This window comes from Geotrypetes seraphini, chromosome 5 (assembly GCF_902459505.1).
Source record: "Geotrypetes seraphini chromosome 5, aGeoSer1.1, whole genome shotgun sequence".
Taxonomy (NCBI): Eukaryota; Metazoa; Chordata; class Amphibia; order Gymnophiona; family Dermophiidae; genus Geotrypetes; species Geotrypetes seraphini.
This window is the reverse complement of record NC_047088.1, coordinates 95,768,678-95,912,856: the sequence shown is the minus strand read 5'-3', so window position 1 is coordinate 95,912,856 and position 144,179 is coordinate 95,768,678. Positions and strand designations below refer to the sequence as shown.

Genomic DNA, 144,179 nt, shown 5'->3' with positions numbered 1-144,179 from the left:
AACGAGAGGATCAGCGATTCTGGATCTGATCCTCAATGGGCTGAAAGGACCAGCAAAGGATGTGGAGGTCATGGGACCACTAGGAACCAGTGACCACAACATGATTCAGTTCAAAGTGCAAGTAGGACTACCTATGGGAAAGAGAACCAAGGCAACAACATTTAACTTCAAGAAAGGGAACTATGATGCATTGAGACAAATGGTGAGAAAGAAGCTCAGAAACAGCTCCAAGGAAACTCGGACTGTGGAGCAAGCCTAGTCCCTATTCAAGGACACAGTAAACAAGGCGCAAAACCTATATATACCAAGATTTAGGAAAGGTTCCAAGAAGAATCAGACGAGGGACCCTGCATGGATAACCAGTGAAGTAAAGAAAGTGATAGGAGACAAGAAAAAATCATTTTGGAAGTGGAAAAAAGATAAAACTGAAGGAAACTGGAGAGAGCACAGGAAGCATCAAAAATAATGTCACCGAGTAGTCAGGAAAGCCAAGAAAGAGTATGAGGAGAGACTGGCCAAGGAAGCAAGAAATTTCAAACCATTTTTCCGATATGTGAAAGGGAAACAACCAGCGAGGGAGGAGGTGGGGCCCCTGGATGAGGGTGACCGGAAGGGAGTGGTGAAAGAGGAAAAAGAAGTGGCTGGTAGGCTAAACAAGTTCTTCTCGTCGGTCTTTATAATAGAGGACACAACCAGTGTGCCAGAACCGGAAAAAATCTTCAGGGGAGATCAAGAGGGGAAATTATCATGCATGGAGGTAAGCCTCGAAGACGTTCTCAGACAGATAGATAGATTAAGAACGGACAAAGCTCCGGGCCCAGATGGGATCCACCCGAGAATACTGAAAGAGCTCAGAGATGAAACAGCAGAGCTACTGCAGCATATTTGCAACCTGTCCTTGAGAACAGGGGTAATCCCGGAGGACTGGAAGATAGCGAATGTTACACTGATCTTCAAAAAAGGATCGAGAGGCGACCCGGGAAACTACAGACCGGTGAGCTTAACCTCTGTTCCGGGGAAGATGGCCGAATCACTGATCAGGGAAGGTATCAATGAGCATATAGAAAAAAATAATCTGATGAGATCGAGCCAGCATGGTTTCTGTAAAGGCCGATCATGCCAGACAAATCTACTGCAGTTCTTTGAGGGGATAAATAAGCAATTGGACCAAGGTGACCCAGTAGACATTATATATCTAGATTTCCAAAAAGCCTTCGACAAGGTGCCCCATGAACGCTTACTGAAGAAACTGTGGAGCCACGGGGTGGAAGGGGACGTGCACAGATGGATCAAAAATTGGCTGGCGGACAGGAAACAGAGGGTAGGAGTAAAGGGGCACTACTCTGACTGGATAGGGGTCACAAGTGGTGTTCCGCAAGGGTCAGTGCTGGGACCACTGCTGTTCAATATATTTATTAATGATCTAGAAATGGGGACAAAGTGCGAAGTTATCAAGTTCGCGGATGACACAAAACTCTCCAGCAGGGTCAGAACTGTTGAGGAATGCAAAGAACTGCAGAGCGACCTGAACAAACTGAGTGAGTGGGCAAAAAAATGGCAGATGAGCTTCAATGTGGAGAAATGTAAGGTCTTGCACCATAGGGAAAGGGAACTCCATGTACAGCTACACGATGGGAGGGAGGGCACTCGGGGAAGGCAAACAAGAAAAAGATCTGGGGGTATTGGTGGATAACACAATGAAGCCGGCGGCGCAATGTGCAGCGGCCTCAAAAAAAGCGAACAGAATGTTGGGCATTATCAAAAAAGGTATCACTACCAGAACGAAGGAAGTTATCCTGCCACTGTATCGAGCAATGGTGCGCCCACATCTGGAATACTGCGTCCAATACTGGTCGCCATACCTCAAGAAGGACATGGCAATACTCGAGAGGGTCCAGAGGAGGGCAACGAGGATGATAAAGGGTATGGAGAACCTTTCATATGCCGAACGGTTAGACAGGCTGGGGCTCTTTACCCTGGAGAAGCGGAGACTGAGAGGGGACATGATAGAGACTTATAAAATCATGAAAGGCATAGAGAAGGTGGAGAGGGACAGATTCTTTAGACTAGTAGGGACAACTAAAACAAGAGGTCATTCAGAAAAACTGAGAGGAGACAGATTCATAACGAATGCAAGGAAGTTCTTCTTCACTCAGAGGGTGGTGGACACCTGGAACGCGCTTCCCGGAGAGGTGATAAGACAGAGTACAATTCTGGGGTTCAAAAAGGGACTGGATGACTTCCTGGAAGCGAAGGGGATTACAGGGTACAGATAGAGTTACCTTACAGGACATTGAGCGAATAGGGTATGGATATTTTAGGTTAGGTAGGGAACACTTCCAGGTCATGGACCTGGGGGGCCGCCGCGGGAGCGGACTGCCGGGCACGATGGACCCCTGGTCTGACCCAGCAGAGGCAATGCTTATGTTCTTATGTTCTTAAGGCCCCTGGCTTAGAAGGCTTATTGACTATAGTTAGTCCTTGATCTCCAGCTTATTTTTAATATAGGTTTTTTTTTCCTTTGCGGGTTCTCTTTTTTATTCTATGCTGAATCTCAGCTGTCTTTAATTGCGAAGGAGAGTCAGAATGTGATGGTGCCAGTGTTATTGGCCAATATCAATATTCAACAATGAAGTTAAAATTATGGTAAAGGTCCTTGCAAATAGGCTGGGCCAGTTTAAACCTCATTTTATACATTTTGACCTGGTAGGTTTTGTTATGTGCAGACAGACTTCAGATAATGTATGTAGAGGCCTTAATTTGTTTTTTTTCTCACTGGGCCCATATTTCTTCCTTGCTTCTGACTATTGATGCCAAGAAGGCCTTTGATGGAGTACTTTGGGACTTTATGCATGTGACCTTGTATAAAGTGGATGTTGGTGAGTGATTTCATACATGTAGTGGTTTGTGCTAGTCATCTCCTACCTAGGTCTTGTGTTTGTATTGCTGAATCGCACTTCCTATATTTCATCTAGAATGTGGCACTGTCTGCTCTAAGTGCCCTTGGTCATGGAGCTGCCTGTTCGTAAAAACGCCGATATACAAGGAATTAAGGTTGGGGGATGTGACAGTAGCCTTTTTGCTGGTGATATTTTGTTAATCATACCTTGATAAATCCTGGGTACCCTTGTACTTGTGATTTCATGCCCCTGAATTTGGCAGGGTGTGCAGGTTTTTTGCAGAGGTGCCTCACAGTGTGTTCTCATATCTGTACTGCAGTCCAGCTCTCTATATCTTGAACTGTGCAGTGCAAGAGTGGCATGGACCAACCCTGATGATGACTTCTTTTAAAGCTAGCATCAAAGGATAAAAACTAGTAGAGCAAAGTGGCATGCCCCTTCAAAATTCCTTCAGTTCCAGAAGAAGCTGGGGAGGGGGCTCGGGGCCCCTTTGGACGACTGATGTATTGCCAATAATAACTGCTGGGTCTTATGAAATGGGAAAGAGGAAGATGGTATGGAAAGCTAGTGGGGCCTTTTCCTGCTGTGATAGGCCCTGTGGATAATTTAATATTTGATATACTGCTTTTCATAGTTGGTTAAGACAGAGAGATTAAATATATTAAAGAACATTAACAAAGGAACTTTAAATGAGACTGCGTTCTCTTTGGGTCCTCTTTACAATGCTGCAGTAGCAATTCTCCAGCGGCAAATACACCGAAGCCTATGGGAATTGAATGGGCTTCAGTATATTTGCCAAGGAAAAATCACTACTTTGGCTTTGTAAAAGAGGCCCTTTGTATTTACTGCTGTTCTTTGGGGCAGGGGTAGGGTGGAGGATAAGATTTGGAATTCCATACTTATACCCTGCTAGCAACAAGTGTATCCAGGATCAAGGGCAGTTTGATTCATTACAAATTAGAAGTAATTAAAAATGAGGCTGTAACAAATCTGCATTTTTTTATCCTTCCAGTTAATACATTTTGGTTTCTCCAGATAACTACTTAGGAAATATTTTAAAGACAGAAGCATCAGCTAATGCTGATGGGATTTGGATTTTTTAATTTCAGGGTGTTTTCTAAAACTTTTTTGTCTTGGACTTAATCTGAAGGTGAGCCCAATTTGGTACCTGCCATGTGAGTTTTGATCCTATATGGGTTTTCAGAAATGTTGCAGGATGACTTAGCTAAAAGGGCCATATTCCTAGTTTTATTCTAAAGACCAGGATAAACTCCTGGTCCTTATAAGTAACTCAAAATTAAATCTTTTCTGCTGGCAGAAAATTCAGATAGTTTTGGATGTGATAAATGTTACACAGTTTCACAGGATTCCTTTATGAGGAAAAAGAAAGTCCAAGTGCTTGCATTTATGGATCCATTTCTGCTTGAAATGTTGGTGGGTTTTTTTTTTTTTAGATCAAAATTTCACAAGTTACTTTAAGTTCTACTTTTTTTTTTTGTTCTCCTATGAAAACTGAGATTATGGATTACCAAAGGTCAAACATCAACTGTGGACCCGACACAGTACTGTGTTTCGGCGAATCAAAACGCCTGCATCAGGGGTCACTGTAGTGTTGTAATATACAGGTGAACTCCTTGATAGCTTTTCAGCGTTTGGGTTTTTTTCTGCGTTAGTTTGAGTTCGACTTGTGTTAACATAGGACTTGTTCACCTGTGTATTACAACACTACAGTGACCCCTGATGCAGGCGTTTTGATTCACCGAAACACAGTACTGTGTCGGGTCCACAATTGTTGTTTGTCCTTTTGTTTTGGAATAAACAAGTTTGGTTTTTATATTTTTTTACTATTGTGGAATGTTCATTGTACATTCCCACTGTTTTTTGTGTGATTTTGAACCCGTGAGTTCTTGTCCTGTTGGACTCTGCTGTCGGTTACCAAAGGTCAATACATTTTTGGGTACATATAATAGAAAGGGTATCCCTTCTCTCTTTAATTAGTGATTTTTTTTTAAGCTTTCTTATTTGAACCTTTTTTGAATTACAGCAAGTTCAGACAGCAGGAGCTTTTTGAGACCTGTATCACACGAACTTATTGAACCCTGCCTAAGCTAAGCTTTGTTTCTTAGGTTTAAAGTTTTGATTTAAGAAGCACAATCGATTTATCTGCTAGGCAGGAGGAAAGTTGGGCCGATGAGGTTATTTCCCTATCTAGTGCAGGTGTTTTAGTCACTCCACTGACAGAGCAAGGGGATCTGAGGCCCTTCCTCCTTTAAAATATTTTTAAGCTTCAAATTTGTATTAGACAAGCCTAATGTAAAGAAGCACTCATTACTGTTTCTGATAATAATGAGAATTTGAGAGTTACGTCAAGAGAAGTATTTTTGTAGTATAAAAATAGTTGGGTTCCCCAGGACCAGGAAGTGACATCTTAAGGAGATCTGAGGCTGGCACGAGCAGCAGGTGGAGATGCTACTCGCTGCCAGTTAAGATTTGAAGAGGTATGTGGTGGTAGTGGGGGGAGCACTGTGATGCCAACCATATCCTTCCCCTGATATGCTTTTGTGGGCTGTAAAGATTTTGTTAGAAGTTTTGTGTTGTTGATCTCTGCTGCTGCTGCTGCAGTTCACATCAGACTAGGGTTTGCTGAAAGGCTTCTTGTGTTGGGATGGGGCAGCAAGTAAAGGAGGTGTACTTTTCATTTTTCTTCATTGTATTCTCTTCCATTTTTCCTTTTTTCCCCCTTAGGGAAATCTTGGTGGAAGAGAGCAATGTGCAGAGAGTGGACTCGCCAGTCACGGTAAGATGAGACAAGTTGTGGGGCAGATGCTTGTAATAGTGACATACTGGGGAGGGGACATGCCCATGTTTTTGTGGATTGCATTTGGCTGAATTAGTTATGTAAACATTCTATTAATCATTAGTACACCATTTATGTTTTCAGCAGTCAAGCAGGGAGATGCAAGCATACTCCAAGGTGACATCATCAGAGCCTTTGTGCCATCCAGCCTGTACAGGGCTCCTGTGCTGCCACCTCCTCCCTATCTATCTCTCTGTCATCATGCAGCGAGAGTGGAGGGTTTTGAACACAGAGCCCCACTTGGCCAAGTTTCGCCAAATGTCTGTTCAGGTGCTAAAATAATGAATAAACACAATGTTAGTAACATAAAAAGGTGTTTTTCGTTGGTTGGTGAAGTTTCTGCTGCTATCTAATATTTTTTATTATGTTGTTGCATAATAAAGGTGTTTTTGTATTAAGGCCTTCTGCGATCTTTTTGAATTCTACTAACTACCATATTTATCGCACTATAAGACACACCTAACCATAAGGCACACCTAGGTTTAGAGGAAGAAAACAAGAAAAAAATATCCTGAGCCAAATGGTGTACTAATATATACCAGGCTCTGTATCCAACCCCACATTCCCTGCCAGGCTCTCCCCCCCCCCCCCTGCCAGGCTTTGTATCCTGTCCCACCACCCTGCTCTGTACCCTGTCCCACCTCTGGTGGTCTAGTGGTAGGCCGAGACAGGAGGGATCTGTCCCAGCCGACTAACAATTTTTTACCCCCCCTCCCTGGTACCTTTTTAAATTCCCCTTAAATCCTGGTGGTCTAGTGGTGTATCGGCAGGAGCAAGCTTTCTGCGTTCCTGCCCTTCCCTCTCTGGATGGCTGCCTCATTATCTCGGGGCCAGCAGCACACAAGGCAGAAGCGAGCTTTTCATGCTCCAGCCTAGCCCCACGCCACTCCCTGAATGGCTGCCGTCAGTTCTCGCAAGTCCCACTTGGTCTCTGGAAACCCTGCTACCATTGTTGGAGAAAAATGACTGGCTCTGCTCTCTAGATCTCAAAGAAGCCTATACACACATTCCCATCCTCCAAGCCCACGGGAAATATATTTGATTTTGAGTAAGCACACTCCACTTCGAATACAAGGTGCTTCCATTTGGTCTAGGGTTAGCACCCAGAGTATTCACAGAGTAGTTGTAGTTGCTGCAATGCTTCGTTCTTGTGGCTTTCATGTGTTATCTGGATGACTGGTTGATCAAAGCCCCAACACCTCAAAAAACTCATCTAGCCATGTGTTCAACTATATGTAGTTAATTATATGTCTTCTAGAACTTCTCTGATTTACAGTCAGTTATGAGAAATCCCATCTTCAACCCATTCAGATTGTAAAGCTCATTGGAGAGCTAGACACTATATAAGCATATGCCTTTCTACCACAATGAAGGCTTGACACTTTGATTCATATCTGTCAGAAGGTCTCCTCTGTTAAACATATCACTGCATATCAAATGATGCGTCTTTTAGGTCATATGGAATCTACAGTTCATATAACTCCATTTGCTCTCCTACATCTCTGACAGCCTCAGTGAGCGTTCTCGACCCAATGGTCTCAAGCCACCGATACACTATCCCACAAGTTGCAAGTGACCTCAGCACTCCATAAATCCCTTCTGTGGTAGTTGTCACCAATAATTTGCCCAGAGGTCTTCTCTTCCACATTCCACCACATCAAAAAATGTTGACAACGGATGGCTCCATACTCCAGGCAACTGGAATCCTCAAGAGAAATCTTTCCATATCAATCTCCTCGAGCTTCAAGCAATCCAAAATGTTATCTGCACATTCCAGGATCACCTCCTCAATCAAGTGGTACTCATTTGAACAGACAACCAAGTAGCCATGTACGTGAACAAACAAGTTGGCACAGGGTCTCGCCTTCTTTGCCAAGAAGTGAGTCCTCACAACATATTCCTCGAAGGTGAAAGGGAAACAGAATTCTTAGCAGACAAGTTGAGCAAACTCCTACAACCTCACGAATGGTGAATCAATTCAACTGTTTTACATCAAATATGAGGGCAAATCAAAAATTAAAGGCAATTGTTAAATTACGCAATAACTGGAATGGAGCTAGCAAAATGCAACATATGTATTCGTACATTGCCTGTTGGATAGTTCGTCCATGCACAGTGCAGCACTCGTCCTTTAGTTGTGTGGCAGCTACGAGGTCAGAAACATGGATGCTCCATTGCAAGGATTGTACCATCGAAGAACATGCAGTAGTGTGCTTTCTTTGGGCAGAGGATATTGACTCATTATGGACATAGCACCATGAATCAACAAAAGGTTTGAGAGTGGGTAAAAAGGTTTACAGCGTGAAGAACAGGTGTAACCGATGAAGGTCATTCTGGTCTCCCATCAACATTGTGCACACAAGCATATTGACAGGGTGAATGCCTTGATTAGAGAAGACTGATGGATAACTGTGTCTCAATTGGCTGCAAATTTGGATTTCAGTTATGGATCTGCATTTGCCATAATGCATGATGACTTAGGATACAGGAAAATCTGCGCACGATAGATTCTCAAACAGCTTACTGATCTGCACAAGGAACAGTGTGTGGAGGTTGCAACCCAGTTCCTGAGACAGTATGAAGAAGATCCAAGTATTCTGGAGAGAATTGTCACCGGCGACGAGACATGTGACCCACCACATGGGACGAGACACTGCGACCCAAAGAGGGAAAGACAAAGCATGATGAAATAAAGGAAGCTGTGCTCACCTGGCTTCGGGAGCAGCCAAAAATCTTCTCTGCAGGAATGCAGAAGCTATTTTAATGATACAAAAAATGTGTCATCTTGCATGAGGACTATGTGGAAAAGTGATATATTCAATTGCTCTCAGTTACTTTTATTAAAGCGGTTAAATGTGTTTTGCCTTTACTTTTTGATTTACCCTCATATTTGTGGATTGGGGTACTCAGGAGGTGGATCTCTTTGTTCCCCTCAGAATTACAAGCTTCCTGTCTTCTGTTCCAGAATCTACACTCCTAATTGCCTGGAGTCCAATGCAGACCCCTTGTGAAACACAATCGTGTCGTGTCAATCACAATAAAGAGACTAAACACCATTGGTCACCTTTGTTGTTGTTTTTTTGCTATTCACGGTTGTGAAGGCAGATTCTCCTGTTTGTATTCCAGGATCTACACTCCCAATTGCCTGGAGTCTGACGCTTTCCTCCTGGACTGGAGGACAAAAATTCCAAATGCTTTCCCTCCAATACTTCTGTTTGGGAAGACCTTATTCAAATTTTACAAAGAGCAATCAACCATGATTCTCATAGTGCCCTGGTGACTGCATCAATCATGGTTTCCTCTTCTACAATTCAGTGTACGAGATCCCATCACACTTAAAATCTTTCCAGCGTTGCTGACACAGAATGAGGGTTCTCTTCTTCATTCAAATCTACATCCGTTAATTTTTACAGCAGGGGTCGGTACTTGGACCGCTGCTGTTCAATGTATTTATTAATGACCTAGAAACAGGGACGAAGTGCAAGGTTATAAAATTCACAGATGACACAAAACCTTTTAGTGGGATTAGGACTAAAGAGGACTGTGAAGATTTACAAAGGGACCTGAACAAACTGGGAGAGTGGACGAATAAATGGCAGATGAACTTTAATGTAGAGAAATATAAAGTCTTGCATATAGGAAACAGAAACTTGATGTACAACTATACGATGGGAGGGCTGGTAATGGGTGAAAGTAGCCTAGAGAAGGACTTAGGGGTACTGGTGGATAAGATGATGAAGCCGTCGGCACAGTGCGCAGCGGCCTCAAAGAAGGCAAACAGAATGCTAGGTATTATCAAGAAAGGTATTACAACCAGAACGAAGGATGTTATCCTGCTGTTATATCGGGCGATGGTGCGCCCACATCTGGAGTACTGCGTCCAGTATTGGTCGCCGTACCTTAAAAAGGATATGGCAATACTCGAGAGGGTTCAGAAAAGAGCGATACGATTGATAAAAGGTATGGAAAACCTTTCATATGCTGAAAGATTAGAGAAACTGGGGCTCTTTTCCCTGGAAAAGCGGAGGCTTAGAGGGGACATGATAGAGTCTTACAAGATCATGAAGGGAATGGAGAAAGTGGAGAGGGACAGATTCTTCAAACTTTTGAAATCTACAAAAACGAGAGGGCATTCGGAAAAATTAAGAGGGGATAGATTCAGAACCAATGCTAGGAAGTTCTTCTTCACCCAAAGGGTGGTGGACACCTGGAATGCGCTTCCAGAAGGTGTGATAGGACAAAATATGCTATTGGGTTTCAAGAAGGGATTAGATGATTTCCTGAAGGAAAAGAGGATTGAAGGGTATAGATAGAGAATTACTGTACAGGTCCTGGACCTGATGGGCCTCCGTATGAGCGGACTGCTGGGCGCGATGGGCCTCTGGTCTGACCCAGCAGAGGCATTTCTTATGTTCTTATGTATCTTTCTCTCAACAACTAGATACTTTATTACTTTCTGCACCAGTGTCAACCATCATTTAAGCTTCTAGAAAGCCTTCAACACAATGCTGTTATTGCTTCAAGTGGCCTTGCTTCTGGTTTAATCGCAACTCGTTGAATCCAATAACTTTTCTCCTTTGGTTTTGGACTACCTCCTACATCTCTCTATCTCTAGTCTCAAAACCACTTCAGTAAGAGTTCAACTTGGTGCTATTACAGCTTTTTATACACTTTTGGATAAAAAGCCACTGTTAGTACATCCCTTAGTTTTCATACCAGACCACCAATCAAACTTCCTCCAGTTGCTTGGGATCTTAATGTTATACTTTCCACTCTGATGAAACCTCCGTTTGAACACTCTTGACCTCATCTCTCAAGTTTCTAACTTGGCTTTCCTAATCTGCATCTTATCTGCATGTTGAGTCGGTGAACTTCAAGTGCTTGTGTCAGATCCACATTGTAAACAACATTCTACCACAACAGAGTGGTTCTTCACATTCAACCCAAGTTCCTCCCAAAAGTCATCTCGGAATTTCATCTGAACCAGTCTATAGTTCTCTCCGTCATCTTTCCAAGACTACATTCTCACCCTAGTGAAGCTGTGCTCCACACATTGGACTGAAAACATGCACTAGCTTATTATATGGATCTGACTAAACCTCACAGAACTTCCACTCAGCTGTTCTTTTAATTTGACCCTAACAGGCTAGGAGCTCATGTCATCAAGAGAACCTTTTCTGCATGGCTGGTGGACTGTATCTTCTTTTGCTATGCTCTGACTGGGCTGTCGTTGGAGGGTTGTGTCACTACACATAAAGTAAAAGTGATGGCAACTTTAGTAGCCCATCTACATTTCACTTCCATTAGGGACATCTGTAAAGCAGCCACCTGGTCCTTAATTCATATATTCACATCCCACTATTATTTGGAGAATCATTCCAGAAGGGATAGTCTGTTCAGCCAAGCAGTTTTAGAGCATTTATTCTCTGTTTAGATACTAACTTCCCTCCAACCCTTTTTTTTATTTTGCCAGGCTCACAATCCTGATCCTGGCAGCTAGAGAGTCTCATATTTGAGAATATGCTGCCTGCTTCGCATAAGATAAAGCACAGTTACTTACCTGTAATATATGTTATCCAAGGACAGCAGGCAGATATTCTCACAACCCTCCCACTTCCCCTAGTTGGCTTCTTAGCTTTTTTTTTTTTTAACTGAACTGATGGTCCTGCAAGCTGACGTTAAGCAGGAAGGCACCGGCACATTTGCAGTCTGGGCAGTCTGGAAGGTATTTCAGTCTTTTAAAGTGACAGTACACTTTTGCACTGTCCATACTGGGCTCCGTGGATGATGTCACCCACATGTGAGAATATCGCCTGCTGTCCTTGGGTAACACCTTCTACAGTAAAGTAATTGTGCTTTGTTGCAGCATCACAAGAAGGTCATGAAGCAAGCTATTTTTTTTGAAACATGGACCATGTTTCAGTGAAATATTCACCTTTCTTTTAACACATTTTAATAAAGGCCTGAGGCTAGCATTGTAATCCGTGGGTGCAGATTGCTATTTCTTCATTGGAATCTGTTTTAAACAGATGGCTTTTGTGTAGGGGGGGGGTGAGGGTTGATTGACATTTTAACATATCATGTCTTGAAGTCTTACATGGACTTTTAAAGTTTTGCTCCTGGTATTCTCTAAATTGACAAAGTTGGGAGTGGGCCTTATATTGCATACAGTGGATATACATAGGGTTATTTGGAGGTGATGTTTATTTGAATTCCTGTGAGCTTGACCTACTGGTCATCTTTGGGGTGGTATCTACATAAGGGTAAGGTGGCCACTAATCCTCCTTGGTGCACTAGATTGGCAGCAGTTGTCAACATATATATATATATTCTCGACAACAAAAGGGTTCCTGAAGGACTCTTGACCTGTTCTGTGAGGTCTTAGGTTGCTTCTTGGGCAGAGACGAGACAAGACAAGTCACACCAAAAGATAATTGCTGAGGGCGACTGGAAGGAGCGGTATTTTATTCTATTCTTGGTGTTTCATGGATTTTTTGAGTGCCTGTAGATAAGAATGCGTAAATATATAATTCTGTATTCTTCTTTTGCAGGTATGTGGGGACATCCATGGACAATTCTATGACCTGAAAGAGCTTTTCAGAGTGAGTGTATTGGCCAGTAATATTTCTCAAATGTTTTTGTTCTGTGAGTCTTTGAGCCCAGGCAAAACTTCTTTTTTCATTTTCAGACAAAACCAAAACTGCTAGTGATACTGTCTGAAAGCTTTCAGCCAAAACGCCAGCCAATGCTTGTTGCCTGGTTTTAGTTGAACTATAAGAAAAAACAGACTGACTCAATAATATACACAGCCTAAGAGGAGGGCTCGCTATACAAAAACTTAGCTCAGAGAAATAAAACTCTGAAGAGGGAGAGGTTACCCCCTCTTGGGAAAAGAGTTTGTCTTCCAATCATTGCTTAATCAATGTTAAAAGCGAGACCAGCTCAAAGGTGGAAAAGTGTATCAACTAAGTTTGTAACACTTGATTACTTAATTGAAACTACTGTATGCAAATAGGTCAAAAGAAACTTTCTTGCAATTCAGGTTGCCACTAATACTTTCAACTTAGCTTAAGAGCTTGACTTGATTCAAATAGCAGAAGCCTCCTCTTAGGCTGTGTATATTATTGAGTCAGTCTGTTTTTTCTTATAGTTCAGTGCTTTTTCTGACTTTTAGCAATCTAGTCCCTGCTGAAGTTATAACATGGTTTTAGTTGAAGCCAAAACCAAAAACTCAAGTTGGGTTGTGTGAATGTGAACCAATGGGGGTTGTTGGGGATTGTCAGAGCCAAACCTTCAGTATCCAAGCCAAAATATAATAATTTAAATAAAGACAGTATTTTACCTCAAAGAAAGATAGCCTCCACATACATGGACCACAGCTAAAAAAAATGGAATCTAAAAGCCACGGTGCTTTTAAAATGGCTGACTTTGTGCCACATTTGGAGTGACAGCTGATATAACTCCACAGAGAAGCTTATTTCTAAGGAGCTTGTCATCCCAAATTTACAGACCTAAACTCCTGCTAAAATTTTATATGTATCGGAAGCATTTATTTGGAGCACTCTTATTTAGCATATAAATGTGTGCAAAATCATAACTACATTACTTGTGATTGCAATACAAACACAATTATAGAGAGTTGCAGCCTCTCCCAAACTATGTTACAATCCCTAGTGGTGTAGTCGGAGCAGGAGCAATGCTCCAGTTGTGGCAGCCATTTTGAGAGCATAGCTGGAATGGGAAGGAGTAATTGGGGATCACTCTTGCCCCAACTACACTCCTAGATCACCAGGGATTGTAAGATAGGCCCAGAAGAGGACTGCAGGTGTGCGTATGGGGAGTAATGGAGACAAAACAGGACAAAGCATAAATTTTCAGCCAAAACCAAAAACATTATATTAAACAGACTGACTTCAATGAAAGATACGATCGCCAGACACTGATCAAAACATGTGTAGTATGCTCAGAGATATAAAACTCCAAAAAGGATGGCTAAGAAGCCACCTTTATAGTGAAGAATTCACCTTCCAGTCATTGCGATTAGTATATGTATGATCATTCTCTGAGACTTGATGGAACAATGTTTCTAATGCTGATTCAGTAAATAGTTTCAAAAATGTTTCAACAGACTCTCTTTCTTGTTTTAATATGTTGAAATACATCAAAGTCCATAGTATGCAGAAACACGGTGTCAAAAAATGCTTGAATATAATAAGGATTACTTAACTTATGACAACAGTTTAGGGGGTCCCAACGTGGCCCCGTTTTGGAATCTGCTTCAGGAAACCCGATAAGGATTGTCGAAAGTACTTCATACGATGAGTTGAAAAATCTGAATTATGCAATCATATCACTGCTGCATATCCATGCTTACTATGATGACTTTATCTGAAAAACAAAAATATTTTTAAGCATACGGTGTGGATTAAATTCTGTACCCACACTCTGATGTTGTGTTACAATTCTTACTTGGCAATACCACTGCTCAATATCCACGCTCGCTCTGAAAGTTTCAACTGACAAAGAGACGCTATCTTTCACGGGGTTTTTCAAACATATCAGAAGGAGGCTCTCTTGATGTTGTATTAAACGTGATGACATCAACTTAAAACAAAGGATAATGTGACGAGCTGCAGCTGTCAAACCGAGACAGTGGTATGAAGAAAGGAAAAAACTCATAATACCTACAGAACTGCGATCTTGTGTGATGTTTCAAAGAAATGCTAATCACTCTATTTCATTGTTGAGACCATGTGGGTGAAGTGTGTTAAGAGTATAAATTCAGTTTTGTTCTTTTTTCCATAGACCGTGTGCTATGTCACCTCCTTTAGTATGATGACTGTATCTAATATTGAATACTTTAGATCTGATAAAGCGTGATGTAATTCAAGCCAGTGAGATACCAAAGGGGCTTCCTGTATGCCCGATCGGATTCTGCTGATGTGTTCCCCTATCCTAATTTTAATACTACGAGTAGTACAGCCTATATAGGAAAGGTCACAAGAGCATGAATGATGTAAAACAACTTGCTGTGAATTGCAATTCATAGCTGGGCAGTTGAATCTGTGTGCAATCTCCAGATCCAGCAATCAGAGTAGTTCACTATTCAACATCTGGCGCTCCCTAACCTCCAAAAGAGACCCCACTCTGCTCCCCTCTTCTCCCTCAGCTGACGTTCTAGCAAAATTCTTTAATGATAAGGTCTCTACCCTGAGATGCTCCTTCCCTCCCTCAATCTCCTTCAATTCCCTGGTACCCACCGACTCCATTCCCACCCTAACGGTCTCCAACCCTATCCCAGCTGACAGATCCTGGACTACCTTTGAACACGTATCAGAATCCCTGGTCCTCAAACTCTGCCTCAAACTGAAATCCTGTAACTGTTCCTTGGACCCATTCCCCTCCTACCTATACGAGAATATTCCCGTAAAGGCCATCTCTTCTATCACTAACCTCATAAATTCCGCCCTTCATTCGGGCCTTTTCTCCCCAGAAATGGGTCTTATTGCCTTGAACCCACTACTGAAAAAATCTGACCTTGACCCTTCCATACCTTCCAGCTATCGCCCAATTGCAAATATCCCTCTCTTAACCAAGATGCTAGAGTCTATCATTTCTACCCAACTCTCATCATACTTAGAGAGATTCTCTATTCTCCTACCCTATCAATATTGCTTTCGTCCCAACTTCAGCACCGAATCCCTACTGTCCTCCCTGATCTCAAAGGTTCAACAACTTCATTCTCGAAACAAGTTCGCCGTCCTCCTGCAATTTGACCTTTCCACTGCTTTCGACGTTGTCCACCATTACATTCTTGTTTACCAACTCTTTGAGATAGGCATTAACTCCACAGTCCTAGACTGGTTCTCAAAATTCCTCCGCTCTCGTTCTTACATTGTCAACATGAATGGTACCTCATCCTCCCCTTGGAAACCGAATTGTGGAGTCCCGCAAGGCTCTCCCCTATCTCCTATCCTTTTCAACATCTATATGTCCTCCCTCAAACTCCTCCATCTATCCCCCCTTGAAACAATTTACACTTATGCTGATGACATCCTCGTCCTCCTCGAGATCAATTCGAACCTCACCAACCTGTCTAAAAACATATCCTCTTGTATACTGAACCTACAATCCTGGGCCCACACTGTGCAAATGTAATTGAACGAGTCCAAAAACAAGACTTCTCTGGCTCGGCCCAAAACTAGACCAACTACCCAACTCCGTCCCACTACCCTCTGGCTCCACTCAGCAGCTTGAGTTTTCGAGCAATGTTCTGGGCGTCATCATTGATTCCACCATTGTCCTTCAATGACCACCTCCAATCCTTGGTAAAAAAATGCTTTTTCAGCCTTCATATGCTGAGGAGAGTTAGATCCTGCTTCCATCAAAACCATTTTTCCCTCCTTGTCCAATCCATCATCCTTTCCAGATTAGACTACTGCAACTCTATCTACTTATGCCTAACTAAGAAAAACCTTCATAGACTTCAGCGGATTCAGAATGCCGCAGCCAAGCTCATCTTCGCTAAAAGTAAATTTGACCATGTCTCTCCGCTCCTGTCCAAACTTCACTGGCTTCCGATAATCTCCAGGGTCCACTTTAAATGTGCCTGTCTAGCTTTCAAGATCCTACACGGTATCCTCCCTCCCTTTATCCCTCTTACTTGGAATTCTTCAAACCCTAATACCACCAGACCCTTCCACAAATTAAAACTTTCCTTCCCCTCGCTAAAAGCCATTTCCCATTCAGGAAAGCTAGGAACCTCCCTCCCTTTCAAAATCATTGAGCTCTGGAACAACCTTACCTCCCCTCTTCGGAACTTGAGCTCTCTCCAAGTTTTCTGCAAACATCTGAAAACCTGGCTTTTCTAAAAAATGTAAGCTTCTCTCCAACTTTGGTATCCCAAGTCCTCAAAATCTCTTCATATCTGGCATCCCTAGTCTTCTAAATATTCTTAATACTTCGACCTCTAACCCTTTATTGTAGTTCCTCCCTATTACATCTCCTGTAAACTGTGCCGAGCTCCACAAACGTGGAGAAGATACGGTATACAAACCTAAGGATTAGATTAGATTAGATTAGATCTGTGTGCAATGGTTGTAAAATGCATCTGTTGTAACTTCACACTGTGCTCACACACTTTACAGCGTCCAGAAGGACTATGTTCCCCTGCTGCCCGCAAAGATGAATCATGACTTAAATACTGTGAGCGCACTAACCACTGTTTTAAATTTTGGCTCTTAGAAAACACAGATCTTGGAAAATCCTGAAGTGCTTGATGAAATTGCATAATATTCCAGTGTTGCTTGATGATGCGCTTAATTTTAAACGATAGAGTAGAATACGGGAGAACACAGACTAACGCTTGCTGGTCTTGACTGGGGTAAGAAGAATGCAACGGCAGAGATCGATTGGAATACAAAGCCCTTTTGTAAGCTTTATGAATAACTGAAGAGGAGTATCCCCTTTCCTGGAATCTAAGTTCATAGCACTGGTTTTGTTAATGTATTCTTTAACTGTAGTGCATAGTCGTCAGAGACGTAAAAACTGACCCACTGGAATATTGTTCCTCAAATGTTTGGGGTGAAATAGATTGTTCCTGTCAGTGGGTTTCTGATAAATGCTGGTCTGGAACTGTCCTTGATGTAGAGTAGTAATGATATCTAAAAAAGGCACCCGACTCTTATCTGTGTGTGTATGGTGAATTGCAAATTTTGATCACAAGCGTTCAACCATTCAAAGAATGTTCCAAGACTGGCTGGTGTAAAATTAGGATAGGGGAACACATCAGCAGAATCCGATCGGGCATACAGTAAGCCCCTTTGGTATCTCACTGGCTTGAATTACATCACGCTTTATCAGATCTAAAGTATTCAATATTAGATACAGTCATCATACTAAAGGAGGTGACATAGCACACGGTCTATGGAAAAAAGAACAAAACTGAATTTATACTCTTAACACGCTTCACCCACATGGTCTCAACAATGAAATAGAGTGATTAGCATTTCTTTGAAACATCACACAAGATCGCAGTTCTGTAGGTATTATGAGTTTTTTCCTTTCTTCATACCACTGTCTCGGTTTGACAGCTGCAGCTCGTCACATTATCCTTTGTTTTAAGTTGATGTCATCACGTTTAATACAATGTCAAGAGAGCCTCCTTCTGATCTGTTTGAAAAACCCCGTGAAAGATAGCGTCTCTTTGTCAGTTGAGACTTTCAGAGCAAGCGTGGATATTGAGCAGTGGTATGTACAGAATTATGTTTTTCTCTCTTTTTCACCCCATGTATTGCTAATAAGAATTGTAACACAGCATCAGAGTGTGGGTACAGAATTTAATCCACACCGTATGCTTAAAAATTTTGTTTTTCAGATAAAGTCATCATAGTAAGCACGGATATGCAGCAGTGATATGATTGCATAATTTGGATTTTTCAACTCATCATATGAAGTACTTTTGACAATCCTTATCGGGTCTCCTGAAGCAGATTCTGAAACGGGGCTGAGTTGGGACCCCCTAAACTATTGTCATAAATTGAGTAATCCTTATTATATTCAAGCATTTTTTGACACCGTGTTTCTGCATACTATGGACTTTGATGTATTTCAACATATTAAGACAAGAAAGAGAGTCTATTTTGAAACTATTTACTGAATCAGCATTAGATACATTGTTCCATCAAGTCTCAGAAAATGATCATACATATACTAATCGCAATGACTGGAAGGAGAACGCTTCACTATAAAGGTGGCTTCTTAGCCTTCCTTTTTGGAGTTTCATATCTCTGAGCGTACTACACATGTATTGATCACTCTCTGTTGACAGTATCTTTCATTGAAGTCAGTCTGTTTAATATAAAGTGCATTCTTTTCTGACTTCCTTCTTACTACATTTTGATCCCTGAGTTTCTAAGAAAACCAAAAACATGGCTGAAAATGAAAATAATCTTTCAGCCAAAACCGGGCTGAAAAAGGATTTTGGGCCAGTTTAAGCTCTAAAACTGAAATTTGGTTAGCTTCTGAAGTCTTTCCCCTTGCCCTCATTTCCTCGTGTTCTGTTCATCTGCGGGAACTTACTGCACGGCTCTACACGGAGCAGGAGTGTAGGAAGATCGCTTCTGCCCCACGTCACCGCTAGACCACCAGATAAGGTCCATGCTCCTATCGCCTCCCCCTCCGCTTCTGATCGCCTCCCTCCGCCTCCCGGTGCCGGTTTTTTTTTTCGATGCCAACGAGCAATTCTCAGGGGGTGGCCTGGGGAAAAAAACGTGGATAATCGAAACCGCGAATAGGGAGGAGGGAGTGTACTTTCTAGTATATGCTCTTTATTTTTATTTAATTATCTCTTTCTTTCTCCTCCTTTGCTGTACTTTGGTGTTACTGTGTCTATCCCCCAGCTGATTTTCTCTCTCTCTTATAATCTTTTTGCTTCCTTGTTATAGGTTGGTGGAGATGTACCGGAAACAAACTACCTCTTCATGGGAGACTTTGTGGACAGAGGCTTCTACAGTGTTGAAACTTTCCTTCTCCTCTTAGCACTTAAGGTATCTGAATTCTGCTTCTTGCATGTAGGTTCTAAATTTGGACTAGATGCTTCTTTGCAGTGGATGATGATGAGGGACTAGAAGAAGGTGAAATAGCACTACATAGCTGTGTAGAAAACTTAGACAGAATACCAAATGCATATAAATGTTTCAGATGAAGGCATGGGGTAGCATGCATACATTGACTTTTATAATTTCAGAACATCATATCAGTTAAGCCGTTTTATTCATTATCTGTCGTCCCTCACTGTCTTATTTTGATCTGCCAATCTCACTTTCAGTGTTGCATTTCGTTTAGCCACCAGTTATTGGTAAGATTTGTGGTTGACACCTCTCCCCCTCACAGAAGCTATGAATGCCACTCTTTTAAGCAGTCGTAGCCTGATTTCTGTAGCCCAGGAAGATTTAACAGTTTAGAGCACGGTCTTGAAAGTACATAGTCCTTTCCATGTGCCTCTTTTCCCCTTGATTTGGAATGGACCATGCAAGAGGCCAGGTTTGCGCAACACTAACAGAACCACCTTTTCTGCCCTGTTGACTCCCTGGGACCATGGGAGCAGTGGCAATAGCAATAACTTGCCAATCTGGCTTTTGGGTTGTCTTGTAGTAAATGCCACGTGTTGGTTCGTAGCCATTTAGTCCAGTACCATGTTTCATTATTTTTTTTTCATTAAAATCTGCACTTTATTCCATTGCCTGATTCATTTTATAAATCCTTGGAGAACAGGCTTTCATGCTTCCTTTGACGGGGTAAGGCACCACGTTTAGCATTGCACAAACTCAAGGTGCTTAAACAGTTTTTGGAGGTTTAAATTTTCTGGATTTTAAGTTATAGTATGCTTTTTTGTTTGCTGCAACAGAATGTTCCTAAATGAAGGGGTGGTTGCAACCCCTTATCCCAGGGGTCTCAAAGTCCCTCCTTGAGGGCTGCAATCCAGTCGGGTTTTCAGGATTTCCCCAATGAATATGCATGAGATCTATGTGCATACACTGCTTTCAATGCATATTCATTGGGGAAATCCTGAAAACCCGACTGGATTGCGGCCTTCAAGGAGGGACTTTGAGATCCCTGCCTTATCCTATATGTAGTCTGTTTACAACACAGGTTCTTCAAGTTGTCTTTGATTTTACAGGTGGTGCCTCGGGTGTTGAAATTTCTTGCTCAGAAAATGGGATTGTTTTGGCCAGTTTTTGACTGTGTTTCGTTGTGGAGTAATCCAGGTCTTAAGATCCAGGACAAAGTCTTTAGTTGGTTGGATTGGCAAATTAAAGGAATTTGGTTTGTTAATCAGCTTTTTCAGGGGGTTAATTTTAAGACTTTTGAAGATTTGTGTAGGGAATTTTGGTTGGAGGCTAAACAATATTTTCAACAGTTGCAATTAAGACATTGTTTGAGTAGTTTTTAGTGTATTGAATGGGTGAGAGTAGGTGATACAGGGTTGCGTAATTTCTGTGAAGGCCTTATAGGGCAGTCCAAAAAGGCTTCAACACTTTATCATAAGGTTATATTTAAAGAAGTGCAAGCGTGCACTATCCTACAAAATATGAGGGAACGTGATTTGAGTTTTGATGAGGATGTGTGGGAAATCTTCTGAGTTAGAGTTTGTAGACCCTCTTTGTCTGCTTCAGTTGTTCAATTTCCTTATAAAGTTTCTCGGTTGTCTGATGGTAGGTCAGATACATGTTGGTCTTGTAAGCTAAATATAGGTATGTTTTATGGGTGTAATAATTTGAAATCTTATTAGGAATCAGTATAGAAGAGGGTACAGGACATTTTTGACATCCAAATTGAACTTACTTATAAAATAGTTATATTACAATTTGTGACTTTGCCTTCTTTGCTCTGTAAAAAAAAAAAAAAAGAAAAGCAGGGTAAGGTGGTTTGATATGCTTATGGGTTTGGCAATTCAACACATCTTATCCATATGGAAAGATAATGCTGCATTGTCGGTAGGCTGGGGTTTGCCTTACACAGAAATATGAGGCAGTTCCCCAGTTCAAGAAGGTTTGGCCTCCATTAGATGCTTACTGTTTGTTAACTAAGTTTTAGTTTAGTTTTTACTCTTTATTTCACTGGACTTTTATTCTATTCTGACTGTATTGTTTTTGGGGGTGTTATAAGGGGAGGGGTGTATTTTATTTTAAACTAATAACAATATTTAAACCAAAAAATCTGCACTTCATATGTGAGCATCAAACTTGGAAGCCGTTGCTCACACTTTCAGCAACAGTAAGAGTTATATTTGTCCTTTCAGCGTTTCACAGTGCAGAGAATGACAAGGGAACAAATTTTCCTCGTCCCCTCGGGATCTCTATTCCTGTCCCATCCCCGCAAACTCTTTCCCTGCCCCATTCCTTCAAATTCTGTCCTCATCTGCACGAGCCTCGAGCACTTCAAGGCTTGTGCAGATGAGGACACAGCTTGCAGGATTGGGACAGGAACAGATTTGCAGGGACGGGAATTTTGAGATCCAGTGTGGGTGAGGACAGATTTGTTCCCATGTCATTTTCTCTTTGCAGGTTTTGCTGAAAGTGTGTGTGTCCATTTTTAGTGGGTGAACTCATATGTGGTATAACAAAAAAGCATAGACAGTGCCTAATATTAAATTCTCATAAAGTATTCACAGGCCAAATAGTAAAAAATAATAAAGAAAAAAATGAATAAATATGAGACACCTCAGTATAGGCCTGAATCAATATCAGATGGCTTTTTAGACTCCGGGCAGAGACTCATAGGTGACCAGCACCAGGTTATAAACCTAAAAAAGCTCTGCCCCGTACATCATGTGGTCCCAATTACCAATAATATGAATACTAAGATGGTCAGTGAAAAACTCTTAAGAGAAAATAATAGGAGGACAAAACAGCAGCTCAAAAAGTCCCACCTATAAAGTGCAATAATCAAAAAAGTGCAAAGTGCCTTCATATATAAAAAACAAAAAATTGTGAAAATCATATATGTATAAGTGCATGTGTATTTAAAAATCTTTATCATTCATATGTGACCATCTTTAGGAAAAGGTGACTGAAGTCGTTAGAAACATAAAATGGGGTTTTAATGAATTCTGTTAGAGCAAACAATTGTAAAACAACAGTCCAAACCTCATCTTGTTATGTGAGAAAACTAAGTTGCGGAGTTTCAAATGTATAATTTTTTCAGACTGCTTCTGGATCCATAACTTGAAAAATCGGCCATTCTCAACATTTTGGATCTGCTCCTTTAGTCACCTTTTCTCAGAGACGATCACATATGATAACAATTTCATAAGATATTTGTAACAGGTGCTTCATGGGCCACTAAGTTTTTACAGGCATAACTTGACCTTTCTGGATGTCCCAGTAGATCTTGGCTGCGTATGAGGGGTGCGAAAGTAGTGGGTAGATAGAAACTCAACTTGTAGCTCAGCAATGATTTAAGCAGCTGAAGCACTCTGCACATGCAAAATAGCAGAGTGTCTTTTTAATGCTCCATCCTTTCTTTTGTCAGGTTCGGTATCCAGACCGGATAACCCTAATCCGTGGGAACCATGAGAGCCGTCAAATAACACAGGTCTATGGCTTCTATGATGAGTGCCTGAGGAAGTATGGCTCAGTCACCGTCTGGCGCTACTGCACTGAAATATTTGACTACCTCAGCCTCTCAGCCATCATTGATGGCAAGGTAAAAAGAAAAGGGGATGGAGGGGAAGATGTCTTCTGAAGGAAAAAAATAAACTAGGAGGGCATTATAGATTTTTTTTTAATTAGAAAAAGGATGCACTAGTATAATAATTTTCAGACTTGGATTGTGATATCAGATGAAATTAAGAGGTTTCAGATGGTATTAGCACCATCCAGATAAGTTGGCCACTGAAAACAGCTCAACAACCCAGTCCAGAACCTGAAGCTTGCCAAAAGAAATTGGGGAGAAAAGCCCTTCTGAACACTGAAGAGAAGAGAAACGGAAGAGGATCAGGCATTGATTACCCACTGAAGAAGGGCTAATTGATTGTACTTCAGTCACATCACCACAGCAGAAAAGTAGTAATCTTTCTACCTACTTCTGCATGCCACAAAAGAACAGGAATGCTCTGTCTCTACTGCTGCGTGCAGTTGAAGGTGAAAAAGATGGAACTGGTTGCCTGCCTACACAGTTTATATTTCAACAGTTTTTATTGATGACAATACAAGGTAACAACATAGCACTGAAACAGTACATAAGAACGTAAGAATAGCCTTACTGGGTCAGACCAATGGACCATCAAGCCCAGTAGCCCATTCTCATGGTGGTCAATCCAGGTCCCTAGTACCTGCCAAAACCCAAGGAGTAGCAACATTCCATGCAAGATAACATCACTTTATACAGAAAGTAACCCATTATTCCCCCCAGCAGCCATGATCCGTTAACGAAAGAAAAAAAAGTCCTTGAGAACCTAAGGAAGAAGAGCTGGAACTGTATACAAAGAACAAACCATACTCCTTTCTGAATTCACTGGCTGGAGCAAGAGTACCTAAATTCCCCCCTCCCATCTCCTCCCAAAGAAAAAAAACAACAACACAAAAGTGTTCCGGTTCGCAGCAGCATAAATAGTCATGAGTAACTACCAAGAATATTCCACCCGGGGGGTGGGGCATGATTGCCAGCGTGAGAAGTCAAAAGGAGTTAAGAATATGGCTTCTAGCTCAGTGCGGCAAAGAGTGTACGTAAGCTCCCCAGATTTTCAGAAAAAGTTGTTTTTTTCTTAAAGGAGGTGTGCAATAACATGAGGGCATGAAGACGATTATGCCAAGTCCAGTACGATAGAAGGTCGGCAGTAGTCCAAACCCTCAATATCGCCTTTTTAGCCAATAGTCCAACCTTGCACACAGAAAGCTTGTTAAAGCAGGTATCGAGTCGGAAAGCCTCATATTTATCCAGAAGAAAGCCCACTGGTGAAAATGCAATACTGTGTCCAACCAGGATTTCTAAATAATCTATCTGCTTCCAGAATGCCTTGACTACCAGACAACCCCAAAAAGCATGGAAAAAGGAATTCACACCCAACCTGCATTTCAAATAGCAAGGTGAGTCAGTCAATCCAGATTTAAATAATTGTTCATGGGTAAAATAAGCTCGATGCAGAACCTGAAATTGACACTCCCACAACTTGGCACTCGCCGACAGAGCAGGGATACTTGCAATAAGACGATGGAAATCTAAATCCTGTGGTGAGATACTAAACTCCAGTCCCCATTTGTCACAGAGCACCTCTCAAGACTTCCCGAAAGAAAGAGTGTACAATTCTTTATGTAGCAAGGACACAGTGAAGCCTTCATCTGTAAACCTATCAAAAAAGTCTGTAATTTTGTGCCCAGGTCCAAGCCTAGATTTTTGCCTACACAGTTTAAGTTGCTGAATAGTAATGTCCCGAAGAGGAGAGAAGCCTAATTTTGACTCAGCACAATAAGTGAGAAAAATGATTGATAGTCTTTCAATGGTTGTCAATGATTGATAAGATTTTAAATAAAATAGTATATGTGTGTGTGTATAAGCCAGTTTAGTGAAAACAGTAGGGATGAAAAGAACTTCCACTTGGATAAATTACAGGTTTATTGCATTTAAAAAAGGACCTCAGTAATCTCATAGTAATACTAGTTAGACCTAACATGGCCTGTGTTTTTGCATGATGTCCACATGCCTCAGGGGTCAAAATGTTGTTTCTAAGGTTGAGGGTCACTGTATGTAGAGCAAAAATCGCTTTGAAACTATGTTATAAGCGTTTGCATCAAATTTTAATAAACATGAAACATAAGAATCAATAATAAATATGCAGAACAGCTAAACAATGAATATTAAAAAAATAAAAAAATATGCATATGAATAAAATAAAAACAATAATGTATAAAATACAAAGTAAATGGTAAGCATATCTATAATATGAAGAAAACACGTGGAGGGGCATAATAAAAAAAAACGTCTAAGTCCCCTTTTGGCCTAAGGCCTTAAACGTTGAAAGCAGAAGCAGGGAAAATGTCCATAATTTTAAAAAAACGTCCAAAAGGAGGTTTTATTTGATAATGGCCTGCCTCTACATTCAGCTGTTTAAACGCCCAGACCACCACACTACGTCTAAACTTATACCCCATAATGAACCAAAAAACGTCCAACACAAGGGCTTTTAGGCGAAGGAGGAGCCAGTCCTTCGCCTAAAAGCTGGATTCTGTAACCGGTGTCTGTCAAAAACAACACCGGTTACAGAATCCACACCCCCCCCCACGACATCGGGGCAAGAGGGAGTCTAAGCCCTCTTGCCCCGCGGAACCCCCAACCTCCCCGACGACATCGGGGCAAGAGGGAGTCAAGCCCTCTTTCCCCCGGCATCCCCGAACCCCCAATGAAGATCGGGGCAAGAGGGAGCCCAAGCCCTCCTGCCCCGTGGCCCCCCCTGATTACGTTCGGGGCAGGAGGGAGCCCAAGCTCTCCTGCCCTGTGATCTCTAATCTCCCCCCCCCCGAGTCCCTGTCCTGTGATCTTGCCCCCCCACCCCCTACAAGATCGGGCAGGAGGGAGCCCAACCCCTCCTGCCCAGGCGGACCCCCTACCCCACACCCCCCGCTACAATACGGGCAGGAGGGATCCCAGGCCCTCCTGCCCTCGACACAACCTCCCCCCCAATGACCGCCCCCCCTGAACCCCCACTCGGCCCCCCCGCCGACCCGCAACCCCCCCACCCCACCCCCAATCCCACCCCCATACCTGTTAAATGTTGGCCGGACGGGTGCCAAGCCTGCCCGTCCGGCAGGCCAGCCAGCTCCGGAATGGGGCCGGATTGGCCCAGGCAGCTGAAATCCCGCCCAAAGGTGGGGCCTAAGGCGCCTGGGCCAACCAGAATAGGCCCGGGAGTCTTTGGCCCTTCCTGTGGGCGGGGCCTTAGGTACATGGACTGGGTTGGGCCCATGTGCCTAAGGCTCACGGGCCTATTCTGGTTGGCCCAGGTGCCTTAGGCCCCACCTGTGGGTGGGATTTCAGTTGCCTGGGCCAATCCGGCCCCATTCCGGAGCCGGCTGGCCAGCCGGATGGGCGGGCTTGGCACCTGTCCGTCTGACCAACATTTAACAGGTGGGTTTGGGGGTGGGGGTGGGTCGCAGGTCGGCGGGGGGGGCGATCGGGGGGGGGGGTTGTGTCGAGGGCAGGAGGGCCAGGGATTCCTCCTGCCCGTATTGTAGCGGGGGGTAGGGGGTCCGCCTGGGCAGGAGGGGTTGGGCTCCTTCCTGCCCGATCATGTAGGGGGTGGGGGGCGAGAGGCCAGGAGGGCTTGGGCTCCCTCCTGGCCCCATCGGACTCGGGGGGGATTAGAGATCGCGGGGCAGGGGGGCTTGGGCTCCCTCTTGCTCCGATCTTGGGGGTTCAGGGGTGCCACGGGGCAAGAGGGCTTGGACTCCCTCTTGCCCCGATGTTGTCAGGGGTGGGGGGGGTGAAGTATCGCGGCAGGAGAGATGCCTCATCTCCCTTACTGCGATGCCATCACTCCTCTACCCGAACTGCCACAACCCGCGGTAGGAGAGATAGGGCATACTGTATATACCATCAGCTCTGTGGCCCCTTTTTCAGCACTTAGACCTGTTTTGACTTCGTCTAAGTCAAAACGTATAAGTGCTGACTAAGCAACCTGCCTAAGGTTTTGGTTATACCTGCTGCACGCCTAGGTCTAGGTCGGCCCACCTCCCGCCCACCCTTTCCCCTCCTCTAAAAATGCCTCTTTTCTCTCTGTGCGTCTAGAGGCAGGAGAAAGGCCTAAGCTGGTTTTAGATATGTCTAAAACCAGCTTTGATTATGGGGACTTGGACGATCAGACTTTTTGATTGTCCAAGTAGCCATTTAGGCCACCTTTTAGACGGTTTTTTTTTTTTTTAATGAACCCCATACTGTATATACAAACAAATAATCAACATATAAATAAGTATCTAAAATATCTCATGTACATCTATAGCATAAGCCAGGGAGGGAGGGGGGGGTGCAAAATAGGGAAGAAATGGGTTTAACTGGAATCTTAAAGGAACCTGAAGAAATTTTTCAAAAAAATACAAATAAAAACAATCTAGTCATTAAAAATATTCTCCGAATGTGCATCAATAAAACAGTCATGTTTCAGCAAGATGTTTATGGTTTAAAGTTTATTTAATATACAGACCTTCCTTAGACAGCAGAACAATGCATATCTCCAAGCAGGTCCAAAGTTCACTTTAAAACTATGAACATGTAATTTGCAATATTTACCAAAGGATTTCAGCATTTGTACTTTCTTTGTACTAGTCTCCTGATGCCTTCTTTCTGGGATCTGTTTCTGCAGATTTTCTGTGTTCACGGTGGACTCTCCCCTTCCATTCAGACTCTGGATCAGATCCGGACGATAGACCGCAAGCAGGAGGTGCCCCATGATGGACCAATGTGTGACTTGCTCTGGTCTGACCCTGAAGGTACATTTTGTTTGTTTGGTTGGGGCCATTTTTACTCTACCTCTCCTGGCTAGCTGCAGGTCCATCGGTAGGGAGAAGCTGCAGCACACACTGCTGACTCTTGGTGGCACCAAATTACAGTTGTTTGGGGTTAGGTTCCTTTTAGTCTGAGTTCCTGTTAGTTGTAGCCAGCCTAATACCTGTAGCTTCTTAAAAAGCAGCTTGCTGAAAACGTCATGAGAAAGGGCACTGGCAGGAGTTTGTGAAATGACAAAGAGCTGCTGTTTTCTGTAAAATTGGCATCAGTACCAAAGGTATGGAAAATGTAAAAAACATTCAGCTACTGTTGAGTCACAGAAAAAGAAAAGAAAAACAGGAAGTGTATAAGTAAGCTCTTCCTTTTTTGTCTCAGAATGGGCCTTGAAAATTCAAGGACTAACAGCCACTGTACTATTTCACTCAAGCTTTAATTCTAAATAATTTTATTATTAATTCCTGTATTACTTTTAAGGAAATATAGCAAAAAAAAAAAAAAAAAAGTGTTAGACGAACTTAAATATGTTTTCTAGTGTGTCATTCTGGATAGTAGGGTATTCTCCCCATGCTTGCGAGCCATGCAGAAGGAATCTATTCCAGGTTTTCTACTCCTCCTCCTTCTCCAGAGGGCTCTGCTGCCCCCTTCAGTTTTTCCTTTTGCAAGTGAGCCAGAAGGTGTCTTTCTGATCTGCTCTCTATATTTCTTTATTATTTTTGGTATTTTTTTGCGGTTTTTGCAGCTGTCGATGCACCAGAGCTCCAAGGTGTGGGGGAAAGCTCTGCCTGCGTGGAAAAGAAGCAGACTGTGATCTGCAGCCGGCAGGTTTATCCCTTGAGGACCTGTTTGGCCAGCCTGCAGAAAACTTGTGGAGCTCGGGGTCCATATTTCTAGTAGCTTAGCTTGCCTACTGAATTACAGGGCCTTGAGTGCAGGCTGTTAGGCGTCCGCAGAGGACTCATCAGTGCGCTGACTACATTTTCGCCTCCACCCCTTTGCGTGTGTGGTTCCACAGATGTTGATGATCAGCCTGATTTTAGTATGACTGGCAGCTCGAAGTTCTCAGCATTTGGAGGACTTGCTGATTGAGGCAGGGATTCATCTCCTAGATCCAGCTATTTCTTAGAGCTGAGATGGGCTGCATCACCTTCAGAGCACATCACAGTGAGTAAGGCTATTACAGCCTATGGACAAAATCAAGAAGGGGGTTCTGAAAAGCCTGTTTCTGAAGGTTTCTGCTACTGCCTTTAGAGTCCCCCACCTCCAAAATCCTGTTCTGTGAGTTTTTAATTTTAGTTAGTTAAGGCGGGGGCGTGGCTTGGACGCGAACTCGGATGGTTGGATAAACGAGTAGCTCCACACAGACAAGCATATATATAAGAAATACTACCAAATATTCTTGGAAATTTACAAAAATAAATACAACATGACTTCAATTAAACAAACAAAAACTGATTTGGGAGCCGGAACATCAGGAAGTAACAAGAGATCGAAACCAGAGCCAGGTACACCTTTTAAAACTCCGCTGCCAACAGAAAAAAACCTGGACGTTATGGAAGAACTAAGACAAATCAAAGAAATTGTCTTAGATAGTAATAAAAAATTACAAAAAGCGATAGAAGAAGCTGCAATACTCACTAAAAGAGTAGACATGACAGAAAACAGGATTTCAACTTTGGAAGATAACACAGAACAATTAAACATAGACATGAGTCACAGCAAAATCATATGGAAAGAAGTGACAGAAATAAAAAAAAATCTTGAAGATAGCAGGAATCGCGAACGAAGGAATAATTTGAGAATAATTGGATTACCTGAAGGTGTGGAAAAAAACGATCCAATTGCCTTTCTGGAAAAATTTCTACCCAAAATATTGCCTTTAAAATTCAAAACAGAACTAGAAATAGAAAGAGCACACAGGATTCCAGCACAAAGAAATAACACTCAAACGGGACCGAGAACTTTAATATTTAAACTTCTAAGACACCAACAAGCTATTGAAATATGCCGACTTGCCAAGGAAAACAAAAATTTAAAATGCCAAGACTCAAAAATACACATTATCCCGGATTTCGCGAAAGAAACTGCAATGAGGAGAAAACAACTTTTGGACATGAGACCACAACTAAGAACATTAGGAGCTAGATTTGGACTCCTTTACCCAGCGATAATGAAGGTTACCATCGCTAACAAGACTCAAAATTTTAATGACCCTATAAAACTACAAGAATTTTTAAATCAAAATGAACAACCAATGACAACATAAAGATGAACACTTTATTAAAATATAAATATATATTATATTATATTTATATGATTGACAAAACTTTAACAGAAAATTTAAATCTTCAGTTGAGAAAAAAAAAAAAATTGGAACTTTCAGAGCAACGGAAGAAAAGCGCACGAAGATCAAATTAATATTTGAATAACAAACAACATTCTACATAAGAAGCAAAGAAGAAGAAAAATCGTAAGAAATATACAAGATTCAGTTCTAGAACTTTAAACTGAATAAACTTACATGCAAAGCAGAGAAATGAACAGAGATCCATCTTGAATGACGACGAAGAAAGAATTCCTCTACAAAAGACTAAGAGGAACGCTGATTGGACAGAAAATACTCATAGAGATAGACAGACACAGAATATGATTGGTTAAAGCTACTTCCTGTAGTAGGCGGTGCTTCCGGTTAAACTTGCGTTTCAAATATAAAATTTTGCGTTTCAAAAAAAAAAAAAATAACTAAGATAAAGAAACAAAAAGATCTTGATTTGAAACGCAAGTTTATCTAATAAGTTTTAAATTCTCTAAATCGGTGATTCTAATATACCACAGGTTTATTCTTCATACAGAAATTTCCAAATGATAAAAAAAAAATAATAAAAAATAAGATTTATAAGAATAAGATAAATAAGCTAATTCTTTGATTTCAAATATTTTTGAATATATTTAAATATATAAAAAATATATAATACATTTATATGTTTCTATATATATATATATATATATATTAATATTTAAATATATGGAAAAATATATAGATATAAAAAAAAAAATATATGTGAATATATGCAAGAATATATTGAAAAATATTAATCTTAATATATTGTTTCATATATAATATAATATAAGATCTATATATTATATATGTACGTATAGGTATATATATATATTGATCAAAATTTAAAAAAAATAAGCTCCTTTAAATATTGTTTCATATATAAAAATATATTCTGAGATTTATATATATATATGTATATATATATATTGACCAAAATTTAATATAGCTCCTTTAAATTAATAAAAGGGTAGTAACTTACATAAATTATTAATAGCTTGTGGGGGTTATTTAAATCTAACCTCAATCTGCGTATCCAAGTTTTCGTAATTAAAAAGGGAGGGAAGGGAGGGATGGGAGGGAATAGAGGGGAATTATATAAGAAAATAAGATACTTAGGGAGGGGATATGATATAAAATATTTAAAAGAATGGGAAAAATTTTTTCTCAAAAATATTTATTATATACTAAAAAATATTAACAACATAAATGGATTTTAAAATAATGTCATTAAATGTTAATGGTCTAAATCATATGATAAAAAGGAAAAAAGCTTTATCATTTTTAAAGAGGCAAAATTCAGATATATGCTTTATACAAGAGACCCACCTTTCACATATCGAATCTAATAAGCTGGAAGGAGGGTGGGTAAAACAATGTTTTTTCTCACCAGCTATAGGGAAAAAAGCAGGTGTTGCTATTCTAATTAATAAAAAATGTTCTGCTTCATTCAAATTAAAAGCTTCAGATATTCATGGAAGATGGGTAATAGTGGAAATGAATATGGGAAATACTACCATGATGTTGATCAATATATATGCCCCTAATTCGAACCAAAATGAATTTTTTAAAACCCTTCAACAACTGATCTTACCACTAGCTACTTCAAATCTAATAGTAGCAGGGGATTTCAATGCTGTAATGGATCCTTTATTAGATAAAAATCCAAGTAGAATTATGAAATCTATGGGATTAGAAAATTTGATACAATCTTGCAATTTAACAGATATATGGAGAATACTTCATTTTAATGATCGGGAATTTTCTTTCTGTTCTCATGTTCACAATTCTTTTTCAAGAATAGATTATATATTTATTTCAAATCATCTAGCACAGCAAGTGACACAAGCTGCCATTGATCCTATTATTATATCAGATCATGGTGGAGTATGGATCACAATAAAAACTATAGATCAAAATAATAATAGACCAATTTGGAAATTCGATAATACATTGTTGGCTGATTCTAATTTTTGTGAAAATCTCTTAATAAAAATAAAAGAATTCTTTCAAATAAATGATAAAGATGAGATTAATAGAGAAACTTTATGGGACGCTTTTAAAGCATCAATTAGAGGACAAATAATTTCCTATTCGGCTTTTCTTAAAAAACAAAATAAAAAACAATTTTCAATTTTAGAAAAAGAGATTAAAAATTTGGAATTAAAACTTATAGAAAAATGGGAATATTCAATTCAACAAGAATTGATAAAACTAAAAATTAAATATAATGAAATCTCATCAAAAATGATTAGGAAAGATATATTCTCTCAGCAAACATTGTATTATGGTAACTCAAATAAGTCAGGAAGAATACTAGCAAACTATCTTAAATCAAAAAAAAGGAAAATAAAATTAATAGCTATAAAAGATGAAAATGGAGATACATTCACACAAATTGAACCTATATTAAAACAATTCCTAAAATTTTATAAAACTCTTTATTCTTCCGAGACTTATATAAATAAAGAAAAAGATGGTATGGAATTTTTGAAATTGTTAGAGGGTCCAAAAGTTCCTGAACATATAAAACGAAGTTTAGAAGAACCAATATCACTAAAAGAATTAGGAACAGCTTTGAAGTCCCTTAGAGTTGGATCCGCTCCAGGTGGTGATGGATATACAGTTGAATTCTTTAAAACATTTCAAAATATTTTAATACCCTATTTACTAAATCTTTATCAATATCAACTTAATAAAGGTTGTATTAAAGGCACTATAGCAGAATCCTTAACTATTGTTTTGCCAAAACCTAATAAAGATCCCACTTTGGTCTCAAACTATAGACCAATATCTTTAATAAATGTAGATGGAAAATTATTAGCAAAAATACTCGCATTAAGATTGGCTAAAGCTCTTCCCCATATTATAGGTATGCATCAAACAGGATTCATTGCTCAAAGATATTCATCTCACAACACCAGATTAACATTCCATATGCTATATTTAACAAAGAAAATGAATGAGCCTACTTTTGCTGTTTCATTGGATGCAGAAAAGGCTTTCGATAGAGTAGAGTGGCCTTTTATGTATCAGGCAATGGAATGGTTTGGTATAGGTTCTGGATTCATACAAATGATACAAACATTATATAGTTCCCCTTCTGCAAGATTATATATTAACAATACTTTTTCAGAAAAATTTAATCTACAGAGAGGAGTTAGACAAGGATGTCCCTTGTCTCCTTTGCTGTTCGATATTGTTTTAGAACCCTTAATATTAGCTATTCAACAAACAAAGGAGATACAAGGTATTCCTCACTCAGACAGAGAATATAAAATATCTGCTTATGCAGATGATTTATTATTATATTTGAGGAATCCAGAATCTACCATTCCATATCTACTCGAACTAATTGAGAAATTTGGAAGTTTTTCAGGATATAAAATTAACTGGAATAAATCAGAAGTTCTTCCTCTAAATGTATATTGCACAAAAGGTTTATTTGATACATTCTCTTTTGTTTGGAAAGAAGAATCTATTAAATATCTTGGAATTTGGATAACAAAAACAATAGATGAGACAATGAAAATTAATGAAAAATGTCTAATACAAAAAGTGACAGAACTGTGTGAGCAATGGAATCCTTTACATTTATCTTGGTGGGGAAGAGTACAAACTGTTAAAATGATGATTATGCCTGTAATTTGCTACCAAATGGGAATGATACCAATTTTCTTTCATGAATCTTTTTACATAAAATTAAATAGAATTTTGACAAAATTCATTTGGCTAAACAAAAAACCAAGAATTGCTTTAGTGTCACTGCAAAAACCAATTAAGGAGGGAGGGGTAAATTTTCCCAACTTTTATAGGTACCATCAAGCCTATATTTTACGTCATGGTATGTATTGGATCCTCCCAGAGCCCACTGATAATATTCCAGACTGGTTCTGGCTAGAATGGAGACTAATATTTCCACTACGTCTTAATCATTTAATTAGTATCAAGATGCCAAGGTTATATAAAGATCATAAAATATTTATGGATACCTGGAAAACTCTAAAATACATAAGTAATTTAACTCAAATTCCAATTAGTAAATCAACTACTCAAACAATATGGCTAAACCCCAAGATCAAAATTGGCGGTTTTAAAGTCATCTGGAAACATTGGATGACAGCAGGAATTCGTACTCTAAATGATGTAATAAAAAATGATAAATTGCTTGAGTTTTCACAATTGCAACATAAATTTGGTCTTAATAAAACACAATACTTTAAATGGTTGCAATTGAAACAATCCATTCAGGAAGGGTTCCCTGAATGGAAAAACCTTGCTAAATATCACAGTTTGGAATTCTTATGTTTCCAGATGGACTCAATAGGACATAAAGCTGCACAGTGGTATAAAATAATATCTGGATTTATAAATAAAAAACCAAAAAATGGTCTTAGAGACATTTGGAGCATTGAGATAAAACACCAAATTAGTGCATCTCAATGGCCACGGCTTTGGTCTTGGAGGTTAAAATGTACGGTGTCAACATCTATGAGGCAAACTTGGTTTTTTCTTCTTCATAGAGCATTTTGGACCCCAACACGTTTACATAGAATAGATAGCTCTAAATCTAATAGATGCTGGCACTGTCACGATGAAATAGGGACATTAGATCATCTTATATTCTTTTGTCCATTCATCTTAACATTCTGGAAATCAATTTGGCCCCAAATTAATAGAATGCTAGAAAATCCAGTAGCCTTGACATATGATACTATATTATTTGGAACAACAATGAGGGAAAAAAGTCAAATATCATCAAGTAATAATAAACTTTTATTTATTTTAACTGGAGTAGCAATACAACAAATCACATTTAACTGGAAACAACATGATAGATTGAATTATATGTTTTGGTGGAATTCTGTATGTCATATATACAAAATGGAACTTGCTATTGCAACACATAAAGGATATATAAATAAATTTCAAAAAATATGGAGACCACTAAAAGAATTTTGCAAAGAATAAAAACTTTCCCATGAATAAAACTGACCATTAACAGATTTCTCTAATGAATGTTTAATTCTTCCCATGATAAGATAATTGATTAGAAGGGATGGGGGTGGGTTTTTAATTCTAACTACTTCTTTCTAATTCAATATTTAAATGATATTACAAAAAAAAAAAATTGAATTTATATATTATGTATTGGAAGGGAGGGAGGGAAAAGGGATTACTTTATATAATAAAAAATTATATAAAAAATTAAATTTATTACAAAATATTATAACTTTATTCAAATTTTAAATTTTTTAATGAAATGTTAATTCAATGTTAATATATAAGATGATCAAGTGTATATGTTTTAAGTTTCTATTGAATTCTATTGTAACACTTGTTGTGACATAAGAAAATGAATAAAGAATTACAAACAAATAATTTTAGTTAAGGCTTTTTTTGTGCCAGAACATTGCAGCTGTGGCCATCTTGGATTTCTCAATTTTTTTTTTTCAAAAGTTCTCTAGATCCTTCAAATTGCCTCGTTTTGCCTCAAAGCTGGCAGGGATGGAGTCCTCAAGCTCTTTTACCCCTAATTCATGAAAGTTTTACGCTAGATGGACACTGGAAGAGTGCCCTTGTGCCACATGCCATGCATCACATGAAGGAGAGGTGGGAGTATCAGACTTAGGCGCCCCTCCCCCCACCACTTTGGTCTCTAGGGCTGGGGAACCTCTGGGGGCCTGTCTATTGAGAGAAAATCCAACCTGGATTCCTGGAACAGTGGCATACCTAAGCATAAAGAGTATGGAAGCTGCAGAGCCCAAGAAATGTAAGGTGGAGTTTCCTAAAGAGGACTCATTGATATCTAGTAGTGCTGCCCAATTCACGATTCGAATCGGTTCACCGATTCACTTCGGGTGAATCGATTCGAATCGGTTCAAAACAAAAAAAAATTGGCTTCCCGATTCGCCTGACCCTCCCCCCTCGCCCCCTAAAGCAGGGGCGGCAGCGCTGCTCTTGCTGGCTGGCTGCTGCCGCACCTGCTTTAGAGGGCGAGGAGGGAGGGTCAGTCGGGAAGTGCTGCCGTCAGCTTCCACCCCCTGGCGTCCGACTTCCACCCCTGGCCTCCCCGCACTGTTTACCTTCGAGGAACAACCTGCAATCAAGATCGCGGTGCTAGCGATCTTTGTACGGCTTCGGAGCTGTTTCCTCCGTCGCGGTCCCGCCCCTCCTCAGACATCTAGTAAAGCCTTTTCTCCTGAATTTGATAATTTGATGTGGAGACTGGAGAGCTTATTTGGATAGTTGGAATCCTTATATGAAGTCTGGCAGCAAGCCAGGAGTCACGCAAGTTGGCTTGGGCTTCCAGGGCATATCGGGGTCATTGGCAGCAGCTGACCAGGATCCTGTGGATCTCTACTCGGAGGGTGCAAGATCAGTCTGTATTGCTGTCACAGAGTGAGTCTTCCCTACTAGGAGATATAGGGTCGCAAACAGGAACAAGTACGCAGGAAGCAGTGGTGACCCTCAACCAAGGGAAAGATCTCACTGTACACCGGCTGTTCAAGCCTTCAGTGCTATTAGAGCTCATTACTGACGCCCTGCGGGAGTTACAGTTAGACTCCCAGAAGGCCCCTCCACTCAGTGTTCTATTCTGAGCGGACTGAGAGCGCAGCCCACATCTTTTCCCTGCCATCCTGATATGAGTGTTTTAGTCACAGAGTACTGGGATGCTCCTGAGGGCTCTGTAAAGGTAGCCAAAACAAAGTCTAGGCCATGGGTCTGCAACCATTTTAAGCAGAGAGCCATTTTATCCTAAATGTTTGATCCAAAATTTACAAAGATCTGCAATGGGTAGAGAAGGGGGTTTGAGATACGATTTTAATGCGATATGGGTATATACAGCTCTGGAACTCCCTGTCTATTTACATCAGGGAGGCAACCGCACTAAATAGATTTAAAGGCTCCCTCAAATATTTTCTTTTTTAAAGGATGCATTTGAAAACTATGATTAGGGCGTTAGTACCACTAAGTTTACTTGCCTAACCATCAAGGCACCCTAATTCTTTTCCTCGTTTTTACTCAACCCTCCTTTTGTTCATCCCTTAAATGTCTCCTTTACTCTAAAATTGTAGTTCCCCCCTCTTTTCCAACTTGTCTTTAGCCAATCTAATTTTGGTGAATGTTCAAACATGTATGTTTTTTTAATTTGGTGTCCCCTATTTTAATCAATGTATATTGCTTAGAAATTTTAATAAGCGTTTAATCAAATTTTAAATAAAGCTTGAAAAAGTATGCATTTAGCATAAAACAAAACTTCAAGTACGTACAGAAAATAAAGAAAAATAATTTAATGAGACTTTGACACTGTATTTCTGCACAGAGTTGTTTCATGTCCAACATTTCTCTCTTTCATCCTCTGGACCTTGTGCAGTATCTTTCACCAATGCCCAACATTTCTCCTATCACCCCTCTCCAGCACCATGCTGCATCTCTCTCTCCATTCTTTCCACCACCATGTCCAACATTCCTCTCTCTTTCATCCATTTCCACTTGTACCACTGCTCCCTCTCCACCACTACATCCAACATTTCTCCCTCTCATCTCTCTCTTCCCCATGCATCTCTACCTCACTTCTCTCCCACCACCATGTCCAATAATTCTCTCTTCCTCTCTATTCCCAACAATTTTCCTTTCATTTTTCCTATGTGCACCCTCTCTTTCTTTCTCATTCAGACACCCATACCCAACAATTCTCCCCTTCTATTTCCTCCCCCACCTCTGCATCTCTTTCCCTCCCTTCTTCCATCCTATGTTCCAAGTGCATGCCACCTCTGTCCCTCCATTCTGTGTCTCAAGTTCACCCTCCTTCCCTCCCTCCCTTCTGTGCCCCAAGTTTGTACCCCCTCCCACAGTGTGTATCTGTCTCCTGGCTTGCCTTCTCCTCCTTCCTTTTAGGCAGCCGCATGTGTTTCTTCACAAGTCTATGGGCAGTGATTCCAACATGCTCCCCATGGCTGACATGGAAGGTTTCCCTCTGACTGATGTTAGCTAGTTGGGGGCCAACATCAGAGGGACATCTTCTGGGTCAGCTGCGGGCAGCGTGTTCGAACTTCTGCCCACAGCTTTGTGAAGAAATATATGCGGCTGCCTGAAAGGAAGGAGGAGAAGGCCCCTAGGAGACAGCTATACAACATGGGATCCCCACAAGAGAAGAGCCGCAGCCATGTAGTCAAAGAGCCACAGGTTGCTGACCCCTGGTCTAGACTGTATCCTATGATGGAGGAATGTCAACAGATGTTCATTCAGCCTAAGGTGAATTTCTTGATTGCTTAGGTAACCAAGTGCATGTCTCTGCCAAGTAAGGGAAGACATAGTATTAAATGATGTGCAGGATCGCAGAGTGAATGTGGTCCTAAAAAGGCAGTTTGAAGCTATGGCCTTAGGGATCAACTTTGTTGTCTGGCTTCTGTTTTTCTCATCTTCTCATTCAGTTTCTTCATTCCACTGTCTGCCTTCTCTCTGCCTCTTCCATATGCTCTGTTACTGTGCCTCACCCATCTCTCCCTCCAACCCCCCTCCACCATTGGTCTGGCACCCATCTTCGTTCCTCCACTCACCCCCCCCCCCCATAGTCTGGCATTTCTGATAAGTAGTAATATCAAGTGATATTGGGGGAAGAGTTATGTACCCCAGGCAGAATAACAGAAAATATATTCAAACTGATCTGCATTTGGGAAACAAACGTATACAAATTTTAGGAATAAGATCAAAAGTGAAAACTATAAAGAGAAAATGAGGAAACTAGACAAAACTGCTACAGAAATCAAGTGACAGAATCCAATAACTGTTACCCTGACACATCCCCACTGTGTAAATTATACTACATACAGCATGTCTAGCTGCACAAGCAGTGACATCACCAGGTAGGAGAAGATGGGGCAGGACAGTGTGCAGTCCTGATGCAGCCGCAGTTGGTCATTTACCACCTACTCATTCATGGAGAGCAAAGGGAGGCGGAGGTGGTATCCTTCCCTATCCTGGCAATAATCCGGGCAGAGAGAGTGAGGCAGCATTGGCAGCCTTCACTGGAGCGCGGTGGAGAAGAGCTCGGTAGCTGGAGGTGTGCTCTGAAGTGGGTAGGGGGGGGTTGTTTCCGAGCTGCCTGAGTATTTCATCAAGTTGTATAAGGCAGCCCTAAACTTCTCCTCTGGCACAACTTCCTGTTTCCGGTTGTGTCAGAGGAGAAGTTTTAAGCAGCCGCGTGCGACTTGTTTAAGGGCTTGGGCAGTGCCTCGGAGACAAGAAAAATGAAACTTGCCAGTAAAGGTGAGGGGAAGGGATGAAGGGAGATGCCTGGATGGTGGCGAACACGATAGATGACTTCGCGTGTTCCTTCATTTAATTGCGGAGACAAGGCCATTCAGTGCTCCACAGGGTGGTGAATGGCCTTGTCCCCGTACCTGCAGCAACCACTTATTATTTCTTCCTGTTTTGGCGGGTTACCTGCGGCTACCTGCAGGTAACAGCCCCGTGTCATTTTCAACGTTGCACTTTCAAGAACTAGGTTCCATGGCAGCCATTATAGATGTGGTTCCTGGGGCGAAGGCTCACATATGTCCTCTCCAGAACGCACTATTGTCTTGGTGGTCCCCACAAAAGGACTTCATTCAAATGATTCTCCCATTGACTCTGAAATGCCGCCACAGTGTGAGTTGGCTCCAACCACAGTCATTATTACAAGGCATGCCCCTCAGAATAACTTTGTGGGTGATTCTCACAATGGATGCCAGCCTGTTCAGCTGGGGAGGCTATTACAATGGACGCCCAGTCAAGGGGCATTAGTCGTCCTCCTAGAGAAAATGGTCTGTCAACAGACTAGAGCTTCGGGCCATTCGATTGGCATTACAAAAGCTGGAGAAGAGTTTGGAAAAACAGGTGATCCAAATTTTTTGGACAATGTTACAGTGGTGGCATATGTCAATCGTCAAGGAGGCACCAAGAGTGCGCAGTTAAGCCTGGAAGCCCACTTATTGTTCCGGTTTGCAGAGGCAATCTCCGTGGCGCATGAAGTGGAAGTGGACAATGTCTAGGCCGATTCCCACCTAAATATTGCTTCCCTGTAAGAATAGCAGCGGTATATTGGAAGAACTGCACTACTAATAATTATTCTGTGTATCCTCAGTGTGGCTGTGAAAGCTAGAGAAACGATGGCAAAGCCAAAGTTCAAGACTTATATGTTTCTGGTGGACTCTTTTCCAAGCCTCACTTCACACCATCATCGGCATACACAGAGTGTGCTTTTTTTATTTCCAAATCATGCAGTGATGCAAATAATTAGTGATAATATGCTCATAATTCTAAAACATTCTACAACTTTCTTCCAATATAAATATGCTATATGATATGCCTTGGCGTAAAAAATGTACTTATCTCCAGCGATACCCGGCTATCCAGCTTTTGGTTTTTCTCCGTGGGCGGCAATTCAATAGTCCCACATTCCTGCTCAGTTTATCATCTGCCATTAAATTTACATGGCTCAACTAAGCTCAGTTTTGGAAAAAAACTCCCTTCTTCGGGAGCCTTTTATTCTGCTCTTATCTGTGCCGGAGTATGTCATGAAAGTCAGCCACCAGGAGAGCGGCAAACTGGAAGCATCAAAAACGCTGCATAGACCAATTACCTCAGCAGGCAGATCTTATATCCAGGAGAATGGATGTTATCTGTAGAAGTGTTCTAGTCCATTGTTCTTCAGTGGGGTTGGCCAAGTTTTGAACTAATGGCTACTGCATGAAATAAGAAGGTGGACCAGTTCTTCAGCTGAAGATCTGAGCCCAGAAGCAAAGATTTGGATGCCCTAGTCCAGCTGTGGCTAAACAATGAGCTCTTGTACATGTTTTCTCCATGGCCCATGATAGGGCGAGTACTTCACAAAATAGTAAATCACCTACTATAGTAAACCACCCAAAATATCACCGGATTGGTCAGGCAGACCACGGTATGCGGTCTAGTGCAATATAAGAACAGCCTTATTGGGTCAGACCAATGGTCCATCAAGCCCAGTAGCCAATCCAGGTCCCTGTACCTGGCCAAAACCCAAAGAGTAGCGACATTCCATGTTACCGATCCAGGGTCTCAGACTGCAGGTACAGCCCGATCTTCTATCTCAGGGCCCAGTGATCATAGAAGATCCAGATCACTTTGGTCTTACGGCATAGCTCTTAAGCATGTGGCGTTAGAGCGTAAAGGATACTTACTCTCAGAGCCATAAAGCATACAATGGTTTCCACATATGCTAAAACATGGCAGACATCTCAACACTGGTGCACAAAAGAGAAAATGAAGCCATTTAGTATTCCAATCGTGGTGGTTCTAGCTTTCCTCTAAGCAGATCTTGACAAAGGCCTCACAGTGGTAACACTTAGGGTCCAAGTGGTGGGCCTCTTGTGCTTCAGAGCTCGTGAATGCTCTCCTAGCTTCTCATCCAGACATAGCCAGATTCCTAAAAGGGGCACTAAGGCTCAGACCACTAGTAAAACAACCATTTCCGTCATGGAACTTGAATATCGTTTTGCATGGCCTCAGTCAGACTCCTTATGAGTCTATTCAAGAGTCATCCTTGTTGGATCTTACTGTCAAGACTGTTTTCTTTTGTGGCTTTTACGTCAGTGAGATGAGTCTCGGAGCTGCAGGCCTTGTCATGCAGGGAGCCCTTCCACAAGATCACAGAGGCAGGAGTTTCCTTGTGCACGGTCCCATCCTTTTTGTTTCAGCATTTCATATCAATTGAGAGGTAAGATTGCCAGTGTTCCAGACCACAGGGTCAAAGAAAAAGGTCTGGATTCTGAGAAAGCTGGACATGAGGAGAGTCCTGCTATGTTATCTAGAGATCACCAATGAGTTCCGACTGTCAGACCATCTATTTGTGCTCACCAATCAGGCTAGATGTGGTAGACCAACATCTAAAGCTACCATCTCAAGATGGATACAGATGACCAATTTGTAAGCATATATTGCCTGTGGCAAGCAATCGCCAGTTTCCTTGTAAGCACATTCCACAAGAAGTGTTGCTTCTTCATGAGCAGAAGTTCGGATGATTTGTAGGGCAGTGACCAGGTCCACTCTGCATACATTCTTCAAGTTCTACAGAGTGGACGTGGCAGCACGGGAGAACACTGTCTTTGGGTCCTCGGTGTGAGCAAGTGCAGAGATCCCACCCTAGATCTCTGGGACTGCTTTTGTACATCTCTACTGTCTAGAACAGTGGTCTCAAACTCGCGGCCTGGGGGGGCCACATGCGGCCCACCAGGTACTATTTTGAGGCCCTTGGTATGTTTATCATAATCACAAAAGTAAAATAAAACAGTTTCTTGATCATATGTCTCTTTAGCTATAAATTACAATATTATTATTAAGACTTAGCTAAAAGGAAAGATTTATAAACTATAAAGAGTTTTACCTCATGCAAAATTGTCATTTCTCTAATAAGACTTTTTTTGGACAGGTTCCCGGAGGAAAAGTCCATAGTCTGTTATTGAGAAAGACACAGGGGAAGCCACTGCTTGCCCTGTATTGGTAGCATGGAATATTGCTACACCTTTGGTTTTGGCCAGGTACTAGTGACCTGGATTGACCACTGTGAGAACGGGCTACTGGACTTGATGGACCATTGGTCTGATCCAGTAAGGCTATTCTTATGTTCTTAACTATTTTTTCTGAGGCCTATTTAAGTACCTACAAATCCAAAATGTGACCCTGCAAAGGGTTTGAGTTTGAGACCACTGGTCTAGAATGACACACTTATTGCACTAGAAAAAGAGATTAGATTTTTACCTTGCTAATATCTTTTCTCGTAGTAGATAGGTGTGTCATTCTGGAACCCCACCCTGTCAGTTATTTACTGCACCTGCCTATAGTCTCAATCAGGAAGTTCAAATCAAAACTGAGATTTTGATGTCAATCAGACATCAAGGTTATGAAGAAAAACACATTGGGGGAATGTTTGAGCTCTATAAGTGTTTCTGATTGGTTATTTCATTGTTTCGATTGTTCAGATCTATAGTTCGAGGAGTCTCCTCGTACCCTTTCTTATATATTTCTATATAGGACTATCACCTGCTATGGTATAAACTGAAGGGGCAGCAGAGCCCTTTGAAGGAGGAGGAGTTGAAAACCTGGAATGGATTCCTTCTGCACAGCTTGTGAGCATGGGGAGAATCCCCTTCTGTCCAGAATGATACATCTATCTACTGAAAAATATATTAAGGTAAGATCCTAATCTCTTGTTTTGATTAGCTTTCAAAGGCAGAACCTTCTTTCTCTGTTCATGGATGAACAAAAGATGACAATATCAAAATATATCAGTGAAATATATAAAAACATTCCAGTGACAGTCACACAGGCAAAGGTCATGGTGAAGGGGTGAGAAATAGGGAGAGATGGATAGGTGATCAGGTGACAAAATAGTATAATTTTGCGGTTTATAATGTGAAAGGAAATTGGATCTCTAGACCTGTCTTGTTGATGTCAACATATTTTTCTTCTTCAACGTTCTTACATTTTCTGATCATAAGGTAATTGATGCTGTGCTCTACTTACGAAGGTAGTGTTTGATTACTTTTGTGAGTTTTGATTTTGCTTTGGCTCTCTAAAGCAGCTAAGGTTTGGAAGGGGCAGAGGTAGTCCGCAGAGTTAGGTTTACTAGTGACCTGGATTGGCCACTGTGAGATCAGGCTACTGGGCTTGATGGACCATTGGTCTGACCCAGTAAGGCTATTATTATGTTCTTCATAACAGTATGTTTAGGTTGTCTTATTACAGAACCGGATCTATTTATGGACCTTCTTTATGGAATTAAATATTTGCTTGGGTTGCTAAGCTCTATGTTCCACATGCTCCGTTATTTCATAGTGCCTACGTGCTGTTCTTCCTTCTACAGACACAACAGGTTGGGGTGTGAGCCCACGTGGAGCTGGGTATCTCTTTGGCAGTGATGTTGTGGCCCAGTTCAATGCAGCAAATGACATTGACATGATCTGTCGGGCACATCAGCTGGTGATGGAAGGATACAAGTGGCACTTCAACGAGACAGTGTTGACTGTGTGGTCTGCACCTAACTACTGCTATAGGTATGTGGCAGTGGGAAAAGAGGGAGTTCAGGATCTATGGATTCTCCTTTCCATGCTGATAACACTGCTATCCTCTCTGTTCTCAGGTGTGGAAATGTGGCTGCCATTCTGGAACTGGATGAACATCTGCAGAAAGAGTTCATCATCTTTGAGGCTGCACCCCAGGAGACCAGAGGGATTCCCTCCAAAAAACCAGTAGCGGACTACTTCCTGTGACCTCTGACTTCTACGTTGCCCCATATTTTCTCTCTTTCATGTCTCCTACTTGTCAGCTGGGAACTATAGCCAAACTACGAAAACATTGTGTTGAGGAGAGAGAGAGAGAATGTGGAGCAGCGGAGGAAATGTTCCTCCATCCACTTCCACCCCAGAATGCCACCCTTCTCGCCTTACAAAGCTGAATCTGAATACCTGCACCAGAGAGGGAAGTTGTGGGGGTCCATGGCTTGCAGTTCTTATTCTCTCTCACACTCTTATTTTGCCCCCTTCTTTCCTTTTGCCCCTCATGCGCAGCTGGCACAGGAGTTCTTTGGGGAGGCATAGAGGGATGGAAGCATCTCCCGACCTTTGCCTGTTTATCCAGCTAGCTATTAGGGGTGCCCAACTGCCATGGGCATAACTAAGAGATCCACTGTGGTACTGAAGGTATATGTTTCTGTGTCATGCAACAGGATATAGAGCTGGGCCAAAACTCTGCTGGTTGGTAAAATCATAGCAGAAATAACTAGGACCCTGAAGGGACTTTGTTTGAGAGACATGTATTTTATTGGAGTGTAACAGGAAATAACCAGGTTTATGATTTCTGACCTGCACCTGCCACCTCCTCCCCCTTTCCTGCCCTTTCATTAAGAGGTAGGGGTGTTTTTGTTTTACATTTTATGTTTCTCTTAGAAATTCTGGCTCTGGTTTCCCCAAGAACAGCTACATTTGCTAAGTCTGAAAAAGTAGCACTACTGATGACGGGTCAGAGGGGGATTTGAAAACTGTGAATTAAATAATGAAAATCCTTGTGTCTATTAGGTCTAACCTGTTTTCCCTTTTCATCCCCCTTATTTTTACTGGCAATCTCATCAGTCTCTTACTGATATCTGATATGTTCCACTCATCATCTTTGTGTTTCATGCCCCTTTTTGCAGGTGCTACTCCACTGTGTTTGTGGAGGTGGGGAAATAGGTTTCAGTCCTGTGACCATAGCTTTCCATGTAAAAGTCTGTAAAATTGTGTCAGCAGTAAAGGTAGAGATGTGAGCTGGGAATCTGAGCAATCACGCAAGCAGTATCTAACAGGGAATAATGTATATGTAGTCTTTTATCTCCGGTGACAGTTTTAACATTTTCAGAATGACTATTTTGAGTCTTTCCTACCCTGTCTCTAAATTTTGAAAGAAAAAAAAGAGAAAAGTTCAGCCTCTTCCCTCCCACTCCCTACTACTTTCTCTAGTCTTCAGGAGAGAGCAATTTCAACTTAGCTTGCTACTCAAGGACCCCTGCAGCTCCTTAGGCTGGGAACAATTTGCACTCCACATTCTGTACTTGTATTTTGAATTTCCACAGGACCCATACATGAGAGGGCAGACAGCTCTGTAGTTATAAGATGGCAATTTTGTGTTCCTTCCAGCCATTGGTTTCAGGTAAGGGCAGAAGATAAGGAGGGAGGAGATAATTCAGTTATAATTCCAAGTACTGGTCATTCTGTATCTTTTCTTGCTCACTTTTAGACTTCAACTTCCAAGGTTTGTTTTTTATTATTATTAAAAACCCCATTCTATATCTTTGTATCTTTCTGGGGACTTTTTTCTCATAAATTTTCCCCAAAACTGACTTTCAAAAAGTGTTTTGTTAGTAAAAAGAAAAAAAAAAGATAAAAATAATAAAACTAAAGGAAAATAAAAATGGAAAAATACTTTGAGAAAATTTATTCTTTGGTGGTAAAAATGGTAAAACACTGGGGTATTTTATTTTGCAACTGTTAAGGTAGATGAAGTGTGTGCTGGGGCAGTCCTGGCCCTGCAACTTGAGAGAAGCTAGTGGAGGAAGGAGAGATGGCAATCTGGTTACTGTGCAGAGAAAGTTGGACTCATCAGGGAGAAAGGTCTGCTTGCCTTGCCTATATAGCCATTTTTCACACCTTGCCCTTTGGTCAGTACTGCCTTTTGGTGTTGCAAATTGGGAAGGGGGATTTGATTCAGAGGTGTGAAAGGGAAGATGCTTCATCAGTCAAAGGCTTCCTCCTCCCCCAACCCCTTTCACAGACAAGTGAGAATCTAAAATGAACAGGGCACAAATTGACAGGGAGGGGAGATAGAACAGCTGGCCCTAGACAGCTGGGATCCTGCCTCTTCATCAATGTTAATAGTTCTGTATGGATTCTTTTACCAGTTGCAGATAATTCCTTAAATAATGCTAGTGGATTTTTCTTTCAGGTAGTGAGTAAAGAATGTTCCCCAGATATTTTCCTCTGTCAGGCTACAGGGGTATAAAATATCTCCCTAACTACTGTGTAGTAGAGCCAGAAACATGATTACAAGAGGGTTATATGTAAAGGAAGCCTAATGCTGCTGCTTTCTATGACCAAAATAATATGCAAGGGTGCTTTTTACTTGAAGTATGCTTACGAGGAGGTGCCGAAAAGTTCTCAGCCCAACTAAAAATGATAATGGCATGGAGCCATAAAACTTACAAGTTATTCCACATATTGACCCCCTAACTTCAAAACACTTGGCACATCATGTCTGACTTTTCTGTATCCCTTCCAAAAAAATACCCTGATGTCTGATCATTGAAATACTGTTCCACTGCTGCAATTACTTCCAAATCACTCGAAAATTGTCACCCTTTCAAACTCTTTTTATGGTTTGGAAACAAAATAGTCGGAGCAAGATCTGGTGAGTAGTGTGGATGGTCTATGCACTGAAACCCCAACTGCGTCAAAACATCTGCCAGCCTTGTTTTGCAAAAAGAGAACTCCTTTCTGCAGCATCCCTCTCCTTTTTTCTTTTAATGCCTCCTTTAATCAACTCAGCAAATTACATTAATATTCTGCATTAACTGTTTGGCTCCTTGGAAGATAGTCACTCGGTCATTACAACACCTTCCTGATTCCAAAACACTATGGCCATGATCTTTCCTGCTGACTTCTGGGTCTTAAATTTCCTTGACCTTGGAGAACCTGAGTATCGCCATTGCAAGGACTGTTGTTTTCTGTCAGGATCATAGTGGTGTGACTATATTTCATCAACAGTAACTAGTTGTTCCAAATTGTTGACACCAGCTCGCTAAAAATGCTGCAAAATCAACTTGGAAGTGACCATTTGATGTCATTTCTCATCAGCATTCAAGCATTTGGGCACTCACTTGGCTGACAGCTTTTACATACCCAGCTGCTTGTGGATTATACACCCAGCTCATTCCCTGGATGTCTGTAGTGTCTCAGCAATTGTTTTAGCCGATATTTGCCGACCTGCTAAAATCAGGTCATGGATATGGTCAACAATTTCAGGAGCTGACACTTTGAGGCCTCCCAGACCTTGCTGCATCTTAGGTCTCGAAATCTCCAAGCTGAAAGTTTGCATACCACTTCTTCACTGTGGAGAATGATGGACATTTGTCACTTAGTGTTTGTATCATGCATTCATGGATTTTCTTTGAAAACGCCACACTTTCCATTGACATGGTTCAATCAATGATCTGAAACAATGCCAAAACATAGCTTTGTGATTCTGCAAATTGGCACTTTAATAACGCTCATAATTCAGGAAGTTGGTTGGGTGAGAACTTCTCAGCACCCCCTTGTATATGAAGATATTCTGCTTAAAGTTTTTCATTCATGCACAAGTCTGAATACTGTCTTCGTTTAAAAACAAAAAACAATGTTTATCCCACTTTTCTCTTTATGCTGGTCTTCTCTTTAGACACTCTCCCCAATAAGCTGTTAATGAAGAAGTAATAGAGTGGGCCTACATTAAAAGTTAAATCTGAAGCTGCCAACCCCCTCCCCCACCCCCTAGAAAACAACCATTTGAAGAGGAGATAAAATGTGAACATAATATGAGCTAGGGGCAACAACATGTCTTTTTTTTTTGGGTTGGGGGGGAAGAATGGGATCAGAGCAAGAAGGGTGTTCTCATCTTCAGTGACTGCTTTTTAGCATGATTTTTATTAACTTTACTCTAGGAACAGAAGCACACTTACGGCCTTTTTCACAAAGCCACGCTAGCGGCTGCGCTAACGGCCCTGAAGCCCATAGAGATTTAAAGGGCTTCGGGGCTGTTGCCGCGCGGCAGCTGCTAACGCAGCTTTGTAAAAGAGGCCGTTAGCCAGACTTAGAACAAACTAACTTCACACAGTGTTGCTTTTCTTCCTAACAGCAGGAACCTACTGATAACTTAAAACTCAATAGTATCTGTACTAAAAGCATGTAAATGAAAATTCTTAATATTTTGCATTTCCTGGGGACTGGGGCCATTTTCTGATATTCTGGATAAGGTGGCAAAAAGATTTGATTTTATCTTTTAGGTGCCCTAATATGAACTTTCACAAGATATGCTGCAGGTAATGTTGCTATGGAGTGTGTTTTATATATTCATTTATTTTGGAATATTTAATATACCACTTTTCAAATTACAGTATCAAACAGTTTACAGATAGGTTTAATTGACTAATGAATGCACTGACAATATGTTAATAATGGATACCAGTGGGGATATGAATAGTACAATAATTTGTCTTCCCGTTGACATGTTTTTTTTCTAATTGGGATTTATTAACTGCCTTTTCATGAAGAGATCCACCCAACGTGGTTTGCAATACATTGAATAGTAATCAGACCCTCTTAAGTATTTGTGAGTCTGCCAGGACAGATAGGGAAAATCTAACTGTGGTACCTGGGGCAGTGGAGGGTTAAGTGACTTGCCCAGGAGTCACAAGGAGCAGGCTGGGATTGAACTGGCAACCTAACTTTAAACATTAAGGATGAAGTTAGAAAACTGGACATCCACCAACCAAATCCGCTCCTATTCTGAGTCCTTGGGCTTCATATGAAAATCACTATTTAACATAAGAACATAAGCTGTGCCTCTGCTGGATCAGACCAGGGGTCCATCATGCCCAGCAGTCCGCTCACGCAGCAGCCCATCAGGTCCAGACCTGTTACGTAACCCTCTATCTATACCCCTCTATCCCTTTTTCCTTCAGAAAGTTGTCCAATCCCTTCTTGAGCTCCTTATCCTGTCCTATCACACTCTCTGGAAGCGCATTCCAGGTGTCCACCACCCGTTGGGTAAAGAAGAATTTCCTAGCATTGGTTCTGAATCTGTCCCCTCTCAATTTTTCCGAATGCCCTCTCGTTCTTGTAGTTTTTTGAAGAATCTATCCCTCTCCACTTTCTCTATGCCCTTCATGATCTTATAAGTCTCAATCATATCCCCTCTAAGTCTCCGCTTTTCCAGGGAAAAGAGCCCCAGTTTCTCCAGTCTTTCAGCATATGAAAGGTTTTTCATACCTTTTATCAAACGTGTCGCCATATCCTTCTTCAGGTACAGCGACCAATATTGGATGCAGTACTCCAGATGTGGGCGCACCATCGCCCGATACAACGGCAGGATAACTTCTTTCGTTCTGGTTGTAATACCCTTCTTGACAAATCCCCTGGCCCAGACGGAATTCACCCGAGAGTATTAAAAGAACTAAAGGTGGAAATCGGAGAACTACTGCAAACCCTCGCTAACTTGTCAGTTAAAACCGGACAGATACCAGAAGACTGGAAGATAGCGAACGTAATACCAATCTTCAAAAAAGGATCAAGGGGAGAACCGGGAAACTATAGACCAGTGAGTCTCACATCGGTCCCTGGGAAAATGGTTGAGGCTTTGATTAAAGACAGCATTGTACAGCACCTGGATAACCATGACCTGCTGAGAGGTAGTCAGCATGGCTTCAGGAAAGGGAAGTCATGCTTGACAAACTTACTTCAGTTTTTCGAGGGAGTGAACAAACAAGTCGATAGCGGAGAACCGGTTGACATAATATACTTGGACTTCCAGAAAGCGTTCGACAAAGTACCTCATGCGAGACTTCTCAAGAAACTACAAAGTCATGGAATAGAAGGGGATATACTAAGATGAATAGGAAAATGGCTAGAAAACAGAAGACAGAGAGTGGGCATAAATGGGAAGTACTCAGACTGGAAGAAAGTAACTAGCGGTGTGCCTCAGGGCTCAGTTCTTGGGCCTATCTTATTCAATATCTTCGTAAATGACCTGGAAGAAGAAACGACCAGTGCTATCATCAAGTTTGCAGATGACACAAAACTATGCCGAGCAATCAAGTCACAAAAAGACAGCGAAGAACTCCAGAGAGATTTGAAGCAACTTGAGAGATGGGCAGAAAATTGGCAGATGAGTTTTAATGTAGAAAAATGCAAAGTGATGCACCTGGGCAGTAAAAACAAGGAGCATGGGTACAAACTGTTAGGTATAACATTGGGGAAGAGCGAACAAGAAAAAGACCTGGGAGTACTGATAGATAGAACCCTGAAGCCATCGGCTCAATGTGCAGCGGCGGCAAAGAAAGCTAACAGGATGTTAGGCATGATAAAGAAAGGAATCACGAGTAGATCAAGGGAGGTCATAATGCCGCTTTATAGAGCAATGGTCAGACCACACCTGGAATACTGTGTCCAACACTGGTCTCCATACCTGAAGAAGGATATAACACTACTGGAGAGGGTGCAGAGGAGAGCGACGAAGCTAGTAAAAGGTATGGAGAACTTGAGCTACAAAGATCGCCTCAGAAAACTGGGACTATTCACCCTTGAGAAGAGAAGACTGAGAGGGGATCTGATAGAGACTTTTAAATTGCTAAAAGGGATTGACATAATGGAGCAAGCTCACTCACCAGCAGGGGGAAAGGGTGGTGAGCAAGAAACAGCGTTATTCACATTGGCAAATGTAACCCAGTCTCGGACCAGAGGTCATGGCCTGAAGCTGAGAGGGGACACGGCCAAGACAAACGTCATAAAGTTCTGCTTCACACAGCGAGTGGTGAATGCCTGGAACTCTCTCCCGAAAGAGCTGGTGGAGGAAACCACCATTCTAGGATTTAAGGGAAAATTGGACGCACATCTTCTTGCAGAAGACATTGAGGGATACGAGTGACATTGTATTCGCCAGGGTGTGCCTGGCTGAGCCTCCGCGTGTGCGGAACGCCGGACTAGATGGACCCCAGGTCTGATCCGGTGCAGGCATTTCTTATGTTCTTATTATACCTAGCATTCTATTTGCTTTCTTAGCGGCCGCTGCGCACTGTGCTGACGGCTTCATTGTCTTGTCCACTAATACCCCCAAGTCCCTTTCTTGGGTGCTCTCACTCAATAACAGCCCTCCCATTGTGTAGCTGTACTTTGGGTTTCTGTTTCCCACGTGCAAGACCTTACATTTCTCTACATTGAACTTCATCTGCCATCTCCTCGCCCACTCCCCTAGTTTATACAAAAGGCTTGATTGAACAGCTCTGTCTTTAGGCTTATTTTGAATCTGAATTAGGCATTTTCAATTAATATCAAAGAGTTCCAAAGTTGAGCTGCGATACAGCTTTAATGCTGCAGAGCAAGAAGAGGCCAACTGTAGACTTTTATGAGAGATGTAGCACTATCAGATTTGCTTTTAAGACTGCAAATTTTGAATTGGTCAATAGGGAAGAAAGAAAGAATGCAGGTAGGATGGCTACCCCTGTATTAAATACTTGTGGGCCTATATAAAGATCTTAAATTTAATCCTTAAGAGATCAGGGGGGGGGGGGCATACAGGGGCAAATGTAAAAATTTGAGCACAAAAATTCAAAATGTCTATAAATGAGCCGGCTTGTAAAGTTTTTAGATGATGTGTCTTTGACTAGTCTAATTCCCTACAACTTCTAGGATGAAATAATTCACTTCAAACAGCAAATTTCTTTTGCAGCATTTTTATGCACTTTTCCAATTTGTCTGGTTACAACATCAGAGGACCAAATTTAAGCAACATAAGATGGAAAAGGGTGAAACAGAGAAAATATTTTGAAGGTGTCAGCAATAGGAGGTGATAGGTTTGTGCAACAACTCCTGTACATCATCGTCAAAGGCAGTTGTATGTTACTGAGACAGGCCTGGTTTTTTTACCCCATTGTATGCTTGAAGGCCTAGTCCTGATTCCTTAAGAAAAATAGGACTAAATTTCCACACATGTAATGGAGGTGAGACTAAGACTGGCCCATCCTGTTTCTTTGCCATAAGTATATGGTCACACTAGCCCTATAGCATTGCCATATGTTAAGAAGAGAGTGTGGTGTAGTGGTTAGAGCAGTGTCTCGCAAACTTTGGAAAGCTGCGGCACACTAATTGTGATGCCCGCGGCTCGAGGTTTCCAGAAGTAAGCAGACGTCGCGATGCAATGCGCATGACATCACATCGACATCCGCACATGTGTGAAGGCCTTCTAGAAGGGGCCCTGAGCTGCCAGTGGGGGATACTGGAAAGGAAGAGGTGCTGGCGCCTCTCCTCCCCGGAATCTTAGGCGGCACACAGTTTGCGATACACTGTGTTAGAGCTACAGCCTTAGCACCCTGAGGTTGTGGGTTCAAGCCCTGCCCCTTGTGACTCTGGGCAAGTCACTTAATCCTCTACTGCCCCAGGTACATTAGAGAGATTGTGAGTCCACTGGGACCGATAGGAAAAATGCTTGAAGTACCTGTATGTAAAGCACTTTAAAACTACAAATTAGGCAGTGTACAAGACCCAGTGCCTTTCCCTTTTTAATTGCACAGAAATTTCCTTCATGCACATTACTTTGATTTAGTGTGAACTAACTGAAGTGCACTAATTAACTGGCTGGCTGAATGTGTATTAATGAATGCACATCCCTAAAGAACAAACACATAAATATTCAAAAATTAAGAATAAGAAAACAGTTTTGCTTGTACTGTATAAGTCTTCATATCAATTAAAACACTGCTTGGTGGAAGCCCTGTTTTACAATAACGGCAATGAGTCATTATAAGTATCTACCAACACTGGGATGGTGCAGGTTTTGCCATTCTTAGCAGAAGATCTAGGGTTATTTCAGGTTGGCTGGTAATTGTTAGGACAGTGGTTTGTCGTGTCAGATTTTTTATTGGATTCACATAGTACTACTATTAATTACTAGGCTTTGGGAAGACGGTTTGCTGCTTTCTTGTTGCTTTGCTTTGTGCTTGGCATCATTTTCATGCTGGAAGCAGAATCTTCTGCCCAGTCCCAGGTCTGTGGCAAACAAACATGTTTTCCTTTAGGATTTTTTTTTCTGTACTTTTTACCATCCTTTTTACCTTGATCTTTACCAGCAATCTGATATTTCCAAGAAATGACCCAGTGAATTTCTATGTGAGACGTTCTATTTCCTAGAAACCCCAAATCATAAAGCTGAAAACAGGAGGATGATGTTGTGTGCTGTAATGCATAGCATAGATCACCTAGCATTGGGACCAAAATGTTCCACTATGCCTACAAAATCCACATGAGGGGAAGGGATATTTCTGGAGGGTTTACGGTCTCTATACTTGAGTCAGTGAAAGATTACATAACTTGCCCAAGATCAAAAGGAACCACACTGAGATTTAGGGCTCCTTTTACGAAGGCGCTTTAGGGCCTTCACACGTGGAATAGCATGCGTTAAAATGCAATGCATGCTAGCCGCTACTGCCTCCTCTTGAACAGGCGGTAGTTTTTCAGATACCACGTGCTAATCCGGTGCGTGTGCTAAAAAACGCTAGCGCACCTTCATAAAAGGAGCCCTTAAATTGGGCTCCCCTGGTTGCCTGTTACTCTTCCACATGTGTGCAATATCACCTAAGTGATTCTCTGCAAATGCTATGTGGTATATTATATGGCTCTTTAAAAAATTTTTGTTTCAAGTTTCAAGTTTATTTGGATTTGATGTTTCGCTTATAAATCTAAGCGAATTACATAAAAAATACATTAGCATAGAACAATAAGATATATTTTACTACTTTACAAATAATGGGGCTGTGACAGACCGACAATACAGACAAACTAAAATACACTGGGGAGAAACATAAGGCGTAAAAGTTACAAATTGTAATTTCCCAAAGGGAAGAAAAGAAGAATGAGGTGGGGGGGATAGAAACATTTGGATTAGGGTATGATGAGAAAAGAAAATAACCTTTCTTAAGTCTTCAAGGAAAAAGTTATTTTAGAGATTAAATGATGTCTTGAAGAGAAATGTTTTTAGGTTAGTTTTAAATAAATTTAGATCTTTAATTTCTCTAATATACAAAGGAAGAGTATTCCAAGTAAGAGGTGCCATGACTGAAAAGATGTCATGGCGTCTAGTTCCTATTATTTTTAATGAAGGGACCATTAGTAGCCCTTGTATATTAGACCGAAGAGAGCAATTTGAAGTGTGGGGAATTAAGAGCCGATCTATAAATTGTGGTTCATTGGTGGATATTGTTTTAAATACTAATAATGCTATTTTATATGTTATGCGTTGGTTAATTGGCAACCAATGTGATTCTATCAAGTAAGGGGTTACATGATCATATTTCTTCCCACCGTGAATTATTTTAATTGCGATATTTTGTATTATTTGTAGGCGTCTTTTTTCCATGTGGTTGATATTTAACAGAAGTGAGTTGCAATAATCTAGTTTGGATATTATGAGAGAGTGTATTAAAATGTTTAAAGATTTTGGTTCTAAGTATTTAGACATTGAGCGGATTAGGCGCAGATGGTAAAAGCAGCTTTTGACTATATTGCTTATGTGCTCTTGATAAGAAAATTTGTCATCGATTATTACTCCTAATATCTTAAGTGATGTTGCTAGTTCGATAATTGTATTGTCTATCGAAAAAGGGATAGAAAGCTTTAAGCCCTGTTTTGACGGAAAGAGTAGAGCCTTTGTCTTAAATATGTTTAAAGCAAGTTTGTTTTGTGTGAGCCAATTTTTAATTATTTCTAATTTTTGATTGATTTGAATTATTTCATTAGAATTTTCTGGGTTAATAGTGTGGGTCAATTGTATGTCGTCAGCATAAGCATAGGCGGTAAAGCCTATAGATTGGCATAGGTTGAGTAAAGGAGATAGAAAGATATTGAATAACAATGGAGACAAGATTGAACCCTGAGGAATTCCGTAGTTGTGTGAAAATGGTTTAGAGGATGAATTATTAAAGCGTACTATGGAATTTCGGTCAGATAGAAAGGAAGTAAACCATTGTAGTGATAAGTCGCTTACGCCTATTGATTGAAGCCTTTCTAAGAGAAGAGAATGATCGATGGTGTCGAATGCTGCCGAAAGGTCGAGGGAGAAAAGAATAACTGAATTGTGGTGATCAAGATAATAGATAATGTTAGTAGTGAGCCCGATTAAAGAATATTCGGTGCTATGATGTTTCCTAAAACCCGTTTGATTAGGGTGCAGTATATTTGTAGATTTGACAAAATCTGATAGCTGGTTAAATACCACTTTCTCAGTGATTTTAGCTAGGAAAGGATTGTTAGCAATAGGACGGTAATTCGTAGGGTCATCGGGACTGATGTTATGATCCTTTAATATAGGTAATATTGTAGATGTTTTCCAGGTCTTGGGTATAATCCCGGAAGTGAGACTTTTTTTAATAAAGGAGTGTATAAATGGTCCAAAACAAGAAAAGTATTTCTTTAAGATTACTGGAGGAATAATCTCGGAGGGAGAACTCTTTAGATTTTTTTGACTGTAGCTTCCTTCTGACCATGTTTGTGGAGTAATCTTGAAATTGTTGAACTGCTAACATTTCCCCCATTCCCTTCCCGTGACCCCTGTAGCTCTTTAAAGTAATCTTAGGATTCTGTGACATTCCCAAGCAACTTTTTAAAATCCATTGCTATAGACTTTGAAAGGATGGACTGATTGAGGTAGTATCTTGGTGGCAGCAAAGTGTTTCCACTGTAAAAAAAAAGGATGAACATGATAATGCCTTAAGGGAGATTCCAACACTGATATTTTCTTAACAGCATCTGCCCCCCCTCCCCTCCTCAAGACTGTATCTTTCAATCACTATCCATTTGTTCTTTTGAGTTTGGTTTGAAGACTTCTGTAGCTAAGGGCTTCTTTTACTAAGGTGCGTTAGGGCCTTAACGCGCGGAATACCGTGCGCTAAATTGCCGCCCACGCTAGACCTTAATGCCAGCATTGAGCTGGCGTTATTCTAGAAGTGTACCGCATGGTGTAGCGTGTGGTAATTTCGTGCGTGCGCTAAAAATGCTAGCACACCTTAGTAAAAGGAACCCTAAGACTTTTTGGTTTCTTAATTTTGAATACTTACATTAATATGCTAGTTAAAAAATACAACATAATAAAACTAAGGATAATGTGAAATATAAACCATATACATTAAAAAAAACCCACATATAATTTGGTGCTCAAAAAATAAAAAGACAGCGTGAGAGCACTTGAGTGTAGTAATTCACACCTAAGCTTCATAAAACCAATCATAGGCAAAAAAGCTTCCTTGCAAAATAGTGCAATAATGCAAGCGATGCAAAACATTTTCTTATAATTTTGAAAAACTTATCTGAAATTCATGTCCAGCTTCTATCTGGATCCCCCCCCCCCTTTCACCAGTTCCCTTCTCTTCAGCCTCAAGCATGTCAACTGCTTCCCTAACGATATATTTACTGGATCTGCACTATTTCCTATTTGTACAGCATCTGCACTATTTCCTACTTGTACAGCATCTTGTAGCTCTTGAACTATACAGCTCCATTATTCTTGTAACTTCTCCTGAAAAGGATCAGAATTCTCTCTGTAATTATCCTGGAAATGTCCAGTTGTCTCTTTTGTAATCCGCCCAGAACTGCAAGGTTGAGGCGGAATAGAAATCAGTAATGTAATGTAATGACTTGGGTTGGAATATACTCTTTTTGTGCATGTTGCCGTGTTTATTGACTGCCTTTCATATCCTATGTTTTAGCTGTTTTTAATTTTGGATGTGTATTTAGTAGGGCATTTTTACTACATGTTTGTTGAGAACATTTTCCTGGGTTTTGTGTTACTTCATAATCCCCCCCCCCTTTTTTTTTTTTTACAAAACCATGCAAGAGGTTTTTTTAAACTCTGGCCAGCACACTGAATGCTCTGTGCTGCTCCGAAAGTCATAGAGCTTCTATGAGCATCAGAGCAGTGCAAAGCATTCAGAGTGCCAGCAAGCGCTAAAAACCTCTTGTGTGGTTTTGGAAAATGGGGGGAAGTGCCTTGCAGTTGAAAGACAGGAGATAAAAAGGAAGAGGATTTAGCTCACATCCTAAGTAAAATCAAGGTAAGTTAACATTCAGGTACACAGGTAAGTTGGTGTGGCATCATCATTTAAATTATAATATATAATTTTTTTTTCTATGGTGAATAGCGAAGGGAACTGTCCTCATTCTGCTGTGCATCTAATATTGGGATATTTCTTTGGACGTGGAACATTTCTGTTTCTCATGCCATCCAGCTTAATGGAAACTTGCCCGTATTCCAGGGCTTACCTTTACCTCCTCCCCTTTTAACTTACACTTACACTAGTATGTAGCCAGTCATCATGGCAACAATCTTCTGGCTGAGAGGCAGATGCAGCATTTCCTCCTAGAACTTGGTGGAACTCTACTCTCAGCCAGTAGATGTTGCTGTTATGGAATGACAGATTCTTCCCCACCCCCTCCCCTAGCATGCTAGTACCACTACAACAGCAGGAAGTTGGGCAGATTTAGCATGGTTTTCAGTAGTTCAAGGTTGGTTGCAATTCAGGCACTGTAGGTTTCTCCTTGTTCCCAGCAGACTCACAATCTTAAATGTGGTCTGCACTAATGGTTTCAGCACCCGTGCTAAAACTGTTAGTGCATTGGGTGGCACTCTAACGCTGGCACTAATAGCCTTTAGCAAAGGTGTTAGGTTTTAAGCATGGACCCATAAGTTGCTATTTGAGACAATGGAAGGCCCCTTTTACAAAATCTTAGTGTGTACTAACAGAATGAGTGTGCACTAAATGCCTATTTTATAGCTGTGAGCTGCTTCTCATTTAGTGCATGCTAAACTTCAGTAAATTTCTCCAAGATCACAAGCTGCTGCTGTGGGATTTGAACTGCTGCCTTGGTTCTCTATACACCGTTGTAGCTAACAGGCTATTCCTCCACTCCCTTTAAACCGTAGCAAATGCTGTTTAGTAGGTGCTCTCTGTATTTCAGTCATCAATCCTACAAGTCCTGGTTTTAACATATTTTCAATACAATAAGCAAATTCAACTTCAAAATTACTAAGAACACACGTGTTCAGCTAGAATGCACATACTTGCACTGTTTTTGCTGTATAGCAGTGTCTTGTAAACTTCACTGAACTTGGTAGCCGTGGCTCGAGGGCAGACGTTGATGCAATGATGTCATGCACATACGCAAAGGCTCTCCAGACAGGGCCCTGAGCCACCAGTGGAAGGGAAGAGGCGCAAAGAGGAGAGATGCTGGCATTGGCTGACTGAATACAGGATGTGCCTCTTACCACGAGAGGCACCTCCTGTAGGCAGCCAGCGCCGGCACCTCTCCTCTCTGTGCCTCTTCCCTTCCAGCAACCTCCATCTTGGGCGGCACACAATTTGTGATACACTGCTGTATAAGTTTGTTGTCACTCAAGCATACAAGTCTCAGTTTGGTGGCCCAGGAAGCAATGATATGGTACTAAACTCTTTTTATTATTATGATTTCCAACAAATGTTTACCAGCACTTCACCCAAGAGCAGCAGCAGATCTCTCTCTGGCACCTTCTTAACCACTGCCGTACTCCCTGGGCCATAGTGCGTACCGAACATGTCTGTGCAGGAGAGTGGAGGCAGCTGTATACTGACTGACTGCTAAAGTAGCTTGGAATGATTTTCTAGATTAGGTACTAGAGACACAGTAAACTGCTCCGGGAGTAAAAGCCTTTTCTGTTCATGCCATATAATTTACCTGTGATAAATAATTAAAACAAACTATGGAAGATATGCAAGTCCCGTTTGCTACTGGGAATAGGAGACAGAGAAAACAAAAATAGTTTAAAAAAAAATTAAAACCAGCACTCATATTCTGTGGTCATTTTTGGTGAATTTTTATATATGTTTTGGAGGTTTGCCTAACGTGGTTTTCATAAATTAAAAAAGGCACTGAGAAAAAGAATAGGATAATAAGAAAACAAAAGTGTCAAAATAAAAGGGACTTTGCTTTTCTCCTCACTACAGAAATATGTATCGGAGAGATGCTAAGCCTTGCAGGAGGTGTAAATGCGATGTGGCATTATCCATCCTAACCTAAATGTGAACTTTCGTTCAGATGCGTTTTTACTTGTAGTTCTTATGTGTAGCGTCCACTCAGTAAAATGTCTTGTTTGTATCAAGGTAGGTGCCTGTGGACTGAGCACTGTATGCACGAGACAGTGCGGCTGCTGCTGCTGCAGGGTACGTAAGGCCCAGTTTGGCACAGGAGCTCTGTAAGAAGGCTGGGAAGCGGAGGTCAGGGGTTACTGGACTGACCGGGTAGGCAGAGCGCTGGGCTAGTGGACTTTCATAGCCAGTAGCGGGAAGAAGGTCAGTTCCTGGAGTTGGGAAATTCAGGTCTAGGTTGCAAAGTGAGGGTGCAGGTGGAGGCTTGAAGCTGCTGCCCCCGGTTGGTATTTCAGCACAAGGGTGGATTGCTGGTGTCAAAGAGGTGCTGAACTTGTGGTATGGGATGCTGGCTGGGTACTCTTCACTGGCTTGCTTCATACTTTGGCGCCCAGGAGATGCAGTAGGGGAACTGTGGGAAAGAAGAGAAACTGTTTAGTTATCAAGTATAATGCTAATATCTTGTCCTGGAGAGATTAGCATTATAATCCATGATGGGGGATTTTAAGTAACTTGCTCAAGGTCACACAGGATAAAGTTGGTGATGGATAAGAAATTTGGATATGTAGACAGGGATTTAAATGGTTGTTGGTGGAGGTATGGGGTCTATTATATTTACTGAAAGATTTTTAGAAATGCAATCATGAAAAAATTAGGACACCCCATGAAATATTCAGTTCTTTCTTAAGAAATGTTCACATATTGATGCCAGATCTTTTTTTAAATTTATCTCTGGAAAAGAAAGTGATGAAATTGCAGGTAAACAACAAAACTTTCCTTGATTTACTCATGAAACAAAAGATATCCACAAAAATGTGTATTCTAACTGAGGAATAAATTAGGACACCCTAAACCCTAATAGCTAGTGTTACCCCCTTTGGCTGAAATAACTGCAGTGAAATGCTTCTTGTAACCATCTACCAGTCTATGACATCGGTCTGAGGAAAGTTTGGCCCACTCCTCAATGCAGAATTCTTTCAGCGTGAGATGTTTGAGGGTTGGTTTTTTGTTTTCCCGTGTAGAGCCCATTTCAAATCACCGCACAGCATCTCAATGGGATTAAGATCAGGGCTTTGACTTGGCCACTCCAGGATACTCCATTTCTTAGTTTTCAGCAAGTCCTTGGTGGATTTATTGATATGTTTTCAGTCATTTTCATGTAGCAGGGTCCAGTTCCGCTTCAGCTTTAATTTTCTTACAGATGGTCTCGCATGTTCCTCAAGCACCCTCTGATACACGGTAGAATTCAAGGTGGATTCTATGATGGTGAGCTGGCCAGGTCCTGCTGCAGGAAAGCATCCCCAAACCATGACACTTCCACCTCCATGCTTCACAGTTGGTATGAGGTTCTTTTCCTGGAATTTTGTATTTGGTGTACACCAAAAATGTCCTCTTTTCTGGTGTCCAAATAATTCAATTTTAGACTCATCTGTCCATAGAACACTATTCCAGAAGTCCTGGTGTTTTTCTACGTTCTTTCTGGAAAACTTCAGTCTGGCCTTGATGTTTCTCATGCAAGTTAAATTTGTGCAGTCTCTTTCTGATTGTAGAGGCATGCACTTTCACATCAACAGTAGCAAGAGCCTGCTGTAGGTTCTGTGATGACATTTGGGGGGTTTTGGAGACTTCTTATCTTGCGGTCTGCCTTGGGGGTCATCTTGCTTGGACAGCCAGATCTACGCATGTTGGCAGTTGTTTGGAAAGTCCTCCACATGCACACTATTTTCCGGACAGTGGAATGGCTACTGTCAAATTCTTTTGAGATCTTTCTAAATCCCTTACCAGACTTATAAGCTGCTACAATCTTCTTTCTGAAGGCCTCAGACAGCTCTCTTTTGATCTCACCATGGTGTTCACTCTCACCGCAGCAGTCATGAGCACACCAAACTAAATGTCTGAGGTTTTAAGTAGGGCAAACCTCCTTCAAAATGCTGAGTAACATAGAGTATGACAGCAGAAAAGGGCCAGCGGCCTGTCTGCCCACTCAAGAACCCTCCCTCCTTTGAGAGTCTGTCTTTTAAGTATAACTCTGCAGCAACCCCACCTGTTTGTAATGATGTTCTAATCATGTGCACCTGATGTGATACACCTGTGTGTGATTTCAGCCACTTTAAGTGGGAGGGTATGTGGGGGTGTCCTAATTTATTCCTCGGAATACACATTTTTGTGGATATCCTTTGTTTCATGAGTAAATCAAGGAAAATTTTTGTTGTTTACCTGCAATTACATCACTTTCTTTTCCAGAGATAAAAAAATATATATTTGACATCGATATGTGAACATTTCTTAAGAAAGAACTGTATATTTCATGGGATGTCCTAATTTTTTCACATGACTATATGTTGGGTTTTCTATTCCGCCTTTACCTATTAAGTTTAAGGTTGGATTACATTACAAGAGGCTGGGTCAGTTAGCCAGGAAGTTACATGGACAGTTTAACACAGACATTCAACAGAGTTGCTAGTGCAGGTAGATCAGTACAGTTATTAATACAGTCAGGACATAGTTACAAGTTCAAGTAGGTCATTGTTGGCTCATCGTTATGTCTTTCTCTTTCCCCTGCTTCTGGAACTGTCTATGTCTCTCTCAGCCCAGCTTTGGAGATTGTTTTCTTAGCCACAGTGTGCTTTCAAATCTGTGTAGTCCTGCTACTCTCCACTGGCTCCTAGCTGTTTGTCTCTTATAGAGCTGTGAATTTTCAGCTAACAGTTAGGCAAATCCTGAGTTTTTTCCTACCCAGCCTCTGTAAAGATGCTTTAATTACTTGCTAACATCTTTGCTATAAAGTAACTCAAAAGATTCAGGCCTAAATTCTTTAAAAAAAAAAAAAATGCATTAAAAAATGACGGGCTGCTATCACAGCCATTTTGGTAGCAAATTTTAAAAAAGCGAGTCATTCTCCCAAAAATGCTCATATAAATGAGTTTGGCAGAGACTAGTGAAGACTTGCTAGATTTGCATTTGCCTATCGCTGGTGATAGTGATGGGCACATGCACAGAAAAAACACAACAACCAACACCCCCACCTGCAGCAAGAGAGATGTTCACTATCTCCCACTGCTAAGCGAAACCCCCCCCCCCACCGCTCAGGCAGTGGGAGAGATACCCACTCTCTCCTGCTGCCAAGCGAACCACCACCACCACAGCAGCAGGAGAGATGCCCTTTCTCTCCTGCTGTATCACAACACCCCCCTGTCTCTGACCCTTCTCCCCATAACTTTAATTAGATGGCTGACCAGAGGGATGCCTACTCCCTCTGGCCAGCTGGCCCACCTCTTCCAAATGGGCTTTCCCCTCCCCAGTCTTTTTACCAGTGTACTCTCTCTGCTACGGTTTCACCCCACATCTCAAACACCTACGCTATGTAAATCTGTCAATGAAGCACTCTCTTCCTATAATACTATTCTCTCCTCCACTTTGGACATCCTCGCTCCTCCTGTGTCATGCCCTGTAAAACACACCAAACCCCAGTCCTCGCTGACCTCCAAGATCTGCCACTTATGTTCCTGTGCGGAACGCCACTGGCTGAAATCCCACGCTCTCATTGACTTTGTACACTTCAAATTCATTCTGACCTCCTTACAAGCTGCCCTCTCACTTGCAAAAGAAGACTATTGCACACATTTAACTGAGTCACTCGAATCCAACCCTCACCTCTTTGCCATGCTCAACTCTCTTACAGGTGCCCTCGCCTCCGACTTCCATTTCACTTTCTCCCTAGACCATGGCTAAGTACTTCCATGTTAAGGTCGACAAAATTACCCTCAAGTTCTCAACTGATCTGCCTCAGTCTCTCCCTCCGCCCTGCCCTGGTGACCCTCCATCGTCTCCTGCTGCCTTTTTCTCCTTCCTGGAAATCACTGAAGAGGAAACTGTGCATCTTCTTTCCTCCTCCAAACTCACTACCTGTTCCTCTGACACAATTCCCTGCCATCTGATCACCATCTCCCCTACTGTAATCCCCCTATCTGCCATATCCTCAACCTATCACTCTCCACTATGACTGTTCCTGACATAGTTATACCACTCCTGAAAAAACCTTCACTGGGCCTTTCCTGTACCTCCAATTATCGCCCTATCTCCTTTCTCCCCTTCTTATCCAAACTAGTAAAACAAGCTGTCCACTATCATTGTCTTGACTTCCTTTTGGCTCGAGCTATCCTCAACCCCCGTCAATCTGGCTTCTACCCCATTCATTCCATGGAAAATGCCATTGCTAAAGTCTCCAATGACCTGCTCCTGGCCAAATCCAAAGGACTATACTTCATCCTCATCCTCCTTGATCTGTCTGCAGCGTTTGACACCATAGATAACGTGACCATCAAAACGGGACATCTATTACTTTTCAGTCCCACCCCCAATCCTGCCCCAGCCCCACCCCCAATTTTTTCAATTCATTTTTCATGTACACACAATATCTAAATCTAATCTAAATCTAAACCTTAGGTTTGTGTACCGCATCATCTCTACATTTGTAAAGCTCGACACGGTTAACAAGAGTTAGGGTAGAAAGGAACTCCAGTGGAGGGAAGAGGCAAAATGAAGAAAAAATTTAGAAGACTAGAATAACCAGAGAGGGAGGAGGAGTTATTAATTCATAATGGTAAACATATAATTTAGAAAAAACACAAAGCACACTGTACGTAGAGAAAGTGTTAATTATCATTTACGAGTTTTGGGGTTTTTTCAAAGATGTCAAGGCAGATGACTTTAAAATATGCAATGTCACCTCAGTAACTATAGAAAAACAGACAAATATAGACAGCAGATATAAATTCTCAAAACAGACACATTTTGATCACTAAATTGAAAATAAAATCATTTTTCCTACCTTTGTTGTCTAGTGATTTCATGAGTCTCTGGTTGCACTTCCTTCTGACTATGCATTCTTCCTTATCCAACATTTCTTTCACAATCCAGCCCCATCCCCTTTGGGTCCAGGTCTCTCTCTCTTTTCCCTCAGTTACCCTCCCCAGATCCAGTTTCAGTTCTCCTTTGTACCTTTGTTCCAGGTCTCCCTCTCTCTCCCTCCTCTGTTATGATCTTGCATCTCCTTGTTCTTCCTCAGGGTCTCTCCCCCTCTGCATCTCCCTTAATCCAGCATCTGCTTCCTGTCTTTCCCCTTTGGTCCAGGCCTTTCTCTCTCTAGTCTTTCTAATCTGCTTACAACTCCCCCCCCCCCAATTTCTCTGCCTTTTTCTCTCTTTCCTCCCTCCCTGCTTCCTATGTCCCTCTCATTGCTTTCCAGTCTTTGTCCCACCCCTCCCCCGAAGCCAGCCAGCCTACCTCCCTGCCGTGCCGAAGCCAGCATTGCCTGTCTATCTGCCTCCCTTCCTCCAAAGCCTGGCCTACCGCCGATTCTTCTGTTTTCCCTACCTGGTCCGTCGCCACCGCCCGCTGCTGCTTCCCACTGCCACCGCAACAACAACCACAGGAAAGGCATGTCCAGGTACTGGCCCAGAAGCCTTCTCCCCGGCATAAATTCTGATGTCGGAAAGGAAGTTCCGGGCCAGCCAGGCAGCGATTGGTGGGGAAGCAAGGAGAGAGCCCATTCTCTGCGATCGCCTGTCCCGTTGTCCCCACAAACAGCTTCGGGACGCCATTCCAAAGCTGTGCATTAGGACAATGGGACAGGGGATCTGAAAAAGGGCCAGTCCCATTCAAAACGGGATGTATGGTCACCTTAACCATAGATCACAGCCTACTCGAAATGCTGTCCTTGCTTGGATTTCAGGGCTCTGTTATTTCATGGTTTTCCTCCTATTTTTCCCATCGTACCTTTAGCGTAAACTCTGAAGGATCCTCCTCCACTACCTTTCTCCATCTACATTTCTCTCAGTGCTCTAATTTCATCACACGCTTTCCAGTATCACCTCTATACTGATGACTCACAAATCTACCTCTTCATGCCTGAAATTTCTATGGGAATCTAGGCCTGAATCTCGGCCTGCCTGTCTGATGTTGCTACCTGGATGTCTTGTCGCCATCTAAAATTAAACATGGCCGAGACTGAATTCCTTAACTTTCCTCCTAAACCCGCCTCTATGACACCCTCATCCTCCATGTCTCGCAAATCTACCTCTTCACACTTGAAATTTCTATGGTAATCCAGGCTCGAATCTCGGCTTGCCTGTCTGACGTTGCTACCTGGATGTCTTGTCGCTGAGACTGAATTCCTTATCTTTCCTCCTAAATCCGCCTCTCCCCTTCTCCATTCTCACCCTCATCCTCCCTGTCTCGGCTTGCATTCTCGTTGCTCACCTTCTCTCATATCCAACAAACTGCCAAAACTTGTTTCTTTCTCTATAATATTGCTAAAATTTGTCCTTACTGAGCATACTGCCAAAACCCTCACCCATTCCCTCATCACCTCTCATCTGGATTACTGCAATGTGCTTCTCACTGGTCTACTGCTATGCCATATCTCGCCACTTCAATCTGTTCAGAACGTTGCTGTGCGCCTCATATTCCCCCCAGGGTCATTATGCCCACCTTGCTCTTCTCCTCAGGTCACTTCACTGGCTCCTGGTCCGTCTCTGCATACGATTCAAACTCCTCTTACCAAGGTTCAATTGTACTTGCTCTGCAGCTCCTCAGTATCTATCCTCTCTTGTTACCCCCTATATTCCTCTCTGGGAACTCCACTTGTCAGACAAGTCCCTCCTCTCTGTACCCTTCTCCTCTATCGCCAACTCCCATCTCCGTCCCTTCTACCTTGTTGCACCGCATGATTGGAACAACCTGCCTGGCTCGCTACATCAGACTCTGTCTCTGGCGGTATTCAAAGCCAGACTAAAAACCTACTTATTTGAAGCTGCATTTAAACATTGACCCAATCCCTTAATAGTCCTGTACCACCTTTTAGCCCCCTCTGTGTGTCTGTCATAATTAGGCTGTAAGCTGTTCTGAGCAGGGACCATCTCTTGCATGTACAATGTTCAGCGCTGCGTGTGCCCGGTAGCGCTATAGAAATAATAAATTGTTGATGTTCAAGGAGTTGCATTAGACAGTTTAGAAATGGGCTTTTTACAATTACCATTTTAGCTCAGAGTTGGCTTCCTGGTTTGGTATATAAATGTTTTTAAAAGTTTTCTAAACCTGAGATAATGGTCACAAAATCATAGTGTAGATGGTAATTGGTTTCCAGCATTTTGCTAATTGATATTGGATGGATAAGTTAATTTGCCTGGAAGACTTTATATTGTTGCATGCTGGAATTTTAAGTGGAAAAGATTTCTGGTGGAATATGTGTTGGAGGCACCCTAGAGTAGGATAGCCAACTGTGTTAGGTAGCTGGGTGCATTGCCTGTCAGGATCTTAAAGGCAGTGATGCCTAATTTAAGCTTGATCCTTGTGGTGATAGGCAGCCAATGTAGTTTCATATAGTACGGCTGTAGGTGTTCTGATTTACATAGTCTATATATGAGTCTTACTGCTGCGTTTTGAACTAGTTGTAGATGTGATAGCAACTTTTTAGAGCAAAGAGCTAGTGTTACAGTAGTCTAGTCAAGATAGGATTAGGGTTTGCACTAACATTCGGAAAGCCTCTGTTCCAAATAATTTCTAATGGATCTTAAATTTCTCATCACAAGGAAAGATTGTTTTATTATTGATTGTACATGGTTCTTTTAGATAGGTAGTTATCAATTTCTACTTCTAAGATTTGGGGATTGTAGTTCTAATGGAAATTATGTGTAATCCTTGGAGTGTGGTGTGGATCAGTTGAGAGACCTAGTCAAAGGAATTTGGTTTTGTTATTTAGTTTTGAGGTAGTGGATTGAGGTCAGTTTTTTATGATGTGGACACATTTTTTGACAGTGAGTGAGGGTGTTGGCTAATGCAGCTGTTACAAATAGCATGATCATTATATTGTCTGCACAGGTGAAGTATTTTATTCATGCAAGATCTAGGTTGGCTTCCGAGGATTGCATTAGAAAGTTGAACACTGATGATGAAAGTGGGGATCCTTGGGGGACCCTGTTGGGTGGATGCCAGCTGTCAGAAAGCTTACCATCCTTACATACAGCATAATGCTGAGTGGTTAGGAAGCCTTGGAACTAGGAGAGGACTGGACTGCTAGATCCAAAATCACTGAAGATTTTGGACATTTGATCAAAGTCTACTATGTCAAATGCACTGCTTAGGTCAAATTGGATTATGATTGTGCTGTGACCCTTGCTTAGTAGTTCTTTGCTGTATGTTGCTATTGTTGTAACTACTGTCTCGGTGCTGTGATTTTTCCTGAATCCCAATTGTGAAGAGTGGAGGATATTGCAGTGTTGTAAGTAGTATTCAAGTTGTTCTGTGACATATCCTTCCATCATTTTGATAAATAGAGGGATGGAAGCTACTGGCCAATTGGTCACTCAGAAAGGATTCTTGGGAATAGGTATTAAGATAATTCCTCCTCCTGATTTGGGGACAAGGCCTGATTTTAGTTGAGCCATAGGGTTATTTTTCCTATGGTTGTTGGGGTGATTGATCAGGTAAGGTAGGCAGGTGTTGAAGCTGCAATATACTTTGGAGTATTTTAGGAAAAGCTGTTTTGTGTCTTTGAATTTAATCTCTTCAAAATTGTAATGAGTTATTTCATTCCAATATGATTCAGGAGCTACTGTGTTTCTATTAAAAGAGGCTATTCAGGGGATTGGTTTTGTTATTAATATCTCTTTCTAGAATATGGTAATTCTAGGAGTAAGTGATATGACCAAGGTATGTTGGATAGGGAACTAGATTTTAGGTAGCTTGTGCTTTTTGCTGAAATGAAGGAGGCAAGTAGATCTAACTAATGACCCTTTTTGTGTGTGGGTTGTTGAAACAAGGGTTTGAGGTCTAGCTCATGTAAGAGGTTGAGTCTAGGTGGAGGTTGAGGCAGTGGCATACCTAGGGTATGTGGCACCCGGGGCCCATCATTTTTTTACACCCCCCTCCATGTAAAAAAATATTTTTTGTAATGACCATGAAACGGAATAAATGGTCAGAATAGAAATAGGCAGTGAAAGTTTTCTTATATTCCAAACATAACATAACATAAATTATGTCTGAATTGTCATGACATCAGAAGTACATATGGAGTAGTTGCAGGTGATGCTTGGCACAGTTCTGATTGTGTTAGTTCGGTTTTATGTGTTTTTTGAATAGAAGGGTTTTTATTTCTTTTTGAAGGTTTTGCAGTCTGTGGTCGATGTCAATTGGTTGTAGAGTTGGGGGTCGAGTGTTGCAGCTCGAATGGCTAGGAGGTTGTCGAACAGTTTTTTTCTTTTGACGTTTTTGGTTGGAGAGTGTGTGAATGGTGTGTGAGTTCTCCTATGTCTGTTTGAGGTGGATTGAATTATTTAGCTGAAGAAATTAGTTACCCCCTCATCCCACACACATTAATTCTCTTCCATTTTTGTTCCCATTATAAAAAACACTGATAAGTTCCCAGAAAAAAAATACATTAAAATAAGAAGTGAAAACAAAGGCCCCTACAGATGAGAACATAACATAAGAATAGCCTAACTGGGTCAGACCAATGGTCCATCATGCCCAGTAGCCCATTCTCATGGTAGCCAATCCAGGACACTAATACCTGGTCAAAACCCAAAGAGTAGCAACATTCCATGCTACCGATCCAGGACAAGCAGACACTTCTCCCATGTCTTAATAACAGATTATGGACTTTTCCTCCAGGAGTTTGTCCAAATCTTTCTTAAAACCAGCTACACTATCTGCTTTTACCATAACTTCTGGCCACTTCATTTTTAAGTTTAGATCTTTCCTTTCAAACAGAGACCTTGCTAGATGTCAAATACAGCACAAGGTAACTTCACATGGACTTAGCTGTGCAGGAAATGTGAATCTCCTCATACACCCACCATATAGTGCAAAAATGTGCAAAGGTCTGTTTTTTTCTTTCGATCACTACATAGCCTAATGCCACACAAGCAACGCTGTTACAAACATATTCTGTAGGTCAATGCTAAGGATAACAAAGTTTCCTTCCTTGGACCAGAAGGAGATACTGATAAACCACTGGAAGAGATCCCAAAACAACACCCAAAGACCCACTCAGTGTGTGAACCAGTTGAGTGGAGTGGACTAACTGGGGGGTGGAAATGGGCCCGGAGTTTGCTCAGCAGAATTTCCCAGACCACCTCTTCCTCTCAACACATTGACACGCTGCCACCATCACCACTAGGAACACTGGGTAGGCCAGCTATGCTATAAACTTTATAAAACACATTATTATATTTTCTTATAAAGCACATATTTTAACTGAACTCTCTGACATCCTCAGCCTTTCCATTCACAAAAATAGAAGGAAGAAAAGTTCCCATTTCCTGCTGTCTCATGTCCCCGGCCTATACAATATTTTTTTTCTGCAGACCCTTCAAAGGTCTGACCAAATCCTTGTTTCACTTGCATTATAAAGTACTGAGGATGCCATCTCTCCCCAATCCCAGGTCCTAAAGTCTAAGACAGTAGCGCAAACTAATGCTGCCAGATTCAGGAAAAAAAATTTCGATTTGATTCAGCCTATTGAATTGGTTTTTCAATTCGATTTTCCTGCTCAGTTGGGTGATTTTTTTCAAAACTCCTGGTGGGTTTTATAGCTTTTTCACCCCCTTTGGCTTCTCCTAACCACACTGGCGCTGTGGTGTAAATAAAATAAAGAAACAAAAAGGACTTTTCCTCTCTCTGTTAAATCCTAGCTCACGTTTGCAGTCCAACACCAGCTCAGGCAGGATACACATTTCAAATCTGACATATTATAATCACAAAACAGAAAATAAAATTAATTTTTCTACCTTTTGTTGTCTGGTTATATTTCAAATCTTGTTGGTCCAAGGCTCTGGTTTTCTTCTGATAACTTGCTTGCCAGGGTCTCCTTCTTTCTGCATGCTAACCATCCATCTGCCAACTCTGTCCTCCCTTTCCATTTCCCTTCCCTTCCCAGGAAGTCTGGTATCTTTCCTTTTTTTCATCTCCCTCCACAGATCCACCTTTTCTTAACTACCCTTTCATCCGGCATCTCTCCCTCCTTCCCCACCACCCCAGAGTCCACCATCTCTCCCTTTCTTTTCCTAATTACCCTCCTATCCAGTATCTCTATCCTTCCTCCACACCATCCCTTGTGTTCAATTTCTCTCCCTTTCTGTTCCTTCCCTCCCTAAATCCCATGGTCCATCATCTCTCTCCCTCTCCTCTATTTTCAAACCCATTATTTCTTCCCCCCCCAAAGTTTGGCATATGCACGTCTCTTTGAACACCCCCTTCCCTCTGTGTACTTCTAAACCAGGGTCCCCCCCAAAGGCCTGTCCCCCCTTAAAGGTCTGCCTGTCCCCCCTTGAAGGCTTGTCCCCCCCCCTTGTAGGCCTGTCCCCCCCTTGAAGGCCTGCACCCCCTTGAAGGTCTGCACCCCCCCGAAGGCCTGCACCCCCCCTTGAAGGCCTGTCCCACCCCCTTGTAGCTTGTCCCCCCCCCCTTGTAGGCCTGTCCCCCCCTTGAAGGCCTGCCTGCCTGTCCCCCCCTTGAAGGCCTGTCCCCCCTTGAAGGCCTGCACCCCCCTTGAAGGTCTGCACCCCCCCGAAGGCCTGCACCCCCCCCGAAGGCCTGTCCCCCCCGAAGGCCTGTCCCCCCCCTTGAAGGCCTGCCTGCCTTCCCCCCCCTTGAAGACCTGTCCCCCCCTTGAAGGTCTGCACCCCCCAAAAGGCCTACACCCCCCCCGAATGCCTGCATCCCCCCAAAGGCCTGTCCCACCCCCTTGTAGGCCTGCCCCCCCTTGAAGGCCTGCCTGCCCCCCCCTTGAAGGCCTGTCCCTCCCCCTTGAAGGCCTGCACCCCTTGAAGGTCTGCACACCCCCCCAAAGGCCTGCCTGCCTGTCACCCCCCTCCCCCTTGAAAGCCTGCCTGCCTGCCCGCCCGCCCCACCCTGAAGGCCTGATGCCCCGACCCACCCCGAAGGACCGCTCGCCCCCCTGGCCTCCCCGCACCACCTATGAAGCAGCCGCAGCAGGATCGCGACGTCAGTGATCCCTGCGCTGCTTGGGCGCTGCTTACTGCGCTGCGGTCCCGCCCCTCCTTTGACGTCAGAGGAGGGGCGGGACCGCGGCGCAGGAAGCAGTTCCCAAGCAGCTCAGGGATTGCTGATGTCGCAATCCTGCTGCGGGCTGCTTCACAGGTGGTGCAGGAAGGTCAGTGGGGCAAGTGGTCTTTCGGGGGTGGGGGGGACTGAACGGCAAGGCCGGGAGCACCCCCTCAGGGCTGGCACCTGGGGTGCATCGCCCCCCCCCCCGCCCCCCCCTTGGTACGCCACTGGGTTGAGGTCTCCTATGATAAAAGTGGAGTCATATAGTATCGTGGTTCTTGGGATGATGTCTGAGAACTGTGGTTCAGCTTCTAGCCACTTTTCAGGAGGGATGTAGAATAGCATGCAGCAGATGGGGTGTTGGGAAAAGTCACTGTTTATTTCTACCATTAGTAGTTCTAGTGAGGTGAGAGTAATAGATTCTATATTTTGATGTGAAAAGATGATTTCCAGTGGAATAGATGTGTTATTCTAGACAGACGGGTATTATCCCCTTATGAGCTGTGCAGAAGGAATCCGTTCCAGCTTTTGAATCCCTCCTCCTTCACTAGAGGGCTCTGCTGCCCTCCTTCAGTTTTTCATGTGAGCCAGGAATCTTTCTTTATTTTATTTTTTTGTCTTTTTGTGTTTGGTTTTTTTTTTTAAAAGAACAACAACTTTTTGATGCCTTTTGGTGCTTAGAGCTCCTCTCCTCAAGGGTTCAGCTCTGCCTGCATGGAGAAGAAGCAGACTGCAGTCTGCAGCTGACAGGCCAATCCCTTTGTGGTAGCTGTTGGCCAGTCTGCAGAAATTTTTCTGGAATTCAAGGTCCGTTCCCCTTGTAGCATTGCACGCCTGCTATGTTGCAGGGACTTCAGCACAGGCTGTCAGGCATCAATAAGGGGCTCCGGAGGGTGCTGGCTGCATGTCGCCTGCCCTCTTTTGCGTCTGTGGAGCTTCAAGGCTCAGTCAAACACCAGTCTGACTAGCAGCTCAAAGATTCAGCATGGGATGAGCAGTCCATTTGAAGTGGTGATTTCTTCTTCCAGATCCAGCTATCATAGGAATTGAGGCAGGCTGCAGTATGTTTCCAGCACAGGTCACAGTGAGTATGGCTGTTACAGCCTATGAGGAAAATCATTGGGGGGGTGTCTTTTAAAACCATTTTTTTTAGGATTCTGCCCCTTCCCTTAGATTTCTTCACCTCCAAAATCCCCAAATTTTTTTTCCTTTTATTTAAAACCATTTTGGAGCCTTTTTTGGCACCAAAATGTTGCTATGGCAGCCATCTTAGATTCCCAATTTTTTTCAACATTCTCCAGAACCTTCAAATCACCTCATTTTGCTTCAAAACTGGTTGAGATGGAGTCCCCTGGCTCCTTTACTCGCAGTTCATGCAAAATTTTCAGCGGATGGACATGCAAAGAGCCCAATACAAATGGAATCCAAAATAAAACTACTAGGAGTCATCCTAGATAAAGACTTAACTTACCATGATCAAATAAGTTCTGTCATTAAAAGTTGCTTTTACAAACTCCGTCTTATCCGCTCCTTAACTTCTATTCGCGAAACTCCCTCTATCAAAACTCTAATCCACTCATTAGTCATCTCTCATCTTGACTATTGCAACTCCTTATATAATGGGATCACTCAAAAGGAATCACGTCATCTGCAGCTTATCCAAAACACAGCCATCAAACTCATACATAAAGCAGGAAAATATGACCGTCACTCCTCTTCTTCGAGAATCGCACTGGTTATCCATCTCACATTGCACCACATATAAAATTCTCTTGCTTTCAAAATTAAACTTACGCGCTCTCCAGCATTTCTTGATAAACATATTATTCCTTACTCCTCATCACGAACCCTCAGATCAGCAGACCAAAACTTGATGACTGTCCCTCCAATCAAGGAACTTTATTACACTTGAAATACAAACTTTTCCTTTACAACCCCTACTCTCTGGAATGCTATGCCATCTCACCTCTGCCAAGAAAATTTTCTTGATAAATTCAAAACCAAACTCAAAATCTTCTTATTCCAAGATGCATTGCATACCATAGCGCTTGACAATAACCCTCTTCAACTGTAACACACTCCACAAAAGAACTGTTTCTATGAAGCGACACCCATTCCCTGATATTTTTCCCCTCCACTCATACCTCCATTTACTATTATTTTTACAATGTAATTATAAACTTTCCTTTCCCCCACTCCCTCAAGTCCAGGTATGTCATCGTCTACTTTGTTTCACCTTTTCTTTTTTACCCAGTTTTTACATTTACTTTTATGTTTTTAGCTCTGTAAACTGGCCAGATACACGCTGATGGTCGGTATATTAAAATGTAAATAAACTTGGAAACTTCTTGTACCATAGGCCCTGCAGCATATGAAGGAGGGGCATGAGCAGCCAGCTTAACCTCTCCTTTACTCTCTTGGGCTGAAGAATGGTCAGGGAGACTATGCGTTGGGAGTAAATCCCTTCCAGAGTCTCAGAATGGCAGTCATTCTAAACGCATGAGCATGGAGGCCACAGAGCCCAAGAGACAAAAACTGGAGTTATCTAAAGGAGACTGCGCTGCCTAATACAGAATTTTCTCCAGTTTGTCAATCTGATGTGGAGAGCTTATCTGGATAGATGAGATCCCCAGGGGATGTCTGGCAGAACACCAGGAGGTGCTTAAGGGGGCGAGGGCTCCCACGGCACATGCATCTAGGTGTCAGAGCCTGACTAGGATCTAGTGGGCCTTTCTGAGGGAGACTGAGATGATGATGATGAGTCTATTTCTATGTCTTCCCTGTTGGGAGATGCAGGATCGCAGACCGATGTGAGTGCTCAAGATACAGTGATAGCCCTCGATCAAAGGGATGACCTCACACCCTCAACTCTTTTCTATTTTGAACAGATTGAAGGGGAGAGAGACAGTTGAGTGAAAAACCTGAAAGAAGTATGTTACAGTAGTCTAAGCGAGAAATGATGAGGGTGTGCTCGGAGAGGAGAAGAGATATTATAGTGGAGGAAGCAACAGATTTTAGCAGTGTGTTGGATCTGAGTGGAGAAGAGAGAGGAGTCAAAGATTTCCCTGAGGTTGGGAGGTGACAAGACAGGGAAGAGGAGAGTGTTATCCACAGAAATAAAGAATGGTGGGAGGGGGCAGGTAGGTTTAGGCAGAAAGATAAGGAGTTCATTTTTATCCATATTCAGTTTTAGATGATGGTGAGACATCCAAGCAGCAATACTGGATAGGTGGGCTGAGATTCAGGCCTGAATTCCTGTAGAGATATCTCATGTGGAGAGATAGATCTAGGAGTCATCAGCATAGAGGTGATACTGAAAACCATGGGAGGAGATCAGTGTACTGAGAGCGGGTATATATGGAGAAAAGGAGAAGGCCCAAGACAGAGCCTTGAGGTACACCAATAGACAGTGGGATGACAGTGAAGGAGGATCCACCATAACATACACTGAAAGTACGATGGGAGAGAGAGGAAGAAAACAAGGAGAGAACAGAGCCCTAGAGTCCCGAGGACAGCATATCAAGGAGTAGGTGGTGGTCAGCAGTATCAAAGAACATAAGAACATAAGAAGTTGCCTCCGCTGAGGCAGACCATAGGTCCATCCTGCCCAGCGGTTCGCTCCCGCGGCGGCCCATCAGGCCCATTGCCTGAGTAGTGGTCTATACCTATCTATACCCTTCAATCCCTTTTTCTTCTAGGAATCTATCCAAGCCTTCTTTGAAACCATGTAATGTTTTCTTGTCTACAACAGCCTCTGGAAGCGCGTTCCATGTATCCACCACCCTCTGAGTGAAAAAGAACTTCCTAGCGTTTGTTCTAAACCTGTCCCCTTTCAATTTCTCCGAGTGCCCCCTTGTACTTGTGGTGCCCCATAATTTGAAAAATCTGTCCCTGTCTACTTTTTCTATGCCCTTCAGGATCTTGAAGGTTTCTATCATGTCTCCTCTAAGTCTCCGCTTTTTCAGGGAGAAAAGTCCCAACTGCTTCAATCTGTCGGTATATGGGAGATTTTCCATTCCCTTTATCAGTTTAGTTGCTCTTCTCTGTACTCCCTCAAATATTGCCATGTCCTTCTTGAGGTACGGCGACCAGTACTGGACACAGTACTCCAGATGCGGCCGCACCATTGCACGATACAGCGGCATGATGACTTCCTTCATCCTGGTCGTAATACCCTTCTTAATGATACCCAACATTCTGTTTGCTTTCTTTGAGGCTGTGGCGCACTGCGCCGATGCCTTCAGTGATGTGTCTACCATCACTCCCAGGTCTCTCTCCAGGTTACTGACCCCTAGTGGTGTTCCCCCCATTTTGTATGTGAATATTGGGTTCTTTTTCCCCACGTGCATGACCTTGCATTTCCCTATGTTGAAGCTCATTTGCCATTTTTCGGCCCACTTTTCCAGCTGCGTCAGATCCTTTTGGAGATCTTCGCAGTCTTCCCTGGTTTGAGCCCTGCTGTATAGTTTGGTGTCATCTGCAAATTTAATGACATCACACTTGGTTCCCGCCTCTAGGTCGTTTATGTAGATATTGAACAGGAGCGGTCCTAGCACCGACCCCTGCGGAACTCCGCTCGTGACCCCTTTCCAGTCTGAGTAATGGCCCTTTACGCCAACCCTCTGCTTCCTGTTTGCCAGCCAGTTTTTGATCCATCGGTGGACCTCCCCTTGCACCCCGTGGTTCCATATCTTCTTAAGCAGTCTCTCGTGTGGTACCTTGTCGAAGGCTTTTTGGAAGTCAAGGTAAATGATGTCTATAGATTCCCCTTTATCCACCTGGCTGTTCATCCCCTCAAAGAAGTACAATAAGTTTGTGAGGCATGACCTGCCCTTGCAGAAGCCATGTTGACTCGGTTTTAGCTGCCCATTTTTTTCGATGTGTTCACAGATGCTGTCTTTAATCAGTGCCTCATCATCTTTCCCGGGACTGAGGTCAGGTTCACTGGCCTGTAGTTTCCTGGGTCGCCCCTTGAGCCCTTCTTGAAGATGGGCGTAACATTTGCAGCAGACAGATTGAGAAGGATGAGAATAAAGTAGAGGCCATTGGATCTGGCCAAGAACACGTCATTAGAGACTTTAGCAAGGGCAGTTTCCATAGAATGGAGAGGGTGAAAGCCCGATTGAAGCGGGTCAAGAATATCATGAGAAGAAAGGAAGTTCAGGCAATTTGTGTTGCAGAAGCTGGAATAGAGTTTGGAGGGACAAGCGGTTCGAGTCTTCTTGGACAATGCTACTGCGGTTGCGTGTCAATCACTAGGGAGGCACCAAGAATGTGCAGCTGAGTCTGGAGGCTTGCTTACTGTTCAGGTGGGCAGAGCTTCATTTTTAGGTTCTCTCAATGGTGCATGTAGCAGAGATGGATGATGTCTGGGCCGATTTTTTCAGCAAACAGACATTGGATGTGGGAGAATGGACATTGTCTGCAGCAGCCTTCCAAAACATTGTTCATTGCAGGGGTTGCCTAACATTCAATCTGATGGGGACCACAAGAAAGTGGACCAATTCTTCAGTTGAGCTTGGAAGTGCAGCTGGATGCTGTAATCCAGCTATGGCAAAGAGTAAGCTCTTGTACATGTTCCATCTGTGGCCCATGATAGACCAGATACTTCACAGGAGTGCAAGCCATCGGGGAACAGTCATTCTTGTGGCTCCTGATGGCCACACAGACCATGGTATTCAGACCTAGTTCATCTTCAGAGGGGTGCAATTCTCAGACTGTGAGTACAGCTGGACCTTCTTTCTCAGGGACCAGGGTCATAGAAGATCTAGATTGCTTTGCTGTTACGGCATGGCTCTTGAGTGCACAAGCAATACTCAGAGGTAGTGATTGCTACTCTGTTCAGAGCCAAAAAGCATACAATAGTCTCTGCTTATGCTAAGGCATGGGAAACATTTCAGCTCTGGTGCTTTAAGGAGAACAAGGAGCCATTCTCTGCTCCAATCTCAATGGTGTTAGGTTTCCTCCTGGCTGACCTTGACAAGAGCATAAAGCTTCCTTGGCGACTCATCTGGACATAGGCAGATTCCTAAAGAGGGTGCTTCAGCTGAGGTCCATGGTAAAATATCATGGAACCTTAACGTGGTTTTGCAAGGCCTCAGTAAGGCTCCATATGAGCCACTGCAGGATGTGTCCTTGATAGATCTGATGCTCAAGATGGTTTTTCTTGTGGCTATTACCTAAGTGAGAAGAGTCTTGGAGCTCCAGGCTTTTTATTACAGAAAAATTTTCTTCAAGTTCAGAGGCTGGAGTTTCTTTGCACACCATTCCATCCTTTTTGCTGAAGGTTGTTTCAACTTTCCATGTCAATCAAGAGGTCAGATTGCCAGTGTTCTAGTCTACTGGTTCTAAGAAGAAGGCTAGGATTCTGAAAAAGTTGGATGTGAGAAGAGTGCTTCTCCGATATCTTGAAGTCACCAATGAGTTCAGACTATCTGATGATTTTGGGGGGCTCACTAGCCAGGTTAAATGAGGCACACTGGCTTCCAAGGCCATGATCTCCAGATGGATCCATAGGACCATATTGTCAGCATATATTGCCTGTTGAAAACAGTCTGTGTAAAGGCCCCTTCAACTAGAAGCATGGCTTCTTCATGGGTGGAAGCTCAGGCAGTCTCCCCCAAGGAGATTTGTAGGGCAGCGACTTAGTCCATTCTACATTTTCCAAGTTTTACAGGGGGATGTAACGACAAGGGAAGACTCCGTCTTTGGTTCCTCAGTATTATGAGCTGGCATAGTGGTACCACTCTTGATTTCTAGGACTGTTTTTGTACATCCCATCTGTCCAGAATGACACACCTATTGCACTAGAAAAAGAGATTTGGTTCTTACCTTGCTAATATCTTTTCTAGTAGATAGGTGTGTCATTCTGGAGTCCCATTCTCTGTTATTTCCTGTGCCTGACTACTGTCTCATTCAGAAAGTTTGAGTCCAAACTGAAATTTGGTTGTCGGTCAGACATTAAGTCTATGAAGAATAATCTATTGCTATAATGTTTCTGTTTGGCATGATTGTTTTGCTGTTTTGATTGTTCAACAGCAATGTTATAACATGTTTGTTATAATTTCAGAGAGAACAAAGTTGTAGTTTGGGAAGTTTCCCCATACCACTCCTTCACAAGTGTTTCTATTTGGGACTATTGCCTGCTTTGGTACAAACTGAAGGGACAGCAGACAGAATCCTCTAGTGAAGGAGGAGGGATTCAAAAGCAGGAGTGTATTCTTTCTGCATGACTCGTGAACATTGGGGATATTACCCATCCATCCAGAATGACACATCTATCTACTAGAAATGATATTAGCAAGGTAAGAGCCTAATCTCTTTTTGTGCAGTATCGCCAGACCACCACCCTGCAACCAATTCTCAGTAGGTGAGTGATTTTGTAATCTGGACAGAGTAGTTGTAATTTGAGGTCATTTTGCATTGAAATATGTGAGATTCCTGTGCAATCCCTGTGTATGGAACCTGATGAGTTCATATACAGGCATTCCTCAAGTTACAGATGCCCGACTTAAGTACGACTCATACTTAAGAACGTGGTTGCGTCTTCATTTGATTTCCCTGAGAAGTATTTCCAGTGGCATCGACTTCTACCCTTCTCCTGTAGCAGATTCAGGAATGATGTATGGCCACATTAAGAACAGTGTGTGGTAGTGCATGCTATACCTTAGAGGGAACATTGCTAGGGACAGTTGACCCTTTTGTTAGTTGGGAGCAGAGGTAAGCAGCAAGAATCTTAAAATCTTCAAGTTCTGAGTTACATACAAATCTGACTTAAGAACGACTTTAAAAGCATAACTCATTCTTAAACTGGGGACTGCCTGAACTGGGGTAAAAGATATTTAGAACAGCTCTAGGATTAGGTTGTTTACTCTTGTGGGAATTTGAGGTTGAACTCCCAAGTAAACCTTGAGGAATTCTACAAATTGCAAAAAAATTCCATTTTTTGTTGAAGTGTTCATATATTTTAACATGATATATTTTACATTCCTGAATTGTTCTCCATTTATTTTTTAGGATCCTGATCAGATGATCAAATCCTGAGAAGCATGAGTTTTCCTTCCTCCCTACTACTTTCCCAAACCCTACAGCAATGTTCCCTTGCCTTTTGGGATGTATAAGTTTATTCTTGTCCTTTAATGCCTGCCATCTTTTGCTAATGTTTTATCTCTCTTTGCATTTTTTCCCTATTCCATGATACAGTATATACAGTAGGAGCACCATGAACCCCTGGTCTATAGCATACAGTGATATCTTGGGCTTGGTTGTGTCTAATGGACTTTTTATGTAGGTGAAGGGTGAAGTTAAACTTGTAAAGGCAGTCTTTTCTGTCTATGGAGATGAAGTGGGTAGCCATTGCTGGTTGACATTGCATTATACAAAAAAAAAAAAACAAATAGACTGTAGATTAGGCAATTTTGAATCTGATTGAAGGATGGAATGGATTAAGAATTCTCAAATTTTTTGAGAGCCTCTTCTCTCAAAGAGAGGGGAAACACCTCACTGTTCTTACTGAGTTAATTTAAACAAAAATGCTACAACCTTAAAATCATTGCCTCTTCTCTTAAAACTACCCAGAATGTGCTGATACTTTACTGCCAACAAAAAAACTAGCAAAAAGCATGTTTTTAATAAGCTCAGAAATGAATCAAAACCCTGTACTATACCAGTAAATATTACAGGAAGTCTGAATTCTCCAAATGGTAAATGGACCCTATTCATGCTGTTCTTATTGTACACCACGTAGTATTTATTGTAAAGAATGGAAAGAAGGATTATACAGTACATTTGTGAAAGAAGCCAGCTTTCAAACTTAGAGAGACATTCACTTTTATCATAAAGAGCAAGGTGACGGCTCTGTGATTCAGGGAGAGGTGGGGTGATCAGACCACCACCCTAATAATTTTGGGGCTGGTGTAGAAAGCATGCAGGAGAGCAGTGCACTGATGGCTGAGCTTGTGGCGATGCTGTAAGCTAAGGATATGCAAATTCAGCACATGCATAACTTGTGTATTAATTGGGGAAACCCTGTCTAGTATGTGAGCCCAAGATCTGCAGTAAGGGTGCCTTTATTATGTGCAGGTCTGAGCAAATATTAAGTGTCAGCACGTGAATCAAAATGTTCTTGCAAAAATTTATTGCACATAACATTTTTGTGAGGCTAATATTTATGTGCAGAATGACATTACAGTTTATGTACGTGTGCTGTCACTTGTTTATACATGGGACATGCACATTATGCTGTTACTTCTGGTTCTTTCCATTTACCATTGCAGGTCTGGTTGCAGAGAAAAGAAAAACAAGGCATTTAAATCCCAAGGACTGGCATTAAATTCTAACAACCAACTCTTCTATGGTGCTCTGGTAAAAATCTTTTCACAGTGGGCCCCACTCACCTGCCCCACATGTTAAAGGAAACCCGCCTGGTGGCATCCCTTTGTCAAGCCTCTCAAACCCCCTATACCTGAAGATAGGGGCAATGTCTACTTGCTCCTGCCTCTGGCACTGCAATATTCAAAATGCAGTGCCTTGCCCTTTGCAGTGCATTCTGGGATGAAGTGGCGTAGCAAGGGTGACAGGTACCAGGGGCGGTCACACCCCTCTCCCGCCCTCTTCTCTCCCCCCCTCCTTCCCTGCTTGCCATTTCCTTCACCCATACCTCTGCAGTGTTCCTGGCGCGAGCAGCAACCCCCCCAACCTGCTGTCGTGCCAGGCTCTTTCTCTGATGTCACTTCCTAGGCGCAGGTCCAGGAAGTGATGTCAAAGGAAGAGTCAATGCTGGCACGACAGCAGGTTGGGGGTTACTGCTCATGCCAACAACGTTACAGAGGTATGGGGGAAGGGAAGTGCTTTGGCATTGGGGGTGAGGGGTGGAGAGGAGGATGGGTGCTTGCACCCTTACCCAAGATGGCACCTGGGACGGACCACCATTTGCCCCCCCCCCTTACTTACATCACTGGCACTGGGCAGAGTTTGTCTACCCTATAAGATAATTTTAGGTATGGGTAATGGGGGTGCTACTAGACACCAGGGAGGTTTCCTTTAATATGCAGGGGTTGGGTGGGGTGAGGGAAAGGAGGGGGCTCACTAACCCACCAGGGATGGTGGGGGGTCTTCTAGACTGCAGGTATTTTTAAATTTTACTATGATGGAGGAATGGGAGGATTACGTCAGGGAGAGAGGTTGCTGGACTACCTAGTATAGGGTCTGTGCAGAAAACTTGGTCAGGGTTGGCAGTTTGGGGCAGGGGGTTATTCAATGTCCTCCTTCCTGTCAGTGCCCGAATCAGTCACTGCTCAGGCACTGACAGGGACGGTGACATCTAGCTGTGAGCTGTAGATTACTCAGCAATTTTAATGAGGCAGTAATTTACATGCTAATTGATTATAGCATGCGGTAGTGTTTACAGCAGTCTGTACCATGAGGCAATTTGCATGGGCCCCAGTGTGTACACATTAAAAACTCCTGCTTACTACTATGCAATGCAGAGGAATACCTCATGGCTTCATTACTTTTTGTTTTAACATAGTGTGTGCCCATGTCTACTGCATGAGGTAACTGCTAAAGTGAACCCCTTTTTTTCATTATGTGTGCAAAATGCTTGGTAACCCTGTGATTCTGCCTACAGTAGCTTTCTACACTGAACCTTTATGATTAGGATCCTAAAAAGTACATAAGAACAGCCATACTGGGTCAGACTAATGGTCCATCTAGCCTAGTTTTCTGTTTATAACAGTGGTCAATCCATGTCATGACATAAACCCAAATAGTAGCAACGTTTGATAGTAGTGATCTCAGAGCAAGCAGTGGCTTCCCCTCGGTCTATCTCAATAGCAGACTGGACTTTCCTCCAGGAACTTGTCCAAACCTTTTCTAATTCTGCTATTTTTTTTTATTTTTTTATTTTTTGAGAGGTGGTGACCAGAATTGCAAACAGTATTATTCAAGGTGTGGTCACATCATGGAGTTTCAAATATTCTAATAATAAACTTGATATCATAATTTCAAAGCGATTTACAAATAAAAGAAGGGGTCCATACTGTTTAAAATACATTGGAGACAAAGAAATTACAAACTTACATGTGAGGAGAGCAAGAGGAACTACAGTAAATATAGGAAACAGACAAAAAAGGTCAAAACATAAGGGGAGTAAAAAGATTTTTTTGTTTTTAGAGAGAAGCATTGAATTAACTCGTGTAAGTCAAAACGTTAGGAGGATTAAAAAGTTTCTTTGTTTTTCTTTTAGAAAGAAGCATCGAATTGTCTTGCATAAATCAGGTCTCGAAAGCATCAACAGGGACACCAATATAGAGTGTAGAGCAGGGGTGTCCAACCTTTTGGCTTTCCTAGGCCACATTGGCAGAAAAAAATGTTTCTGGACTGCGCAAACACTGCAGCAAGACAAAGGAGAGAGCCGGCAAGGCGGTAAACACCTGAGGGCAGCAGAGGGAATCACTGCATCGCCCTCGACCGGGGCTGCACAAAATACTTCACAGGGCCGCAGATTGGACACCCCTGGTGTAGAATAAAGATAAAGAATCAGATAACATTTATTCTTGTTGATGCATGATGCTAGACATGGGGATATCTCAAAAAAAGAAAAAGTTCAAAGAAGAGCGACCAAGATGATAAAGGGGATGGAACTCCTCTTGTATGAGGAAAGACTAAAAATGTTAGGGCTCTTCAGCACAGAAAAGAGAAGGCTGAGGGGAGATATGATTGAAGTCTACAAAATCCTGAGTGGAGTAGAACAGGTACAAGTGGATCGATTTTTCACTCCGTCAAAAATTACAAAGACTAGGGGACACTCGATGAAGCTGCAGGGAATTACTTGGAAAACCAATAGGAGGAAATATTTTTTCACTCAGAGAATAGTTAAGCTCTGGAACGCGTTGCCAGAGGTTGTGGTAAAATGGATAGGTAGCTGGTTTTAAGAAAGGTTTGGACAAATTCCTGGAGGAAAAATCCATAGTCTGTTATTAAGACATGGGGAAGCCTCTGGTTGTCCTGGATTGGTAGCATGGAATGTTGCTACTCTTTGGATTTTAGCCAGGTACTAGTGACCTGGATTGGCCACCGTGAGAATGACTACTGGGCTTGATGTGAGCGTTGGTCTGACCCAGTAAGGCTATTCCTATGTTCTTATCTGCACAGAAAGATTGCTGATCCTTGAGCATATTTGGGGGCTGTTTTGATTTTAACCACTGATATATCTCAAATGACCCAGCAGAATGTCAACTCTGCTACTATTCCCAGGTGACTTTCGTGTCAGGGGGTTTCAAGGAGAAACTGGCTAGGAAGACCCAGAAGATTTAAGCCATCATCTAGCAAAGGTCACTAGCCCAGATGCATCAACACCAATACAAACAGCCATTCAACCTGTCCTGGAACTATGGAAGGGCCTGCAGACATGGTATAAAATAATGCCAAGGCAACAAAACAACAAAAAGATTGTAGAACAGAAGATCGGATGTGCCAGCTTGTAGTTTAATAAGCATCCAAATAACTTAAAAACAACAATCTAAAACCAATCCACAAAGGGTATATACAGTCATAAGTGAACCACAGGCTAGAAACCAAATAATGTATACAATAAAATGACCCTGTTTCGGCAAAATAAAAATGCCTTCCTAAGGGGTCTTATAGGGTCCTTGACTGTCTTAAATAAAAAAAAACCTAAAAGTCACAAAAAATCAAGATTACAACAGAAGAGTAACTCTCCAATTTTATCTTAATTAAAATTATCATAGCGATGGTTACATAGCGATGTAACAATTGCAATCTGGAGCAGCAAAATTAGTTATCTGTAGTGGTATAAATTATTTTGTGTTGTGGTTAAAATGTATTGAGAACAGCAGGTGTATAATACATTATTGTGTTTTTGCATTAGGAGTATATGTTTTTAATAGGGCTGTACATTGATTAATTGTATGATTAAAAATTTTAATTGCACAGTGTAATACAGAGATAGCAGATGTAAATTCTCAAAATTGACATATTTTAAGTAAATTAAAAATAAAATAATTTCTTACCTTTTGTATCTTGTGATTTTCTTTCTAATCTAATCTTCTCATATCCTGACTTTGGTTCTGCTTCCCTGTGCTCTCAGCACAGTTCTGTGTAGCACTGGCATAGTATCCTGCAAACTTCTCAAGCCACAGCACACTAAACGTAGTGGCTCCAGCTTCAGGAATCCAGAAGTGCATGGACATCGCCATGATGACATCATGTGCATGTGTGACATCATCATATTGCAAAGGCCCTCCAGATGGGCCCTGAGATGCCAGTGTGTGTGTGTAAGGGGGGGGGGGGGGTGCCAGTAGGGAAAATGGCTGGAGAGGGGGAGACGCACCGGTGTCTGCTGATTGACTACAGGATGTGCCTCTTGCTACAAGAGGCACGTCCTGTGGTCAGTCAGTTGGCACTGGTGCCTCTCTTCTTCCCCTGTGTACTGTGGGACATCTGAAATCTCGACACCAGCAGCTTGCCGGGGAATGGGGGGCAGTGCCACCAGCAGCAGCACTAGCAGTTCTCTAGGGGAGAGAGATCGGCTATTCTGAGGTGAAGGGTAGCAGGACTGTTAAGCAAGGATGGTGTCAGACCTGCTGGGGCACAGGGCAGAAATTAAGGAGGGGGACCTCAATTTTTTTTCCTTGCCCCTCCAATTTCCCCACTCACCAAAGCCCTTCCATCAAGTATTGCTCTCTCCCTCCTCACCACCCCTGAGCCCACCATCTTTCCCTTTCTCTTCTCAACTGCCCTCCCATCCAGCATCTCTCCATAATAAGAACACATCATTCAAAAAACGGACCCAAAGCAGAATAAAGGAAAAATGGGTGGCTCCATAAACAAAATGGTCTTCAAATCTGGCCATTTTTCCTTTATTCCATTTTGGGTCCGTTTGTTGGATGATGTGTTCTTATTATGGTAAGGGACACGTGAACAGCTGGTCCAATTTTTGCTATACTTGAATTCTGTGGATGAATACATACATTTCATGATGACATGTCACCAATTATGTATTGATTTTTTGGATATCGCTGTCTCACTATTGGATGGGGTGATATGCACTTCCTTATTTAGGAAACCAGTGACATGGATTACCTTACTCTACTTTGACAGCTTTCACCCCTACAGGTTGCGTTTCAATCTCCCTATCAGTCAATTCCTGAGAGTTCGCCGAGTATGTTCATCTATAGGGGAATTTAAAAGTCAGACGAAAGATTTATCCGAGAGGTTTCTTGAGAGGGGTTATCCAGGTAGAGCTATTAAACAAGCCTTTACATGAGCCAAATATGCCCAGAGGGAGCTCCTATTGGAGGAGTCACCACCCACAGTGGAGGGGGAGAGTTTGACATGTGTCCTCCCCTTCTCTCAAGCAGCTAGCTTGATGGTTGGAATTATGAAACAATACTGGCATGTGGTACAGATACATCATGCTCTACAAGAATTTCTGAGGGTAGCATTCTCTAGAGGATTACGATAGGCTAAAGATTTAATTTTTCAGAAATACGGGGTGAAAGAAAGGGGGCCAACATAAGAAATGTGACAAATGCCAATGGTGTTCCATGACTATAGAGGGGACATTTTGGAAGGTTTGGGGGAGAGATGTTACATTAAAGTCTATAACAAGCACTGGCTGCAATTCGGCGGAGGTAATATATGCTATAGTATGCCCTTGTGATTTAATATACATAGGACGTACGAGTAGACCAGTTAAGATATGGCTTACAGAGCATAAGTCCCGACTAGTCAACAGACACCTATAGGCCCCCATAGTTCAGCACTGGATCACTAAAGATCATAAGGTTGAGGATATACGTTGGCGGGTCATCGATAAGATTAAAGGGAGGGATGGTAGGAATAAGGAAAGAATTTTGAATGAGAGAGAACAGAGATATATTTTCCAACTTGATACTGTGGAACCAAAAGGGTTGAATGGGTGCTAGAATGGGTGTCACCGATAGGTTAAGAGGACCCAATAGGGTGCATGGGAGGTAACTTTAAACATGAACAAATATTTAAACAGGGAAGGAGAACGCCGCCGCCATCTTACTCTTTAAATTTACACTGAGTCGGATGACAGCGACTGCCTCAATAAGAATGGCTTGTAAACAGAAAATAGGTAGATACATTAGAAGGTTATTGTTTTATAAGATTGTTTAAACGCTTTCCTTCTATTTTTAGGGAGACCTTTGATAAAGCACGGTGGTGCAAAACATGTCGGGTTGTCTCTCCCGAGTCATGTTAGCTCAAAGATAAGTGGCTTAAATTATTAAATGGCTATATTATAGTTTTAATAGAATTTATAAACTAGCAAAATAAACAGCATTGGAATACTGGATTGATAGAATGGAATGCTGCTACTAATTCGGTTTTTGCCAGGTACTTGTGACTTGGATTGGCCTCCGTGAAGACGGGATACTGGGCAGGATGGACCTTTGGTCTGACCCAGTAAAGCTATTCTTATGTTCTCTGGGCACGCTTCCCAATCTACTAGTTGGCACCACAATAAAAAGTGGTGTTATGTACCTGACCAAATTGGGGACAGCTCTTCCTACCAAATCTACCAGGTGCCACAACAGATCTTTCGATATTCTTGGCATGTTCCCTTCCCAAATAAAGAACATTATATCTTTTTGAAGCCTAAGCAAATGTTGGTGAAGGACTAGTATAGGTAATATTGGAAAAAGAAAAAGTAAGCATGAAAGGATACTAATTTTTACAGCTGAAAATCTACCCACCATGGGATAGCCATGCCCCTCTCAATCTGCTTCTGTTTTCTTGTTCCTCGGCTTTCTCCTGGAGGGTTTGCATCTTCTTCCGAAGTGCAGCAATTTGGGTCGTCATGCTCACACTTTGATCCTCCTGCATGGTGATTCGCTGCTCTACTTCTGTTAATCTGCGACCCTGGGAATCATACTTCTCATTTAGTTCATCCATAGTCGATTGTAGTTTGTTGAGGCTGTTTGCCTGCGCCGCCATGACTGACTTGGTCATTTCCTGTATCCAGTCACCAGCCAGCATCATGAAGGAGGTAGGTTCTGCCGCCATTTTTGGCAAGGGTGATTTTTGTTCATCCAGTATCCTCCTCAGAGGCTTAGCCGGCATAACGGGTAAACACAGCTCTTGGCAGCCCAGGAGTACACTTACCACTTTTTACTCCACACTGAATACCAGAAAGAGGCAAAGAAAATGGGGTAAATGAGATTAGAAATAGCTGATTTTTGCAGGGGAGAGCAGAGCTCCACGAGCACATGTCCTTCTAGGGAGGCTGCATCACGTGACCCCCGCCCCACCCCCCCTTCCTGCCCCTCTCAATCTGGATAAAATGGATTTGGTTCAATGATGGAAAATAATTATGTTGGTAAAACAGATCTAGGTTCTGAGTTTTTGCAATGCTAATGAGAGTGGCTTTTTGCCCAGAGAAACAGGAAATTGTCATAGCAAACTCTGGCCTGCAGGATCTGAAGTGATGCCCAACTTTGAAACCTGACAAAGAACCATAGTCATTGAAATGTTTCAAAATAATTGGTAGAGACATCTCATGTCTGCAAACAGAGAGCAAATATTGCTTACAAATAATGAAATCTTATTCTCTATATTTGTCACATTGATGCAACTAATGCCACAAAACTTGCAAAATGCAGCAGAGACAGAGGCGAGACCTGCTGGTATCCAGACCTATCAAAAAGGGCTCTGTATAACCCCACTGGCCTGTGGAGGCTTCATAAAGTTTCTTAATTCAAGTAAAAAATGACTCCCAAACCCCATCTTCTGCATAACCGCCTATAAAAATTGCCAGTTTACCCTTTCAAAGGCTTCTTCTGTACTGATGACCAACAAGGCAACTCTAGTGCAAATTTGCTGTTCATGCCATAAAAGATGCTGCATTCTGCGAACATTGTCTGCCACGTTTTTCTTACAACCAAAGCTGGTCTGATCAGGGTGAATAAGGTCAGGCAGATAACCTGCTAACAGATCAGCCAGTTTCTCTTGGATTGTAATATATCTCCCAGACAAGTCACAATAAATTTCTTGCACTGCAAAAGGTGGTCATGTAAAAATTAAAATCGCCACACCCAATGTCTTACCTCCCACTGGACTACTATGGGCAAAGATCTAATCAAAAGACTGCTGCTGCAAGAAACACGGATTATTCAAGGAAACTCTTCTATCTGGGCATCCCAAGTCCTCTAAATTTTCTTCACACTTCTGCCTCTAACCCTCTGTTGTAGTTCCTTCCTATTTCTCCTACTGTAAACCGCGTCGAGCTCTACGAACGTGGAGATGATGCGGTATACAAACCTAAGGATTAGATTAGATTAGATTATCTTTCCTCAATGGGTCTCCTGAAAAAGGCCTGCATCCTAGGATCCCATCTTCCTCAATTCTTTATATACGATACTGAAATATTCTAATCATAAAATATAAAATACATGTTTTTTTCTACCTTTTGTTGTCTGGTAATTTTATTCTTCAAATCACTTTGGTCTCAGGCTTTGGTTTTGGGTTCCTTCTGTTTTCATCGTGGCATGGCTGACTCCTGAAGGTAAAATAGGCCTAAGAGGAGCTGGAGAGGAGATGCTGAGTCTGACACGGGTGCTATTTCTTTACCACAGGAGCAAGACTTTTCACCGTTTCCATGGGGCAGTGAAAGATCTTGTCCCCATTCCTGCGGTAAACCATTTGCAAATGTCCCCATTACTGCGGATTTACTGTGGTGACTATGGTTTACCGCAGGAAATGGTCCCCGTGTCATTCTCTATCCTCAACTTCGAAAAGCTCACTGGCTACCCATAACATACAGAATGACTTATAAAATAGCCTTATTAACCTTTATAATTCTAACAGTTAAAGCTCCACTATTCTTAGAAAGATATCTGATTCCATACCCTCAGTGGCGTACCGCGGGGGGGGGGGGGGGCGGTCCACCCTGGGGGCCCACTTTAAGGGGGGTGCACAGTCGGCCAGGTCCGGGTCGTCCAGTTCCGGTCCGCAGAAAATTCCTGTCGGTCTGCGCAGGGCCGGCAAGATCGGATTGGAACCATTGGCAGTGTTTGGGCTGCATCGTCGCCCCCCACCCCCGCGACACAATTTAAGATCGATAATGGGCCCCCCGGCACTCAAGATCAGCAATGGGTCTCCTTCTTCCCTCCGGCATCAACAGTACTTCAGATCAGTAACTTCAGTGCTCAGCCCAAAGCTTCCCTCTGACTCAGCTTCCTATTTCTACCCAGGCAGTTTGAGTCAGACGGAAGCTTTGGCCTGAGCACCATAGTTGCTGATCTGAAGTACTGTTGATGCCGGGGGGGGGGGGGAGAAGAAGGCTTGTTGCCGAACTTGAGTGTCATCGCGGTGGGGGGGGGGGCCTTGCCGATCTTGTTGCCAAAATCGGAAACAAAGGTGAGAGGAAGGGAGAGAGATGGACCTGTGGTGGATGGAGAGATTGAGAGAAGGGGGCAGATGATGGAAGTGGGGGGAAAGAGAGAGAAGGGGCAGATGATGGAAGTGGGGAGAGAGAAGAGGGCAGATGATGGAAGTGGGGAGAAGGGAGAGCAAATGCTGAATGGAAGTGAAGAAAGAGAACACATACTGGATGGAAGGAGGGATAAAGAAAAAGGACATATGTTGGATTGGGGAAGAAGATAGAGTTAGTGAGATAGTGGAGGGGTGAAGGAAAGGGGTGGCATGCTGTGGGTAGGCACAGTGAAAAGAGGGAAACTGAGGACTGCATAGTAAGAAATAAATTAATTTAGACGGAGACAGAAAATAAAGAAGGAAGACCAGAGAAAGAAAGGGAAGAGAGAGAGGAGAGAGAGATGCCAGAGAACGGGGAAGGAGACAGAGATATCAGATCTGAGTGGAGGAAATGAGAAGAGAGAGATGCTAAAAACCACAGGGGGGGAGGGAAAGAGAGATGAAAGGAGAAAGATGCCAGACCATGAGGGAATAGAGGGAAGATGATGGATGCCAGACCAAAGGGGGGGGGGGGTGTCTAGATGAGAGATAGCAGGGGGAAATAGACAGTTTCTGGAAGGGGCAGACAGTGGATGGAACGGGCAGATGCTGGATTGAAGAGACAGGGCAGACACTGGAAGGAAAAGAGTGAAAAGAAGATAAAAGCAGAAACCAGAGACAACAAAAGGTAGAAAAAATCATTTTATTTCTATTTTGTCATTAGAATATATCAGATTTGAAATATATATCCTGCTAGAGACATAACTGGGGACTGCAAAGCCCAGGCATTCTTTAGCTTCCAGCTGGCTTAGGGTTCTCTCGGACCAGGGGGGAACTCCCCTAACACTACTCCTGTCATGTGTGACTGCAATATTCTGTTAGCATGATATTTCTGTGTAGCATTCTGTAATAATTTGGCTTGTTCAGTTTTCTTGATAGTAGAGGGGATATATGTGAAGGGGAGGGGAGACAGAGGTTTTGTTGGTCCTTGCTCTGTATATTTATATTTATAAAATGACAATTGTACAGAATATTGTTTCTTTTTATACTTTAATAAAATACATTCAATATAAAATCATAATTGAGGCTTGTGTGGGTGGGAACAGATGGTTTGCGGGGACTGAGCTTGCAGAGACGGGTGGGAATGTGTTTTTTAAAAAATTTCAGTCCTAGTAGTTTGCCAGTCAAAAGAATTCTTTTATTTCTGCTAGTCCACGGGTATAAAAAGGTTGAAAAACACTGCTCTAGAGCAGAGTCAGCAGCTGCGCTGAGGTGCAGGAAGGTCCCCCGATGACTCGTCTGCCGGCTTTGCTCCGGAAGAAGTAAGTTACGTCGGAGAGGATGGACCCGGCAGATGCAGTCATCGTGGGACCTTGCCACAACTCCCTGCGTCTGCTGGGTCAACCCCCTCTGACGTAACTTACTTCTTCCGGAGCAAAGTCTGCAGACGAGTCATCGTGGGACCTTCCAGCATGCAGCTGCCGACTCTGCTCCAGAGCTAGTACATCGGAGTGGGGTAGACCGGCAGCCGGCAGCTACAGTCATCGCGGGAAAGGAGCAGGACTGCTGGAATAAAAGAGTGGTGCAGGGAGAGAAAGGGGGCAGGGTGGTATGGAAGGGTGGTGCTGATGGAATTGATGTACAGGGAAAGGTGAGAGAGACATAAGGGGGAAGGATATTGGATGGAATTGGATTTGAGAGAAAGAAAGGGGCAGATGCTGACTGAAGAGGGGTGGATGGAGAGAGAAAGGGCAGACATTGGATGGTAGTGTGGCGGGTAGAGGGGAGCCTATGTTGGATGGAAATGCAGATGGAAGAGATAAGGGAGCAAATGCAGGAAGGAAATAGGAGGAGAGAAAGAGGGGAGCAGACGATGGAAATGGACAGAGAGAGAAGGTACTAGATGGAAGGGGTAGAGAAAGAGGGCACATGATGGAAGGAGGGGATAAATAAAAGGAGGGCACATGATGGGGGGAAAAGGATTGAGTTAGGGAAATACTGGAGGGGGTGAGGGAAAGAGGTGGCGAGCTGTAGGTAGACAGTAAAAAAGGAAATTGATGAGAGGGTAGTAAGAACATAATCTAGATGGATGTAGAAAATAAATTGAAAAGGAAATTGAGGGAAGAAAGGGTTTGAAGAAGAGAGTGTGGGAGAGGGAAGGAGAGGAGAGAGATGCCAGACCAATGGGGGTGAAAGGAGAGCTGGAAGGGGGAGGCATACAGTTTCTGGAAGGGGCATAGAAGGAAAGAAGATACCATGTAGGGGAAGAGAGATGACAGACTGGATGGAAGGAAGAGAGTAACAAGAAGATGAGGAAAGCAGAAACCAGAGAAGACAAAGGTAGAACAAAAATTTTCTATTTATTTATTGGTTTCTGTGGTGTTGCATTGTATGCAGAGCCTAGCTTCTTGCTGGTTCAATTTAACCTTTGTCTGTGTATTTCTATTTTATCACCCCTTTTACAAAACTGTGGAGCGTTTTTTAGCATCAGCCGTGGTGGTAGCAGCTCTGATGCTCAGAATTCTATGAGCGTCAGAGCTGTTACCACCGTGGCTACAATCCATACTACAGTTTTGTAAAAGGGGGAGGGGTTAGTTTGTGATGACATATTCCATACTAGATGAAGGTGTTTTCTGTGTTCTGTGTGTTCGAAAGACATGGTTTTCTGTTAGGATTGACGGTGTAGAATTGATCTGTACTAGTCCGGCTTGTTTAGTTTTACAATGGGTGTATTGATGTTGTACTGCTCACTGCAGTATGTAAGATGCTGCCTTTTCCTAGGTACTCATGTGCGACGTGTGGATTATTATTAAAAATCATGTTTTTTGTACAGATGGGGGGTATCAAAAAACGATGGGCCCCGGGTGTCATATGTTAGGTACACCACTGCATACATTCCATTAAGATCCTTAAGATCAGATGATAAAAACCTACTTTCCGTTCCATCCTTGAGAGTTATTAACACATGATGAGACATAATCTTTATGGTCATGGCTCCCCAGATCTGGAACTCACTACCAGCACAGCTTAGGGAAGAAACAACCCTTAATAAATTTAAAGAAATGTTAAAATGCTTTTTGTATAAAGATGCATTTGATTTTTAAACTGGCTTATAAATGCATTTGATTCTTAAAACTTATATGAGGCCTCTTTTACTAGGAACAATTTAAAACTCCTCACCTAATTTTTTTTTACCCTTTTTTTCCTTTAATTTATTGTAGTTCTCCCCACTTTCCTTTTCTGCATGTTAGTCTCTGCATTTGTCTTTAAGTGTTTTTTGCTCCCCAGATTTTTATCTAAATTGTACATCGCTTTGAGATTTGGTATTGTGATTTAATCAAATTTTTAATAAAACTTGAAACTTTTGTATAGTATGCAGTTTTTTTGAGTACTACAGATGGAAGACCTATGTAAATGACATTGCAGTAATCTAACTTTGAAGTGACAAGGAACATATTGAATGGATTAGATGGAGGGAATAAAAGCAAGATTTTGTCACTGACAAAATCTTAGAATAGAAAGTAAGCACACAGTCTATGTAAACTCCAAGATATTTCATAGTGTCAACTAGCTTCACTGGTGAATAGAAGGTACAGTGTGAGGAGTAGAATGAGTCTCCGTGATCCAAACTGCCAATGATTTCGACGGATTTGATACCAGGCAGTTGTCAGAAAGCCAAGAATCAACCTTTTCTAGTTAAGCTTATATAATTACCAAATTGGATAAGAGGGTTTCATGAACAGAAACTAGTAGAATGTCATCTGTGTATATATATGATCTGATATGAGATTCCTGAATTAGGAGTGCAAGTGGGCTGAGGAAGATGTTAAATAGTAAAGGTAATAAAACTGAACCTTGTGTAACTCTATAACAAAGTTTAGAGAGTGCAGAGACTGAAGCTTGCAAGGAAACCTGAAAAGATCTGTTGCTATGAAAAGATGAAAACCTGCACAGAACAGTTCCAGAGACCAAGAGAAGCAAAACAAGAAATAAGCCATGACTGACTGACCAAGTCAAAAGCAGCAGAAATATCCAAAGAGATGTGGAGAACAGATTTGCCACGATTGAGTGCTGAATAATAGTCATTGAAAAGTGCGATGATGGTTTTTGTGGAATGATTTTTCTGAAAACCTGACTGTGAGGAGTATAAAAAGTTTGAAGATTCTGCATGTTGAGATAATTGATTGAATGCAAATGTTCTAAAAGTTTTGAAAGGAATGGAAGGTTAGAAATTGGATGGTAGTTAGATGGTTGTGAGTGATCCAGGGACTGATTTTTTTAGGATTGGGCATACAGTGGCCCTTTTTCCATACATCCAGGATGAAACCAGAAGAAAGGCTCTTACCAACCATATTTCTGGCCAGGGGTGAAAGACTGTGCTTCAATAGCAGGAGCCATGGGGAAGGGATTGGGTTAAGAACAAAAGCATTTTTTAAAATCGCTGATAAATTCTTCTCAAAAGTTAGAGGGTGATGGGATAGAGAATTCTGACCAAGTTGGAACAATAGAGATAGGTAAGTCATTTAAAGAGGCTAATAGTGAATTATGGGCCACAATTGGAGGAGGTTAGGGAGGAAACATTACTCGATTATTAGTTTTTTTTACTGAAAAAAATCTGCTAAACATTGAGCCGAAAGTGTAGACCTGTTTTCAGGTGGTGGGGCAAGATTTGACAAGCGGGCTACTATTGAAAAAAAGTTGTTTCATTTTATTAGAAGCTATCAAAATTAACTGAGAATAGTGGGCTTGCTGGGTAGTTTTACAAAAAGCATGATAATTTGAGTAACAAGCCTGAAAGCTTTCCAGATCTTGATTTTCATTATTTGCACTCTAGAGCATGTAACATATGTGTTTCTAAAAGAATGATAATCAGTGGTAAATTAAGGTTGTTTCTGATGATTATTAGCAAGTTTGGGCTCATTGTCTATTTCATAGCGCTCTGCATGCTGCTGCCTGAGTACTGCTGTATCCCCTGAGGAAGGCATTTGTATACACCGAAACAGGGATCCTTGGGACGTTTACTTGTTCAATAAAGACTTATCATTGGCTGAAAAGACACCTCCCTTGCCTTTTCTGTTTAACAGAGCTAGCAATGACTAATAATTATTTTTTGTTCAAGGGGAAGTTTTATATGCATGAAAGGGTGTGGCAATGGGGGCATCCTTTGTCCTTCTATTGCTAATCTCTTTATGAATGACTTTGAGCATAAGTGGATTTACAGTTCTCCATGGTTTCAAAATGTTGTAGGATAGTTGTGTTATATTGATGATATCTTTTTGATTTGGATGGGCATCGCTGCACAATTAGAGAGTTTTATAAATGCATTGAATTCATGTCATCCTTCTTTTCATTTTGAGCTACAATGGGACTATAATTGTATTTCCTTTTTGGACATACAAATTTAGATTGATAATGCTCTACAGATCAAAATACTTGATTACACTTTTCAAGCACGCATCCAATACACTCTAAAACTAGTTTACCCTTTCCACAGTTTTTGAGATATATTGAGGAGTAACCAGTGATTAACAGTTTCAAAGGCAGCAGAAAGGTCAAGAAGGATGAGGATCAAGTAAAGGCCTTTATATCTGGCCAGGAACAGGTCACTGCAGACTTTGGTGAGGGCAATCTCTGTGGAGTGTAGGGGGAGAAAGCCTGATTGTAGATGATCAAGAGTCTGTTAAGATGTAAGGAAGTCAAGGCAGCGACAGAGGACAGCACGCTCGAGTAGCTTGGATAGGAATGGAAGAAGGGAGACAGGGTGAAAGTTGGATAGGCAGGTGGGGGTCCAGTGAGGGTTTTTGAGAAGCAGCTAAACCACTGCATGTTTGAAGGCATCAGGGACAGTTGCAGTGGAAATGGATAGGTTGAGGATATGGCAGATGAGAGGTGATAACAGTATGTGAGATGGGGTCAAGTAGAGGGGTGGGAATAGGGACTGAGGGGCATGTAGTAGGCTTGGCTGAGGACAGAAGTTGTGCAGTTTCTTCCTCTGTAATTTAAGAGAAAGGAAGAAAAGTCAGTGGTAGTTGAAGGAGGGTCGTGAGGGTGGGACTGACAAGAAGAGGATGTGCGGATGCTTCCTGAGTTGTTTGGGCAAAGGAAGAAGGAATGGGGTGTGAGCCTGAAAGTCAGGAGAGTGGATGGTGGAAAGGGGAGTAGGATGTGACTTTGCAGCGAATTCAAGGGCGATCTTGTAAACCTTATCATGGAAGTATTCAGCCATCGTCTGGGGAGAAAGAGATATGGAGGGGTCGGGGAAGGGGCATTTTGAGGAGAGCCAAAACCAAAGAAAACATGTGGACCACCCAGTTCACCTCCATAGCCCAGTTATCTTCAAATCTATTTGCCCTTCATGCATCCTCCCATCTCAATGTAACAAAATAGAAAGCGCACTAATGCACGTTGTTCTTCAACGGTGCAATCTTGCAATAAGAACATAAGAATTGCCGCTGCTGGGTCAGACCAGTGGTCCATCGTGCCCAGCAGTCCGCTCACGCGGCGGCTCCCAGGTCAATGACCAGTGCTCTAAATGAGTCCAGCCTCACCTGTGTATGTTCCAGTTTAGCAGGAACTTGTCCAAATTTGTTAAGCTGTATATTTGTGTGATTTGTTACCTATATTTTAGATATTTTAACAATTTGTACATCGCCTAGAACTTCGAATAGGCGATTAATCAAATTATATAATAAACTTGGAATCCCTGGAGTGTCCATGTTTCTGACCTCATGTCTGCCCTACAACTAAAGGCCAAGTGATGCACTATGCATGGACGAACTATCCAACAGGCAATGTATGAGAACACGTGTTGCATTTTGCTAGTTTTGTTCCGGTTATCACGTAATTTAACAATTGCCTTTAATTTTTGATTTGCCCTCATATATTTATTTATTCAATTTTCTATACCATTCTCCCAGGAGAGCTCAGAACGGTTTACATGAGTTTATTCAGGTACTCAAACATTTTTCCCTGTCTGTCCCCGCAGGCTCACAATCTATCTAATGTACTTGGGGCAATGGGGGGATTAAGTGACTTGCCCAGGGTCACAAGGAGCCCAGGGTGCTGAGGCTGTAGCTTTAACCACTGCGCCACACTCTCCCCAAAGTATCAGTCCATTGAACCTCTCCCCAATGTATATACTCCCCTCTAACCTTTCCTCAAACTACTCCAATACCTTTGTAAATATTTTGGTTTTTGAGTCACAAATCTCTTTAAGCAGAATGCTTGTTCACCTCTGGAGTATCTACATGTTCCATGTTCTCCCCAGTCACAGATTCAGAAGCCACTATATTATTTTTCATAGCTGTACAAATTCTTAATTGTTTTCCCTTTCAATAGTTTTGGCATCCCATTAGCTAGTGCCGAAATTGAGGGGTCTTCAAACACGCTCCCACTTACATGCCAGCCAGAACAGCAAGCCTCTTGATTAGCTTTGAAGAACAGCTAATCTAATGAAAAGGTATCATCTTATTGTTTTCACTGTTATTTCCTATTTCTATGCATTAAAGTGAACTAACATACATAGCAACCATACTGCTCTATCATCAGAAGGTGGGGGTGGTGTATGTACGAAGGACAATTATAGAGACCACCCCCGGCAAAAGAAAAGATGTGATAGTAGTAAAGGCTGCAACATAAGCAATATCAGCAACTCATTTCTTAGTATTGCAACGGAAAGTGAAACGACACAAAAATCCATACGAAAAAGGAGATTATCGCTGAAAAATAGCTGGAAAGCGATGACCACAAATGCTCGCAGTCTAAGCAACAAAGTTCATGATCTGCAAGCCCTGATATTAGAGGCAGATCTAGATATTGTTGCTATCACAGAGACATGGTTCAGTGAATCACATGGATGGGATGCAAACATACCGGGATATAATCTTTTTAGGAAGGACAGAGATGGTCATAAAGGTGGAGGAGTAGCTCTCTATGTAAAGATCAATATCCAAGCGACCGAAATGCAAGGGACCTGGGGAGAGGAAGAAGCGATATGGATTGCTCTGAAAAGAGAAGATGGAACTTCTATCTACGTGGGTGTAGTCTACAGACCTCTGACTCAATCGTAGCAAATTGTGGATATCCAAAAGTTTGGAAGGAAAGAGGAGGTTCTGCTGTTGGGAGATTTCAACCTGCCGGATGCGGACTGGAATGTTCCGTCTGCGGAATCGGAAAGAAGTAGGGAGATTGTGGATGCCTTTCAAGAGGCTCTGCTCAGACAAATGGTGACGGAACCCACAAGGGAAAAAGCGATATTGGATCTGGTCCTCACAAATGGAGAGAGTATCTCTAATGATCGAGTGGGTGCTCACCTGGGAAGTAGCGATCATAAGAACATAAGAACATAAGAACATAAGAAATGCCTCCGCTGGGTCAGACCCGAGGTCCATCGCGCCCAGCAGTCCGCTCATGCGGCGGCCCAACAGGTCCAGGACCTGTGCAGTAAATTTCTATCTATACCCCTCTATCCCCTTTCCCAGCAGGAATTTGTCCAAACCTTTCTTAAACCCCAGTACTGTACTCTGCCCTATAACTTCCTCTGGAATTGTATTCCAGGTGTCCACCACACGTTGTGTAAAGAAGAACTTCCTAGCATTAGTTTTGAATTTGCCTCCTTTCAACTTTTCCGAATGCCCTCTTGTTTTTTTATTTTCTGAAAGTTTGAAGAATCTGTCCCTCTCTACTCTCTCTATGCCCTTCATGATCTTGTAAGTCTCTATCATATCCCCTCTTAATCTTCTCTTTTCTAGGGAAAAGAGTCCCAGTTTTTCCAATCTCTCAGCATATGAAAGGCTTTCCATCCCCTTAATCAGTCATGTTGCTCTCCTCTGAACTCTCTCAAGCAATGCCATATCCTTTTTAAGGTACGGTGACCAATACTGGACGCAGTACTCAAGATGTGGACGCACCATTGCCCGATACAGCGGCAGGATAACTTCTTTCGTTCTGGTTGTAATACCTTTCTTGATTATACCTAGCATTTTATTCGCTCTCTTAGCGGCAGCTGCACACTGTGCTGTCGGCTTCATTGTCATGTCCACCATCACCCCCAAGTCCCTTTCTTGTGCACTCTCATTCAAAAACTTCCCTCCCATCACATAATTATACCTCGAGTTTTTGCTTCCCACATGCAATACTTTACACTTCCCAACATTGAATTTCATCTGCCATCTCTCTGCCCATTCCCCTAGTTTGTCCAAGTCTCTTTGCAATTCTTCGCAGTCCTCCTTTGTCCGAGCTCTACTAAATAGTTTGGTGTCGTCCGCAAATTTTATTATCTCACACTTCGTCCCTGTTTCTAGATCATTTATGAATATGTTAAAAAGCAGCGGCCCGAGCACCGAGCCCTGCGGAACACCACTCGTGACCTTTCTCCAGTCTGAGTAGTGGCCCTTCACCCCTACCCTCTGTTTCCTACCTTCTAACCAGTTTCTGATCCATCTATGCACGTCTCCGTCCACCCCATGGTTCTTCAGTTTCCGGAGTAGATGTTCATGAGGCACCTTGTCAAAGGCTTTCTGGAAATCTAGGTATATGATGTCTATGGGGTCTCCTCTGTCCATTTGTTTGTTAATTCCTTCGAAGAAGTGCAGTAAGTTAGTCAGGCACGATCTTCCCCTGCAGAAACCATGTTGGCTGGTTTTCAGAAGTTCGTTTCTTTCAAAATGTTTATCGATGTTTTCTTTTATCAGTGCTTCCGCCATTTTCCCCGGAACCGAGGTCAGACTCACTGGTCTGTAGTTTCCCGGGTCCCCTCTTGATCCCTTTTTAAAGATGGGCGTTACGTTGGCTATCTTCCAATCCTCCGGAATCACACCTGTTTTCAGAGATAGGTTGCAAATTTGCTGCAGTAGTTCTGCTATTTCCTCCTTTAGTTCCTTCAGAACCCTTGGATGGATTCCATCCGGACCCGGCGATTTGTCAGTTTTTAGTTTTTCTATCTGCCTGCGCACCTCATCAAGGCTCACTTCCATGGATGTTAACTTTTGTGCTTGATTTCCCTTGAAGATTTGTTCAGGTTCCGGTATGTTGGTTGTGTCTTCGCTTGTAAATACCGATGAAAAGAACATGTTAAGTCTTTCTGCGACCTCTTTCTCTTCCTTCACCGCTCCCTTCTGGTCTCCGTCGTCCAGTGGTCCCACCTCTTCCCTAGCCGGCTGTTTCCCTTTAATATATCTAAAGAACGGCTTGAAATTTCGTGCTTCCCTGGCTAGCCTCTCTTCATACTCTTTTTTGGCTTTTCGAACCACACGATGACATTCTTTTTGATACTTTCTGTGATCTTTCCAGTTTCCCTCAGATTTGTCCTTTTTCCATTTTCTGAATGAGTTTTTCTTATTGCCTATCGCTTCCTTCACTATTTTAGTTATCCACGCCGGGTCTTTTGTTCGACTCTTGTTGCACCCTTTTCTGAATTTGGGGATATACAGATTTTGCGCCTCGCTCACTGTATTCTTGAAAAAGGACCAGGCATCAAACGGTTTGGTTTGATATAACGGCTAAAGTGGAGAGCGGCCGCACGATACTTAAAGTCCTAGATTTCAAACGTTTGGACTTTAATGCAATGGGAAAGTACCTGAAGAAAGAGCTGTTAGGATGGGAGGACATAAGAGAAGTGGAAAGACAGTGGTCTAAGCTGAAAGGAGCGATAAAAATGGCTACGGACCTTTATGTGAAGAAAATCAATAAAAACAAGAGAAAAAGGAAGCCGATATAGTTCTCCAACCTAGTGGCTGAGAAAATAAAGGCGAAAGAGTTGGCGTTCATGAAATATAAAAAAACCCAAGAAGAGGAGAGCAGAAAGGACTACAGGGTGAAACTGAAAGAAGCCAAGAGAGAGATACGTTTGGCGAAGGCACAGGCGGAAGAACAAATGGCTAAAAATGTAAAAAAGGGAGATAAAAATTTTTTCAGATATATTAGTGAAAGGAGGAAGATAAAAAATGGAATTGCTAGGCTAAAAGATGCTGGGAACAAATATGTGGAGAGTGATGAGGAGAAAGCAAATGTGCTAAACAAATACTTCTGTTCTGTGTTCACAGAAGAAAATCCTGGAGAAGGACCGAGATTGTCTGGCAAAGTTACACGAGAAAATGGAGTAGATTCTGCGCCGTTCACGGAGGAGGGTGTTTATGAGCAACTTGAAAAACTGAAGGTGGACAAAGCGATGGGACCAGACGGGATCCATCCCAGGATACTAAGGGAGCTCAGAGAGGTTCTGGCGAATCCTATTAAAGACTTGTTCAACAAATCTCTGGAGACAGGAGTGATTCCTGGGGATTGGAGGAGAGCGGATGTGGTCCCTATTCATAAAAGTGGTCACAGGGATGAAGCAGGAAACTACAGGCCGGTGAGCCTCACTTCAGTTGTTGGAAAAATAATGGAAGTGTTGCTGAAAGAAAGGATAGTGTATTTCCTTGAATCTAATGGGTTACAGGATCCGAGGCAACATGGCTTTACAAAAAGTAAATCGTGCCAAACGAACCTGATTGAATTTTTTGATTGGGTGGCCAGAGAGCTGGATCGAGGACATATGCTAGATGTAATTTACTTGGATTTCAGCAAAGCCTTTGATACAGTTCCTCATAGGAGGCTGTTGAACAAACTTGAAGGGCTGAAGTTAGGACCCAAAGTGGTGAACTGGGTCAGAAACTGGCTGTCGGACAGACGCCAGAGGGTGGTGGTTAATGGAAGTCGCTCGAAGGAAGGAAAGGTGACTAGTGGAGTCCCTCAGGGTTCGGTGCTGGGGCCAATCCTGTTCAATATGTATGTGAGTGACATTGCTGAAGGGTTAGAAGGAAAAGTGTGCCTTTTTGCAGATGATACTAAGATTTGTAACAGAGTAGACACCGAAGAGGGAGTGGAGAATATGAAAAAGGATCTGCAAAAGTTAGAGGAATGGTCTAATGCCTGGCAACTAAAATTCAATGCAAAGAAATGCAGAGTAATGCATTTGGGGATTAATAATAGGAAGGAACTGTATATGCTGGGAGGAGAGAAGCTGATATGCACGGACGGGGAGAGGGACCTTGGGGTGATAGTGTCCGAAGATCTAAAGGCGAAAAAACAGTGTGACAAGGCAGTGGCTGCTGCCAGAAGGATTCTGGGCTGTATAAAGAGAGGCGTAGTCAGTAGAAGGAAGAAGGTGTTGATGCCCCTGTACAGGTCATTGGTGAGGCCCCACTTGGAGTATTGTGTTCAGTTTTGGAGACCGTATCTGGCGAAAGACATAAGAAGACTTGAGGCGGTCCAGAGGAGGGCGACGAAAATGATAGGAGGCTTGCGCCAGAAGACGTATGAGGAGAGACTGGAAGCCCTGAATATGTATACCCTAGAGGAAAGGAGAGACAGGGGAGATATGATTCAGACGTTCAAATACTTAAAGGGTATTAACGTAGAACAAAATCTTTTCCAGAGAAAGGAAAATGGTAAAACCAGAGGACATAATTTGAGGTTGAGGGGTGGTAGATTCAGGGGCAATGTTAGGAAATTCTACTTTACGGAGAGGGTGGTGGATGCCTGGAATGCGCTCCCGAGAGAGGTGGTGGAGAGTAAAATTGTGACTGAGTTCAAAGAAGCGTGGGATGAACACAGAAGATTTAGAATCAGAAAATAATATTAAATATTGAACTAGGCCAGTTACTGGGCAGACTTGCACGGTCTGTGTCTGTGTATGGCTGTTTGGTGGAGGATGGGCAGGGGAGGGCTTCAATGGCTGGGAGGGTGTAGATGGGCTGGAGTAGGTCTTAATAGAGATTTCGGCAGTTGGAACCCAAGCATAGTACCGGGTAAAGCTTTGGATTCTTGCCCAGAAATAGCTAAGAAGAAAAAAAAAAAAAAAATTTAAATTGAATCAGGTTGGGCAGACTGGATGGACCATTCGGGTCTTTATCTGCCGTCATCTACTATGTTACTATGTTACTATATGTTTCATAAGTTGCTGAAAACTATAGTTCAATCATCATTTGCAAATAAGAATAAAGGTTTACAGTAGTATTGATGGTTCAATGTCATGGTGCTCATTTGGCTCACTGGGACCACAGGCAAATTATAAGAGAATCATTCTATTTAACTCTCTCTCTCTCGCTACATATGATGGGGTACTGAAAAGTTCTCCGCCCAAACAACCAACTTCCTAAATTCTGAGTGTTATTTTGCCACTGTAGCTGAAAATGGTTTTATCTTATTTCATTAACTGCCAATTTGCAGAAACGGGATTCTATGTTTTGACATTGTTTCAGATCACTAATTGAACCATATCCACATTATTCTCTTCTTGGTTGGGCGGAGAACTTTTCAGCACCCCTCCTATAAAAGTTGGCTGGCTGGCTAGTAAAGGACAACAGTGCCCTCTAGTGGCTGTACTCAGATGCAGATACACTGGGTTCTGGAAAACAGCATGTGAGCCTCCAGTCAAGAGTAATCATTACCCTCTTCTTCACCTCTTCATCCCCTCCCCCCGGATTATATACAAATGAGTGCATATGGAACTATTGCCCATTAGATACTGATTCTGACTGAGCCGCAAACCCAAGGAAAAAGCAAGAGGTAACGCAGTTTGAAAACAAACACTGAATAATTATAAAGAGAAGCATTCATTAAAGATCAGGTGAATCCTATCGCTTTAAAAACAAGATTCCAACTAGTATTTTTGATAATCCAATATTATTTGTAAGTATGTATCGATGTATGTTTTAGGTCTTTGGACAGATTCTCTTTTATCCATGAAGGATCAGGTTTTATGTCATTAAATCTACTTTCTTTCAGATACGGCTTTTGAGTAGATTAAAACCAATGCTGCCTCCTATGATTTTTGTCTTGTAGTTCAGAGTGTTGTATTGCAAAGCCTGGATTATTGTAATGCACTGTATGTGGATAGGTCATCATCCAAATGTAGATTTTTACAAGTGGTTCAGAATGCTGCAGCACGTTTAATTTTGGGTGGCAGCAAAGGCGTAACAAGGGTGAGAAGCGCCCGGGGTAGTGACTGATTCCGGTTGGCCCAGGTGCCTCAGGCCCCATCTGTGGGCGGGGTTTGAGGCGCCTGGGCCAATAAGGCCCTAAGACCCACCATTCGATGGATGGTGGGCCTGCTGGACGGACGGGCTGGGGACCCGTCCATCCATCCAACTGTTTTGAGGTACAGGGGGTGTCAAGGGTTGGGGGTGGTGTCGGGGGGTCGCGGGGGTCAGCGGGTGGGGGGGTGCACCGAGGACAGGAGGGCCTGAGATCCCTCCTGCCCGTATCTTAGTGGGGGTGGGGGTAGTAGGGGTCAGAGGGGGTGATGGATCGCAGCAGGAGAGATTGGCTATGTCTCCTGCTGCGATCGTTGCTGGGGTGTGTGTGGGGGGTTGTGTGTGTGTGTGTGGTGGATTCTGTAACCGGTGTTCTTTTTGACAGACACCGGTTACAAAATCTAGCTTTTAGGTGAAGGACTGGCTCCTCATAGAAACATAGAAAATGATGGCAGAAAAGGGCCACGGCCCATCTAGTCTGCCATCTAGTCACACTAGTGACCCACCCCCTAACTTCCTCCATGAAGAGATCCCACATGCCAATCCCATCTTTTCTTAAAATCTGTCAGATAATCATGCTCCTGTATCTGTAAGTTAACCAGGACTCAAATGCCATCAAAGGAGCATGGAGGCAAGCAGAATGATCTCATTTAGCTTTCAAATTACAGCAGAGTACAAACTAATCAATATATGAAGGGTAAGAAACTTCAATTGCAGGATGGGACACCACCATAGGCAGTGGAATACTTTTCTGTTTGGGGGGAAGGGCAAAAGCTCCGCCCCAGACCCCAACCGATAGTACTAATTATAATGCCATTTTTCCTTTCTTTTTTATATGTACACCCAATATAATCTTATTAACAATACATAATAGTTAACCACAAAATTAAACTACGGCACACGGCATAGTTCTCAACTTTCATTCCTACCAGAACACCTGACCTTGGTCACACATGCAGAACACAGATAACTCTAGGAAAACACAGGGCCGCAAACTAAAAGACTCTATAAGCAGTACAATACCAGAGAAATAGAAAGAAATTAATTTCTTCCTGAATGAGTAAAATGGACAAAAAAGTTTTGCTTCTTCAACACTTTCAGGTGTATTATACAGATTTTTGGCTGCTGATCATGAAAATCATGTTTAAAGTTACATATCATGTACTGTTTTAACAAAAAAGTAGATTTTTATAATTTCTTGTTATACTTTCAGGCTAATGCAATTAATTCTTAACCTAATTCTTAATATAGATCTATTGCTCACGTTATACCTTGCTTGATATAGTGTGGGCATGTCCAGGTGTATATTCAGGGCAGGTTGTATAACATCTATGGATATGATGCAGTCTGGGCACACCTGGGCATGCTTGTACATGAGCTTGAAGGATGCTGCCTGGTAAGGCTATATAAAAGCAGTTTGCATACAGGGATAATCTTCATTACGTGTCTGTCAGTTTGTGTCTATTTTGATGCTTCAATGCATAGTATTGTCTATGTAAGTAACTTAATTAGTAAGCCAGTTAATTATTAATTGCTATAGGATGATTTGTGACAGCAGAAATATCTTGCTGATGTCGCAACGGTTGTGATTCATTCTGCTACATTTGTGACGCCGAGTACACACTTAAGCCTCAAAGATGCACCATGACTTGACTTGTTAAGAAAGCACATGAGCTGTACTTTGCTTGCAAGATTGGTGATCACGACAAACCATGGGTTCCTCACATTTGTTGTTCAAGATGTGTCGTTAATCTTAGAGCTTGGCTCCGAAGTACTCGGAAGTCAATGCCATTTGCTATCCCAATGGTATGACGAGAACAGAAGGATCACTTGACTTCTGTCTGACAAATGTATCTGGTTTCTCTGGTAAAAATAAGAAATCAGTTGACTATCCCAATATTCCTTCAGCCATGAGACCAGTGCCTCATGATGACAATCTTCCTGTACTGAAGCCACCAGAGAAATGCAGCTTAAACAAAACTGACAAAGAATCTGCAATGCACCAGCCAAGCACTGACAGTGACATTGATCCTGATTTTGAGTCATGTACATCTAGTAAGCCTCATTTTATAACAAAGTCAAAATTAAATGACCAGGTCAGGGACTTAGGTTTGGCAAAAGCAGAATTATCCTGTTCAAGACTGCAGGGATAGTATTTGCTCTCGCCTGGTACAAAAATTTAACAAATTTATTTGCACAGGTTGAAAACCTATGTATCTGCACTGACATCAAAGCTTTGGGTTGTATGCATGACCCACAGGAGTAGCATCTTGTTCTGATAGAAACATAGAAAATGACGGCAGAAAAGGGCCACGGCCCACCAAGTCTGCCCACTCTTATCCATCTGGGAACAAATGACCTGGCCAACAACTCCACACTTGCAGCACAGAAAGCTTTTCGGGAGCTTGGTGAGGGCGTGAAACCTTTTGTAAGCTAAGCTGAAAGGAGCGATAAAAATGGCTACGGACCTTTATGTGAAGAAAATCAATAAAAACAAGAGAAAAAGGAAGCTGATATGGTTCTCCAACCTAGTGGCTGAGAAAATAAAGGCGAAAGAGTTGGCGTTCATGAAATATAAAAAAACCCAAGAAGAAGAGAGCAGAAAGGACTACAGAGTGAAATTGAAAGAAGCCAAGAGAGAAATACGTTTGGCGAAGGCACAGGCAGAAGAACAAATGGCGAAAAATGTAAAAAAGGGAGATAAAAATTTTTTCAGATATATTAGTGAAAGGAGGAAGATAAAAAATGGAATTGCTAGGCTAAAAGATGCTGGGAACAAATATGTGGAGAGTGATGAGGAGAAAGCAAATGTGCTAAACAAATACTTCTGTTCTGTGTTCACAGAAGAAAATCCTGGAGAAGGACCGAGATTGTCCGGCAAAGTTACATGAGAAAATGGAGTAGATTCTGCGCCGTTCACGGAGGAGGGTGTTTATGAGCAACTTGAAAAACTGAAGGTGGACAAAGCGATGGGACCAGACGGGATCCATCCCAGGATACTAAGGGAACTCAGAGAGGTTCTGGCGAGTCCTATTAAAGACTTGTTCAACAAATCTCTGGAGACGGGAGTGATTCCTGGGGATTGGAGGAGAGCGGATGTGGTCCCTATTCATAAAAGTGGTCACAAGGATGAAGCAGGAAACTACAGGTCGGTGAGCCTCACTTCAGTTGTTGGAAAAATAATGGAAGTGTTGCTGAAAGAAAGGATAGTATATTTTCTTGAATCTAATGGGTTACAGGATCCGAGGCAACATGGCTTTACAAAAGGTAAATCGTGCCAAACGAACCTGATTGAATTTTTTGATTGGGTGACCAGAGAGCTGGATCGAGGACATATGCTAGATGTAATTTACTTGGATTTCAGCAAAGCCTTTGATACAGTTCCTCATAGGAGGCTGTTGAACAAACTTGAAGGGCTGAAGTTAGGACTCAAAGTGGTGAACTGGGTCAGAAACTGGCTGTCGGACAGACGCCAGAGGGTGGTGGTTAATGGAAGTCGCTCGAAGGAAGGAAAGGTGACTAGTGGAGTCCCTCAGGGTTCGGTGCTGGGGCCAATCCTGTTCAATATGTATGTAAGTGACATTGCTGAAGGGTTAGAAGGAAAAGTGTGCCTTTTTGCAGATGATACCAAGATTTGTAACAGAGTAGACACCGTAGAGGGAGTGGAAAATATGAAAAAGGATCTGCAAAAGTTAGAGGAATGGTCTAATGCCTGGCAACTAAAATTCAATGCAAAGAAATGCAGAGTAATGCATTTGGGGATTAATAATAGGAAGGAACCGTATATGCTGGGAGGAGAGAAGCTGATATGCACGGACGGGGAGAGGGACCTTGGGGTGATAGTGTCTGAAGATCTAAAGGCGAAAAAACAGTGTGACAAGGCAGTGGCTGCTGCCAGAAGGATTCTGGGCTGTATAAAGAGAGGCGTAGTCAGTAGAAGGAAGAAGGTGTTGATGCCCCTGTACAGGTCATTGGTGAGGCCCCACTTGGAGTATTGTGTTCAGTTTTGGAGACCGTATCTGGCGAAAGACGTAAGAAGACTTGAGGCAGTCCAGAGGAGGGCGACGAAAATGATAGGAGGCTTGCGCCAGAAGACGTATGAGGAGAGACTGGAAGCCCTGAATATGTATACCCTAGAGGAAAGGAGAGACAGGGGAGATATGATTCACGTTCAAATACTTAAAGGGTATTAACGTAGAACAAAATCTTTTCCAGAGAAAGGAAAATGGTAAAACCAGAGGACATAATTTGAGGTTGAGGGGTGGTAGATTCAGGGACAATGTTAGGAAATTCTACTTTACGGAGAGGGTGGTGGATGCCTGGAATGCGCTCCCGAGAGAGGTGGTGGAGAGTAAAACTGTGACTGAGTTCAAAGAAGCGTGGGATGAACACAGAAGATTTAGAATCAGAAAATAATATTAAAGATTGAACTAGGCCAGTTACTGGGCAGACTTGTATGGTCTGTGTCTGTGCATGGCCGTTTGGAGGAGGATGGGCAGGGGAGGGCTTCAATGGCTGGGAGGGTGTAGATGGACTGGAGTAAGTCTTAACAGAGATTTCGGCAGTTGGAACCCAAGCACAGTACCGGGAAAAGCTTTGGATTCTCGCCCAGAAATAGCTAAGAAGAAAAAAAAAAAAAAAATTTAAATTGAATCAGGTTGGGCAGACTGGATGGACCATTCGGGTCTTTATCTGCCGTCATCTACTATGTTACTATGTTTTTATGACCCACCCCCCTAATTTCCTCCATGAAGAGATCCCACATGCTTATCCCATTTTTTCTTAAAATCTAGCACGCTACTGGCCTCGATTACCTGCAGTGGAAGATCATTCCAATGATTAACCATCCTTTCGGTGAAGAAATAGGTGATGGGACTAAATCGCGCGAGACAACAGTGCGCAGACAACTGAGCACAAGGTTGATGGCGTGCCGAAGAAAAGCACTATTTTAAAGGGCTCCGACAGGGGGTGTGGGGGGGGGGGAACCTCCCCATTTTACTTAACAGACATTGCGCTGGCGTTGGGGGGGGGGTTTGGGGGGTTGTAAGTATAATGTGTAACCCACATTATACTTAAAACTGAACTTTTTCCCTAAGAAACAGGCAAAAAGTTCGGTTTCAAGTATAATGAGGGGGTTTACAACCCCCCAAACCCCCCACAACGCCAGCGCGATGTCTGTTAAGTAAAATAGGGGGGTTCCCCACCAACACCCCCCGTTGGAACCCTTTAAAATAGTGCTTTTCTTTGGCGCGCCATCAACCTTGCGCTCAGTTGTCTGAGCGCCGTTGTCTCGCGCGATTTTGTCTATGAACCAAAGAAATACTTCCTGGTGTCGCCATGAAGTTTCCCACCCCTGATTTTCAATGGATGCCCTCTTGATTCGCCAGTGTTAAGCCTCAAGGCTATATCTACCCCTCGATACCTATTGGCTATGCTGCACACATGAAAGAAACATATGAAAACATGGAACTGCTGTTAAAGCATATCCAGTACACAAAATACAACTGGAACATCTGCGGTGATCTTAAAGCAGAAGCTCTGCTACTTGGAATGCAGCTTGGATATACCAAGTACTGTTGTTTTATTTGTGAATGGGACAGCTGTACTAAGGAGTTGCATTACATTCAAAAGAACTGGCCACTCCGTAAGAATTTAGGGCTAGATTCACTAAGCCAAACGATCGTGTTTGCGATCATGTACCGACCTGATTTTCCTCCGATCCGATTCACTAACCTCGTGGCCGATCAACCTCCGATCCGATTCCATCCGCACATGCAAATGAAGGGAAATGACATGCAAAGTAGGCAGGCAGCGAGTCACTAAACACAATCTGGAACACCGACTGGGCTGGCCGATGCAAAAACAAGCGACTGCTGAGGACCAGTTGCTTGCATCCCTGACGACTCTCCTGCTCTCTGCCGCCCCGACTCTCCTAAAGGAAAACAGTTGCAAGAGTTCCAGTAACACAATGGTGCACCTCTCTCCTTCCTTGGGATCTCCTACTCTTTTTCTCTTTCTTCGTCCAACAGCCCACCCTCATCTGCTGTTTGGGGACTGTGATTTATTCCAGTGACTTATATCTGTTATAAAAAATAAAAAGTCCCCTCAACTCCATTGATCAGGATCTCTAGCACTGAAGAGCAGTGCACAGCAGGAATGAGGAGTAAGAGTGAAAGCGGAAAGGGGCAGGGAAAAAGTGAACTGAAAGGGTACAGAGGAGCAAAACAAATAGGTGGGGGAGAGGAGAAGAAAGGAGCAGTGTTGGAGCCTGCCCTGGGTCTCGCTGTGATGCTAAGGACAGATTCATTTTCTCCCACACACATTTCCAACATCGTCCCTCAGCCACAAACCAGCTCATAAAGGAGCCCGATGCTGCCCAGGATGCGGGCAGGGTTAGATATGGAACGGGGCACACGCCGAACAGTCTGGTGCCTCCTTTTACCCCTTAAACTACAACATCAGCACAAAATTCAGAACCCACAGCACAGTCCTTGAAGTGGAAGGTGTAAAAAAGTGTCCCAGAGGAAGTGGAAAAGGATGAGAGAAGGCACATGCTCCTTCCTTCCTAGCAAATCACATCAATGAAGGTTAAGCTTACTTCAGTTGGGGGGGGGTTGTTTGTTTGTTTTTCCCTCTCCACCCTATCTGGACATGATCCCCCTGTCCCCTCGCCCCTCTTTCATCTTTTCAGTGTCTTCTCCCAGCCCTTGTGCGCTCTTCAGCAATCTGAGTGGTCGGTATGGGGCGTGCCTCCGATCGATGCGATTTGCATAAGGACGCGTTGAGAATCGGTCACCCGGCCTCGGATCACCAACAAATCGGATTTGTGGGCTTAATGAATCGAGCCCTTAGTTCCAGGATAGAAAAATGTGGTACATGAACCACTTGTTGACCCGACAAAGATATTTTTGCCTCCTCTTCACATAAAACTTGGACTGATGAAAAATTTCATAAAAGCGATGAATAAGGAAGGTAAAGGTTTTCTTTATCTAAGATAGATGTTTCCCAGAATAACTGACACCACGGTTAAGGAAGACATTTTTGTTGGTCCACAGATCAGACATGTCATCAATGACAAAAGATTTGAAAATCTGTTAGTCGGGCCAGAGAAAATCGCCTAGAAAGCATTCAAGGACGTCGTTGAGAATTTTCTTGGCAGTTACAGAGCACCAAACTATATTCAACTGGTTGACAAACTTCTTAGAGCATACAAAACCATGAAGTGCAACATGTCACTGAAGATGTACTTTCTACATTCACACTTGCACTTCTTCCCCGCAAATCTTGGTGCAGTGAACGACAAACATGGCGATAGGTTTCACCAGGACATTGCCAATATGGGAAAAAGATATCAGGGCAATAGGAATCCATCAATGCTGGCTGACTATTGTTGGACACTGCAACACAATGCACCGGACACTGAGTACAAATGAAAATCAGCAGGAACACACTTTTAGCCATGGACACACTTTTAGCCATGGTGAACTATCACAGCATATCATAAGAACATAAGCAGTGCCTCTGCTGGGTCAGACCAGAGGTCCATCATGCCCAGCAGTCCGCTCATCCGGCAGCCACTCAGGTCCAGGACCTGTATAGTAATCCTCTATCTATACCCTTTTCCTTCAAGAAATCATCTAATCCCTTTTTGAACCCCAATACCGTATCTGTCCCTCTCCACTTTCTCCATGCCCTTCATGATCTTGTAAGTCTCTATCATGTCCCCTCTAAGCCTCTGCTTTTCCAGGGAAAAGAGCCCCAGTTTCTCTAACCTTTCAGCATATGAAAGGTTTTCCATACCTTTTATTAATTGCGTTGCTCTTAAGGTACGGCGACCAATATTGGACGCAGTACTCCAGATGCGGGCGCACCATCGCCCGATACAACGGCAGGATAACTTCTTTTGTTCTGGTTGTAATACCTTTTTTGATAATACCTAGCATTCTATTCGTCTTCTTAGAGGCTGCTGCGCACTGTGCCGACGGCTTCATTGTCTTGTCCACTATTACCCCCAAGTCCTTTTCTAGGGTACTTTCACCCATTACCAGCCCTCCCATCGTATAACTGTATTTTGAGTTTCTGTTTCCTACATGCAAGACTTTACATTTCTTTACATTAAACTTCATCTGCCATCTCGTCGCCCAATCTTCTAGTTTGTTCAGGTCCCTTTGTAAATCCTCACAGTCCCCTTTAGTCCCAACTCCACTAAATAAGAACATAAGAACATAAGAAGTTGCCTCCACTGGGTCAGACCAGAGGTCCATCCTGCCCAGCGGTCCGCTCCCGCGGCGGCCCATCAGTCCGCAACCTGTGAAGAGGTTACTGACCACTTCTATAACCTACCTCAAGTTCTATCTGTACCCCTCTATCCCCTTATCCTCCAGGAACCTATCCAATAGTTTGAGGTCGTCTGCAATTTTACTACTTCGCACTTCGTCCCTGTTTCTAGATCATTTATAAATACAGTACATTGAACAGCTGTGGTCCGAGTACCGACCCCTGCGGAACACCACTCGTGACTCTCCTCCAGTCAGAGTAGTGACCCTTCACTCCTACCCTTTACTTCCCAGCTGTTGCTGGTGGTTGAAAGCAGCAGCTAGGATCTGCGTACTGATAGCCTGGATTTGGCGCTAAGGCCCTGAAGCAGTGGTTACCGGCCACAAAATGTTCAGTGTTTTTTACCATTAATCATTCTCGGCTATTTTTTGCTCCCACCTGCTAACTTTAAACTTGTGTGAAAATTTTTTGCCTATGATACTTAGGTGGAAGAGTGTGGGTACACCTCTCCGTTTGTCTGAGGCTTTTCTTTCGCTTAAGTAATAAGCTAGCTTTCTTGGCTTGTGTGGTGCTTTTGTTTTGGAATGATATTTTTGAATTTTTGTAATGTACTGTATGTCCATAGCTACGCAACAAATGCTGCTAATCAACTGTAACCTTTAGAAACCCAAGCTATAATTAAGAACCTTTGCTACTAACAACTGGTAGTCCTTAGATATCCATAATTTAATGTGAAAAACATTCATCCATCAAACACCCCAAAGTCACTACTATGTAACATATAAATTCATCCCAGATTCCACATTATGTCTACCTATTAAGTAACATTGTATCTTCCTATTATGTCACTGTGCAACAGAGGTTTGGGGGCATGAATTATAGCGGGTGTTCTATAGTGATTTGGGGTCGCTGAATTAAAAAATGATCTTACTTTTTTGGTATAACTCTCTGATTTTTGGCAAAAGGGCATTATAAAGCAAAAATTAACATTATTGCTATATTTTCTAATGCTTGGAGTAAATGTTATAACAATCTCTGGAATATTAAAACAGTTTGCCTCAAATTAGATTTTTAAGCTAAAGTGAGAAAAGTGCATGGATAGCATTGAAGAACGTAATCGAGAATTTTCTGGGGAATAGGAAGGCACCAGACTATATCTAAATGGTGGAGACGATGCTTAAAGCATTCTGTGATTTCAAATGCAACATGTCATTAAAAATTTATATTCTCTACTCGCATCTGGATTTCCCCCCCAATAATCTTGGTAGTGTTAGTGATGAGCACGGGGAAAGGTGTCACCAGGACATTGCTACAATGGAGAAACGATATCAGGGCAGATGGAATTCATCAATGCTGGTTGACTATTGTTGAACATTAATTAGAGATGGTCCAAATCTCGTTTATAAATGCACTTCAGCAGCAAAATGATTCTAGAAAATAATATTTATAGTTACTCTTAAATCGGCGCAATGCATTACTTTATGATTTCTCATGCTATAAATATTTGTTATTTGCTCAAAAATTATACGTGATAGGAGAAAACAGGCTATTTTCATTCATAGGAGGTCAAATTCTATAAAGTAAACCTCATTTTCTTCTTGCCCCAGAAAAAAAAGCTAAAATTTGTTGCACAGTAAAATCTCTCTCTTTTTGATCCAACACTTCCATATTGTATGCACAATGAGGGGCATTGTCGATAGGATGTCTAAGTCTGACTTTGGACTTTATGAGAAAAATGTTAAAAATCAGGTAGAGAAAATGTCCATTTGTGAACCCGTAAGAAATCTATCTTTTTAATGGCCCATCTAGATGTTTTTTGTCCAGCTAGACGTCTATTTTTTTTTGTCATTATAAAAAGAAAGTCTATGAGAACAATAAATACATTTTTCTTGATCCATCTCAGTTGGAGATATTTTTGTAAGATAAACCTAAATTGGATAATTTACCCCAGACTAATTCAGAGGTTTGAAAAGAGGAGATATAAAAGAAGATGAAGATGAAGAACTTCCTGCTTGTAGATAAGGTGATTATATACTTTCTAGATTATATATGTTATATATGTGCTCCTCCTAATAATGTAGACTAGAAATTTAAGTTGGTGTAGATTTTTTTTGTTTCCTGAAACTTCTTTGTAATTGCTTACAGTTTTTATTTGTTGTAATAAATGAATAATCTTATATAAAAAAAAGTCTAAAATAAAAACATACAAAACATACCATTTACCTGTAGGAGGGGCCAGCATTTTTAATGGTCTGGCCACACAGACATGCCAGCAGAGCAGTGGAGCACCCTAGGGGACACTGCTGTGAACTTCACATTAAGAGTGCCAGGTACACATCTCACCATAACACCCCAGTATGTTGTATAGTGAGCCTTCCAAAACTCCCCCCCCAACCTACTTTACTCACCTGCCTACCACCCCAATAGCCCTTATGCCTATAGGTGTCAACTATATGACAATACAGTGGGGTTTTGGTAGGTTTTGGTTGGCTCATACTTTCAACTGCAAGTGCACTAGTTAGGATGGCATATGGGCCTGGGTTTCCTTCTCTGCTCTTCCCAGCAGGTACTCCAGAGACCTACTTGCAGCTGAAGTAAGACTGACCATAATATCTGTAGCTGTCATACAGACAGATATGTACTATTTCAAGCAGATATTTGGGGTGGAAGGGCTCAGTGACCACAGGGGGAGTGTGTGAGGTCCATATTTTCATCCCTCCAGTGGTCATCTGGTCAGTTTGACCCTTATTTCTTTTAAAAACAGGTCTAGCCCAAAATGTCCAAATTGTGCCCTGGACATTTTGTAAAATGTTTTCTTGCTGTAAAATGTTCAAGTGCTAAGCCCGCCCTAATCCCACCCAAAACACACCTCTAAAACGCCCATTGAAGACAAAATGACCAGAAAGATGTCTAGAAAGTCAATTTTGAAAATATCCATTCAGACGTTTTGACTAGGAAGTGCCAGTTTATGCCGTCTTTTGCATGTCTATCTTTTTTGAAAATGAGCCCCATTGTATCTTCCACGTTCAGTGGCATACCTAGCATATGTGACACCCAGGGCCCATCATTTTCTAACACCCTCCTCTTCTATATCAAAAACATAATTTTTAGTAATAATCCACACGTCGCACAAGAATGTACCTAAGAAAAGGCAGCATCCTACATATTGCAGTGAGCAGTAGAACATCAGTACAACCATTGTAAAACTAAACAAGCCAGACTAGTACAGAGTGATCCTGCACAGTCAAAGCTATCAGAAAGCCATAAAAACATATGAATAGCCTTACTGGATCAGGCCAATGGTCCATCTAGCCCAGTGTCCTGTCTTCACGGAGGCCAATCCAAGTCGCAATTAACTGGCAAAACCCCAAAATAGTAGAAACATCCCATGCCACCGATCAAGGCAAGCAGTGGCTTCCCCAGGTCTGTCTCAACAGCAGCCTATGGACTTTTCCTCCAGGAACTTCTCCAAATCTTTTTAAAACCAGCTACATTAACTGCTCATTTTAAAAACCAGCTACATTAAATGCTCTGGCAATGCATTCCAGAACTTCAATATTTCCTGCTATTGGTTTTAAAAATATTACTCATTGAGTGTCTCCTAGTCTTTGTAAATCTTGATGCAGTAAAAAAAATCGATCCACTTGTACCCATTCTACACCACTCAGGAATTTGTAGATTTCAATTATATCTCCTCTCAGCCATCTCTTTTCCAAGCAGAAGAGCCCTAACCTTTTTAGTCTTTCTTCATACGAAAGGAGTTCCATCCCCTTTATCATCTTGGTCACTCTTCTTTGAACCTTTTCTAGTGCTGCTATATCTTTTTTGAGATAAGGAGACCAGAATTGAATGCAATATTCAAAGTGAGGTCGCACCATTGAGCGATACAGAGGCATTATAACATTCTTAGTCTTGTTTACCATCCCTTTTCTAATAATTCCTAGTTTGCTTTCTTGGCCGCCACCACACATGGGCAGAAGGTTTCAGCATATTGTCCACGATGACCCCCAAGGTGGACCCTAGTATCTGGTAAATATGATTTAGATTATTCTTCCCAATGTGCATCACTTTGCATTTGCCCACATTAAATTTCTTTTGCCATTTGGATGCCCAGTCTTCCAGTTTCCTAAAGTCTTCCTGCAGTTATTCACAGTCCGCATGCGTTTTAACAACTTTGAACAAGTTAGTGTCATCTGCAGATTTAATCACCTCACTCATAGTTCCAATTTCCCAATCATTTATAAATAATTTAAATAGCACCAGTCCCAGGACAGATCCCTGCGGCTTACTACTATTTACCCTCCTCCGTTGAGAAAAATGACCATTTAACCCTACCCTATGTTTTCTGTCTGATAACCAATTCTTAATCCACAATTGAACATTGCATCCTATCCCATAACTCTTTAATTTTCTCAGGAGGAGAGAATCCTGCATTCACCGTGGGCCTCATCTGGGGCAGCCTCCTTGGAGCGGCTGGGGCACGGGCAGTGTGTCTGGGAGGGAATGCATGGATGGGAGAACATCGCAGGGGAGGAGACATAGGCATCCTGGGACTGTCTGCCAAGTCTCTTCCCTGAAGAAGCCCTTTCTGGAAACGTCAATCGCTCCTCCTAAACTTACTTGCTCCACTTCATCACTGACGCTGAAACCGTGGATTGAAGACAAAGTTTTATTTTATTTTTTCTTTCCAGCTTATGATTTATCTTTAATCTTATCTATTGTTTTGCCTTTTGTCTTTGTTTTGTTCTATTTCTATCATTTAAATTTCTCCAGAATTCTACTGTTCAACGGCTCCCCCTTCTGCTTCTATTCCTTTCTCTCCTCTCTTCTACCTTTCAAAGTATTTAGATCAATGCTGTCTTGTTAAAATGTTTATTTTATTTTTATTTTTCCTCTAACTCTACTTTTCACTTCTCTATTACCCTCCAGGTACTTTAGTTAGATTGTGAGCCTTCGGGACAGTAAGGGAATTTTTCAAGTACCTTTCTTATTTCTAATCTTAATGTATATTTTCTGTAAACCGCTTAGAACCTAACGGATGTAGCGGTATATAAGAAATAAATTACATTACATTACATTTATCAAAAGCTTTCTGGAAATCTAGATACACTACATCAACCGGCTTGCCTTTTTCCGTATGTTTATTCGCACCTTCAAAGAAGTCAAGCAAATTGGTGAAGCAAGATCTCCCTCGGCTGAACCCATGCTGACTCTGTCTCATTAAATCCTATTTGTCCACATGTTCTACAATTTTATTTGTTATAATTGTTTCCACTATTTTGCCTGGCACTGAGGTCAGGCTTACTGATCTGTAATTCCCCGGATCTCCCCTAGAACCCTTTTTAAAAATCAGCTTAACATTGGCCACCCTCCAATTTTCAGGTACTACAATCAATTTTAGCAACAAGTTACAGATCACTAACAACAGATCTTTCGTACACACAGAACACAGAAACACCCTCACCCAGTATGGAATATGTAATCACAAACTGAAAATAGCAATATATAAACAAAAATTAAACTGAACTACAAAGAAGCCAGATTTTGCATACAATGCAACACCACAGAAACAGTGATGCATGTCCCCTTATAGCAGGGGTGTCCAACCTTTTGGCTTCCCTGGGCCGCATTGGCCGAAAAAAATGTTTCTGGGGCTGCACAAACGCGCAAACACTGCAGCAAGACAAAGGAGGGAGCCGGCTAGACGGTAAACACCAGGAGGCAGCAGAGGAAAATACTGCATTGCCCTCGACCAGGGCTGCACAAAATACTTCACTGGGCCGCAAGTTGGACACCCCTGCCTTATAGTGTGCATAATATAAAGATGGCAGATGTAAATTTGAAAAAACTGAGAAATAGCAATCATCACTTTACAAATTAACAAACAGAAATTGAGAAAACCCTGGTATCTATTACAAAGTCTGGACGTCGAGAGCAGGGCCATTCAGTGTGGCTCCCCACGCTAGAAACTGCTATCACAGTTTCGTAAAAGAGGGGGTTAGTTCAGCAACTTTCCACTTTTTTCGTTCCGTATTTTTCTGACAGAATGAAAAAAGTGGAAAATAAGTGGACTAAAGTGTATAGCCCTTGATGGAGACTGCCCCAGCTTTGTTGGTTGGGCTGAGAAACTTTTCAGCGGGCCCTTGTATGTATATATATATATATATATATATATATATATAGTAGTGCCCTTTGTGTGCTTGAGATTGAGCATTTGCAAAAATAAATACATGTTTCTACTGTATCCCATTTTTTTTTTAAAAAAAGAGGGTCCCTAAAAAACACTTTTAAAATTCATTTTAAAGTCATTTTAAATGTTTTTAATGGCGATGATATCATCAAGGATGTTTTCAGTGAGCTGTTTTTACTTTCACTTTTGTTTGTAGTGCCTAATTTGCATAGAAAATGTTTTTATATGGGAATTTTTAGCTTTTAAAGTTCTTTTTGTATTTGAAGATAATTTTAAACCTTTTATATTGTACAGCCTCTGTTTTTTAGATCTTTGAATACTGTAAGCTGATTTGTCTCTGATACGAGTTGATTAGTGCTTTATTCTATTTTTTAGTGCTTGAAAAAGCTTTTGCTATTAAAAGGAGTGGTGCACTTTGAGAGGTAATTTTGCCAACAGTTTTCTTTCTCTTCCCCCCCCCTTTATAACATAACATAACTTTATTCTTCTATACTGCCACAATCAGACGATTTCTGGGCGGTTTACACTGAAGAGAACTGGACAATCAGCGAAGTACACAATACAAATAGCAAGAGTACAACAATTTCCTAAGAGTAGTCAGAGTAGAATTATTGTTATTAATATAACTCCTATTTAGGAAATGAATTTATCAAACAGTACAGTCTTAATTTCTTTCCGAAATGTGCCGTAAGACAGCCTGGCTCCACTGATATAATTACCTAACCAGGACTGCTGTTTACTTGCTTGAAACGAAAAAGTCCTATCCAGAAAAGACCTGTATCTACAACCAGTAATTTTTGGATAGGCATAAAGAGGATGTGTGGCCCCACCTCATTCTACTCCCCCCAACCCCTGCCCCCCCAAAAACCTCTTCAGGGCTGCGTCTGGAGGGTATCTGCACAAGTGCAGATGTGATGCAATGACATCATACACATGCACGCATATGTGCGACATGATCGTGTCACATCCAAAAATGCGCAGGTTCCAAACTCAATGCTTTTCAGAAGCAGGACAAATTGCCGGGTTTTGAAAACCTGTCCGGTCCCTCTAAAAAGAGGACATGTCTGGGTTAATCCAGACATCTGCTAACCCTACTGTGTTGGTAGTTGTTGGGGGGGCCCAACCCGACCTCTGCAGTAATTGATTTATTTATTTGTTCATTTTTATATCCCGTCCTCCCCAGAAGCTCAGAACGGGTTACAATAAAATAAAAATAATAATTAAAATTGAAATTAAAATTAGGTACTGTACACAAATGCACAGGAGTGTGTCCTACACTTGGTTGGAATTAGTGCAAGAGCTGCACAGATGGCTGTTAACACACATTGCTCCTTCAATTTGGAACTCTCTCCCTCTAAACATCAGAACTGAACATAATATGGATAAATTCAAGAGTAGTTTAAAATGCTTTCTTTTTAAAGATGCCTACAACTGATTTATCCTTTCAAACAATCTTTCTTTATCTAGAATTTTTTCACTTTTTGTTTTCTTCTCTCTCTCTCTCTACCAATCCCTACCCTGTCATACCCTACTGTTTCTTCCCGTTTATTTTTTTTTTCTTACATATTGCAGTTCTTCCCTTTTTCCCCTTTTGTTTCCCAATCCTCCTCCCCCTCAAATTGGTCTGTTTTGTATGACTATGTTTATTATTTGTAGTTTGTTCCCTAATCATATTTTAAACAACTTTTATTGTACAACGCTTTGAATTTTATGCAACGCGTTTAATCAAATTTTAATAATCTATGAAACTACTGAATAAAAATAATACACTTAGTTATACACCAAAAAGATCATTGCACTCTGAGAATCTAGCTTTACTGAAGATGACTGCGAATCCAAGGCTTGTTGAGACTGGTAAATCGATTCTTTGTTGTGCAGGCGTTAAGATATGGAACTCCCTGGTGGGTCAGATATGAAATTGCCGCGAAAAGGACATGCTTAGAAAATTACTCAATATGCAACTATTTATAGATGTCTTTTTCTAGTCAATAATTTTCCTCTTTGGCAGAGTTGATGAATTATTCATGATCTTTACTATGCAAGCTCTGGTATTGTTTTTATAGATATGTTTTCTGAGGATTGTTTGTGTGTTTATTTTATCATGTTTTCGTTTTAAAATTATGTATGTATGTATGCTTAATTTTAAATGGTATAGAAATTTTTTAAATAAATAAATACTGTGCTCTAACTGTGGTACGCAGACCACGGCCATTGCCCATCCATGACTCACCTAGATTCTGCCTGCAGTTAACTTGCAAATTAGCATGCACTACAGTAGATATCGATGCAATGGCATAGCAAAGGTGAGAGGCGCCCGGGGTGGTGGTGCCCCTCCTCCGCCCTTGTCTCCGTCCCCCAGCTCCTTCCCCACTCCCCTCTATCACACCCCCCTTCCCTTCCCCTGTACCTCTAGTTCACTGGTCTCAAACTCGCGCCCTGGGGGCCCCATGTGGCCCGCCAGGTACTATTTTGAGGCCCTCGGTATGTTTATCATAATCACAAAAGTAAAATAAAACAGTTTCTTGCTCATATGTCTCTTTAGCTATAAATGACAATATTATTAAGACTTAGCCAAAAAGAAAGATTTATAAACTATAAAGAGTTTTACCTCATGCAAAATTGTCATTTCTTTAAAAAGACATTAACTATTTTTTCTGAGGCCCTCCAAGTACCTACAAATCCAAAATGTGGCCCTGCAAAGGGTTTGGGTTTGAGACCACTGATATAGTTGTTCACCGCCGTGAGCAACAAGAACTTCAAGGTGCCCCTTGTGACCCCATCAGCTCTCCCTCTGATGTCACTTCCTTTGTGCTGCACCCGGAAGTGATGTCAGCGGGAGATGATGCAGTCATGAGGAGCACGTTGAAGTTGTTGCTCGTGGGGGAAGGGAAGGGGCGTGCACGTGGTGAGCGGAGGAGTGGGAAGAGGTGGAGGGGGCAGAGAGGAGAAGGGGTGCCGGTGCTCCCGCCAACATGGCGCCCGGGGTGGAATGCCCTCCTCCCCTTACTACGCCACTGTATTGCTGCGCTTGCCTGGTAACAGTTATTGTGCACTGATCCATGTGTAAAACTTTAATGTACGTTAGCAAAAAGTCTCCTTTGAGAATTATTTTTCTAAATTAGCATCTCTGAAAATTTACTAGGTCTAGGGGCTACTTTTACGAAGGTGCGCTAGCGGTTTTAGCTATAGCACGCACTAGCCGAAAAACTACCGCCTGCTCAAGAGGAGGCGGTAGCGGCTAGTGCGCGTGCTATTTCAAGCGTTAAGGCCCTAACGCGCTTTCGCAAAAGGAGCCCTAAGTGCTTATGTTTATACTCAAAATTCCACTAAATTCCTAAATGTCGGAAAATAAAACAACAGGAGTAGATTTGGGGAGTTAAGAGCTTTTCATTGATTTTCAGCACTAGCTTCTAAATTTATAAGCATGGAAGGGCATTTTTGAAAGCATGTCCAAGTCTGACTTTGGACGTTTGCCACAAGACGTCCAAATATCAGGTGGAAGAAATGACCCTTTTTGAACCCACAAGATGCCTAACCTTTTTTTTTTTTTTTTCCGAAAATGACCTGCTAGACGTCTTAGGGCCTGTTTTACAAAGCCACGCAGCAACAGCCCCAAAGCCCTTTAAATCTCTATGGGCTTCGGGGCCGTTACCGCGCTGCTAGTGCGGCTTTCTAAAAAAGGCCCTTAGGCTAGGAAGATGTCTATCATGTTTGGCCACTTTTGAAAAATAGGACATCCAGATAAAACATGTCCTTAACAAGCCATTTGCAGGGCAGGATTAACCAATAGGCCAAGTAGGCACGTGCCTAGGGCCCGAAATGGTCAGGGGGGCCCGATGAAGGAGGGCATCAACATTGTTTTTTCCAAACGGCGATGGGCCTCTCCAGCATTGATTGGCAATGCAGGCCACACCCCGATCAGCAACGCAGCCCTCCTCACCCTCCATCGACGGAAAGTAAGACAAGCAAGCAACGTGGGTAAGAAAGGCAACAGGAACTGTAATTTTGAAAGCGGTGCTGCTTGCCCAAAGCTTCCCTCTGACGCAGCTTCCTGTTTCTGCCTGGGCGCATGGTGGGGTGGAGTGGGGCAGGGGACCCAGTGTACTTGTGTGCCTAGGGGCCCTCAATGAATTAATCCTGCCCTGGCCATTTGCAATTGCATCTAGGAGGTGCCAGCATTTCTAATGGGGGACACCTTAGAAGACACTGCTGTGAACTTCACCTGAAGGGTGCCAGATATACATTTCACCATAACTCCCTTATAATGTATGATGAGCCCTCCCAAACTCCCCCAAAACCGCCCACTTGTCTACCACCCCAATAGTCCTTATGGCTGCAGGTATCATCTATATTGAAGTATTTAGGTAACTGACCTGTACAATCTTAGTCCACAATATCTGATCTCTAAAGCTGTTTATCATTAGCTCTTAACTTTGTCAATCCTACTCAAACTGTAGCATCTTTTAATCATTGTAAACCGCATAGAACTTCACAGTCCTGCGGTATATAAACTGTTATTATTATTATTATATGGTAGTATAGTAGGATTTTTGTGGGATCGCACTTTCCACCACAAATGTAGTAGTTAGAGTGAGATTTGGGCCTGGGTCCCCCCTCTCTACGGTTCACTCTACTGCCCACCAAGCTACTCCAGACACCTGCTTGCTGCTTTACTATGATTTCCCATACCATGTACTTCATTCAGATCTTTGGGGGGTTGACAGGGGGTCACTGACCACTGGAGGAGTGTGTGAGGACCATATTTTCATCCCTCCAGTGGTCATCTGGTCAGTTTGGGTACCTTTTTGGCTCTTATTCATTTTAAAAACAGTTCTAACCTAAAACATTGAAATTTTGCCCTGGATGTTTTATAAAATGTCGCTTTATTATGTCCAAGTGCTAAACTCACCCTAATCCCACCCAAAACACATTTCTTAACATGCTCCCTTAAGATTTAGATGCACTGCAGACAAAACAACCAGAAAGATGTCTAAAATGTCAGTTTTGAAAATGCCCACTTGGATGTTTTGACTAGTAAGATGCCCAAGTGCCAGTTTATGCCATCTTTTGGACATCTATCTTTTTTTGAAAATGAGCCCTATAGTATTTAAACTCTTAAATTAAGATGAATTTTCAACCAAAAACTTAAGGTTCCTAAATTGTCTGAAAATTGGTCATAACATAGGAGCTACGTTTTTCTTTTGAACACCGGGCCTTGTTTTCTTGGAACTAAATACCTGGCAAATACAGCAGCATTCTCTTTTCCATAATTCAGGCCATGGAAGGAAGCTGGATGCTGCAGGTAGGCTTCTGCGCTGGGGTTTCCCACTTCCAGGGCCCGTGCTGGTGGTCTTTCTGTGGCATGCAGGAAGGAGGGAGCTGCTGAACTGGCAGAAGGTGCTGAAGGAGGAGGTGTGACGGGATTAAAGGAGCAGTCTGGACTGGGTAGTGAGATCCCAAGGCCCAGATTCCTGACTTCCAAGTCTTCACTCAGTGTGGAGTCACAGGGTCCTGAGAGTCTCACCTGTGTACAGCCTGTTAGGGAGGAGAGTAAGGCAGAAGGTAGTGACCAATCTTTTCATTTAATGGTATTAGTTATTATAATTCTATATCCTGTCTGGGAGAACAGAAATGTGGGACAGGTTAGTGCGCTGTTTTTCAACTCTCTTCTGGAGGTACACCTAGCTGGTCGTGTTTTCAGGAATACAACAATGAATATGCATGAGAGTTTTTTCATACCATGGCTTTTCAATATATGCAAGTCCGGGAAAATCCAGACATGTCTTCTTTTTAGTAGTCTGTGCGCCCGGAGGGATTTCCAAATCCTGGCAGTTTGTCTGGGTTTTGGAAATCCTGAGCTCGGAGGCCATGTCTGGAAGCCTTTCTGCATGTGTGTGACATCATTGCATTGACGTCCGTTCATGTGCAAAGGCTTCCAAATGCGGCCTTCGAGCTCAGGGAGGCTCATGTGGGGGCGGAGCTGGGTGGAGAAATGGGGCAGAGCCAGAGGCAGGATGGGGCGGGACTGGGGACAGAATGAGGCGGGGCCAGGCATCCTCTTTTTTTCAAAGAGGAAATCTGGCAAATGTATCATATGTATATTGCATTTATTGTGGTAATCATGAAAACCTGACTGGCTAGGTGTTCCCCCAAGAGAGGTTGAGAAGTACTGAGTTAGTCCTGGGGTAACCTCAGCCTATCAGGTTTTCAGGATATCCACAATGAATATGTATGAGATAAATTTGCATGTACTGCCTCTTTAGTATGGAGATCTATCTTATGCATATTCATAGGGCCACCATATGGCTGCAAAAAAGGAGGACGGATTGAGACATCCAGATTTACTTCTATTGAAAGCAATGGAAGTAAAACCCGGATGTCTCAATCCGTCCTTCTTTTTCTGGAGCCATATATTAACCCTACATATTCATTATGGATATCCTGAAACCTGACTGGTGGCGTATCCCCAGGACAGGTTTCGGAACCATTTGCATAAATGTTTAGCATATTAGCACAGAAAAGTGTCAGCAGGGATCCTAAATGCTATTCTGTGAAAGCATTCCTAACTTACATAGCATGTAAATGCAAGAGGTGGCCCTTCAAGGCAGGAAGGAGTGAGTATCTCTCCTGCCTGATTTTCGGCAAAAGGTACGGGGGGCGTTGTCATTGTTGGAGGGTCCTTGAGCTGGGGGGGTTAAGACCTGACCCCCCTCCAGCCCACTAGACCACTAGGATTATGTTTTGGGGTGGTGGAAGTGGTGAGGGAGATCAGAAAGGGAGGCTTAGTGTCAGGGGGGGGGAGCAGGGGGTCCCGGTTTTGGGCCTCTCTGCCAGCAGGGCTGTGTATTTTTTTAATGCTGTTGTATCTGTGTTGTATGTGCACAACACATGCACAAGAGTGACCGGCAGCTCCAGAGCTGCCAGTAATTAGTGACTGGAAATGTGGGGTTTTCCCTTTTGTGCATTGCTAGGAGAGCTCATTTAAATACTAATGAGCTCTTAGCGATGTATTTGCAGAGGGTTCTGGGGGGTTTGGAAAGAAGGGAGTGCACGCATGGGGGGGGGGGGCCAGTGTGCCTCTGCCCCAGGCACCCCCATACCCTTGTTACCATGCATCCTTGGGGTGTCTAAATGGAGACACACAGTTCTAGAATTGCCCCCTTAGTGCATATGAAACCAATTTAATGCACAGTAAAATTTTTAAGGTGCATTATTGAACCAAGAGCACACTAGTAAATGCAAATCCCTAACGCTCACTCCCCTCACAAGGTAGAGTCTGAGAAGTGAGTATACTTGTCCCCTCTTGCTCTGCTGACTTGATGTCTCTCCATTTCACCCTGCTGAGTTACTGAGGATTGTATTTCTTTATTTTTATCCCAGGAATAGGATTGGTAGAGAAATAAATAGTGCTAATAACCTGGTGGGTTGTTATATGGAGGGAACTAGATAATGCATGTGCTTCAATCAAATAATAAAGTCTTCAAGGAATGGTTCTGTGAAGGGGGCATCAGGGAATGACCTGGGGAAGGGAGTACATGTGACTCACCCTTTTTGGTATTCTCAGCCTCTTCCTTATTCTCAGAGTTCTCTGTGCTTCTTTTGCTCCGAGTCTGTCGCTCTCTGTGTGAGGTTGAGAGATAAAGGATATGGCAGTTAAGGATAATGGGAAAGGGTCATTTCTCTTCAGTGTTTTGCATTCATCTCATATGCCAAAGAAGTGGCATTTTTTTGGGATTGGACATGATGTACTACCTTTTCAAATAACAATTGCTATAATGTGGATTATATAAAAATATAGTCCCCTATAGTATACTAGAAGATACGACAGGATTTATATAAAAATATAACATGTCTTCCAGTCTCCAGCTAATCTAATCTTCCATTTGTGTGTTGCACAAACCTGTGCAGGCTCTAGGCGACTTACATAGAAAGGAGAGAGGGGAAAAAGGCAGGGAAGGACTGAGGGAAAAGCAAGAGAGAGGAGGGGGAAGAGGGGGGTATAAATATTTAATTGCACTGCACAACAATTTTTTGGTTAAGTCTTGATTCCTGAAAAGTTTTTGGTGATTATGACAGGTACCAACTTGGTATGCTCAAATATGGTTTTGGTTTTACTGCATCACGTAAGAACTATGAGAAATAGACATTTTTATGTTTACTGACAATAAAATATATAGTCAAGTTTACGTTTCGCACAAGCGACTAAATGAAACAGAATTAAAAGTGTTTTGCTCCCGAGTTTCTTTTATATTCAGTGTCTGGTGCATCACGTTGTAGCATCCAACAATAGTCGGCAAGCATTGACGGATTCCAATTGCCCTGGTATCGTTTCTCCATCGTAGCTATGTCTTGATGAAACCTTTCACCGTGCTCGTCACTCACAGCACCGAGATTTGCGGGGAAGAAGTCCAAGTATGAATGGAGGAAATGAATCTTGAGTGACATATTGCACTTCATTCTCTTGTATGCTTTGAGAAGTTTGTCTACCAGCTGAATGTAGTTTGGGGCTCTGTAATTGCCCAGAAAATTGTCAACAACGTCTTTCAAGGCTTTCCAGCCAATTTTTTCCGGCCCAACTAACAGATCTTCAAATCGCTTGTCACTCATAACATGTCTGATCTGGGGGCCAACAAAAATACCCTCTTTGATCTTGGCATCAGTTATTCTTGGGAACATCTGTCTTAAATAACGAAAACCTTCCCCTTCCTTGTTCATTGCTTTCACAAAATTCTTCATGAGTCCCAGTTTAATGTGAAGAGGAGGCAAAAATATCTTTGTCGGGTCAACAAGCGATTCATGTGCTACATTTTTCTGTCCTGGAACTAACTTTTTACGGAGTGGCCAGTTCTTTCTAGAATAGTGCGACTCTCTGTCTCGGCTGTCCCATTCGCAGATGAAACAGCAGTACTTTGTATAGCCAAGCTGCAGTCCTAGTAACAGAGCAACGACTTTGAGGTCTCCACAGATATTCCAGTTATACCTGGTATACTGGACATACTTTAGTAACATTTCCATATTCTCATATGTTTCTTTCATATGTGCTGCATAGCCAACAGGTACTGAAGGATAAACGTTGCCATTGTGCAACAGAACAGCTTTCAGGCTTAACATTGACGAATCAATGAAAAGACGCCACTCTTCCGGGTTGTGATCACAACCAAAGACCGAGAACAATCCTTCAATGTCACAACAGAAACAGAGACTGTCGACTTGTGCAAAAAATTTGGTTATATCATGATGCCGGTCTCGAAACACAGAAATTTTCGTACCTGGTGATAGCAAACACCATTCCTGCAGTCTCGAACCTAGCAGCTCAGCTTTTGCTTTTGACAGACCCAAATCTCTGACCAAATCGTTCAATTCGGACTGTGTTATCAGATGTGGATCGCCTGATGAGGATGGTTCAAAATCCGGGTCAATGTCACTGTTAGAACCCTGCACTGCAGTTTCTTCATCTGGTTCGTCTAAGGTCCAATCCTCTGGTGGTTTCGGAACTGGAAGACTGTCATCATGTGGCATGGGTCTCATTGCTGAAGGCAGATTAGGATATTCAATTGACTTCTTGTTTTTGGCAGAGAAACCAGACACATTAGTCAAACAGAAATAACAGTCCGTCACATGGTCTTTCTGTTCTCGCCATATCATCGGAACAGCAAATGGCATCGTCTTTCGAGTACCTCTGAGCCAGGCTCTCAGACTAACAGCACATGTCGCACAGCAAATGTGAGGCGCCCATTGCTTGTCTTGATCACCTATTTTGCAGCCAAAATACAGATGATAGGCTTTCTTTACAAGGGCAGTCATCGAACGTCTCTGAGGCGTAAGTGTATATTCCCCACAGATATAGCAGAATGTGTCGCGGCTGTTACGACACCGACGAGACATATTGCCCGACACCAAAACGTCTATAGCATCAAGCTTACTTACTGTTATATTGCTACAGCTACTATACTACTATACTTTACTATACTGATACTATATACACACACGGACTATCTATATTAACCAAATGAGCAGGATCGGTGTATGGAAGCCACCATTATAGCATGGTGAGACAGCGCAAGCTCGTTCAGACCTGCCCAGACATGCCCAGGATGTCATCTTCCATAAAACAGCTTCCAACCTGGCTAGATTTTATGCATGGACATACCCAGGCGGCACAAACCGTTGTTGATAAGACACTTATGGGAGAAAAAATTGTTTGCATCCAAATATAAGAAAAAATCACGACAAAATTGAAGATTTCTCTGAAATGGTACGTGATGGGTAATTTTTGATGTAATATTCATGATCAGCACCCAAAATTCTATAAGAAACACCCAGCAGTGTTCAGGAAGCAAAAACTTTGTTGTGCAGTGTTGTCGAAGAGAAGAGTTTTCATCTTCTTCCGGAATAAGGTGTAGCTTGTTTCCAATCTGATTGCAACTGGGAGGTCGTTCCAAGCCTTTATTCCCAGGAAGGTAAACATGGAGTAGAATATTCTCCTGTAGTGGAGATTTTTTGTGGATGGCATGTTTAGTTGCATTCTATTGAGGATTCTCCTAGAGGTGGACCAAGCCGTTGTGAATAGTTGGATGAGAGGGGTAGCTGTGTTTCCGTGAAGTATGTTATGTAGGATACATGATATTTTGAAGTTTATCCGCGATGGTATGGGTAACCAATGTAAATTTTTGATGTGGGCTGTGATCGACTCATATTTCTTTAGGTTGAATATGAGTCTTGCAGCTGTGTTCTGAAAGAGCTGGAGTCTGTGGATTAGAGTAGTGTTGATTCCCGAGTAAGCGGAGTTACAGTAGTCTAGTTGAGGCAAGACCATCTGGACGATGAGAGCAAAGTGATGTGGGTGGAAGTATGGCTTAGTGAGTCTCAGTTGTCGCATGGTGAAGATGGTCTTTTTTCAGAGGTTGGAGATTTATGGTTCCAACTGTTCTGCTTCTTCCCTTTCTTATGTATAGTCTGCTTTTTGCTGGAGCGCAGAGAGAGGGGAGACATGATCGAGACGTTCAAGTATCTTACGGGCCGCATTGAGGCGGAGGAAGATATCTTCTTTTTCAAGGGTCCCACGACAACAAGAGGGCATCCGTGGAAAATCAGGGGCGGGAAACTACGAGGTGACACCAGGAAATTCTTTTTCACTGAAAGAGTGGTTGATCGCTGGAACAGTCTTCCACTATAGGTGATTGAGGCCAGCAGCGTGCCTGATTTTAAGACCAAATGGGATAGACACGTGGGATCTATTCACAGAGAAAGGTAGGGGAGGGTCATTAGGGTGGGCAGACTAGATGGGCCGTGGCCCTTATCTGCCGTCTATTTCTATGTTTCTATGTTTCTATTCTTTATGAGAATCCATTAGGAGAAAAGAGATTTTTGCCAGTAGGGATACGTATGCTTCCTAAGGGTAGATAGGGAAGTTACTACAGGAGGATCATGAATACCTTATCTGGCTGTTCTGTTAAGTTTCTGCAGTTGGCATTACGAATGTTACTTTTGACCAGGTCTCGACATGTCTGTGTAAGTACAATTGATGTTTCAGCCATCATATTGTGTGCTGTGAGGTCTGCAGTTTGGGTTCTCAAAATTCAAATTTGTGACCAATGGACTTTCCTTTCAATCACCTCAAGTGCCTGCCAATCAGTTTTGAGAACCCACTATATATATATATATATATATATATATATATATATATATATATATATATATATATATATATATATATATATATAAAGACAAACTGCAGACCCTGAAGAAAGCCACAATATGATGGCCCGAAACATTGGCTCTACCTATCCAGACACAAAGAGACTCGGACAACTGCAACAATCACCTTCAGAATTTGGAACCTAGGACAATACCAGACTTTACAGTCTATGGCCCAGAAATATCAAAGAAGAGATAAATTATTTTAATCATGTATATTTTTAATGGGTATAATTTATGGGCAGACTGGATGGACCATTCAGGTCTTTATCTACTGTCATTTACTATGTTACTATGTTATTGTATGGCTAATAGAAGAGGAGACAATTGGGTATTAATAGCAGCTACTATAGAAGGGAGGTATAGGAAAGTTTCAGTTGTGACAGCTTTGGGTAGAGGATGGTCAGTATTTTCAACAGGGTATGTGAGAAGAGATTATAATCCCATAGATTCTTTACAGGTCACCCAGAGTTGAGTGCACAATTTTGGTTGTGGATCACAGATCCATGTGCACACTAATTTGCTAAGTAAGCAATAGCACTCAATTATTGGAGTTAGTATGCATTTAATTGGCAGGAATTAGGAGTGATGCGCAGATCTGCCCTATGCCTACATTTTACAGCATGCAACTCCAAAGAAGGCTACCATAAATTAGACACAATGTTTTAGAATATTTGGATTTGTGCGCCTAACTGCCATCGGTAGGGCGTGAGCATATACACACGCACAATGTTAGGCATGAAGGGTCTGATTCTTTATAGGATGCTCAGTCTCAGCAGCTGCCTAAGTGGCTTTTGAGAATTGCACATGGGCATCCTTTAAAGAACTGCGTCTGTCCTAATGGACAGATGCCTAAACCCGCCTACAGAATCGCGTTGCCGCTGAGCTGATTGCAGAAAGGGAAACTCTCTGCCACAATCAGTTGAGTGGCAGCAGCAGGGAACCCCCGAACACCCTCCCCCTGCAAGTTGGCTGGCAGGAGCGATGCTCACTCCCTCCCACTGCCATCCTCAAACTCCCCACATTGTCTGTGACAGGAAGAATGCCTACTCCCTCTGATGGCACCCCCCAACATCCCCAGCAGGAAAGGATGCCCACTCCCTCCTGCCGGCACCCCCCTGAATACATGACCTCCCTGCACCTATGACAGATACCTACAGTGTCAACAACCTGCCTCAGGATGGTTTTTTAGAAAACGTGTGTCCTGATTGGCTAGTTAGACAGCAGTAGGATGCCTACTGCTGCCTACAATCAGGATGTCGTTTATAGAATTTGGCCCAAAATGTGTGCTATTCTGTAAAAGTTATTCTGTTAGAGTGCCCTTTATAGAATACTAGTTTACCGCATATCATCTCATCACCTAACTTTGAGTACCATTTATCGAATTTCCCCCAAAATATACATAGGGTTTAATCCTCTGGATGGGTAACCCTATTCACCAACTTACCTCTTATTGTTCATGCCATTTTCTCGGAAGCCTTTAGCAAAAGGGTTGGTCTGGATCTTTAACTGAGTGATCTGCAATAAGAGAAGAGAGGGATTTTGATCTCCAGAATCCTAGAATTTCCAGCACAGCTAGCGTGATAATAGTTGTCTGGACTCAGGGTTGCTCGGGATAATGGAATGGATAGAGTTTGGGTACATATAGAGATAAGGAATGTGACAGATCGAGCTTGAAAATATGGTAGAATGATGCATGAATGGATGACAGAATAGATGAAAATTGGACACATGGAGAAATGAAGGTAAGACAATGGCATTTGGATGTACAGTAGATGATAGATGCATGGAGTCTGAATACATGGAAACAAGAAATGTTTAGGTAATACACTGTTTGGATTCATGTAACAATATTGACTGAAAGAAGATTGAATGTATGGAGTAGAATGGAGCTGTTGAATAGTAGATATACAATGTGTGTGTGAACAGAAGAGATTGCTAGCAGGACATATAAATTTTGGACACATTTGAAGATGAAAGAGAAAGTTGAATGCATAGGAATACAGGGATTGATGAAGGACTCAATAAGGTTTCAGAAGGATAGTTTGGAACTGGCAAAATGGATATTGAGGCATAGAAGAGCTGAATAATTAATAACTGAATGGAAAGACAAAATGAGATGGATTCTTCTTGAGATGAACAGATGGAGATAACAGAGAATAGGTATAGAGGAAACATTGTAATGTAGATGGTGGGTAAATGGAAGGACAGAATGTGATGAATAGAAAACTAGAAAAATGAATGGAAGGCCAGACAGTACAATGGATATATGAAAAGAGGATTGCAATATGGTTAGGTTTTATATAAGATGTAGAATGGAGAACTAAAAATGGAATGGAGGGATGGATGACAAGGATGACATGACCTATTAGCACAGGAAACTTTTTCCCTGCCTCTCGAGGCTGAATTTCCTTGCGCTTACTGACTGCCAATTGCCTGTCTCCACGTTCTTTCACTCCACATCACAGCCTCAAACAACTGACCTGCATTGGAGGACCTAGATGCTGTTTGTCCGTGAACTTGGAAACCACAAGCCAGCATACACTCACAGTTCCTATAGTAGCCCCGCCTCCTCTGGCAGAGGTTTTCTTTGTAAGTGTGGGCAGGAAGAAGGGCTGAGGGAGCCACTGGGGGTCTGTCAGCACAACCTGACTCACAGTCCCCAAGCTTACTGATGGACTAGAGCTGGTGCTGTTTGATAATAGTGTTCAGAACTGTGAGGAGGTAAGTACTGATGATACTCCTTGTTGTCTTGGGAAGTCACGTAATACTCCATTGCCTGAGGCAATTATAAGCCCTCTAGGGACAGTGAAATACCTGTGTACCTGGAATGTAACTCCTTGAACTACTACTGAAAAGGTGTGAATTAAATCCAAATAACTACATAAAATCTAAAAAAAATAATAACTAAAGAAACCCTTTCCCAGCCCTGATGGTGAGCAGATAAATTAAGGACAGAAAGATGATCTATAACAGATGGAAATGTGGATAGATGATATGGAAAGGATAGGATAGACTGAGGGATAGACAGTGTCACACGGAGATGTGGAAGTTCACAAAGTGGAATAGAGAAATAATTGAGTGGATAGGAGAGAATTGATAGAAAGAGAGGGATAGTGGGACAGATGAATAAATGGACAGAGAGATATGTCAGAGGTAAAAGGCAAAAAGAGAGATACTTGCAGTTTCATTCTGGTAGGCAGTCACGGTGAGGAAGACAGTCTCAGGAAAAGTGAAGGATGAGCAACCAGACCAGTGCCTGCTGTAGACATCATTGGCTTGGACAATGTGGAAACGAGGCTGGTACTTGTGCATGGAATGAAGGATGATCTGTGAGGACAGAAAGAGACAGAATGTAATATATATCACTGTGGATACTGACTGGCTTACATTCAGCCTGTGGTGGATAGTGCCAGTGCTAAAACCAACTATTCAATGCCAGGCCCTGCGTGGCCTTCAGCACTGAATACTCGTTATCTAAAAGCTGACTAGTGCATGATCGGTTAAATTAATATTCACATAACTAGCCATGGATTAGTGCATAAAGATAAGACAACTATTTATGTGGTTCTGTTTATTCATTTATTTATTTATTCAATTTTCTATACTGTTCTCCCAAGGGAGCTCAGAATGGTTTACATGAATTTATTCAGGTACTCATTAATTTTTCCTTGTCTGTCCCCAGAAATATCAAAGAAGAAAAGACAATTTAATTATTTATACACTAACCCACCCTTTTACAAAACCGTAGCATGATTTTTAGTGTCGGCCGTGGCGGTAACAGCTCCAATGCTCATAGAAATTCTATGAGTGTTGGAGCTGTTACCGCTGTGGCCTGCGCTAAAAACCGTGCTGCGGTTTTGTAAATGGCAGAGGGGTGGGGGTGGGGGGTTGAATTTGGCTGGTTAGCGCTAAATATTGGAACCTAATCAGATTCTGTCCCTAGAACACCCTTGACATAGCTAGTTTGAAGTTTGGCGTTAACTGGTCATTTTCAGCGAGGATAACCATTCCCAGCTGCTTAACATGCTTTGAATATCAGCCAGTGAGTCTCTAATAAAGAAGGTCAAGAAAGAGAATTATCTTCCATTACAAATGCTCCACTGTGTTTGATGGGGTTTCTGGCATATTCTGTGGCATACAAACTGTGGTGTAGCTACAGGTGGGCCTGGGTGGGCCCAAGCCTACCCATGACAGTTCAGCAATGGCCACCTTTCTCTACTTTCTCCCACACCTGGATCTGCCATTTGCCCCCACTCACCGGCCCACAGCCTGGCAACTCCTTCCTCTCTCAAAACCACCCCCCTTCCCGAACCTCATCTCCTATGCAGGCAGGAGTACCGACTTGTATTCACTTCTTGCGCTGACCCTGAAGACTTCCCTCTGCTGTGCCCCACCCTCACTGATGTCACTTTCTGTATTCACTCTGGCAGGACGGGGCAGAGGGAAGCTCTTGGTATCAGCATAAGTAGTAGATGTAGGTCGCCAGCGTGGAACTGAAGTACACCAGGGAGACAGCTGCTAGGCTGTGGGCAGGGGAGGGCGGCAGCATATACCAGGTCCAGGGGCAGAAGGAAAGGGGACAAGATGCAGGATAAATTATGTGGCCCACCCAATATAACTGTAGGCCCAACCAAAATAATAGGTCTGGCTTACAAGACAGACTACTTTAGCAAGAAAAGACGAGGAATGACATAAGTGGCAGACTGGAGGTGGAACTCTTGGATTCTAATCTCCAACTTTGCCCCAGCTGTGCCGTGAGTTACTTTCTCTCCCTGCACCACACTTCTATTCAAGGCTCTGCTGCTGACTCTCTATATGACTCTGGGTATTGCTGATACATTTCAGGCAGTGATGAACTTCCTAAGAAATTCTTACATGTCCCAGCTGGTCCAGCGTGTTGTTGGTGAGCTTGACCTTGTGGAAAGAGATGGGCTGCCTCATCCAGTGTGCCCCGGGGGCAGGAGAGTCTGGGTGGATGTAGACCCGGTCTGGAAGGGGTGGCTCAGCTTTGCCACTGGGCTCCCAGCGCTTGTCCTGCCACTTGTAGCGTGTGTTGTCCACAGGAATGATGTCCAGCAGCAGTACATACCTGGTGTCTGGGTCGAGGCCAGACACGCCGATCTTACACTGAGGGAACATTCGCCTAATCAGGGTTAGAGATAGACAAGTAGGAAGAGGAAGATAGTGTGAGAAACAGAAAAAACACGGACAGCTGGGGGTAGGGGCAGAGCTTATAAATTTCTCTTGCTGCATTTTAAATTTACACTTCCATTTTGCTGCTTCCTGCATCAGAACCAGCTACTCACATTTCCAATTCTGTCAGGGATTGACTAGGTTACCTCTATTCCCCTTCCTGATAGCTGAGCTATAGACTAGAGAATGACACAGGGACAAATTTTTCCCTATCCCCGCGGGAACTCATTTTCCTGTCCCGTCCCGGCGAGTTCTTTTCCTGCCCCATTCCCAGGGCCGCTGAGAGAAAATCCAGGCCCCAGTACAAAAAAGGCGTGTGGGCCCTTATACAAAATTCTACACACATGTATATGTGTATATTATTATTTATTTCTAACAATCGTAGATTACATTGATACATTTAGATTAGTATATATAGCTATAAATGTAATACTAATGTAATCTATCGTAATAAAATCCTAAGCGCGCATGCGCACTTACAACTTCGTGATCCCTGCCTCCGTGATCTGTAGCTCTGTGAAAGTGTTCGACGCGTTCAGCTAGAGCCTGCAGTGGTTTGTATGCGGCGGACCTTTTTCCCTTTGATTTAGTTGCGGCGGGCAGCAGCGGGGGCGGACCTGGGGTGGTGGTGTTTGAAGTGGCCGTAGGCCAGACGGTAGGTAGCAGCAGTGGGGGCCAGTATGGGGGGAGGGGCAGGCTTCGGCTTTGGTGCTGGAGGCAGGCAGGCAGGCTGACTTTAGCGCAGCAGATAGGGAGGGCGGTAGGCTGGCTAGCTTCGGGGGAGGGAGGTGGGACAAAGGCTGGAAGGCAGTGAGGGGGGACATAGGAAAGAGCACTGGGGCACTAAGGACATGGGAAGGGACACTAAGGACATAGGAAGGAGGCACTGGGAGCACTAAGGACATAGGAAGGAAGGAGGAAGGGAATAGAAAGGGACAATTGTTGGGCCTGAGTGTAGAAAGCGGCCAAGGAGAGAGAGAGACAGACAGACAGACAGAAAGAAAGAAAGACAGATAGCGGAAAAGGAGAGAGAGAAAGAAAGAAAGACAGACAGCCACATCTACTCTAGCACCCGTTAATGTAACGGGCTTAAACATTTGTATATTTATAATATTAAAAGATGTTTATAATAGCATTTATTGTCTGCCAACCAAAGGTGCCTTCCTGGCCTTTTTCCTAGCGAAACTCTAAATTACATAATCAAAATTAATCTGTTTTGCTAGATCAGACTCAATATGTCACTCAAAATTATTTTATCATTGTCACGGCCTTCTGTTGCTTTGCGTTCACTCAACGCTTCACAATCTCGTAGGCAAAAGTTTTCGCGCCATTCTTTGCCTTAGTTTATAAGGACGTCTCCTTCTCGAGACGACACGTTTTAGTTTTCATGATGTTTCTTGGGCTTCATTGGGCCCCCTTGAGCTTCATAGGCCCTGGAGTGATGTACCGGCTGCACCCCCCTCTCCTCAGGCCTGCCCATTCCTGCAAGCTCTGTCCTCATCTGCCCAAACCTCAAACACTTCAAAATCATAAGTGTTCAAGACTTGTGCAGTTACGGCAGAGCTTAGAGGAATGGGGCAGAGACAGAGACAGTAACAAAATCTGTGGGGATGGGGAAATTGAGTTCCTGCGGAGATGGGGACAAATCTGTCCCCGTGTCATTCTCTACTATAGACTATATAGAAATCCATCTATATAGAGTTTTACCCTCCCTTTCTGCAGCGCATGGCCTCTACAGGGATCCCCTCCCTATCAGCAGAGATTTTATAAGAGATTGTACAAGATTACCCCCTCCTTCTCACCCCTACCTCGTTTCTCACCTCCCAGACTTGGTAATGATCATCTCCGTGCCAATGGCACTGAATTGCTTCCAGAGCTCCTTGTTCTCCAGTGTCACCTTCACATCCCCTGAGATCCCTCGTTGAGGACCTTCCAGTATTGGAAAGAGGGGCTCAAACCTTGGGCCAGGACCCAGTGGATCTACATAAAAATAATCATCTCGTCACATCCTTGAAAGATCAGTCCTGTAAAGAGACACTGAGCTGCAATAATATTCGCTCGTATTCTATATACTGTCTAATGACTTGATCGTGGAAGAGAACCCATCCTGAGAATTGCATTCTGTTATCGTTAGGCAGTAGCAATGTAAATAAGGATTTTTTTTTTCTAAATAAAGGAACTGAAGATGCTGTAGCGTTTGACAGGAAGCTGCATGTACTATATCAGTGAGATCAAGTAGGGGAGGGTTTATCCGGGATAGTTAATGGAATACACAGAATTTCTCTCAAGTGGCAGGATGCAGCCTACGGGCGACTCTTTAGCAACTGAATGGGCTCCTACTGGCCCAGACAAGCTCTTATTTGCTAGTGGTGTGTCCCCATCTTTTGGCCACAAAGATGGTAATTTTATGAATGGGTCTTATAAAATTGCACAGGACTATACACATGTAAAAATAAAAATAAGCACATGGAAAGATTACACACTTTTTGATATGATTTTTGGGAGGAGGGGACAGGTGGGGAAAGAGTTACTAACTATGTGTGTATTTTGTACAATATACATGTACATGTGTGCACATAAATGCACACATTTACAACTGTTTTAGACTAGAGAATGACACTGGGACAAATTTTTCCCTGTCCCCACAGGAACTCAATTTCTCCGTCCCGTCCCCACAAGTTTTGTTGCTGTCCCTGTCCTTGCCCCATTCCTGCAAGCTCTGCCTTAACTGCACAAGCCTCGAGCACTTAGGATTTTAAAGTGTTTGTGGCTTGTGCAGATGAGGACAGGGCTTGCAGGAACGGGGCAAGGAAGGAAAATATTTCTCCAGGATGGGGCGGGAAAAAGAGTTCCCGCGGGAACGGGAAAAAATTTGTCCCCATTTTCTTTCACTATTTTAGAACTTTGATGCAGGTGCCCTGTGTCCAGTCATGAATTTAGTGCCAAAGCCTGTCTCCTCGTTTGCAGAGAATAAGCAGGAGCTAAATTCATGCGGGTCTTCCGTACTGAAAAAAATAGAGACTAGAACAGAGACAGAGTGCTTTGCTCAGGGGCTGTGACAGTGTTAAAACCATATATGTTCCTGAAGTATTTAGGCAACTAACCTGCACAATCTTATTCCACAATAACTGATCCCTAGAGATGTTAATTACTAGCTTTTAACTTTGTTAACTCCACTCAGTTTGTAGCATTTTTTAATCATTGTAAACCGCATAGAACTTCCTGGTCCTGTGGTATATAAACTGTTATTATTATTAAAGGACATCACAAGGTAGCATGGTTCTCCCTGCGGCTGTAAACAGTCTCTGATGATATCACAATGAACAAACATGTACTGTGACACTGTTTAATGGCATCACAATGCAGCTATTCCACTCTCTGAGGTCATGACAGGCTTGATGACATCACAATGCGGCTCTGATACTCTCTGTGGTACATGAGGTCATCACAGGCAACAGTGCGGCACTTTGCAAATGCTGACAGCAGTATATAAAAATAAACTGTGTCTATCTAAGAGAACGTTTGCTATCAAATCTATATAAAAATTATTTCTTGTATCAAAGTGTCACACAGGCATTATACCCATCCCAGTGTAAAGTTCAGACAACAGAAGAGAAGGACTTCATGAAGAAAATGTTTGTTTTTTTTAAACAGGAGATATGGCTATAATAAAAAAATAAAAAGCTTTTATATCAAGTAAAGTGTAAAAATATAAAAACTGAAATTCAATTACAATGCAAGGGAAAAGAGACTTAGCAATAAGACTCAAGAGAGGCTGCCAAAGAACCCCAGAAACAAATTGGTTGATGCCTAGGAAAATGCCTCAAAGGTCAAATCTTCCCCTCGTAGATATTTGGTAGGTCTCAAATGATTTCTCCCTACCCCTTACCTGGGTAACAGAAGGTTTCATGGTGAAGCTGGGGTTGGGGATATGCTGGAGCCAGACGTGGCGGTGGCCTCATGCCATATGGGGCTCCATACTGCGGGAACAAGTCCGGGTGGTACATGGGTCCCAGACACAGAATAGAGTTGCAGCAGTCCACAGATCCCTAGGAGCCTTTAGCACTGAATGCTGTCTGTGTCCCCAGGGGTCCTACTTATAACCCATCCTCTCCCCTTTGATATGAGATTCCCAAAGGCTTCACACTAGGTGAGACAGGGAGGGGGAAAGGAAGAAGAGAGGAGGGGAGAAGGGCTGCTGCTGCTTCCCACATTAACACATTAGCACTAGATTTCAACTGTATTAAGAGGACCCTGATACACCCTTCTCAAGTCCCCTTCTCTCCCAGTGAGACAAATGTTTTACGGAGGAAAATAAAGCACAGATGAACACAAGGGACAGATGATTAGAATGTATTCTTTAAAGTAAATTGCCAACTGTAAAAGTAAGAAAACAAGTGAAAGTGGAAGAGGAAATAAAAAAAGAGGGATGATTAGAAAAGTCTCTAAAGAAAGTTTGTAAAGGAGAGTGAAACACATAACTCCCTCGTTCCATTACAGGTTGACTACATTTAAGTGTCTGTTGTGCGCTTCTGCATTTTATGATTTGAAGCGGCAAAACTTCACAATGGTTCTCCAAAATGACAGCATTATAATAAAGAAATAGCTTTTTTAATGTTATTTGATTGAGCAGTGTTTATTTGCGCCATCAGGTCGTTCTTTGCGCAATCCTTCGTTTTTGGCTTTTCCGGCCAGGTATTTTGAGATTTTGTGGAAGTCTGTCACAGTTTAGAAATTTATGGAAGACTCGCCTCGTTGCACAAACATTTTTTTTTTTGCCAGTGGTATTTTTCCCTGATTATGATGATATAACTTTCCTTTCTGATAGATATGACAAGATGTACCCCTATTTTAACTTTGTATTATTTAGTTAGGTTTGTTATTTAGCTATTTGTAGACATGTATGTCTTTGAGACGGTGTATGTCACTTGTGAACCGCTGTGGTCAAAAGCGGATTAAAAATGTTTGAAATAAATATTGGGCTGCTCTTATAAAAGATATGTAGGTCAGCTACTTCCCTATCAGTCTGCCAGCTGGGATTCTGAGTTTCGGCCTTTAGCGTTGGCTTCATCATCTTTTTCCACATTTTAGAAAGTTATTAAAAACCTGTCTGCATTCTATATTTATGTAGATTGAAATGTGGTTTAAGAAACAGTTAAAAACACATTTATTTGTAGATGCCTTCATGTGATGTTTAAAGGGAGGTCATCGTCACATTTGAGGTTATGTTACTTCCTCATTTGAGGTTATGTTAAAGCAAACAGCAGTTCACAAAGACAAACAATAACATTCTACTCTTGATATTTTCAGCATCTCTCAAATATCTGAAAATATCAAGAGTAGTATGTTATTGTTTGTCTTTGTGAACTGCTGTTTGCTTTAACATTATGTATGTAACTTGTGTCTACCGCCTAGATTTTTAGCGGTTTATAAATTTTTAAAATAAATATGTTAATTGATATGTGTTATTCACTGGATTGTTCAGGTCTTATCTTTTGTGATCCACATTGAACTGTAAGGTATTGCGGTATATAAATAAACTTTTATGTTATGTTATGCGCTTAAATTTGTAAAATACTAGCATTTATGCACATAAATTGCAGTAGTGCCAGTTGTATGGTTCACTGGTAGAGCTGCTGTCTCCGCACCCAGAGGTTGTGAGAACAAATCCCAGTGCTGCTCCTTGTGACCCTGAGCAAGCCACTTAATCCTCCAGTGCTCACTGCTTTGAGTGTACATTTTGACATGCCAAAGCCACAAAAAGGCAGTATGCAAGTCCCCATTCCCATATAAATACACACTAAAATGGTGTTCACACGGGAGCAACAAAAAAAAACAAACCACTGTGGAGAGACGATGTTTCTGAATTGGATTTTATTGAAAAATATACTAGTATATTAAAAAATCAACATAGCAATCCACATAAAAACCTTAAGGATCTAGTCCGCTGGGAGCGTTGGACCCAACACGGTCTGTGTTTCGAAAGTAGAGTTTTCCTCAGGGGTCCTGCTAGACCTAGGATGGAAGATATGTGGAAAGGCTAAACAATCCAAAAGTACAGATGCGTAGAAGCTCCGCATATGATGCGCTTCAAAAACCAAATCACGGAAGAGGCATGGCTGTGGATAGGCCAGGGTTGAGGCCCATGGGGGTAGATATTCAAAGGGGTTTAACTGGGCAAGGGGGGCTTCTGCCCCATTAAATCCTGCTGAGCCAGCTAGGCATTGATATTTAGCAGAGTGTGGTTAAACCCACAGCCTCAAGTCTCTGGTAAGTTTAAAGATGTTTTCCACGTGGAGCTGGGTTAGATGTTCTACCAGAGACTTTTCTATTCTATGGACTTTCACAACAAAATTCAAATTTCTGACCAACTGACTTTCCCACCAAAATTCAAATTGGTGGTGCCCTGTTCCCAATCAGGTCAGCGAACCCACTATTTCCAAAGTCACACTGCAGATTTCAGAGCCTACCCTGAAGAAAGCTACAGCATGATGGCTGAAACGTCGGTTTCTACCTGACAAAGACGCAGCGAGACCCAGAAATCTGCAACAAGCACAATGCCAGCTGCAGAAACCCTGAGAGAATGAGAAATAAGTGGTCACTGACAACAATTATTAATTAGCACCAATTAAGATTTGTACATGCATCTGGCTGCACGCTGTTCTATAAAGCATGGTGCTCAAATGTTATCATGTGCAACTCATAATGGGGCAAGGCCATGGTAGGAGCACGGTCATTCCAAAAAGTTGTGTGCATTATTACAGAATACTGGGTCTCTGTGCCCAGCTTGGGCGCCAGCACTTACACCAGCTTTCAACAGGCGTAAGTCTGGCATCCAAAGATAGGGCACGAGATGGGTTCAGACAATATTTGCCAGGCTATCTCCTACCACACTGAGAAAGTGGTGCAGGGGTTATAGCTGCAGCCTGAGCATCCTGGGGCTGTGGGTTCAGGCCCATGCTGCTCCTTGTGACCCTGGATGGGTCGCTTGGTCCCCCGTTGCTCCAGGTATATTAGATAGATTGTAAGCCCACTGGGCTTGAGTGCCTGAACAAATTCAATGTAAACTGTTCTGAGCTCCCCTGGGAGAACGTTATAGAAACTGAATAAATATATTTAATAAATAAGTGCAATTCTGAGCATGTGCTTAGTGCAAATCTTTCCTGGTGCCCATATTTGAGCACCATTTATAGGGTCTGGCCCTAACATGTGTAAATGATACACAGGCACTCCCATTTTTGTGGCAGCCGTAGGCCTGCATAAACGTTGGCGTCTAATGTTAGTGCCTACATATGCTAGATAAAATTCAGTAAAGTTAATTACACTCATAAACATAGCAACATAGAAACATGATGGCAGATAAAGGCCAAATGGCCCAGCTAGTCTGCCCATCCGCAGTAACCATTCGCCTCATCTATGGCCTGAAGAAATGGGAACACATCACCCCATACTACAACCAACTTCACTGGCTGCAATTCGAATCCAGAGTTCTTTTCAAATTCACATGCATATGCTACAAATCGATAAATGGTCTTTCGCCAAGATACATCACTCCCCACTTAAATCTTCACTGCACCAACAAGAAATCCCGCAGAATTCAGCTGTTCGCATTCCCTTCGCTAAAGCTTTGTCAACTCAAAAGATTCCTAGATAAAACCCTCGCCTTCCAAGCAGCCAAGATGAACCCATGGCTAGCCCAAATGATACTCGAGGCCCCCACCTACCTCGACTTCAGAAAATCACTCAAAACCTACCTTTTCAGCAAACAAGACCCTTAACCGACCCTTCAGATAATCTCAGGGCCCCTTACCCGACTCTTCTCCTTCACGATAGCTCCTATCTCCCCCTGCTTCTCCTACCCACTTCCTTCCTCATCCACCAAGTCTGACCAAATCCGTTGTAAATCCGATAAATTTGTTGTAATTCTGCCCTCTTCATCTACGAAGTTGGCTAAATTTGTTGTAAATTTCCCTTTCTCATCTGCCAAGTTTGGCGACAGTTGTTGTAAATCCGATAAATTTGTTGTAAATCTACAAGTCTATGCGGATCCTAATCTAATTTATTGTAAACCGCCTAGAACTCGCTGGGTATGGCGGTATATAAGAATAAAATTATTATTATTATTATTAGTAACTCTTTCTCTCCCTGAGAGATCCCATGAGCCTATCCCAGGCCCTTTTGAATTCAGACGCAGTCTCTGTCTCCACCACGTCTTCTGGGAGACTGTTGCATGCATCTACCACCCTTTCTGTAAAAAAGTATTTCATTAGATTACTCCGGAGCCTGTCACCTCTTAACTTCATCCTATGCCCCCTCATTCCAGAGATTCCTTTCAATGGAAAGAGACTCGACTCTTGCACATTTACATCACATAGGTAATTAAACGTCTCTATCATATCTCCCCTCTATCACTTTTCCTCCATAGTATACATATTGAGATCTTTAAGTCTATCCCCATACGCCTTATGATGAAGACCACCTACAATTTTAGAATTACCTGTAAACCGTGTCGAGCTCTATCTTTATGGAGATGATGCGGTATACAAACTTAAGGTTTAGTTTAGTTTAGTTTCCTGTAGACTGACTCCATCCTTTTTATATCTTTTGAAGGTGCGGCCTCCAGACTTGTACATAATACTCTAAATGAGGTCTCACCAGAGTCTTATACAGGGGCATCAATACCTCCTTTTTCCTACTGGCCATGCCTCTCCCTATGCAACC

At 42.4% G+C, this 144,179-nt stretch overlaps 2 protein-coding genes across 5 annotated transcripts in view; one reads left to right on the top strand and one right to left on the bottom strand.

Moving 5' to 3' along the window:
* The window catches only part of PPP4C (protein phosphatase 4 catalytic subunit), an 80,899-nt gene extending 34,966 nt beyond the window's left edge, over positions 1-45,933 (top strand). For all 4 annotated transcript variants that reach the window (XM_033945841.1, XM_033945840.1, XM_033945839.1 and 1 more), the window contains exons 3-9: positions 5,646-5,697; positions 12,309-12,359; positions 19,203-19,304; positions 22,792-22,965; positions 27,614-27,740; positions 43,974-44,163; positions 44,250-45,933. In XM_033945841.1, the coding sequence (XP_033801732.1) occupies positions 5,646-5,697; positions 12,309-12,359; positions 19,203-19,304; positions 22,792-22,965; positions 27,614-27,740; positions 43,974-44,163; positions 44,250-44,379 (826 nt within the window). In that variant the 3' untranslated portion in view covers positions 44,380-45,933. The remainder of the gene's footprint in view (positions 1-5,645; positions 5,698-12,308; positions 12,360-19,202; positions 19,305-22,791; positions 22,966-27,613; positions 27,741-43,973; positions 44,164-44,249) is intronic.
* Positions 45,934-59,543: 13,610 nt separating this feature from the next.
* Positions 59,544-139,465, bottom strand: LOC117360365 (T-box transcription factor TBX6-like). Its single transcript, XM_033944064.1, has 8 exons — positions 139,348-139,465; positions 137,279-137,438; positions 135,141-135,408; positions 133,446-133,592; positions 131,710-131,780; positions 126,112-126,185; positions 123,803-124,100; positions 59,544-59,967 (listed from the first exon to the last, which is right to left on the bottom strand). Exons 1-8 carry the CDS (start codon positions 139,463-139,465, stop codon positions 59,544-59,546), a joined length of 1,560 nt encoding a protein of 519 aa, XP_033799955.1.
* Between the last annotated feature and the right edge of the window lie 4,714 nt (positions 139,466-144,179).

Coding starts and splice junctions, on each gene's coding strand:
- LOC117360365 (XM_033944064.1), bottom strand. CDS start 139,465: ATGTACCACCCGGACTTGTTCCCGCAGTATGGAGCCCCATATGGCATG. Junction 133,593..135,140: donor CGCTGGACCAGCTGGGACAT/GTAAGAATTTCT, acceptor CTGTCCTCACAG/ATCATCCTTCATTCCATGCA. Junction 126,186..131,709: donor AATGGCATGAACAATAAGAG/GTAAGTTGGTGA, acceptor AACCTCACACAG/AGAGCGACAGACTCGGAGCA.